Source organism: Taurulus bubalis (genome assembly GCF_910589615.1).
Source record: "Taurulus bubalis genome assembly, chromosome: 11".
Lineage (NCBI taxonomy): Eukaryota > Metazoa > Chordata > Actinopteri > Perciformes > Cottidae > Taurulus > Taurulus bubalis.
This window is the reverse complement of record NC_136599.1, coordinates 13,769,881-13,893,426: the sequence shown is the minus strand read 5'-3', so window position 1 is coordinate 13,893,426 and position 123,546 is coordinate 13,769,881. Positions and strand designations below refer to the sequence as shown.

Genomic DNA, 123,546 nt, shown 5'->3' with positions numbered 1-123,546 from the left:
AATTTATCGGCTACTTTCTGTACTTGTTATGCTGCCAGTTGGTGTTTTGCTCATGAATATCTTTGTAAAACATTTCAAACAACTGCCTACCCAAGGTGCAGAGAGTTAAGTGCTTGCACAATGTATGACGGTAGCACGGGTACCAATTTTTCTTTCCGTGACATCTTTTTGCTGTATTTGAGAAACTGCATGTTTTTTCAGGGTTATGTTGTGTGCCGGAATTTGTCACAAGTAAAAAACAAAACCAATACTAACGTGGTGGCTGTCACGGCTCTGCCGCTTCCCTGTGTCTCTTGTGTCCCCTGTCCGTTCTGTGTGTGTGTGTGTGTGTGTGTGTGTGTGTGTGTGTGTCGTGGGTGCGGCTTCCATCACCCGGCACCTAGTCGCATTTTCACACCTGTCTGCAATCCTGGTCATCAATCCAACCTGTCAAATACCACGGCTTCCCTCTCACCTGTGCCAGATTATTTATTATTTCGCCATCTCAGTGGGGTGTGACTCTTGGCCACTCTGTGTCCTGTTCTTGACAAGGAGCACTTTTTGTGATTCCTAATGTCTTGAGTTAGTTACTAACCTCTTCTCCTTGTGCCCAGGAAACCCGTACATGCGTCGCCGTCGCCGCTGCAGCTGCCACCTACGCCACCTCAACTCCCTATACTAGTGGCGGGCCGTGGATTTTCTACCTGCGTCAGCTGTTCACTAATCCAGGATAATATGATGTTTTATGTCTAAAATCATGCTGGTAATTCTCATCTAGCTAATTTGATTCTGTCTGTCTGTTCTTTCAATTCCATTTAAATTCAAAAAGGCTTAATTTGCATGACATTTGACATGTGTTTCAAAAGCGTAATTACAATTATGAAATACAATGAATAAAATCAGTTTAAAACAGAAAACAATACAGTGAATAGCACTACAATAAAATACACTATTGTCTTTCTATTCGGTTGCTTGTGAGTTCCTCTCAGTATTCAGCTGTGCTAGTATGAACTAATTGAAGGAAAAGGTCAATTGCTGTTGTCAGGTAAACCCTTATCTGGATGTATGACAATTGTCTAGCAGAGAGGCGACATGCGAAGACGAGAGGGCCTCATTCTGCCCTCTGCATACATGCTTCCTTGTCCAATTAACTACACACTTTAGCGTGCACATACACTTGCACACATATCCACACATGCAGTAACACACATTGACTTTCTCTGCCTCTCTTTAGGCTCTTTTGTATCTCTCACATACACAACCCTGTCTAATTAATGCAGGGAGCTGCTGGCAAGCGACAGCTGAACTGAAAGGAACTTTCCTCTTTCCACTTGTCGCCTCTTTTCCCTCTCTGTCTGCTCTTTCCCTTATCAAACTTTTTACCATTTTTTTTGTTTTATATGGGTTGACAGAAAGTGCAGCTACCTGTAACCTTAGCCATCAAATCTATATATTGCATAGCTACTGTGAGCCAGATATTAGCGGTCTCTTTCTTTTTTTTTTCTTCTGCTGCTGTTCATCAAACAGGAGGATTGCCCATTAATGCTCGTTTACGTGTGTGTGTGTGTGTGTGTGTGTGTGTGTGTGTGTGTGTGTGTGTGTGTGTGTGCGTGTGTGTGTGCATGTGTTTTTTTCTGCGTGTGTGTCTTTGAGTAAGTGTGTATTTCTGCTCCTGTAATGCCAAGCTTCCCTCTGCTAGCCCCAGCAGTCTCCATTCTGCAGAATACATTATTGAGCTCGACATTTTTGGACTTATATGGGCAGATATTCCACCTTCATCTTGCTCTATTCGTTTATCACATTTCCCTGTCTGGATTTGTGAGTGTGTGTGTGTGTGTGTGTGTGTGTGTGTGTGTGTCTATTCATGCATGTGCAGCAGTGACGGGCCGTCAGGGCCTGCTAGGCCTTCTCTGCTGGCCTAAATATAATCACAAAGTTATAGCTATTTTATAATGTAATTTTTTTTCACAAATACACTACATGTATTATAATTATTTTTCCCTATTAGCTTATTGGGACAAGTCAAGTAAAGTACAAGTATCTTTTGGTACAGTACTTACAGTTAACCACTGATTTGAAAAAGTTTTATGACGTGCATGTGTCCTTGACTATGCATGTTTCAGTGTTTGTGTGTGTCTGTCAGTAGGGTGATTTTTAAATCGTATTCTCCTGCCATCATCTATCCAATTATGTGATCCAAAGGGCAAAAGTTATCGCTCACCTCCAGTTTTCACAGTAATGAAAAAAGCTCAGATTATGAAAATACCCTTCCCCCTGCTTCCACCGACACATATTGAAGCGAATGGGAGGGCCTTGATTTCTCTGTTCCCTGCTCAGTTTCCTGTGCAGACTGCGGGAGTGGCCTGGAGGTCTGGTTAAAGATAGAGATGGCAAACACATCAAAATTAGATCAGGATGATTAGATAGTGCACTTCGACTTCCACAACGTTATTGAAGAACTCCTCTGACTGACACTTTCACTCACTTCAGTTTGGCGAGATGAAGATGGAAGTAAATGATTTCTGAGCTAGAGTTCTCAGAAATAAAAATGGAAGAACAGAGAACTTAGGAGGCACACTCATTGCTGTCAGTACTAAGTGAGGGATAAAAATTTGAAATGCCTTTCCCATGAAGCCATCCTTAAAGTTTAAAACAGTTTTATTTTGTCCTGCAACTGAGATTGCTTTTGACTTGCTGTAGCAGACTCATTCTACTGCACTGCACATACTACTATATAGTAGGTTCTGTTCAGATTGTATAGTTACATACAGTGTTGGGGTAGTTACTCAGAAAAAGTAACTAGTTACACGTTACTAGTTACTTCTGAAAATTCTGAAAACTAGATTACTTTACTCGTTACTGCATTTGAAAAGTAACTTCACTACTGGTTACTTTACTTTCCATTTTTTTCTGAAAATTGTAACTAGATTACTTTACTAGTTACTGCATTTGAAAAGTAACTTCACTACTGGTTACTTTACTTTCCATTTTTTTAAGCAAATGTCCAAATTAACTGCAAAGATACATTTTCAATAATAATTTATTATTATTAATTAATATAATTTCCAATAATAATAATTGCGCGAGTCACACGACACTTCCTGCATGAACAATCTACCGTAAACGTCGGGTTACGAGCCGCTACTACCTTTGGTCAGAGTCCCCGTTAGCTCCCCGCTGTAGCCAGCTGGGGCTCCTGCTAGCGCTCCGTCACTTCCCCGCTAACTTCCCTGCTAACTTCCCCGCTAACTTCCGCTAGCTCTACGTTAACTTCCGCTAGCTCCCCGAAAACCACCGAAGATAGCGGGACCAGGCTCGACACCCGACTTGGGCGGAGGGGACGCGGGCAGTAACAGCAGCAGCGGGAAGTAACAGCAGCAGCGCTAGCTAGCAGCTTGTTGCTACTGTTCATGCAGGAAGTGTCGTGTGACTCGCGCGCCACGAAAAGAGAACTTTTCAGACTGGTAAAAATGGCTTGGGAAACGCAGGAAAGCGCGTTACTGAGATCTAGTAAAGTAGTGTAGTTACCAATATTTTGAGTGTAATGCGTTACTTTACTTAGTTACCTATAATAGTAATATTGTTGCTGTAATCCGTTACTTTGTAACTCGTGACCCCCAACACTGGTTACATACCAACATATGGTAGCTACTTTACATTGTCTATAGTGTTGTGTTAATTCATTGTTACATCCCTTCCAACTTTCCCAACCCCATCGGCCTATTATTCATTCTGTATATTAGTTCAACTTGATATGTCGCTATGTAAACATTTGTATCTGTTTGCGCCGGTTTGCTATTGTATTTTGTTGTAATGGTACTGACTGGTTACAATGCCCAAAGAGTTGAATCTAATCTATTGTAAATGATCATACATGGAGCATGGGCAAATACAGGCTGCTAGGTAATGCAGGTTGGGTAAAAAGAATACCAGTGGCATGCAATTAACTGTAGACTACTACAGTGATTGACAAGGTCCATTCACCACAATGTAATGTACATGTCATGCACTAATTCCATCAGAATCAGGCCACACAATACTTTTAACATGTAAAATCTGCTAAAAGTGTATTCATGGTATCCTAATATCGGTAAAAAATAAAACGATAGGTGAAATGACTGAAAGCAACATTGACACATGAATGATGTAGAAGTAATGGAATTAGTGCTGTAAAAAATGTAATGTACATAATACTGAATTTGTCATGTCAATACATTACATTACATTTCATTTAGCTGACGCTTTTATCCAAAGCGACTTACATGTTTTGCTCTATACACCGTAACGGGGAGGAATTAGGGGTTAAGTGTCTTGCTCAAGGACACAACGACAAGGACTAGCAGAGCCGGGGCTAGGGCGCGAACCACCAACCCTCTGATTGAAAGACATATCCTAAATAGATATACGGTGTTATATTTGATTTATTTAATTCCTTAGTTTATTTTAATGTAATGATTGGTTTTATCGTTTAATCTATTGTATTGTTTTTATCAGGGTTCAACTCTTACCTTTGTCTTGCTTTTGTTGCTTTGTCTGTCAACACACTTTGGAAACTCTGTTTTTAAGAATCCTATTTAAATAAAGTTTAAATGACAGTTGACTGTCAGTGACTACAGACGCTCTGTACATCTGGTTAACTGTTTTCACACAAGCCCTGTCAGACGACCCACACACACATACACTGCCTTATATACAACTGAAGGCTGGTATTAGCGTTGTAACCACTTATAATATGTACCTCAGAGCCATACACATGTCACTGGCTGTCACACTAATGGACTGCGAGCTGCTGGACGTTAACGTCCTACTGACTGGCGACCAATGAGGTAACTGGCTAATGGTGGAGAGAGCATTGCTTAATTAGTACTTTCATTTCATGGCATTAGAAGCAGTACGAGGCGACATTTAGCGACATCCTGTCCATCCGCTTAGTCAATTAGCCAACAAAGTGAAATGGGATGGATGAGAATATAGGGGATGCATGTCTGTAGAGCCATGGAAAATACATTTTACTCGAACATTGGTTCTGCATATTTGAATGCATGAAACATGTTCTCTTAAACTTTCTAACTCGCTTTTTGTACTTGAAGGTTTCCACTCATACTGTACATACACTCTGTAATTTATGTAATCATCATGGCCTTTCTTTTCAACAAACATTAGATAAGCTCGGCAGCCTCCTGCGGCGAGAGTAGAGATGGGACGCACTCAGTCAGTGAGAACTTGCCTTCGTTATTTTTATGGATTCGTCTGGATAAGTGAGAGCATATACAGAAAGTGAGCTGTACATTTTTCAGCTAGTTACACACAGACACACGCTCACACATGCACAAACATATTTTCTTGCTTACAAAAACAAAACAAATACACTGACACACACAGTAGCACACACATAATGTAATGGCCTCTGGTTATATATCTCTCTTTGATGTGGGCCCAAGGGATGTAGATTTATGACTCTTGTCTCCACAATCACTTTTGGTATCAAAACGCTGTTGAGCGCCACACAAAAAAGACGGCACGTGTGGAAGAGCTCATGTCATCAGAATGATACATGCACATAACATATTGAGCTGTGCATAATGCAGCCAAATTGAGATAGCTTCAGGAAATGAACTGTATGAATACTAAGTAATGGATATACGAGCGACTACCTCGATACATTTGATTGCTTTCCACTGTGTAGTCTTTGCAATATTACTGTGAGTGCCTGAACATAACAATAAAAAGTAAGATAATGCAGTAGTGCATATTTTGGTGGATTTTAAATTTAAGACATTGTCATTAAACATTTTACTGATAGGTTCAGTTTCAGTGTTTTTGTAACATGCCATGTATGTTTAATATACTGTATAATAATATAATGTCCTCATTTTGTATAAACACATTCTGGATGGTATCAAGTTTTCTTCAAAACGTATCTGCTGTTGCTAATTATTTGTATATAAACCTTTACCATGTCATCAACTTCAAAAAATGAGCTGCCTTCCCTTTGTTAATCACAGACACTGATTATGGCCTGTATGCAGAGTCTCATAATACTATTGTAAACAGAGCATCATAAGGAGTTATCCTCAAGAACCCCAGACTCCACCATCCTCACTCAAAGGGCTTAGCAAGAGGATCCCCTGGGACAAATCATGCACACGCTAGTCTCAATCACATTCATATGCAGAAGGATTTATTTTTTCATTTAAGATTATGAAAGGTTGTCTGAGCGTCTCAATAACAGGGTCTCAACATAAGTAATCTCCTTTGAGGAGGGATAAAAAGAGGAGGTGACTGCTTGTACTTCTGGCCAGTAGTTTACAGTAAAGCTTGGCATCATAGATTAGATGAGTATGTATACACTATCCGATCTTTGTGAATGAGTTTATAAAACACAAACCGTGCATTTCAAGTGGCTGCACAGCCAAGGCGTGTAGCTCGTTTAATGTCACTAGGGCTGCCAACCATAAATTAATGAATCAAGTTGAAAATGTCAAAGCAGGTCCCAGATCGCTCTGCTGTGGCTCAGCTGTAAAGCACTGTCAGCACCAGGCGGCTAACTGATGGTAAGAGGCCACATGCACATAACAAACACAGTCACACACACACATACACAAACACACACACACACACACACACACACACACACACACACACACACACACACACACACACACACACACACACACACACACACACACTGTCTGCCAAGTCTTCCATTTCTCTTGTTATAAGAAAGGTCATTCTTGTCTCTTCTCCCCTCTCTCGCTTCAGTGGGTGGTCAAATCTCGGCACCCTAGCCCCAAGTATGTATTCAAGAGTGATTACTGCATGTGTTGGTCGTGGTACATCATTATCATGTACAATATGTCTTGCTGGCACATTTTTTTCTACTTGTATATGAAAATGTTTGCGTCCTCCTGCAACCAGATTTACTTTCTAATTTCATATCCATCAGTGCTTATGTTCCACTCAGATCCATCATACCCCACAACACTTCCTTTGTCCAGAGAGTCATTAGTAGACAGCACATATTTGAATTTATGTATGTGTATCCTTGGGTAAAAAGAAGAAGAGAAAAAGTCATCACACAGCTATGTGAAGGGCAGGAGGGGGATAATTCTTCTCCTCTTCACATTCTTCTTTTCATCACCACCTCGTCTTTATTTGCCTTTCATCGCCCTCTTCTCCTCTGTGGGTGCCCGCAGCAACATGTGATTGATAAAAAGAGTGCAAACAGCATGACACAGAGAGTAGCTGAGTTCATAAAGAACACCGTGTTCTGAAATCAATTGGAGGCACATGATGAAACCTCCACAAAACAATAACACTGTAATTATAAGGATGTTTAATAGCATAATATAGATTCATGCTTCCCACTTGTTTGCATTTTATCATTTTCTTATAATGCGTGTGGTACGAAGTGATTCATTATAATTGTCAAGATCTTACACGACCACGCAATCCTAAGCCAATGGTTGACCATTCTTATTTTCATTTAGCATTAACTCAAGGAAAGCATAGGAAAGAACAGTTTTCCACCTCCATGCACACACATTTCATAAGTTACTAAAGCACTAAAGCACAAGTCAATTATTTTCTAGCTGCCTATAAAGTACCCTCTTAAATGCTCTCACATACGTATTGTATGTGGTTGAATTGTCACTTAGATGTACAGACTCGTGCACATCTGTCAGTGGTGATGTGGCTAATGAAGCTTGCTGCAGTTAGTCATTCAGACAGACAAGCAGCACTCAACTATCTCCAAGATATAGAACTGCAGCACAGCTCTCTTTTTCCCATTTCTACCTCTCTCCCTATGTTTGTTTCTTCCGTTTAACCCTTCATAAAGTATATTGATGGTACACGAAGGGTCACAAGAAGATATTATTTTGTATTAAGTGTCAAAATCCAAGGGCTTGAATCAAAAGGCTGCATTATGATATCTGTATGTTCCTAGATAGTTCTCCTAGATAGTTATGCAGTAACATGGACATATTTATATCTGAATGCAGTGCTTATGCAATTTGTTCTTTCATCTCACTTAATAACTGACACAAACTGCTGCAATCTCAGTCCTGGAAATATATCAGATTTTATACAGATATTGCAAAATCCGTTGTGTCTTTGGTGTGTCTGCAGTTGCAGGGGACTGTACAGTATATGCAGCCTTTGTCTCAAAATGAACTGATGGAAGAAATTGGCAAAATAGTTACAGTGCAGTTTGTTCACATTGCTTTGCTCCCAGCCTCAGGGCCAGAAGCTGTTCACATACTTCCTGTCGAATGTGGTCTGTCTGCCACAGACGATGCACATACTGTACATATTTTACCCTCTGCTTTCCTTAATATGTGTCCCGGAGCTGTGAGCGAGTTGAGTATGACTGTACACAGCGCCAGAGGCCTGGTCATTTACCTCAGCTAGACCCTATGGAATCCACATCAAGCCCGAATAGATGTTGACAAGATTGAAACAAATATAAACATCTTGAAATACTACACTACAATTTGTGGAGTTGATGTACCATCGTTGAGGCTTTGGTTACGGTTCAGGATCTGCTCTGACTCTTCAAGTGAAATCAAGCATGTATCAAGATAGATCAAATAAAGAAAAATAAAGCAACGATTTTGCATGCTCTTCCATCGCAACTACAGATAATTTGCAGTCCTCACTCCTGCACTGTCTGAGCCAAAGGACTACATGCTGTTTAGCTATGTTTTGATCAGTGCTTGCAGTGGAAAAATACAAGTACCAGTACTCCCACACTTCACATGTTGCCGTTTGTATCGGCCGGTATCGGCAATCTCTTGCTAATTCTTTCTATTTATTTATTGTTTTTAAGCCTATTATACCGTCAGTTGTGATTATATTATTGTATTATTTACTTGGACTTTGCATATTCTATAGTAGCCTATAATGCTTCAATATTTAAACTGCAACATTATAGGGTTACCGTGTTAAAACTTAAAGTGCTTGCATGTGTTATTTGTGGCCTGCAATGCCGTTTTATATTATGTTATATGTCTACAGCCTGAAATCAACAGCAAGATAGACAGGTTGTGAGCTATTCAGTCTGGTTTTAGTACTGAGTCATGATCCTTGTACATATTATGCAGCAGAAAAAAGAGACACCTTCTGAATTTCTACTGTTAATACAATATACAGGAGATATTGGGTTTGGAAAAAACAAGAAAATGTAAAGGTTTTGCTTACTTAAAAATATGCAATTTTACATTATTTTGGATCGGTATTATTCCAATCGATAAAGCCCAAAAAGCTTTTAGACAAAACTTGCTTAGTTGAATCATTGTTTCATTATTTATAGAGCCTTAGACAGAACATCGCATTTTTCAGCAAATGTTTGCTGAAAATCTTTTTCTGTAAAGAGCAGATTCCGAAAACTTTGAAATAACTGACTCTACCATCACAGGACTATTCTCGGACCATTCTTTCGGACCATTTATTTTTATGTTTATTCCTTTCTCTCCTCTTACCGGTCACTCCACTGCACAATTCATATTTAAACACTCATGCCACATAACTTAACTTTAACTTTAACTTAAACACACACGTCACTTTAACATACACTTATATTAATGTTATCTGTTGTCTGAGCACTTTTATCCTTATCTGATTTAGACATCATTGCACTGTTGCTGTCGTTGATTGTTGTTTGTCTCGCCTAATGTATAATGTCTAATGTGTGCACCTTCCGCCTAACTAAATTCCTCGTTTGTGCAACATTCCTGGCAATAAACGGTTTCTGATTCTGATTCTGATTCTGATTATTGATTATATTTGTTTCCAAATAAATGACAGCACTTATCTTGATGCGTTGGCTGGTCCAGAATCTCCACATTTTGTAAAATGTTCATACGGCTTGAGAGGTGCGGTGCAGAAATACTGGAAAGGCGTCTTTATGAATTGCCCTGAGAATCTGATATAGCCAGAACACAGTATAGCAGCTTGTAAGAAGTGCAGAAGTGGTGGCACATTTCTTTTATAATTTAGTTCACTTTAAACCCTAAGTTTGCACTCAGCTTACATGTCGGCTCACATTTTCAAAGTACTTTTCCCCATTTGTTATCTTACAAGCTATCTAACTCTCCACGTGGGACCTTTCACATTGTACGTATTAGACAAAATAATGGATGTATTTGGCAAATTTCCATTGAAGCTTAAAGTTTACCCGTTTAAATTACATACGATAACTGCAGAGGTGACCAGGATTAAATTCCTGTCATTTTAAGATGTTTTCCAGTTGTTACCTCTGGTGAAAGGAAGCCTGACGCATTTGTTTGAATAAATCTTTGTAATGGCCAAAGAGACCTTTTTAAAATCCTCCCAGAATAGTGGCTGATAACAGGGTGCTAAAATGCTGACCCAATAAAGCATTGGTTATCTCAGGCCAACAGATGACTTGCAGAAACAATGCAGATGGCAGAAATGCACACGCTCACTCGCACACAGCTGGCTCGAAGTTCTGTGGTTGCACACTTGGGGAAAAAAAGTTCTCAAAATACATTAACATTTTACATTTTGCACATTTAACCAGGGATGCTACTAACATGACTCACTTGAGAGAAACATAGAGACTGCACTTGGGTAATGCAGCTTCATTTAGCACCAGTATGCTGAACCAAAATTGTAATGATCTCATAAGTCTTGCAAAACATATACTGTGGTATCTCTGAGATTGTTTACATGTGTGTGTGTATGTGTGTGTGTGTGTGTGTGTGTGTGTGTGTGTGTGTGTGTGTGTGTGTGTGTGCGTGTGTGTGCGTGTGTGTGTGTGTGTGTGTGTGTGTGTCGGTTTGTCCACCACCATGCTGATGTTTACTGCTTCCATGAGGCTTTTGAGTTACAGCTTTTAATAAGAAGGCGTTGTGGGAATTTTGGTTGTCTTGTCTATTTTCTAGAATTATAAGCCCATCCTCAGAGGTCATGCGATAAAGTTGTCAGCTGAATATTACCCACCCAGAGAGAATTTACTCCTTTTTTTAGAAGTGTGTATGTGCGTGTGTGTGTGTGTGTGTGTGTGTGTGTGTGTGTGTGTGTGTGTGTGTGTGTGTGTGTGTGTGTGTGTTTGTTTGTTCAGCCTTGTAGCTTCATGACATTTACTTTGTGTATTATTGCCACATGAAGGCCTGTTGACTAACATATGTGCTCTAACATTACTTATTGCTGGTTTACAACATTTGAGATATGTATGTGCTTTGCTAATAATCAGGAGTTTTCCTCCCCACACAATTGAGAAGGAACAGATACACTAATGCACACTTCATGACCCACATATTTGCCCCACATTTCCACCCTTCTGCCCCAGACACTTGCTCTCTCAATCGGGAAAGTTCCAGGTTCAACCATCTTCCCCTCCATGGATGTCTGACTGCTCAGTAGTGGTAAAACTGCCAGTGATGGATGTTCACCGCATAAAAGCGCTGTGTGTGTGTGTGTGTGTGTGTGTGTGTGTGTGTGTGTGTGTGTGTGTGTGTGTGTGTGTGTGTGGTCCCACAAATTAAGTCTTTTATGGGGAGTGTAGTAATGTGGAATATCGAGTTTGTTAACCACAAGCTGAGGAGTCTCTCCACTGCATGTGGATCAGAGTTATGAGGATTATAATAATGCAACAGTTACAGTAATAGCATGTGGTAGATTGATATGCAATAAACAGCCTGAATAAGGCTGGATACATTTCAAGCTATCGTTTATTCATTTGGTAATTATTCCACCAGTTTGTAAGAGCAACTTGGGTGCGTAGTTTCTCTTCTCTCCTGCTGCATACTGTAAACCCAGGTGAGGACACAATTGTATTATTATTAGCAGCCACAGCACTCTGACTTACACTGTACCAGACAAAAGAAAATAATAGGAATAATCATGCCACTGCAATTTAACATAGCCATGTGTTGCCTGGGATATATTTGACTGCCAGTCCAGAGCTGTCTGGAGTCTGGTTTGCTCTGTATGACCCTCCTCTGAATGCAGATTCATAATGGGAGTGAATGAGACAGACAGAAAGAAAATAAATGAGAGAGGTCTTCTTCATCTTCCAGAAAGAAACTGTGCTCACACTATTTTCCTTTGAGTGCCTCAGGGATGCTGGGAGTCTGAGGAACTCTGCTTGACTGTAGTTCTTTAGCTAAATTGTGCTCCAGCTGAATTCCCCGTGGATTAGCCCAACACAGCAGCTGGCCTGACGAGCAGCTCACAATCATCACCCGCTGTCACTTCAATGCCCACATTATAATTCAGCAAAGTCCACCATAGCTTTCAGTGCAGTGGTGAGACATTATTAATGGCTCATCAGCCATCTAACACCTAATAGTGTTGACGTGAAGATGGAGTTTGACTTAAATTTTCTCTGATAGCGTGTCTAAATAGAGAGAGAGAGCGAGGGAGGGAGAACTGTAGGAGGGGAGGGGGGATGCTATTAAACTGGACCTTTTTACTGAGAGAAAAGGTGAAAGATCAGGCACATTTTTAGAGTGAGCTCAGGAGGTTCTGCTTATTGCAAGGGGTTTAACATTTATAAATGTATGAGTTTATTACCAACTTTACTTTTGAAACACACAAATACCCATGCATACACCCTTAATTCAACATATTCTATCATTTCTAAGACCCACTCATTAAAGAGTTGTTGTAGGGCAGAAACTGGTGATTATTTCAAAAACTAAAACGTTTGATCTACATCTAATTTTAACTACGTACTAAGTTTACTCTGAAGTGGATGAAGTATAGCACATGGAAATCCAACGTTAAACAACAACACTTGAACACGGCGACAGCTGGGAGACAACAGTGAAATCTGATTAATATGAGAGTACAAAAGATGTTGTCATAATTTAGTAGACGACTGAAGCAAAAATAAACAATTATTCATTGTCACAACAGCAGCTTTGAAGGATATCTTGACATCAGACAAATACTAGACTTACCTGCCTATTTCAAATCAATTATAATCACATTTAGTCGGCTTATTGTTTTAAATATCCCTCTGGACTCCCGACGTCAGAGACAACAACAGCAGTGTAGAAATACTGTTAGTGTATATCACCTGTCTTACCAAGTTGGATCCTTCTCTGCACACTCCAAGTCTTCACATATTCCTGGTCAAATACCTAACTGGATGCTAATATATGCTAAATCACTTTGAATTTACACGCCACTTTTAGCCAATGAGCTCAGCTTGAACAAAAGGCTGGAGGTAACCTTTCTCTCATCACTCAGCTACCGCAGCTCAGGAAAAAAATGTTTTCAGAGAAGAAGAAATGCACAGAGACACATTCAGCCTACAAAACAGCTCCTGCTGTGCACACTTGATTGTTCCACCACAATTTCGAAATGTTTAAGTGAGACTATCCTCAGTGAGATTTCCGAGCAGGTGAAGAGTGAGTCGCATATTCGGTATTATATTTGTGTGCATTTTAATGGCACTTCAGCTAACGAGACAATCCTCTGGAAATCTCCTACGTACCTTTCCTCCACCCACATTGAATTTGGTCAAAGCATGTGTTCCTGCATCACAAGATTTTTCTTTGACCCTTTTCTGTGAGTGGAAGGCTGAGTGTGAAAAGCCTGGTGAACCTCAGTCAGGCCCTTGGGGGGGATACTCGTGCTGTATGCTACATGTCAGAGGCTTAATGATGGCTCACAGTCAACTCCAGCTCAACTCAGCCACCACAGTGGGAATGTGCACGTGGGCTCACATGTGTGTGGGGATGTGCGTGAGTATACATCAAAATGTGCCCCTGTGTGTGTGTTTCTGAGATCAAGGGTTAACTACATAGGGCACGATGTCAAAGGCAGGTCTTTGGTCAGTGAAATCACTGCTGGCTCCACTCAGCAGTTACCATGGAGACAGCACTGCTAATTCTTGACAGCTTCGCCACTGCTATCAATGTTATCATTGATTTGGTCCCTTTGTAAATTCCTGTTCAAGTGAAAGATTTTTAGAATTTAAAGGCACATATTTCAGTTTCAGTTGTATCATCGTTTAGCCCCGCAGACTTTTTTCTCAAAAATTCAGAATGGTTTGCATACCCATACTAAATACAGAATATCTCCTCAACCACAAGGGCTATTTGAATAATTTCAAAAGGTATAATATACACAAAACACGTGTGAGACCATTTAAGAGGATAGCAGTATATGTGTTACTGGTTTATTGGTTGATGATAGAACACAGGAAAGAAAAGAAGAAAAAAAACTTCCGAAAAAAAAGTAGTTCCCCTTTTTAATTGTGCATATCATCGCTTTTTTTTCTACTATAAAATAGCAATATGTGTTTAGAGTATCTCTGCAAAGTTTGACTTTGATTAAGTGAAGTTAAATATTTGTAGTTATTAATTTAGTGCAGATTTCGTGAACCGTAGGTTTCGGTCTGCTGAAAGCAAATATGCCCTAACTTTGGCCTCTGGTTCCACAACAGATGCACCAAGACATACCAAGCAAGTATCGTTTCATCCATACGATTTTTCACGTTTGGTGTGAACACCCTCTTTTCACTCGCGCGAGTAAACTGAAGCGGTCTTAAAGTTCCAAATATTTTCAAACATATAATTAAAACACTGGTTGCAGAACATGAGCGGAACAGTGGTCTGGATCCCTGCTCTCCACCGATAGGAGATACAGCCGGGAGGAGAGCATAAAGGCCGCCCCAGAGACTACAAAACAGCTCCTGGATTTGAAGCCATTTATGGCAACATTTTTAGTTGCTACAGTCACAACGGTCACCCCCCAAAGCTGCCGTCCTCTCTGCAAAGTAGTCTCCCAGCGGATGGGAGTGAGGCTGAGGGACTGCAGTGTGTAATTCTCGTCTCATTTGATAACTAGAAAAATCCACCCAATTCCGTGCCGCATGCCAGTATCACAGAGTTTTTTCACAAGCTACTGTAGCTTTCATATTTGACAATGCTGCATTAAGGCTTTTGTTCTAGGAAGTGGGTGTGGTTTAGTCTCTAAGCCCTTTTTCTAAATGATGCAGTAGGTGAACTCAGGCTCAGAGGGGTTAATTAAAGACAATGGCCTTCTACACTGCATTAATTATCTAGAGGCAACTTTCCCTTTCCTACAGCTCTACTCTTACTTAATTTAAGTCATTACATCTCCTTATGTTGACACATGGCAGCTAATACTGGTGGCGATGGCAACAAGTTAGCGGACTGTCGATTGTTTGAATATATTCTCTCTGCTCCAAGAGCACCATGCTTTGAAGCCATGTTGACCCAGTGGCCAAACCAGGAAATTACAACTTCTGAGCAACTTTCATAGTGATGATCAGGGAGCCGCCTCCAACGCTGTATTCACTTCTCTTTATCCATCCATGCTCTGCTCTCTCTCACACACACACACTTTCTGATATGTAATCATTTATTTGAAGTGTTTAGCTTGTATAGCTGTGCAACTACACATACTGAGTGCAAAAGATATGATCTGAACTGTGTACAAGTATGGAAGTTCATGTTCAAACACACGGACATCCTTTGGGAAAGTTACAAAGATAATCTTTTCATGAAAATTGAGCAGTTTAAATCAAAAAGAAAGTAAGCTCACATTTTAGATAATTTTTGTCTGCTACCAAGAGTACTGAGAGTCTTACAATTACTAGACAAGAATCTCATTAAAAATGGACATTGGAAGTAGCAATCTTTTAAAATGAGTGGACTGGAAAAGCTATCAAAACCACCAAAATATTTTCTTATCTAAATTGAAGCACTCAAAGCTCAGCAAGACATGCTTTTAGATATTAGGGCTGTGCAATGACAAACTCAGAACCTTTTATCTGATTTTATATGATTTGTAAGCTGTTTTCTGGCTCGGGTCTTTAATTTCTATCAAAGGACAAGAACTGAATACGAGTGATAGTTCTGATGCTCCGAGGACACATGAGATCTTCTCTGTGGAGAAAATAGGATTTCTGGATGGTTCTGCATGCTTTGTGCTGTGATGTACAATTGCCTTGGCAGATCATATTTAATTTCTAATCCTACAGTAGCAAGATATTTGTTAAGATGTTAAGACATTTATTTGAATGGCTGATTCAAATACAGTATGGGTCATTATTGACATCATGGGCTCATTCATGTATTGTAACTGCTTTGACTGTTTATCAGACAGTATGATCAGGACATGTTTCTTGGACAACAACAACTACAAGACCAAACAACCGACAGTACTTCTTTTACTTCTACTACTTCTCTCAATACTCTTAGCCATACATCTTCACGTAATAATAACACTTACATATACCACACTTAACAGTTTCACGTCTATCTGGTTTGTGTTCATCTATTGTTCATAAATGAAGGATTACGGATGGTTATGGCTGTTGCTATGCTAAGATAAAAACAGATAACCCAAGGTATCTTTGTAAAAACCTTTGAACACAATATGTCAACAAAAGGAAACAAGAATTGGGAACCTGGCTTTATCCAATTTTCTGATTTGTGTGATGAGGGTAGCTGATCCTGGAGAGTCCTTAGTCCTCCCTTGGGTGGTGTGAGGTGGCAGAGTGTACCAGCAAAACCAGCGTGAGAAAACAAGCAATTAGTTTAACCAACAGAATTTAACATGAGATTACATTTCAGATGCCACCCAATTCTCGAAAAATAGGGAAAACTTAAAAATGTAAGTGGTGTTGAGGGACCTATTATTTCAGATACACTCAAATCAAATGATCACATTTTTTATGAATGAAATATGTATTGGACTAACTACATAACTACATTAGTAAACAGAAAATAAATGAAGAAGCAATACAATTATCTAAATGTATTTGGCCTATAAATATCAAACTCATTTACATCTGGAAATTGTATTGTGTTCACCTGATGCTCTGATGGACAGAAGGAAGGTTAAGCTGCATGCAGTGGCAGCTGTTCCTCTGTGGACATCTCTGCATCTTGTTGGATGTTATAGGTTGTTGAATCAAATTATTCCATGTCTCACTCTGTGGCAGGCGGTTCGGCTGTCTCTGATATCTTCGGTAGCTGGCCGTCTTCTTCGTTGAGGATCGGCTTCAACCGTTCTTCCTTGTCTCCATCTCTCTCAGCAGGATACTGAGTCATCTTATCTACCCCTTTTGTATAGCAGCAGGGGTCGTTATGGCACATTTCCTAGTTTTAAGGTAAGGTGGGGGGTTGTTCAGAGATAACATATTTGACCCCTGGGTTATCTCAGCTGCAAAACGTTCCCAAACTGTTTAATATCAATCACCGAATAAAATAATAAAAAATGACACATACATACCGATGTAGATATGCATGTGTACCTATATATACATACTAATTGAATGGATAGGATTAAACTCCACATTTCAGCACAAATCAGTGTCCTGGGTGAGAGGTAAGAAAGGGAGGGGGAGCACATTCCTCCCCTCTGTGGTGGCCTGTGCTTTGGGGGAGATAAAAGTTGCAGGCATAACAATCAACATCCAGTTTATATGGCAGAAAACAAAAAATAATTATGAACAGAACAGATCATAAACATAACTATACATCTCTTTCATAAATGTAGATGTTTCCACAGTTTGAGATTTGGTCAACTTCAAGCTTGCACAATGCATGTATAGCGACACACTACAGTGAGTCAGTAATGTATGAGAACAAAAAAAGATCAGAACAAATGCGAACAAAACCATTTGTGAATGGTTTACCAATACAGCGAGTGTGTTACTCTGAGGTGGATAAAACATAATAATACAAGGATTACTAAAACTAGGACTGGCATATCAAGTAAAAGTTTAGTGTCCCTCAGGAATGAAACACAAGTGTTCAAGTGTGCAGTGGTGTGTTTAAGTAGATGTGTACATCAGACTCACAGTGCTTTTCTACTGTGAGAATCTCCAGGGCCAAATATCTGTTTAACTCTCTGGGGACCCACCATTGCATCCACAAACACGCACGGAACACAACAGCCAACAAACAATTATATTTTCTTTGCCCCAGACACAGCTTTTTTCGTTGCAGCATTAAAGGAGATGAGATCATTTCCAGGGAAATGGATTTTATATCAGTTGTGTGTTTGTAAATCAGACCCATTTCCAATAAAGCAGGGGGTATTACTCTTATCTCCTTGACTGTATTTGTAAAAGCTAAAAGATATAGGTTACAACTTCTCAGATTTCCCACCTGCCGACCTTGGGAACATGATTTTCCTGTTACAGCTGGTATATCTGCAATGGAATAAATCAATTGAAGTGTAACAAAGAAAGAAAAGAGAATCATGAACATGTTTCCTGTCACTTTTGAACATAGATTTATTTTTAACCTTGTTCCCAGATCTTTCATGATTCGTTATCACTCTCTTTGAACCCAATCTCCCAACACAAAGTTAAGAAATACAGTATATAATTTGCATTTAGACTGATACATTACTGGTGGGAAGTCAGATCATCCTATGCTGACTGAATTATGTAGAATGTTGCATGCCTTCACTTGTTGCAGACAGTTTGTAAATGCTAATCCTGGTTTGCTGATGAAATGGAAGCTGTGGGATAAAAGATCCTGGAATCCTTAAATGTTGCTTATCCCAATTCCTGCCCTCGCACACCAACTGGTGCCCAGTAAAGATAGTTCCAGCAACCATCAATATTCTTTTTGGTCCATCATAGATTTGTAAGATATCATACCGACAAGTGGGGAGAGGAAAATGCATTGAGCATAAGCAATCGCAGATGGAAATCGATGAAGATGACAAAGATTTACGTAGTCTGATTGAAATCTGCAGGGCTTAAGTCATTTATGAGATCTGCAAAGCCAAATGTGATTATCCATACCTCCCTGGACCTCCCTCCACATCCCCCCTACTCCTTCTCTCTTTTCATTCTTCACTGGATCCGTCACTCAGCCCTGAAATATTCATGCCTGGCTCTGAAAAATGAATGCATCTGCTGAAAGAAGCAGAAATTGAAGAGAGAGAAGTTAGTCATTTCGATAGATAGTCTCTCATGATGAAAGTGACAGAGGGCTTTGAGTCAAGCAGGTGCTTCAGGAAATATGGATGACGTGACGGCTGGCTGTGGCAGCAGCGTGTCATTATTTGTTTATGTTTGCTTGTGTTAGTGTACATTCAATGTGTGTATGGACGTGAGAAAATCAAGGAGAAGGCCATTTTAAGCTAAAATTAAATTAAAGTTGATTGTGAAAGTCGCTGTGTCCTTCTCAGAGAGTGAATGAACACATTAAAGGGTTGTCGGTTAACCACCAGGTTGGTAGTTTGATCCCCTGCTCCTCTTGTATATAGGGAAATTAATGGACCTTCATCAGAGGGTGTCTCTACCACTACTACTAATACCTCTCTCTCTCTCTTTCTCCCCCCCCCCCTCCCTCCCCCTGTGATCGTTCTATTTAATTGGCTGCAGAGTTTCTTGGCTCTCAGTCTCCACAAAGTACATTTCTTATTGATCCTCTTTCCTTGGCTTCACAGTCTCTGCTTCCCATAGTTATCCCATCTACTGCTAGTGTCTCTATCAGTTGTCCCCTCACACACACACACACACACACACACACACACACACACACACACACACACACACACACACACACACACACACGCACACACACACACACACTCTTAAATAGTGCCTCTTTATGAAGTCTTATGTGAAGCCTTTGGAAATTAAATTGGGCTGATTTCGTCACAAACAATCCTGTAGGTCTTTTCTTTTGGACTTTGATTTTTCCTAATTACTCCACTTTGCCATTAGCTCTGGTGAATTATCATTGTAAAGTCAAATGGTGAAACAAGCACAGATGTATGTATGTATGTATGTATCTTGTGTAATTTCACAAAGCCAGTATAGGTGTATAACTAGTGTCACCTTTTGCAGTTTAGTGGGCAGATTAGTTGACTGGCTGATTAGTCGATTGTAACTACTGTATGCATGTGCAATGTTATGAATGTGCTTGAGGCCAATGCCTTGGTTTGAGATGTGAGAGCCTGCTTGAGCCAGAGGTCTTGTCAGGAGGGGCTTGCCAGAGTGCCACTTCAATCCAAACCTCGAGAGAGATTTATTTATTTATTTTGTATGACACAACTGTCATTGCATCTTGTCACTGGTTCCCAGAATACATTAAACCGAGCGACACCATTTATACATGTGCTTCAGTTACCATCAACCTTTGATGACGCTAATATTCTACTACATACACTGCTATTATTATTATTAGTCGTACCTTTTTCATCACATTTTTCATCATTATTCTGCCTACATCTCATTATATGAATAATTTCTGTCATGTGCATTGAAGGTGTTGTAACTCTGTTATTGTTGTTCACTCTGTACACATGACATCTACTGCACTTCTGTTCATCTTGGGGGAGGGATCCTCCTCTGTTGCTCTCCCGAAGGTTTCTTCGAATTGAATAGTTTTACTGTAACTGCGTGTGGCTGTTCGCACTGATCGTCATGAATTAGACTTTTTTTTTTACAATGAGGCTCCAAAGGTTCCAAAAGCTGTACAGTCCTTTTGAGAATTTGCCCTTCAGTGTCATATTTCATATTGGCATAGGCACATCTATATTTTATATTATATAGTGCCTTGCACAAGCATTCATTGCCCTTCTTGGAGTTGCATTACACTATTCTTTTTATCATTTGGAATTTATGGAATGGACCTTCACAAAATAGTCAAAAAAGTAAAATGAAAAGACAAACATGTTTTCAATATGTGTTAGAATAAACAAATGTAAAAGGGATGCTTGTTTATGTATTTACCCTCTTTGCTGTGAAGTCCTTAAATACAATTTGTTGCTTCCAAAATCATATAATTAGTTAAATAAAGTCCACTTATGTGCAATCTAAGTGTCACATGATCTAACTGTGCACCATTAAATGCATTGCTACAAAATGGAAAGAATATGGCACAACAGCAGGAGAGGCCCAATACTTAGGCCCAGCAGGTAGGACATTAATCAGAGAGGCAACACAGACCGATGATAACCCTGAAGGAGCTGGAAAGCTTCACATTGGAAGTTAGAGTATCTTTCCATCGGACCACTTTAAGCTGTTTATTCATCTCACTTCACCCGTTTTGACTATTTTGTGTATTGTAGGTCCATTACAGAACAACTTAATAAAAATCTATTTTAATTCTAGGTTGTAATTCTAGGTTCTAATCTAGGTAGGACAAATTAAATGTGGGTACTTTTGCATGGTGATTGTAGTGCAGAAAATGGTAATCTACTGAACTGAGCAGGAAACAAATCAGATCACTATTCACTGAAAGGTGATAAGAACACATGCAAAGCTTTAATTGTCAGAGTCACATAACTGGATGGGTGTACTGAATAATACACACCACCAAGGCTGCACACACAGACGAATCGTGTCCCAACATACCTACAACATTAATGTGTTTGGAACAAGATGTCTGGATTGATATTCATGCTGTTTCACACTCATACACCGAAACACACATGAAGTTGTATGGGGCATCCCACAGGTAGCTAATACAGAATAACATTGTTTCCAGCACGTTGGGCTATTAATCATGGATGAACTCCTGCATCACTGACAAATCAGCCTAATCTCACAAGGGATGGTGTGAGTGTGTATACACAGGCGCGCACACACACACACACACACACACACACACACACACACACACACACACACACACACACACACACACACACACACACACATGCATGCACAGAGGAGTGTGTGTGGACACACATGCATTTTATCCATCTAATCTCATAGGAAAGAGCATGCTCTGACTGGCAAACAGAGAATTAATGCAGAGCAGGGGGTTCTCTTCCCCTCTCCCTCCTCCTGTCTCAATCTTTACTGATCTGTCTCTCTCATGTCCTTCTCCTCCCCTCACGTCTTTTCTTTCTCCTTTTCCCTCGTTTGTTTCTCTGTGGAAAACAACAAAACAACATCTGCACACAGTCTGCAGACAGGCTGGTGAAACACAGCAAGCAGACTGATGGTCTCAGCGACAATCCTGGGATGTTTCCAGAATTTTTATCAAATAGAAAATATCTCACGTCTAGTGTAATAACTGTAAGGGGAAAACAAACCGGTGCTTCAGACACATGAATACACACATGCACACACATTTAATGACTAAGCAGACTAATGGCTGGAGGAACACACTGGAAGAGAGAGTACAACAGAGCAGTCGAATATCCACTATACATGAGGCGTGTGTGTGTGTATGATAGTGTGCGTGGTCAAGGGAAAGAGAACAAATGAAAGTGAGGTGTGAAGAGAGAGCACATGTTTGGTTAAATAAATAAAATGGTGCAGGCTGAGCAAATCTGTTCAGAATAAAAGGGGAGTGAGTGGCAAAGGGTGCAGCAGAAGGGGTCAATGCAAAGGGCTGAAGGGTAAACTTATTTACATTCATGTTGGCATGCGTGTGCTGCGCGAACATATTGTACGTTGGTGATGATGGGAACATGTATGCCTGCTTATGTGCATCACAAACAGCTCTTTGACTTCTAAAGCCTCCTTCAGCCATAGTTCACACACTTGCATATCTCACGGCCCTGTTGAAACACACAATGACATCCTGTCCCCTTAACGCCCACCTCTGTTCCATTCCCTTTTCCCATGGCCCTCTGACTGGCTGCTTTGTACCCTGACAGATACACAGCTCCTGGCTGCCCTATGGGACTCTGGGGAAATGAGATACAAATGCCACAGTATCTGCGGTATCACTGCCCAAAACCAATGCTGTAGCCCGTGGCAATAAAACAGCAGCTAGGACACCAACACCACAATGGTTGGGATAAAACAACACAATACACCATAAACCAGGAGGATTCTGGACACATAGCTGAACTGGATGTCGTACAGGCCCGCCTTGATTCTAACTCTCTCATTTAGCCTGGTGCAATGCATTTAACTTTCCCTGGCCCCGAGGCTAATCTGTAAATCTATGTCTTTGGTGCAATTAAGGGGTTAAGCTTCAAAGCATTGTATAAGTCATTACAAATGCAGGGCATGTCTTCTTTTTATTGCTCGTTGTGTAGAGTTAATACAAGAAGACTTTTAATCTCTGATCCAAACATGGAAGATACACAAATGTTCTTACATTCCTGTATATCTAACACAGTGTATCTATGTGTCCTTTAATTTGCCCGGCTAATGCCGCACTCTAGCATAGTGATAAGAGAGTGTAATCTTCTTAGGTGTGGCGAAAGCTTAATCAATATTAACATATTCCTCAGCTCCCTCTCCATTGAATAATTGATATCCCCACACAGTCTTGCTGAGAATGAAATAAGATGTAGGAGTATTAAAATAACTTCCCCGAGATAAAAGAAAATTGATTAAAAAAAGATGGCTGAAAATTAAAGAGAAGGAAATGGAGCCTAAGGGATTGGACTTTGCATACAAATGAAGAAAAGGGGTTAGGAAGGTTGGAGAAAAAAGGAAGTAACTTTAGGGAAGTTATGAGCCCATTTATCTAACGCCAGTCATTGCACACTCGGTCGGCTGGGTTTTTACTGAACCAATCAAAGCAGTTAATCTGAGGGATCCACTGTAGCCTCACCAATCTCTGACCTCCTTGTAAAACATGTAGTTATTAATCAGTGATTACTCATCTGTAATTTCCGCATGATTACCTCTTCATTAAAACTTACAGCGGCAACATCTCAGAGTTCACCTGACAGGCTACCTCTCTGTTCCCAACTGTAACATCCTTTTCAAGCCTAACAGACCGTGCCTGCAGCTCCAGCCAAACCCGGCCAATAATGTCCCAGCAAGAATGATAATTAGAAATAATTGAAGTTTTTAAAACTTATTTCCAGAAGGTCCTCCAGTTCAACTGCTGTATTTAAAGTTTAAAGGTATGCCATCTAGCCACAAATTGCTAAATTACTCAAAAGTTAAAAAAATATATATATATATATATATATATATATATATATATATATAAGGCATTTAAGTCCCTGGCCTGGAGACTAAATGCTCATCCTCCACAGATGGAAGGACAACACAGAGAAGGATTTTCAAGTTGGATGCAGTGAGAGGATCAGGCTTAAGAGAGGAATCATTCATTTGGACCACCTCAGCACTATCAGATCACTGCTGACACCTCACCACCCACCCTCCAGGGTTTTAGCACAGATCACAAGTTGAGAGAGAGAAGGCAGACAAAAGCTCATGGGTTTGTGTTGTGAATATGTTTGTGGACACAAGAGTGTCTGTGCAGTTTTTGTGCATAATTGTCTGAGAAGGAGAAAGAAGGACAGAAAGTTCTTCAGCTGTCAGTGGACGGGTGCATATTCATCCCATCTCAAGGTTGCTGCACTCACATAGGCGACACATGAAGGACAATTGTTTGTGTGAAGTGTTGAGTGGCACGTCTGACAGCTGTGTTCAATCAGCGAGAGGAAAACTGATGGGGGAAAATGAGATGTCAACAAGATGAGGATGAGGCCAATATGGAACAAAGATAAAGGCAGCAGCTATACACAGTATCGTGTTATGTGATATAAATACACTAGATGTGATCAGCAGTGTTTTATGTGTCTTTAGAATATAATTGCATGTGAGAAATTACTTGAGAGTGAAATGATAGAAATAGGTGCAAGAGATGCGCACAACGTCCTTCTGTCTTATGAGCATGTAAGCTTGTGTGTGTCTATGTGCGTTAAACTGGTCTCTCATTCATTCAGCACGAGATACCCTCCATCTCCATTTGACAGGCAGCTGACGTGCAGCGAGGTGAGATAGCTGCTGCGATCAATGTCTTCGATCTACACACACTGACAGATACAAACACACTCGCAAACCTATCCTTCATGATTAACTGCATTTTTTACACACAAAACAACAAACAATTAAGCTCATACTGTCTCTCCTCCTCCCTTTCCTAAACAGACTCAACCATCCGTCACAATTAACGGTTGGAAGATTCACTCTACACACAACCAGTCATTCTTGAAAAGCTATGGTAGGTAGTCATAATGATAATTTATGACAATGCAATTAAAATATTTTTCATAGCTCATTTTAGTGTTATTCTTTTAATAGCAGGCATTAAGATGTTGAATTCGGAAGGGAGAAAGTGGGAACTTGCAGCCGTTTATAGCTCCATCTCACTCATGCTTCTGACTAATCAAACTCTAGCCCCTTCACTGTCTGTTCTAATTACGTTGCATCAATACACAAACTGACTTTAATATCTGCCTGTCGGAGGGTCTGCTGTTGCTCTATTAAAAAGAAAGAACTACGACAGGGAGTGAAATTAACAGTGCACTATTGCTCCACACATTTCTAGCATGGCTGACACAATTTTCTTTCAAATCTTGCACACATAATGGGTAAATGTGTACATTTTGTGTCTGGTGTGGGTGAAATCCACCTGTCCTTTCCTCACTTCCGCTCTGTCCTCTGTCTTTTCAGTTTCTGTTCTTTTTCCTTTCTCCCTGTTTCACTTTGATACCCTTGGCTCCTGTCAGCTGAAACAAATAGCCGTGTCTCAAACAGCCAGAGTACTGGGCAGGTGTCAGTCAGGTTTCAGAGCTCAGATATTGATCATGGTTGGGTGGTGCAAAGTCAATAAGAACTAAAATTACTTATTTGTTGTTTTACCTGCAATATACATGCCTATAATGATCATGCAGTACATTGGTTGTACACATTTCTATCCAGTAATTTATATGTCTAGTACCACATTTACTTTGTGTTCTGCAATGACATCTTGCAGTAATTTTGAGTGGAGATATTCACTCTATGCTCTGTCTTACATCCTCATTCCAATTCAGCAGTCTTTGAATTTAATGTTGGCACTAAAATCTTTTTTAGATTTAAAAAAGCATAGTGTTCCCAACACTGATTCTACCAAGTTTGGTCTGATCAAACACAAGTGTTACCTGCATTTTAAATGGATTCATGAAAAAAGGCAGATTCATGGTTGATGCAAGTGGTTAACAGGAGTCCCACCTTATATACCCGTAGAGCAGTGGCGGGCCATGCATTTCCTACCTGGGCCTTCTGATATTGTATACATAAATATGCGCATGACGGGATGCTGCATCATTAACGAACAATGCATGTAGTCCACATCAACAACCAGTCACATTCTGTTATAACAAAACAAGACAAAATAATCCAACAAAACTGCACTCAAGAGCACGAGCCACGATCAGAAGGAACACTATCAACTACCGTAAAATTCACCACCACGCTTACCCAAGGAGGCGCAATGGAAAACAGGCTGAAGGCGAGGGAACCCCTGCCTCTCCCACCAACTCCATAGCGCTAGCCTCTCCGGCAGAGAACCAAGCAGGGTGGCGCCGCCCTGCGATGAGTAGCAGCTGGTGCTGCCCTGCACTATTTGAGCTCAAGTAAACAACACTGAAAATTCAGCACAAAAATAAAAAGTGTTGTCAGCGTTAGCTGCAGCAGCTAGGTAGCGGGACCAGCCCCGGCCGACGCCTGACGCGAGCAGCAGCAACAGCGCCGTGGCTTGTTTAGGATTAAATATGACTGCAGATGTAAAAACAGTAACACAAACAGCAGTTCATTCACCAGGGCCCCATTCCTCATACCTGGTTCAACAAAGTTGATCAAATGTCCTATTATCCATCTTAAATTACTGAGATGATTGACGTCAAGGTATGTCGGTTTCTCAAAGGCTGATCCGCCCTCAAACAGTCTCGTTAATTAGAACAAGACATCAGTCACCTGGATAATTGCGAGTGCACGCTCCTCTTCAAAAGGGAGCATAGTTGAGCACAGATTCCAGGATCTTCAAATGCTACAATGGCAACTAGACTCAGAGAAAGAGCCTCTTTTTTCTCCGCTGAGGAGCAGGAGATGATCATGAACGCATATGAGAAAGTCAAGTCCATAATCATGGCAAAGTCTAATGCAGCATAACACCGGCCCCCGTGAGACATAAGCATAGCACAATATCAGACAAGTTAAATACGTAAGTGTTGGGAAAATGTATCGGCTAATTTGAAATGCCTCATCAACCCAATCAATCAGATTATATTTATTTGAATGTGCCTGCTGGCAGTAGTATACAAACTAGGCAGCGACATCTACAGGAGCGGAAAAGGGACATTTTAAGTTTTTTTATCCGTTTAAATTAGGTATATACAGTATATATATATATATATATATATATATATATATATATATATATATATATATATATATATATATATATATATATATATTATGTTCATGTATCAATAAGCGAAGGAATACATATTTCTTTAAATTCAGCTATGCTGTGGTGTCGGTGCGGATAACCATCTAGTTGCCAAACATATTATGTGTTTCTTTGCCAACTTCAGAACACTTCCCCTTGTGAGGTTCCTAAAGCTATAGCCGACAAGAATGGTGTTGGCTAATTGTGTTCCTGTCAACGCATGAGTCAGACCCCGTTTACAGCCAAACCCCGTTCTGGCTCACTTTGCCTTCTGGCCTCAGAAATAAAGCATTTTCTCCCAGTTTCAGTTTCTCACCATCTCATAGTCCTCTGTGTTTTGTGCTGCTTGACTCAAGAATATATTCAATGTACAGTAATGGAAGCTGGAACTGAATGTTTAGTGCCTTTGCTTGATAAATCCAGCAATTAAATTGTTGTGTATTAATATCATATTAATCATATTAATCCATCAATAATTTCACACACATTTCATCAAATGACAATCATAACACACTATAAACCAATTTATAATTACTTAAAAGGTAAAGAATCATAACATTTACAATACATGTTTTCTTTTATTAAAGGGAAAAAATATAATGAAATCCATGTAAGAACGACACACAAAATGTTGCTCAATTATTTTTTCATATATTTGAAGCAAGCTATGGCCACTGAGAGTAACTTACAATCATATTATAATGCATTATAACAGTGATTATAATTCATTAAAAAAATATTATAATGTAATTATAATACACTATGATCCTTGCAATTGAGAAGTACTGTGATACATGACTTCATAAGTCATTACATGCTTTGTAATGTGATAAAAATAAAGCTTTGTGAATATTTGACAATACAGAGTGGTTATATAATTATATAATGCAATAACATTATAATGCAATATTTGTATGTTTTTAATGCATTATAGACATGGAATTCATAAAAAGTGTTACTCCCTTTTTCTTTAAATATGTTAAGAGATAGCCCTACAAAATGAAATGCATTAAAGCCACCACATCAAACACATTCTGGAGATAACACATTTCAAATGATGACATTCTTGTTAAATACAATCAGAACCGAACAATTTATGATGTCAAATGGGTTCTCAACAATCTGTATATAATGTACATACCTTACTACATGTACCCTGCCTTCAAGATCCATTTTACATTAGTTATGATCAATAATGCAATAGAAAGCAAAGGAAAGAGAAAATCTGGACCTGCACGATTAAGACAACTAGATGGAACTGAACAGAATACAATTTTGAGACTTGTTGCATTAAAATAAGTTACAAAAAACAGGACATTTTGGTTGCAGTGGCTATTCCTCTTCCTTCCTCTTATGTGAAGCTTCCTAACACCCAACTCAAAGTCCAGGAGTTTTTTTTTATCAAGGAGTCCACGTAGGGATTCACAACAGCTGCCTTTCTCTGGAGCAGCTCCCCTGTCTTCTTGGACACCACCATCACTTGGCTGACCTTTGTCCCCCTCTCAGAGTTGAGACCAATGATGCACCTAAACAATGTAATACCAGATAAAACGTATAAGATATTATGTGTGGTAGATTATATGCACTTAATACAGAATCCTATTGGATTCAACAAAAAGTTGTTTTCCTCATGATATTGACCTCTTTTCTACTTATTATGAGAGAATAATCTTACTGTGAGAAACAATTTTATCCTTTTGAGAAAGGAAACAGACAGAATGAATACTGCTCTATATTCCATGCATTGTTTATTTGACACTTACCCAGCAGTATCAGCCATGGACTGTCTGGGAGGGTCACTGTGCGCTCAACGTCGACTGCAGTGCCAGACATCTGTAGAACATGGGCAGTGGTATCAAATTAAAAGATGAAATTGTGTTATGATTGTAGACATACAAAACAAAAAACAACCTTACATCAGCAATGAGTATTAGTGCCTCAGTTCTCCCATCGAAGTGGGCCATCATCAGCTCTTATTTTCATCAGCTTGCATAATAAGTGAGTTTCCCCTCCCAAGGGCAGGAAAGCAAAATGACACGTCCTACAAACCATTTTACTTGAAATAGCATTAGCCCCACTATAAATGTTAAAGTAGAGCATAGACCCTTACATTTTACAACACATCAATATGGGATCACATTGTACCTCAGACCTTTGATTTAACAGGAATTAAATCTAAATTAACCTTCCTCTTGTGTTAGCTTTCTGTTATCATCTCTTGTGTTAACGGGACGGTTTTGACCCATGTCTTAAATCAGCTGTAAAATACACAAAAAGCAGTTATCTATCATCCAATTTGTTTCTCATCTCTTGGTTACATTGTTAGGCTTCCTTATCCATGAACACCTTGTTGTATGTTTTAATATTTTTGGTGTGGGTCTCTGTGCCTTTTCTTTGTCAGTATACCCCTCAATTTCAATAAAAAAACGATGGTAAAATGAACCTCAAGAGAATCATATAAATAAATAAAAGGTTGTTGTGTTACCTGACTATTACTGAGGGGTATTAGAACACATCTCTTAAATACATTTTTTTTTTTTTTTTTGCATTTTAATATTATTAACTATAGTAACACCTATGGTGTTACGGGTCAATTTCGACCCATGTATATTTACTTCAAGAAAAAGGCTAAAAGGTATTTTTTTTCAGCAATAGAACTTGAATAGAAGTTCTAACAAAGTCATAACACAAAATATAGGTTTGCAAGTTAAAAAAACAACAACCAATCAAGTAAATCATATTTTTATAACTGGGTCGAAACCGACCCTAACAACACAAAGGTCATTATTTCCATCAGAGCATTTTATAATTTAGTGAGAAATTTAGTTTTTGTTTTATTTTGTTGAAATAGAGGTTCCTGACAAAGTCAAAAAGCCTTGATGCAATAAACGCATTTGATGTCGTTCTTTTATGCATTTAAAACCTAAAACGGATCGGTGCAGACCCTAACGCAAGAGGAAGGTCAAATAAACATAGCAAATGATATAGCCTTTATGCAAATGACCAAAGCTAACGTCAGCTAACGTTAGTTGATTTGATTGCGGGGAAAATCAATCCTGTGATTATGAAGATCAAATAACTCAACACGTTGGTAGCACGGTTCAACAGAAAAATAACAATATCCTCTCACCAGCTAAAGGTTTGTACGGTAAGACCGAGTTGAAGATTTTTTTTTACTATGTAATTTGTAGCTGTATAATTTATTCATCCTTCCTTTTTTCCATTCATAGCTCTTTTTTCAGGTTACAAGTTTCTAACTGGGAACTAATACACTTCAGATTATCTTAAACTATACAGAGAGAGGTAGCTCATATTATGATATACAGTGTATTGATATTGATTGATCTGTATAACAATACATATTCCCTGCTTCACATAATTATGTTGTTGAACAGCAAGTCATAAAATAAGTCAGAGTTGGATCTCACCAACAGCTATGTACACACACACACACACACACACACACACACACACACACACACACACACACACACACACACACACGCACACACACACACACACACACACACACACACACACACACACACACACACACACACACACACAAACACACGTAACAAATATGCTTCTGACATAAGGGGTGAGACAATTCAAAGACAAGAGTGCAGGAGTGTCTTGCAGGTCCATTCTTGTCTTACAGATGTCTCACCCACAGTATTGCTACTTTCAACCTCCTGTTTTCAACTCTTTTCAGTTGACATGCATTGGTGCTGACTTCTTCCATTTACATTGAGGAAAACATGGAAAAAGAGCCTCATCCACCTCATCTAGTCCATCAGAGGGAGAGACGGGACGACAGACCTAGCAGGAAATGTTTAAAAGCACAGGAAACACATCTAAAAACTATTTCCATCGTTAGACTCCACACCATCATCTCCAACGTCACTCACTGCCCTCCCCACGCACACACTAAAACATTTATACTGCCATGCCTGTCTGCTGATGGTTCTGCCTGTGAATTATTTACCAGTGGAAATGCAGGAACAATCTAATTGAAGAGAAGGGAACTGCATTGATGAAACTCATTTATCTTTCCTATAAGATAAATGCTTTGATGCGGTCAGATTCTGTTGCTGTTGTCTGTGTCGTTTTGTATTTTCAAAGCTCGCTGTCTGCAGCTGTCCGCAATTACCACAACGCTAATGACTTCCCCTCTGTGTGTAACATATCGGAATCGTACCCTTAAATGTGTACAGTGGTTTCAGTCTGCTTCATGGGCTCTTTGCATCACTAATGCAGTCTGAAGGGGTGCGAGGCAAATGTTGTCGAACTTACAATTAACCTCTGGCCAATTAACACTGGTGCGTACGGGTAAAGTAAATGTATTGATTTAAAACGTCACAAAGTTTTGTTATTTGAAGTTGGAGAGAGACAGCAAGCGAGTAGAACCTGCATGGAAATGATAGAAATGTGACTAAAAACATGACCTTTATATCACGGTGGAGTTGTTTAGCATTAAATATAAGATGCAGAAAAGGCCAATCCAAACAGTGTTTGAATGAACAATGACAAAGGAGGAACCTGGTTCTTTCTATTTTATTCTGGCACGGATGCTACTTCACCACGCCAGATCCCATTTCTCCTTCATGTGAGAGCTCAAAAATTAACAAGCTCAAAAACATCGAGCACATAGAGGAAAAACACAACATAAACAAGAATGCTCAGGTGGGATGCAGGAGAGGTACAGGCAAATGATTACTTTTGATGAGTTGATTGGTAATTTACAAAAAAAATTGCATTTGGTCAAACGTCATTGCAGGACATCACACTTTTGAGCAAAACCCAAGATGCTTACAGGACATTCCAGACTAAGAAAAAAAGGAAAAAACAGTTTGCACACACTGCAGGATAAATATTGGCAGGGGACATAACTGTTGTGTGCCTGATGATGAGATTCCCTGCACAAAGCAAGAAAAAGGTCTCACTTACACTGTATTGCACGTGCACACACTCTCACAGTTGCACACACAAGCAGCCCCCCGCCCCTTTTGAAGTGCTGCATCACTAGACTGTAATGGAATTCTATAGCTGACTGCTGACTGGAGGTTTTGGAGGGGGATGGATGCAGAAATGGATGGATGTAGAGGTAGGTGGAAAGGTGGGAAAAATTGATTGAGGGAAAAATGGCGGACTGTTTTTGTGTTAATGCAATTGAAGAATTGCGCCCCCCTGCTTCCACAGAGTTTTGCACGTGTGTGTGTGTGTGTGTGTGTGTGTGTGTGTGTGTGTGTGTGTGTGTGTGTGTGTGTGTGTGTGTGTGTGTATACATGTGAATACTCTTTGGGTGATTCAGATTCAGATTCAACTGTATTGTCATTGCACAGAGTAGAAGTACTGGGAGAACTACATGTAGTTTAGCATCTGATCAGAGTGCAAAAGAGAAGCAGTAAAAGTGCAGTGCAATGTGGTGGATAAATACAATCTAGGACAGTATAAACAGTGGATTTGAATGCAGATATATACAGTCTATATGTACAAATATAAACAGCAAAGTGTGCAAGTGTGTATAGACATCGAAGGAAGGTGTCTGGTGTATGTGTAGGAGGGGAGGGGTTGGTGGTGGTGATGTGGGGATGGGGGCTAGTTAAGGATATTAACAGCTGAGTATAAGAAACTGCTGATCCTGGAACGGAGGTTTCTATAGCGCCTCCCAGAGGGGAGGAGGGCAAACAGTCTATGGTTGGGGTGTGTGGTGTCCCTGACGAGGGTGATGCCATCGATATTAAGTGTGACACACAAAGGTACAACGGTTAATTTTCTTCTAATGCCTGTTTTAAAAAACCCACCTTGCTCACAACTTCAAAAAGGCTCCCCAGGGCGAGGACGTAAGTGTATGCAACACCTCCCCCTCTCTTTCCCTTCCTCCTCTTCAGCCTACATTTTAGCAGGGGACAAGAGGGTACTATAAATTACCTTTTGATTCATCCCCTTTAATTATGCAAATAGACTTCATTATCTGCAGTGAGTCTAAAGTGTTGTAGAATGTATTCATTAGTCGGCGTGTCGAGCTGGAAGAGTGTTCATTGAGGGTTAGTCAAGTGTGTACAATTTTGCATGCTCCCTTTTTTAGAGGTGCAAGTGTACATTACAATCAACTGAGTGTGCGTTTGTGTGTGTGACTGTGTTTGTGTAAACCTGTCGATGTACAATGTCTGTTTTCTTGTTCTCTTTAAAGTTTCAGTGAAACAAAGGTTAATGTTTTTAGGTTTCCTAAGCCATAAATTAATTATGTGGTTCGGGTATGATCAAAAAGAGGAATGAAATCAGATTTTTTTTGGAAGTGATTGGATCGTTCAAAAGTGGAGATGATTTGCGGTCCAATAGCTATAGAGAGAATTTGAGCTTTAGAGGACTGGCCGCCCACCTACACTTCCCTCAACTGAGTCGTTGAATGACGAGTTGGAATTTAAATAACTCAATCTCAACCACATTCTTTGGAAATGTAAACAACGTTTTAAGTTATATCCAAACCATTTTTGAGGAGGTGCATGTTAGCTTTGGTTAATCCTGCGCTGCAATGCTGTAACCTCCCAACGCGTACGAATTCAGCTGTGCAAAGCTGTCCTTACCTATTTCCCACCATTAAACGTCTCTCGATGAAACACACAGACACGTTATTATATCGAGCCGTCAAAGAGCAGAAACTTTCCTGAGTTTTGGATTCACCACAAAGGGTATGTGAGTCTAATTATGCAAAAGCGGTCATTACCTTAATAAACAGTGTCTGTAAACAACAGCACAAAGACAGTTCCATGGCAAACCTCTTTTTTTCTTTTCTCCCTTTCTCTCCCACTCAATTCACAGTCTCTGTTTCCCTATCTATTACCTCTCTCCCTTCATCCCATCCAAATTTAACACAGGGGTTTTTCAGTCTTGGTGATGAGCGTCTGACTTTGAGAGAAGCGTCTGAAGTCGACAGAAGAAAGCTTTCGCACTATCTCAATAGCTGAATAAACAGCTGATGGTGCAGCATGGGAGATGAATGGGCTTAATGAGTAGACAATGAAAGTGTGACCCAGATCTAGTTTGGAGACTGTCACTAAGCTGCCTGAAAATATCCAAACTGACAATAATAGTCATCAACAACAATTCTCATTATTACAGTTGCGACACTCATGGTCTCCATTCTCAAAATCGACCAAACGAACTCCCTGTGTCAGCTGCGTGGGTCTGTGTGAGTGTGTGTGTGTGTGTGTGTGTGTGTGCGCGTGTGTTTGTGTGTGTGTGTGTGTGAGTGTGAGTGTGCGTGATATCTCTCATTGTTGTTCCTGTCTCCCCCCTATCTCTTCCATGTTCTGTAATGCTCTTATTTAACTTGGCATCATCCCACCCTCACATCCTCAGTGCTCCACGCTAAATGTCAACAACTGAATATTCATCACAACGGTGACACCCCTCCCCTCTGTCTCTCTAAATCTCATCCCGACATGGAATTCTCTCTCTCTCTCTCTCTCTCTCTCTCTCTCTCTCTCTCTCTCTCTCTCTCCACAGACTGATTAGCAACGGATTTGAATATTACCAATTACCAATATTAGAATAGTAATTTCCTGCAATATTCTGCTTCTCCACCCTCATTATTCAAAGAGCTCAGAGCTTTTTCTCCGTGTTTACCTAATTCCAGGGAGTAAAGCATATTTTCTGTACTATAATTCCTTGGTCTCAATTCTTTGAGTTACGAAGTATAAAACCTGGGGTTCTACATTGTTACTGTACATTTAAACACAGAATACATGCATGTGCAGAACTATGAATTGCAAATTTGCAGAAGGGATAAGAGAAACGGAGTGGTAGGAAAATGATGAGATAAGAGAATAATGGGACCAATATTGCATATATTTAAACGAAAAGAAAAAAAAGATAGCAATTTTTTCCACCCATGACTCACAGCAATGCCCAGCAGGGAATGAATTCAGTGGTCTACTGTCGAGCTCGCCTAAGGCATACAGCACAAAGTTGTTTTGGAAGTATACTATTTCAATCCTATGTTTTCCTGTTAAACGGCTTAATAAATGTAGTTACACATTTTAATGGTGGGTCTCACTATCCTCAAATAATTCCTCTTTTTCTGGTTGCCAAAGATGCTTTGTAATTTCCAATTAAAAGAGATGGCAGCAGCACAATTTATTTAATCTATTTCTTTTTATTGAAGTGATGAAAAAAAATTGTCCAGCAGCCAATCACTGTGCATTATGAATATAATGTCAGAGGACATTTGAAAACAAAACAATCATGTTTGATTGGACTGCTAAATAGTGGGTGTGCTGCTCCAAACCCCTCCTATGTCATTTTCCGATTGATTGATGGACAGATGTCTTAATATTATTGGTTGAAATTGTTTGGTAATAGTTTAAGAAAGCACACTTCATATTTGGGAATTTTTTTATTTTGATAAAATAAATACATCAAAAAATATATGCAATGCTTTGCATGCATTTTTTAAAATTTGCACAATGTGACCGGGGATGTGAGGCACTTTTAATGTAATCTTGATTTAAAGAAGTACACAGGACTATTTCATGTCTGGTTCTCAAGTGTGAACAAATGATTATTTATAGAGCTGCTGGGAGATGATGGATGCAGGCTGCATTATGTTTTGATGCTTTTAATGGTTTTATGTGAAGCACTTTGAATCGCCTTGTTGTTGAAATGTGCGATACAAATAAACTTGCCTTGCCTTGCCTAATAAAAGAATGATTAGTTCACTGTATTCGGTACAATATCTAGAATGTGTTCACAGAGAATAACTTCAACCTCGGAGCATTGCATCACGTTGAAGAATTGCAACAAGTGTGTTTTAACTGGACGAGCAGCTGATTCACCAGCTGCATTGTTCCTTTACATTATTAAAAAAAAATTTGCTGGATAATTTGGGAGAAATTACAAAACATGTTTACTAATCCCATCCCAGTTAGAGGTGCCTTGCAGCTGTAGGGTTCATGTCTCAGTGAAAGAGAGCGCTTGCCAGTCATCTATTGTAGTCTGTGACAGCAATAGATGACAGTAGGTGACAGTTGCCTGTCTCTCGGAAAGGCCTCTCGAGCTTTGCCTGACCACAACAAACAAGATGTGGGGGTTGGCTATGTTTGTCTCTGTTGACAAAATGTGTCAACAGCTGGCTAGTGAGTTTAGATGTCACGGAAATGAATACTACAAGACCACACACATACACATTATGCAGCAAGATGAGGGGTCATCTTATCTGTGTGAGTCATCAGTACATCCTTAATCACTGTGACTCATATGTTAACGCTCATTCAGGAGCGACTCATAGGGAATAAAAGGGAAGCATCCACCTCCTTTCATGCTTCCCTTGACATGAATGACACAGTCAGGGTTGGGGTTATCTGTCTTTGTGTGTGTGGATATCAGGAAGTGTGTTTGAGGAAAGTGACAGTTTGAGACCGCCATGTAAAGAACCCTTTGGGCCTGTGCTGCTTATCAGTCCCACACACATTCTTTCTTTTTACTTCTCGCATGCTATCCACCTTGCGCACACACACACACACACACACACACACACACACACACACACACACACACACACACACTCTCTCTCTCTCTCTCAGCTGAATTATATGTCACGTTGATCTGTTGAGTTAATTTGTAACCTGCTCAGATCTGCTCTGCTCTCCCGAGTCTCACGACAGAAGCCTTATTATTTTTAGGCCGTCACTTCGCACTAACATCGCACCACTCCCCCACCATTACTTGTCTTTCCACTTCCACTTTCCACTTCCTTTGCCATCCTCTCATGTCTTTATCTATGTGTCAGTATCAGACGAGAGAAGGCTTATAGCTGTGTGTGCCTGCATACCGTACAAGCTGGATTGTGCCTTGAACTGTAGTGAATATAGAAAACATTTCAAAAATGATATATTTGTTTTTAGGATACAAGACATATAGGCTTGTGGGACACCTTCACTGGCTGGTTATGTTTACTGGTGTAATGTGACTGACATGGGGCCTTAATAGCTCAAAGTTGTGTACATGACTAAATTAGTTAAAATTGCTGTTGAAAAAATACAACAACCCTCTTGGCTCACCTCCGACCGCAGGTGAAATCGTCGCTGGACCCTTTACAATTTGCTTACCAACCTCATGTGGGTGTGGACGACGCCATCATCTACCTGCAGCAACGAGCTCAGTCGCAGCTGGATGGTACCGGTGTCTCTGTGAGAGTCACTTTCTTTGACTTCTCCAGTACATTTAACATCATCCAACCACTGCTACTGGGTGAGAAGCTGCGGGTGGTGGGGGTAGACTCGTCCACCATCTCCTGGATCACTGACTACCTCACAGGCAGACCACAGTTTGTCAGAATGGGCCGTGTGCTGTCTGGGACGGTGGTCAGTGATGTTGGAGCCCCACAGGGAACTGTTCTGTCTCCCTTCCTGTTCACCCTGTACACCACTGACTTCCAGTACAACACGGAGTCATGCCATCTGCAGAAGTTCTCTGATGACTCTGCAGTGGTCGGGTGTATTAGAGATGGACAGGAGGAGGAGTACAGGGCAGTGGTGAGTGACTTTGTGAAGTGGGCCGGCGAGAATCACCTGCTTCTGAACGTGGCCAAGACCAGAGAGATGGTGGTCGACTTCAGGAGGAAGACAACAGCTCCTAGTCCTCTGAGTGTTCTGGGGGAGGACGTGGACATAGTGGAGGAGTACAGGTACCTGGGTGTTGCCATCGACAGCCGACTGAACTGGAAGGCCAACGTCAACGCTGTGTACAAGAAGGGGATGAGTCGACTCTTTTTCCTGAGGAAGCTTCGATCCTTCAATGTGTGCAGCAAGATGCTGGAGATGTTCTACCAGTCGGTTGTGGCCAGCGCCCTGTACTTCGCTATTGTCTGCTGGGGGAGCAGCATTGGAGCCGGTGACACCAACAGACTTTACAAGCTAGTTAAGAAGGCCGGCTCCATCATCGGCTGCGAGCAGGAGTTTCTGGAGCAGGTGGTGGAGAGGAGGACGTTGAAGAAACTTTTGTCCATATTGGACAACCTGGACCACCCTCTCTACCACCTGCTGCAGGGCCAGAGGAGCACTTTCTCTAACAAGATTCCTCACGCTCCGCTGCAATAAGGACCGTTACAGGAGAACATTCCTGCCGACAGCTATACGGCTTTACAACAAGTCACCGCTTGCTAGTTCCTCCGTGGATTAGTTCATCACTGTACCATACATACTTTGCATTTTGCACTTTGCACTATCTGTTTATCTAATTTACTTATTTACTTAATTAATGAATACACTCTTCAGCTGTAAATATACATATATTTTATTCCAGTTAGTTGTATTCTATTATATTTTATTGTGTATATTTAAATATATATATATATATATATATATATATATATATATATATATATATATATATATACGTATATATATACGTATATATATATATATATATATATATATATTACTTTATTTTAATTTGTATATATCTCTCATCCCTGTTGCTTCTTTATATATTTGATCTTTTATCTTGTGTGTTTGTATTTCAAGTGGTAAGGCACTACTGATGACGACCTTGGGGATTAATAAAGTATATATTCATTCATTCATTCATTCCTTGGTGTGTGATTTGGACAATAGCAACATAAATATGCAGTGACATTTGCATTGAGGTACATATTGACCAAACTAATACAGTACTAACCAATTCTGGTATCAGCCTCTATACATTAATCACAACTATTTAATATATTATGGGACAACATTGCTTTGCAAAGTGTTCACGAACCGGGCCGCACGGCATTGACAAAAGAAGGGGACACGGACACAATGAGCGGTTTAACAGAAGAAAAGGATTTATTAACTTGCCAAACTTAGAAAGAACTGAGTTCCCGACACCAGCCCACTGGTGCCTCGTGGCGGAGCGGGTGAGAACACTCAACCCGAGGGCCTTTTAGCTCATTGCCCCAAACAACCCCCCTGCACCCATGCAGGCCAGTAGCAGATAGGGTCGTAGCCATGCTTTTCTCAGTAACCATGACATTTTAATTAAAATTTGAAATAGATTTTTATAGGCGGAAGTTTTCACAATTTTTTATTGGAAATGAACTAAGTTAACCAGCCTTGTCGACTGAACGCTGTCTTACTTAAAAATAACATCACATGCACTGGCCAATTAAGGCAGGAGTGATTCTGTCCCAATTTTGTTGTTTGTCTGAAAATTGTTGATGTTGTCTTGAATCAGAGTATGTTGTATGTCCTTGGCCATACAATGTATGATTCTGATTCTAGAGATAATGAAAGAGCAGCATGGGGCGTCATTACAGTTAGGGAAAGACAGCTTCATTCATTTTGGAAAAGTGAATAATTACAGCAGTTAATTGTCTCATCTGCGTAAACTGGCACTGTGCTGTATATTGTGAACGACAACACGGTTGGCACATGATGCATCCCACTTGAAATAAATCATTGGGCCTAATATTCATGCGTGTCAAACACACCAAGTTATCAAGATATTTGTATTTACTAAATTACATGCCATTCCTTTTATATTGTTAACAAATTATGCAGATTTGAGTGATTATAATTAGTATGATCATAATTACATATTACCTAACAACATTCTTAATGACATAATTTGCCAAATTAAGTTTGATTAGCTTCAGAGGCACAACTAACTGAAATGGAGTCACCGTTATTGAATCAGTTCCGTCATACCTGTGATTGACAAGTCAAAATGTCCTCAGTGGGGAAGATCTATGAATAGATATTCAAGTTCTACAAAAGGATTATAGGATTAAGTTTAGTTTGGGTTTAGTGAGTCCAGTATAATGAAGTACATACAGTAAGATAAGTCCACTGAAGTCAGAGAAAGAAAGAAGTAAAAAAAAAGAAGTTCTTATTGTCATGAGAAGCCAGGAGCCAGCACCAAGAGGAGCATGTTTTGATGGGCCTGGAGTGTGTGAGAGTGGTTGGATGAGGCAGCATAGGCGATGCAGGAGGCCTAGTTCCTCCGAATGACCCAGAGGAGGAGAGCGACATAAATATTTGAAAGCACAGAGAACCCAACACAATTATATAAATATGTGGGTGGGGGAAAGCCCACTTTCCCTCGGGACTAAGGGTTACAAGATCCTGAAAGCTGGATGTTTTGCCCACTAACTAAATTAGTTGTTTAATTTAATTAGTTAACTACCAACAAGCCTTGTAACATTATAAATGACTACTTTTAGTTGAAAACACATTTGTTGTTCAGTCTTTTGGTGCTTAAACTTGTTAATGCTGGCAGGTGAGCTCATGCAGCAGCTACGAGAAAGAAATCGCTCTTGTGTTCTGTAAATGTAAGGTCTGCTCTTTGAAATGCATGTCATTCTCACCAGGTTTTAACTGAATGTATTATTATGTGGAGTAAAAATTCCACCTCACTTGGGGCGGCTGTAGCTCATGAGGAGAGTGGTCGTCCTGAAACCACAAGGTAGCCGGTTTGGTCCCTGGTCTCCCCGTAGTTTGTATGTTGAAGTGTCCTTGAGCAAGACACTGAAGCCCCAGTTGCTCCCCGGGCGCCTCAACACTGCCCACTGCTCTTTAATTACTAAGGCTGGGTTAAAATGCAGAGAACAAATGTCCCCTTGCGGAACTAATAAGGGATGAAAAAAGAAAAAACACCACCTCTCAAAGGGAGGCCACACTTACCTCTGTTAACCAACTGCCTCGTAAAAAACCCTAGTTATTCTTTGTCCAACATATCAGCGTTTAGTTTTTGCCCTGGCTCATTTATAGTTGTTAGTGCTATTTACCCTGTGGTGTGTCACCTTCCTTCAAACATCATCCTCATAGTGACGTGTCAGCATCTATGATAGCCTATCTCATCTTGTGGCCGGATCAAGCATCTGCTGTGGCATCTGTTGTTAACACCGTTAACCAGAGAGCATACTGACTAATCTCAGCATCATCTGGATGCTCAGAGTAAAGCCACAAATAACTTGATTGGTGCTTAGCAACAGTGTTACGACCCTCTCTGCCCTGTCTGCCTGTTACTCTGTTTGTGTGGCTGCTGTCCTTGCAGGGAGTGGAGGTGGGCGTGGCAGAGGGTCATCAGTCAAGTGGAAACACCTGAGCTCATCAGCAACACTGGCAGCACCTGTGTGCCAATGCACTCTTTAAAAACAACAACTTTGAGCTCTGAGGCATCCATTTGTTTTTTAGGTTGACATTATGATTTGTTTCTACCATATGACATTGCATACATAATTCCCACTTATTCACTCACTTACACTGCTGAACTTACTTACTCCACAAGCCAGTGTTCATGTAATATTTCATTTGTATGTTGTATTTAAGTTAATTAATAATTTGTAAGTTTTCTTGATTGTGTGCATCTCCCTCTTTTGTTGTGGCTATGTGGCCTGGTTTGTGACAAGCGTTGATGCTCAGAACTGCCAGACAGATAAGAGACTGTTAGAGCTTTACCTGATACCTCGTTTCAGCACCAGTGTTAGATATTTTCTGTTGAAGTGGGTTGGTATTACAATTCAAAGAGCCTCATATGGTTGACTCATGATTGGATTCACGCACAACTTGAAAAACACCTTGCGATAAGTTAACAAGAATAAAAGAAAATTGAGGCTGTCATATTCTAATGTCAAAACCGTTTTATACATTTTTCTCTCTGTAATTATAGCAGTCTGTTGCATGCTCAGTTTCTGTTTCTCTCCTCTTGTGCGTGTATATGTGAGAATCAGTATGAGGGTTTATTCTGTGTAATCTTTTAATGACATGCACTAACGACGCGTTGAGTCTCAGAAAGAGCCCAGGCCATGAAACACGCACAGACTGAGGCTCAGTGGAAGGATCCACTGGGAGATTAGCCAAATCAGAAAAGCGTTTTAGAGAAAGGCAACTTCAATGCAACGCAACACAGATAGTGTATGTGTGTCATGGAGAAGAGAGATAGATGCCCACCACTTGAAACCCAACATTATGTTTGCAACTGTCTTAGCCTGAGCCCTCTTTTTTCATCTCCTTCATTAACTTTACAACCGTGGCATCCTGCCACTCAGCAGCAGCATCTATCACTGGCAGTTGTGTGTTTATAGTACAATTCATCCTGCTGTTATAATTACATGTTTACATACTTTACTGTTTCTGAATGGTTCTATATTCAAACCAACATCAACCTCATATCATCTGCAACACTTAATGACAGTGCTTGTCTCTGGGTTGACTTGACAATGACTTCCAGAGATAGTAGTAGTGGGAAATGGAAACATAACCTGAATGGAAGTACAGTGCATAGTGTATTTGACTAGTAGGCACAAGTGACTTCAACCTGGTCCAGTTGAAATTGATGTGAGGAAATGTGTTCTGACAAGGAACCATATATATTTGATGTAATTTGACAAAGTTTAAGAACTCATGAGGTTGTCTCTCTCCTCCTCCCTCCCACCCCTCTCTTTTTTTACACATGGTATTTTTCTCTCTCAATCTATTAGAAACCCATCAATGCTGGATTGTAAAGTGTAAAAAATGTTAAATAAATTGAGGTACTATACTTTTTCCCTAACACATAAACAACCAACACCTTTTGAAAAGGATCCCTAAAATGTGGTTATTAAAGGATTATGACAGAGATTGGCACTAAAACAGTGGAATTACCCTGCTCTGCCTGAAATAAGAGTGTAATCAGTGTTGTGAGGGAAACTGATATGTGACACCAACACAATGAATTAACTTTCAGTACATTATCTGCCTGATGTAGATGTTTTACCTATTGATTGTTTTAAGAATGTATTTAGACTTTTCTGGAGGAAATAAAACAAACACCGTCACCTGCTGCATGCCATCTGACAAAGTACACGTCATAACAAGATCTTGATCTTCAAAATCAAAAGCAGGTTACGCAATATCTTTTGGTGTGTGTCTGAAAAAAACAAACTTCAAAGGTAACACAGTGTAGCTTACCAGTAGCCTGCTGCAGCACTTCACGAGACAACATGGCTGCTGACGGAGTTGGAGATGATGTAAAAACAACAAAACTGGAAAATCCTCCTGCTTTCCTGAAATCACCGGTGTGTTAACATATTGCCTTCCCGTGTAATATGTAAACAACAAACGTGTCGTTAACAGAACAACTTCAGGTTGTTGTAAAGTACTCGTTTGTCATCTCGTGGCTCTTTTTTATTTTTTGCGTTTAAGTTTAGTTTTCAATTCAGAGGTCAAATAAGTTATTAATATTAAATACATTGCCTAAAGTGGATCATATGGCCTTAGTGTTACACATTTTACCCAAAAAGTTGCAATTTTGTCATGCTTGACCATGTTGCCGATATTTTGAAAGAACAATACAAAACAGGTAAATGACTGATGTCTGTCGGCGCACAAAAGCAATGATATGTTGATCTTTATGAATCACGGCTCAATAGTCTAACAAAGACACAGCCATCTGGAAAAAAATATGTTTATATTGAGAATCGAATGGTGGATTTGGAGAATCGTGACACCACTAGTTGTTAATAGTATCATTGCCAATACACAGCCAATGTTTAACAAAACTCACCTGTTAATCAAGCTTCATAAAATGACAAAATCCTGCACTAAATCTTATTTTCCAGTTGTTTTTTTGAGGACTGCCTGAAATGTGCAGCGTACCGTTTTCCTTTTCCTTATTCACCAGCATGAAATTGTGTGATGAAAACTTCAGCCAAATGAACAGGTTTTTATGTCGACCACATAGAGGTCAGCAAATGGCCAAGGAAGAACAGCAATCAATATGTACAGCTTGTTCCGTCTGATACAGAACAGTTGAAAATGTTCAGATCTGTTTGTTTGAAGCAGGAACTAAAGATGACACAATTTAATAAAAAAATAATAACAGGAAAGCAATTACCAGTTATTGATGGCATTTCTTGTAGCCAACACAATAACACAGTCGTTATTCATGATTTTGAGTTCCCTGGTGCCTCAAGTTTTCTTGGAAATCAACTCACACTGACGTCATCAAGAATGCTTATAGCTCCAAGCATCCAAGGTTAAATCTTCATTAAATGCAGATATTTATATTTTCTTTTGAAAGGTTTTATTAATTTCATATAATACTGACACATGTACTCAATAGCGGTTAACAGGCGTTTAAAAACACAGATATTAAAACCATTAGAGCGTCACTTTATTTTCAGCCCCGTTGATTCAATGGACCATTTTTTACACGTTTACATTTTCAATATTTCATAACATCTACTTGGTATTAGTCTAACCTCACCCTGAAAGGATTTTTTCCTTTGTCAAAAAGAAAAAGAAAAAAGAAGACTGACAAACTGTCTCCCCATTTTAAAAAATGGCATGTGGTAAGCCACAAACTATTCAAGGTAAAATATTCTGATGGAGGTGAGATCTGAAAAAAAGAAAAGGTTTAGTTTCAGATCTGAGAAACATTTTGACAGTATCAGGTGTGTCAAATGTGGCACAGTTAAATTTAAACGTGTCATCCCGAATACATGAGACAGCCTTTCTGGAATCCATCCCCCATTTTTTGTAGTCAACATTTATAATGCAGGATAGCTGTCTAAAGTCCAGATCCCCTGTATTCCCAGTATGCGTATGGAACACAAAGAAGCCATAGAAGAGAGATGAAGAATACAGATTGTTGTAGAGACATTTTTTTCGTCATTTAATCAAGTGCTGTTTAAGTCATAGTTCACTTGGTTGAAGTTGTTGTTTGTAGAAGCAGTAAAGGATTGTGGGTGATGCGGTCCTGTGCGGTAAAGGACCGAGGACACTCAGTTGTGTTTAAGTTGATGGAAGACGTCCTGTTAGAGTCCTGTCTCTTCAGTCTCCACATCTTGGATGTCCTCAGAAAAATTAAACAATTACTGGTTCGTCATAGAAGTCTCTTCCTCATCACTGATAGGTCCATTGTGCTATTTAAGGATCTCCAACGACATTTCTGCTCTCCTTGCGATGTGCAGGACTATCGGGTCACCTGAAACAGGGAGAAAAGAAAGTGGGTCACTCAAAAATAGTCAGAAAAAAGAAGTTAGGATCAAGTCTGAAACAGAAAGCCAATTTTGGTAGAACATATGAAATGATGCAGTGCCACGCTGCACGGTCGTCTATTTAGAAATAATGGGAAGTGATTAATGTTGGTGGAGCACCGACATCGCAGCTAGCACATTGTCTTTTCTCTTCTGGCAAGAGACTAAACTAGACACAGCTTGAATTGTGGCCCACAATGTCTCACTCTCAGCGCCTGGCACATGTGGCGCCATGTAATTGTGTCTGTCTGTTGAGACGTCTGCTCTAATCACATGGTCTCTTATCTCGTCTATCCATCTTTCCATTTTCTTTGCTCATGGACTCACTTTTGTTTTATTTCAAGCTATTAGAAGACATTTTCAATCGGCCAACGACCAACAGATACAAATTGCTGTGCAACTGCCAGTGCTCCGGCATGTAATAGACCATTCTCCCCAAGTTTATTTTTTTTCTGCATGCGTTTCTTTCTTATTGCGTTTCCCAGTGGCTTCCCCTCTTAGCTCCAACACATGCTATCCCCTCTGTATTTTCTGTTGAGGGACTCAGTCTTTTGTCCGACCCAGCTGCCAGCTGACAAAGTGTGAAGGCCAGCCATCACTGAGAGAGCTCAGAGGAGCGTTATCTCCAAGCTGGTATAGCTGAAACTGTTCTAATGTATCTGCCTCAATGGCTCCAGGCCACCTTTCCTGGGCCCAATCCCATTGCCTTCAGGAATCTACTCTCGTGCCTGATCAAAGAGGCTGCCGGCGTTTGTTGTCACGCCAGTTCACTATACACACGCACCTCTCTGTGGCTTCCACGCTTTAAGGTGTTTCAATGTCCCTTTAGGTGTTCATCCCCTTGCCTGTTTAAATATGCCTGTTGGTGGCAGTTTCTGTGCACAATTAGAAAGCTGATGTAGTTCAATCTCAACTTACAAAATACAAAAGCAGTGCTCAAGTGTCACATCTCTCGGTCTTTCCAGGCCCACGAGTGCCACGGTTTCTCTTGTTTACTTCACAAGTTTTAACTGTCTACACAAGTGGCTGCTCAGATGGTCAAAAGGCAGATGTCCCCTACAGTCCCACCGTGTTATTTCTTTGGTAATGTGTCGCTGCGTGTGCATCTGTACGTAAATGCACACACACCCACACACACACACATACACACACACACACATGCCTTGCAGTGTACGACAGCTCGGCCGTGTCTGTCTGCTCATCCATATGATATTATTTGCCATTGATCGAGTCTTCCATCCCCTCCCTCTCTCCTCCCTCTGACCTCCTCCTCTCCTCCTTTCCTCTGCTCCCAGCCAGGAATGGATGGAGGAAAGGATGGATAGTGCCAACCCCTCTTGTGTTCTTGCCTGCTCTGTGTACCCAGACACACAAGCATAAGCTCCTTGTCAGCCGACCAGTTCCAATATTCTTTTATCTTTCCTTCACTGCTGCCCTCCATGTGTTCTTTTTTCTTTCTCATCCATCTCCCCCTGCCTCTTTCTTCCTTTTTGCTGCTCTCTCTCTCTCTATCGCTCTCTTATCCTCGTTCTCTCTCACTCTATCGTCAATTTCAATTTACGAGCGGGTCTTAATGGGACTATAAGAGAGCGTTCGATGCTATTGATCTGGATCCCTGTGCATCTTGACCTCAACATAGGAGAAAAAAATCACTCTTTTCATCATCAGGCAAACACATCAGCTAAAACGCTCAGATAGTGTACGTACACACACACACACACACACACACACACACACACACACACACACACACACACACACACACACACAACACAACACTCACACACTCACACACTCACACAAATCATTGATCAAAGACCTGAATGCAAGAGACAGCAAATATTTGTGCTCTTTCAAACTACGACAGAGTCAATGATAAAGCGATGCTTGGCTGAATCTGGTTTGCTTTGATCTCGTTCCGGAAATTATGAATGCGCACTTTGGTTTTGATAAAACTAAATGCATGAGATCAGATATATGAATCAACTTCAGAACGGCACAAAAATTACATCATCTTCATATCTGATCAACCCTCGTGCGTCTCTTTCTTCAATTATGCTCGTTGCAAACTCCAAGACCTCTCTGTCATTTTCTATTTGCATCTTTTTGTCTCTTTATCTCACTGTGATGGGAGAAGTGAATGTTGAAAGTTCAGTAACACTTATGAAGAGCCTCACACAAATGTGAGCTTGGGCCAGCACAGCGGAAAAGTATTGTTGAGAGAGAAGGGGCCGTTGAGAAGGAAAGAGTGTAACTTGAGGGTGTGAGATCCACTTTGCTAGGTGAGAGGTGAGTCGATGAAAAAGTATAGGAATTCTTAATCAACCAGGTGGAGTCCGAGTGTTTTGAAGAAAGAGAGAGTGGGAAAGAGAGAGGAGCCTGTGCGTGTCTTGTGCTTTACTTATCCGTCTCTTTCTCCCAAGGAGATGCACTCTCCCTCCACTGACCACGCCTTCAATCAATTATTTAGGCAGAAAACAAAGGTCTGCACCCACCATGAATAATGGAAGATGAGAAGGCAGAGAGAAGGATGGAGGGTAGAAACAGAAGCATAGAGGGACATGAGGTGAGTTCGCACAAATTCCCTCATATGACAGGCAGCCAAGAGTCTGCTCAGGTCAAGTCATTGAACAGAAGCCAACAGGTGCCGGGGCTGAGCAGGGAGATATAGGCTATAATGTACATCTACACACAAACACACACACATGCACGCATAAAGACACAGACAAATGTCCGGTACTTGAAAATTGAGTAAATACAAGTAAGAACACACATATAAAAAACCCGCACATAATGTATTATTGGCGAACGGGAGCGTAAAAACTATCCGAGGACAATTACCACTCTAGTGTATCCGCTTGGTGAGTTGTCTTTGCATCAAGTCAGATGGCATGCCAGTCAGACGCCAGGAAGCAGGGCAAGTGGGAGTGAAGGGAATTGTGATGTTCTCTCTGCCTGCGTGTGTGTGTGTGTGTGTGTGTGTGTGTGTTTGTGTGTTCATGTGCTATTTTCCTTGTTCCTGTTGGCCTTGTTTTTCTTCAGAGACCGTGTGATGTTAGATCCAAGATGGGCAGGATGAGAAAGTAAAGAGAGATAAATTGGGTGAGAAACAGAGTGATATGGAGGGAAAAAGAGAAAAGAGTAGGGGATGGAGACAAGATTGACGACACCAGGTGGAAGTGGGTCACTTGGTGGTGGGTCTGAACTTGTATGTGCATTGCATGTATGTGGGAGAGAGATGAGAAGAGTGTTTGTGTGTCAGAGAGAGAATTGGAGAGATTACAGAGAGAGAGATTGTGTGAACACCAACCTTTGTGGTCTTGACTTTGTTGCCTGTGCTGCAGCTCCATCCTGTGAGGTCTGGGAGAGCCTTACACTCTTCACCATCCATACACGGCTGCATCTGACACCACCACTTCTGAGCTACAATGGAGGCTGGGGGGAGGAGAGAACAGGGAGGAAAATATTTAGTTTGGTAAAGACCGTAGTCGATGTTTGTGAAGCCTTTCATTCAGTGGGTTTCAAGACTTTGTATTTGGGAATTTCAACAAAATGTGAATTAATATGTTTCCATCCACTGCCACTGCATATATTAGGACTTGGGCGCATCAATATAAACAGTTGGTAGTAGAGCTGCAATCAACAAATCATTTTCATGATTGATTATAGTTTAAAATAGGGATGCATCAATCCGACTTTTTCAACCCCGGTGCTGAAAGTGATACTTTGGGTATCCGACGATTCTGAGTACGGAACCTGCTATCAGTGTTTAATTAATAAGCAACATACTCCACACTGTGAATGAGACGAGCATCATTCATGTAGATCTGTAAGGCAATATCAGGCTTGTTTTAAACATTTCTTTCCTAATTCTGTAAAACAAAAATATCAAATACATTTAAATGTACGGAATTGTAATTTATTAGAATAATGGTATCTGACACTAGATTGACAAATTGTCACTGACAATTGAATATAAAACAGTGACAAGCAGGAAATCTCCCTATTTAAGAGGATTAACAGCATTGGCAAGAAAAATACTAAATAAACCATTGCAGGAGAGTAGGCTGCAACGAGAACATGTAATTCAAATAGCGTCAGTCAAAACTCAAACAAATGGAAATGATGTGGAAAACTTGAGGGAAATAAAGCATCTCTGTTTTCATCTGAAATATTTTGTCTTTTCAGTGGAGCTTCGATTTAAACCACATGCTCCATCCATGATTTATTTGCTAAGTCTGATTCCATTGCACATTGTCTCATTATGCTTTTTAATACAGTTATTACAGTATGCATGGGCACTAGATTATTGTGGGGTTAATCAGCACAGAAGGGACCATTTACATTTTCAATTCATGTTCAAAGAAAAGACAAAACTGGAGGCAAGATATGCATGAGACAGCTGGGATATTGTTGTGGCGATGTAGTTTTTTAGGGTTTAGAGTAAATTTGTTCTCAACATGTCAAATTAGATACAAAATAATTGATGAGGTTTCTTTAGGAAAGACAAAAGGGGAAAAGACTGAGACATAATAAGGTGATTAAATATCATCACAAAGAAAAAAGTAGCAAACAACACAGAGCCTCAGTAAAAACTGACGACTATTTTGCCAGTCAATTACCAGGGTAATAACACGTTTTGCATGTAAGGATTTCAGTAATTGTCACTCCAACTCAGAAACTAAATACTGAGGCAGACAACAGCCTGTACTCAGTGACATAATTCCCACAAGATTAGAGACACTTTAAAATACTTTTCTTGAAAAGTCCAACTTTGCAGTAGCTTCTGAGATATATATATATTCAGGGGACTTCTTAATAATGAGATATTGCAGATAACCGCTTTGAGCAGAGAAGTCCCAGTATACAAAGCCGACTTTCATCAAATCATCATTATGTGGTCTGTCAGAATCTGTGTCAGCTCAATATGGATGTCATATCCTTAGGCAATGTAAGAGTGTTATGGTTTGTAAACCCTTTCTAATTGGATAGAATTATAAGCGCTTACAATATATTAAAGTTTTATTTTTAGAAATGATTCCCTCATACTACTAACAGTAAGTAGTGATGGATTACAAAAGTACATGTACATTTATCTGGCAGTTTCAGTTACATTTAAGATTTTGCAAACAAAACAAGGGGTCAGTATGTAAAATATAATGCGTAATTCTGTGTAAAAAAAGCACAGATACACATCTGCAAAATCAACCTCTCATTCACTGTCAAGAAAGCAGCTCCAGAAAGATTCCAGGTTCCTGGACATTCTAATATTTTTTGCAGTATTCATGTTGGGAGTCTGGTTATGTTCACATAACATTGACTGAAGTGCTCAATCCATATAATAGCAGGAACACCTGAATTCCTCATGGAGCATTTTCCCTTTTCTGCCTCTCAGTTAAGAAGTCATTCTGTTATATTAGAATGTGTTGTAGTAAATTGGTATGTCATTGATGTTATTTGCTTGGTTGAGAAGCACAGATTACTTTTACTGTTCAGAATAGTTCCAATTTCTGTTTGTTTTATCATTACTGTGTATCAGGGTAATAGTTGGAGCAAGCATTACATTATTTTTGAATTGTTTGCGTGTGCAATGTAACTGTCTGTTATATTCCTCAACAACAACATTGGACAGGAAAGCGGGACTGAGGTTGTGATTTGTCTGCTTCTGTTCCAAAGACCATTTTGTATACCATCTTGTTTTTTGCAACCAGAAGTGACACAAGAGGGTGGAGCGAAGCACAACTGTACGATGAATAATAAGACATTAGGTTAACTTGAAATGAGCCAGTTCTGCGCAGAATCGATCATCGGCGTTCGGCACGCAATACATGCCGGTTAGATTTGTGTCTGTTTTGATCCCGACTTGCTCTGACGTCATGCACACGTGGTCAACGATACTCTCACGAGAGCAAGGCAGCCGTCGATTTTAGAGCCAGGCGCCACTGTAGCTCTCCACCGACTCCGTGGCCAAGTGCATGATGGGAAACGCCTGGCTGTCACCACGATAGAGAGCTGATTGGCTCTTAGATCTGCCCGCAAACATCACGTGTTGTAGAAAATCCTTATTTTATGTGTAGTTGTAATACTTAATGCTTGATTGTTGACTATTAGTCTCATGTTTAACCTAAAAACATATCTTGTGTGGTTGTTAATACAAAATCATATTTATACAAAATGATCGGAACTAACAGGAGGTAATTTTTCCTGTGACGTTTTAAGACGAAAACAGGGCCAACTCCCAGCCCGTGATAGCAGTCTGTCAATCCCACGGTAGCTACGCCCTAAAGCATACCCTGCTTAGTTTAATAAATGAACATCATGCTGTATTGAAGAGTACTTGAAACTAGCGATTGAGACCATAAACAATGTTTAGTGAGATAATAAATCAATTGAGAAGTACGGTCATTTCCTCATTGATTTTATACAATGAAACTTGTTTTTGCAACAAGAGGAGTCGCTCCCTGATGGACATTTGAAATAATGCAAGTTTGAGGACGTCCACATTGGTTTCACTTTTCAGATGCGGCAGCTGCCATCTGGCTCCATGCAGTTCTGTTCAGTGGCTACAAGGGCGCAGCCAACCAACATTTTTTCTACCAGTACACAGAAATACTGCCAAGAGAGTATTGACATCCGTCTATTGACTGTCAAATCAAAGTTTATGCCAGTCATTTATCAATTTTCATATCAAGTTTCAGAGGGGAGTAGCACACACCAGAACAAATGTTTAAAATGGACAAATGTATGCAGTATGACGTAATGACATATTAAATACTGAAACTCTGGGTCAAATAACACTTAGCTATGTTTTTGAGTGCCACATTTGTGAGAATTATTGCGTCAGAACTGGCCAGACAGTATGAATGATATTCCAGTCAGAGACACTGACCATTTATATCAAATGGTTGTAATCTTTGATTTGGCAGAAAAAGCTCTGCTCTTTGAGGGAGCTTTTAAAGAATGCAGGCAGCAACAAGACTGGGAAAGCTAATGCGGTTGGGATTGGGAGCATATCAGCAGAGTAATGGTGAAACAAATGGTCATAATAACTGTGCTATGTACCTGCATGAATGAGATTTGCCGATTGTTCCTCTAAAATGCTGCTAACTTGTTCACCTGGTTCAAGGTTATTCTCCTGAATTTGGTATTAACACAACCTGTCCCTGCAAAACAGCCTGTCATGCCTTTAGTAACCAGGAGGAGTTAAAGGGCCAGTTTACTTCATCAGAACTACTCAGAGCGTGTTAATCTTAACACCCCAAGTCCAAGTGACAAAATTACAAACCAAGTGACAACATCAGTGTTCTGCCTGAATTGTCACAATACGCCACCATCATACACTGAGAAAGTATTAATCAACATGAAAACATTTTTGAAGGCCTTTGATCACACCACTGAAACCAGGTGTTCTGATGTGGGGGCATGCAAATACATACACACAACAAGTATTACATACCATCAACACAGGAGGGCATGGCCCGGGTGGTGCCAGCGACCTGTCCAGGGAAACAGGAACATTTGACAGTCTGAGATCTCTCCTCGATCTTGTTTTTGTTGCAGCAGCGATGGGCAGCGATCACCTCACACGTCCCTGCCTTCACATGCACTGGAATTCAGAAAGAAAGAGAGACTGTGTTCAATACACTAGGCTCATTTAGTGTATAATCCAACAAGTGATCGTGTCTCAAACATTAACATTAAGTGTGCAGACAGAGAGAGAAGAACAGACATTTTGTTATCAGATTAGCATGGCTCCAGACCAATAAATCCCTACCCAAGTCTCCATTTTGTCAGTGTTTCAAATAGTTGTGGCAACACGTGTAGATCAATGCAGCTAGACAAGGTTGTAATAATTAAACCTCCAGAAATAATAACATTTAAATGTGCTTTGACAGGACATATGTATAAGTCATGGCCAAAGGACTCAGACAAAACAACCATCCCTTTGCCAAACAAAAAATGGCAACATGAACATGATGTCAGACTGAATTATAAAACAGTTTATAATCAGGACTATCGAATTAGGATTCTTTATTTTACGCATTGATATAAATATAACAATGCACCCATGTAAAAATACATATTTGGCTTACAAACACTTGCACATCGCCACACACAAATATAGCAAATCTGGAAGCTCCAGTTTCCTACTGTGTGGCTGCTGAGCCACAGCTGCTCCTTTACCAAGAGGAACTGTATAGAACATGCATGTTAAGTCTCTTTAATACACAGGGAATAAAATGGTTACTCGCTAATTAAATGAGAGAAAAACAACCAATGTTTGTATCGAAAACAGTGATTTGATTGTACGGTATAGCAATTCCAAGAGAGAATTAGCTATAATGCTAATGAAGCGTAGATGTAGGAAGCCCCTTCACTTCTCCTATAGCTACCTCTTTGTGTGCACTTTTATATACACTAACTTCAATCACACAGCTGTGTGGCTAATTAACAACAAGTCCACCCGAGCACAGAAGTCCCTTGAGTCAACTGAGAGAATTATTTTTGAAGATTTGTCAACACATGGCCCTTTCATACTCGCCTTTCATCAAATACATTCAAATGTCAAGGACAAACAATACGCCTTGTCAAGAGCACTGTGTGTAAAAATACTGTGTGTGCAGAAAATAATGACTCTGCTCTGTCCAAAGAGTATTTAAAAGTGAGGCAAGCCAAACTGAAAGACAGAGTATGAATATGTGTAACAGGCTAACAGAGATTTAAAAAAAGTTCTTAATTTGCTCCGTTAATGAGAAAAAGACAAAGAAGCAATCCTGCAAAGCCCAGTCTAATTAACATCTCAGTGAAACGCACAGTCTAGTATCTCACCCACTGTGTGTCTGCCTCTCATTGTTCTTTCATGTCCTCTTATTTCTCTTTTTGATCTGCTAGCAGTGGATTGGGATGATGGCCATCTGTCTCTATCAGTCCAATACTTTGATCCACAGAAAGATATCTCATCACACAGATTGCAACCAAATTTGGTGTCAATATTAATGGGCCCCAGAGAATGAATTCTACAGTAAGATGATCGCCTCACCTTTGCTTTTATCATCAGGTAGAGTTTAATTTGTATCCAAGAAATATCCACGTGTGACTGCAGCTTTCCTCTGACACGCGCCTCAGAACTCTATTTCCTCAGTGTAGTGGCCCTTTTTTCTATTCACACGCATCAGATTACACTTGTATGATCCCCACAATATTTTGGTTTTACATGACTTTTAATGAAACACATAATTCAGGCCAAATTGTCAAGTTTGTACTCTTAACAAATGAATGGCCAGTTTGCCATGAAATTAAAATTTGATTCTCTCCCCCACAGAATGAATTGTATTTATTTTGATGATACTCTGGCTTCCTTTGTGCCACTATTTAACCAAAATGTCTACTTTCAGTGAGAGTAATTGAGCATTAATAAGAGCAGCAGTGCACTAAACTGAGCATCGAGGAATACTGAGGAGGTGTGAGGCCTTTGCTGGAGGGATGTAAAAGGTGATTGACGCTTGATTAAGCAAATTAATGTTAATAGATGGCAATACATTTCTTTAATATGGGCCATATGATGAACTAAATCTGAGCTGGATCCATATGAGAGAATAGTTGAGTGATTATGTTGGCACTTCTTGATATGTAAATGTCCACAACAAACTATATTTAATGCATACGCCTGTCAGCGTATTGTCAGCTGAATCGTTGCCTGTTCAATGTATTACTCTAAAGTTAATTTGACAAGTTTTAAACCAGGCTTAAACTATTCATGTTTTGTAAAAAAATGCACAGTGGTACTGTAATCATCCTGTTTAAGGTCTGATTAGGGTTTTAATCACATATATATATATATATATATATATATATATATATATATATATATATATATATATATATATATATATATATAGTGCAGAGAGTGGCTGCTGGTGTTTGTAGTGTTGTAGTAAACACCCAAACTACACATGTTACTGCTGCTTTTGTTGGTTATTTAGCTTGGTGGCCCTGAAGGATTTATATTATAGCTTTATTTTGGTTGTATTTGTGACAGGGAAACGGATGACTACTCACGGGAAAACCGTGCATATGTGTCTTTATATATGTTTATTGTGCTCTCTAAATACTCTCTGTAATACAGAAAGTATGAGGCTGTGTTGTGCTAAGATGTTAATAATGACCAATCTGCCAAATAGTGAGTTAGGCAGGGGGTCACAGACTCCAATAAACTCTGATAAATACTCAGCTAAATTAGGCATTACTCACCACATGACATTTACACACACAATATACAGAATACACACTCAAAAACATACTTTTATCCCTCTATTTGTGAATTTGTTTATGCTCTGCTAAAATGCAAAGTTGTAAACACTCAGAGGTGTTTCTCTCTCTCTCTCTGGAGAGAGAGAGAGAGAGAGAGAGAGAGAGAGAGAGAGAGAGAGAGAGAGAGAGAGAGACTCTAATGATGCCAGACTACACTTAAAAAACATTCAGTTCATTTTTAATTGGTGCGACTGCAACCCTCTTTCTATTTCATAAATGGCGCACATCTTACTTTGCAACATCTCTTCCACTACATTTAACCATTTCTGCTCTCCTCTATTCTCCTCCTCCTCATCTTCTCCTACTGCGATTTCATAAATGACCCCTCCTTTCACAATCTCTCTTAGCCACTCCAGCACCTCATTTTTTCCTACGCTCTCTCTTGCTCTTAGCTCTCTTGCACGGCAAACTCAGCAGGGTAGGAAACCATTATCCTCAATCACAAGCCCTAAATCAGGGAATTGTAACACTTTCTATGCGTTTGCCCTCTCTTGCAGTGTCTCTTTTTCACTCTGTCGATGTCTCTCCCCCTCTCTAAGCTCCCTCCCATCTCTCTCCATGGCACGGGGCCTTGTTATCCCTGCCTCTCTTAACACAGCAGTGGCTGTTAACCCCATTTGCTAAAGATGACGCGCTACTGTCAGACTAACAGATGGACAGATTGCCCAGTGTGTGTGTGTGTGTGTGTGTGTGTGTGTGTGTGTGTGTGTGTGTGTGTGTGTGTGTGTTTGCGCTGACACACACAAAGCTCCGAGATAGCTCTCCTGGTCCCAGCGGGGCACTTCTTTTAAATGTCATTCCCACCACTTGGGGGCTCTCTCTCTCCCAGGGACACACACACACACACACACACACACACACACACACACACACACACACACACACACATACACACACACACACACACACACACACATACACACAATGTTGCGCCATCCACGTATACAACCCTCCTGTGCCAAATGAGCCTCACCTACTTATCCATAAGTAGCCATAACCATTGGTAGAGATGGACAGTATGCAAGTAGCCACTATGTCACGAGTCGACAGTTCCACATATTTGGTGAAAATGTGCCGATGGATTTTGCTGTACTACTTTCTGGTCTGACCGGGTACTTAGACTATGTCTCATAGCTCTGCCAGCAGACGGCTCCTCTCCTTGGTGTGTTTTCTCCCGCCAGTTGGGTCGGGCAATAAGGGAGAAAATCCCAAATATATTCTGTATGTCAAGCCTCCTAGTGTTCACACTCTGTCGGCTAATGTGACACCATGGTACAGAAAGAGTTTTTGCCACACATCCATAACAGAAGAAACAGCTGTAAAACTAAGAAGGACATCTCCTGAGCATCACAAACATCGACAAATTACTCTATGAATGAGAACAATCCAGTGATCTATTTCATCCAGAATACGTTTAAAAGCCATAAAGAGTCAGATTAAAATAATGCTATCTTTATTATTTTGTGTGGTTCGTGTCTATTGGCAGTTAGGCAGGTGGAGCCTGAGACTGATGTGAATGTGTAAGTGTTATGGGCACTCTCTGTAGGAATGTGTGGAGAAATGTGTTGGTCATGTGTTCTGTGGGAGCAGCTTTTCTGAGAATGAATGAAAGCGCTGTCATGTCATGTTTGGATTCCTCATCATTTAATACATTGCTTTATTACGAGCGTTCAAAGCATCCAGTACCTAAAATAACTGCTATGGAAACAAAAGCAGCTATTGGAGGTGACAGTGTCATGGGATTGTAGACAACGAATGCATTGTAGAAATAAACACATATCTGTCGATGCACACTTAACACCAAGAGAGTGTGTTTTGGCGAAGCAGCTTCAGGCGCTGATAATCCTCCATTGGGTCTGATTAAAGTATTGTCACTTTGTTTATTTTTTGTAGGTGCTGGTTGATCTGATAACAAGAGAAGGGAGTCATACTTTTGAAGATGATAGCTGAATATGTTTCAACTTAATTAACTAAATCAAGCATTGAAGTTATTATTTGTTTGATTATGTATTTCAAAAAACGCTTGCCTGTTGGGCGAGTGAAAATATACAATATGTCAAAAAGAATTACCTGAACTTGTGGCCCAGCCTTAAATAAGTGACACAGTGAAAATTATGCTTCAAATGACACAATGTATCCATGGTGCATAAAGATGAACTATATTAATCACATATTTAGTATGTATAAATATTTAAGTATGTCCTCAAGGCCCATCGTGTTCTTTTCACAAAGAGCATATTTTGAAATAGAAATTCACTTCAGAATGCCAAATTAATTAGATTACAATGTACAATTTTCAGTGCATGTGTGTGTGTGTGTGTGTGTGTGTGTGTGTGTGTGTGTGTGTGTGTGTGTGTGTGTGTGTGCGTGCGCTTATCAGTGCATGTTAGCCCATGCATTTGTGTTAATAATTAGATTACATTGGCCTCTGAGATGGCACCATTCGTTATGAATCGTAAACACAGAGCAAATTAAAATTCTGTTTAAGAGCCTGCCAAGAAAATTAGCATTGAGAGAAAGGGACGCACACACACTCAACCACTATTTTTTCCCTCAACCCTGTTTTCTAGTCTCCCTGAAAGCTTTCTGCATTTCAACAACTCCATCCCACCTCTCTTCTCATCTACTTCCACATCATCTCTCTATGTTATAATTCTTTAAAGGTTAAAAATATATAACAAGTACAGGAGGCAAATATTTCTCTCTTCTTTTAAAAAAAAATATAAGTAAAGGTATTCAAGGTGGAATTTTTTTTCACAATTCATTATTTTTGGATATGAACTAATATTTGCATTGTACATCCTATATGCTGTGTCTTTCATATTGTGTGTGTGTGTTGTTTGGACGATGAGGCTGATCAGTGACAACCCCAAGAGAAGCTTGACTCCTCACACACTAATGCCCCTCTCTGTTATGATAACCCTTGAGACCAGCAGGGCAACAACACAAGAAGGAGGAGGAAGAGCAAGCATGGCACTCATTCAGAGCCATGACACACTTATATTTAATGGTTTATTCCAAGCTCAGTACAGCTACGTATGTACTGCAATATGCCTTCACCATTTGAAGCTTTTTTTTCTTGGGTTTACAATCAAGTTTTGTAATTGGAAATTGTTTTGAACCAACCAGAATTTATATTATTTCATCTTATAAATATAATTTAAAAATAAAATAAACTGCAGATTTAAAAAGGGACTAACTTGGATATATTCTCCACTTGTAGCCCTAGAGATTGCAAATGACCAACACTTGAAACCATCAAAGCAAGTTATTAGTTAAGTTTATCTTCTTTATCTCCTCAGACTTGTCATTTATACCTTGACACTTTGACAACATGTTCCTTGTGACATTCATGCCAATATAGCATATGTCATTGATTTGAGTTGTCCTTATGTTCCCTCCTTCCCAGAGCACAACACAAAGACAAAGACTACCATGGCAGACGTGTCTGACAACAGAACACTAAACTGAACACAGCTTGTCTCCTCAGTAATACAGCAATCACATATTTTCCATATTTTGTCCAATGAAATAAACATAAAGACACAACATTGTACAAGCAGAAACGTAAAAAAAAGGTGAACACAATTTACTAGGTCTTTAATTAAGCAATAAGGTACGAGAGGCAGTACTGTGTCGTGCAATAATGTACTGTTCAAGGGAGTTGTTAGCCGGCAAACCCTTGAACTGTACATTATTGTAGACACAGTACTGCCTCGAGTACCTTATTGCTTTTATAATACGGGTACCTGCGACTTTATAAATAGTAATAGTAAGCTCCCTTTCAGCACAAAATAGTTGTAGCCACCAAACGTTGTGTATCGCATTTCAGCAACAGAGAAAATAGTCCCGTACGTGTATGGCGGTTGCATAGCAACCGCCATACACGTACGGGACGCACATACGGGACTATAAAACTGACTGCCGGTCGGTTGGAAGCAGGTGGAGGATGACACGCAGCCACCGATGTAAAGAAGTGCTCTCGCTGCTTCTGTCCGTCTTTTCTCCGTCATTTTTCTAGAAATACTACTACTAGAAATTATCACGATTTTGTGGTCAAAACCTTTTCATTCCTCATCTCATTTTAGGGAGGAAGTGACGTTGTGTTGTCGTTCGTTATGCTAGTGTGGGGGATGCTACGTGAGCATCATGGTGATATGTGAATGAAAGCTGAAGTAGCTAATAATAATGTGATATCCAGCATTTGTGTACCAAAAGTGTTGAGGAAGTCAATCAAAACTAAAACAGCTACAGCACTGCCTCTGCTTGAGAAGGTGGGTGCATACAGCAAGTAGAAGCCGCTCCACACAGCGTATTCAGGCACGCTGCCTGTCATCACACACCTTCCCTCAGCGCAGCGACCCTGAAGGTGTGACTGACCACAATTGGAAACTGTTTCCTTACCGTGTGACAATGTGACATAAATAGGGAGTGAAAGGGAGAGAAAGAAACACTTGTATCTGGCTCATTGGAATTTCGGTCTGAAAAGGGAAACTAAATGCCGTGGACGTCCACACTGAGGGGATCGTCGCTGTCTGAGAATATGCCAAAAATCACCCAACCCATTTATAAACACTCGTCAGCCAGAAAACAAAAACCAGCCTCAAATACCGGTCACTGTTCCTGTCTCTTTTTCACCCTAACAAAGTGACAATTGTGTCATTAAGGATGTGACGAGCTGCCTGCTGAACCACTTCATCTGTAAAACGCTACGCCACCACCACGCACCCCTCCCTGTACTATCATCTTCACTGATTTGACACCAGCTTGTGCCAGATTGTCTCCTACCCAAAACCATGCCTCTGGTTCTCCGTCACTGATCTCCATGCAGTTTTAATATGCAGCACTATCTCTCCCACAGTCTTTCTGCTACATCATACACTATTTTAGTTCATGCAACAGGACGGGTCTGGTGACACACGGCATGTCATGACAGAGCAGCAACCCCGCCACCACCATCTCTATACCACCCCACAGCAGACGAGTTGTACTAATCTGTGCTCCCGGCGAGATATTAGGGCGGTGAATTGGGTATAAATTGTTAATATGCTCAGATGTATTAACACAGCATTACCACTCTGCCATTAACCTGTGGCGGCATGTGTGCGCATTTGTGCTTGCGCATGAGGCTTTCGTGTTCTAAGCCGTGTTAATTGTTAACTGTGGACTGGAGGTGACATTTCACAAGCTCTTGGGGGATGTCCAGGTCTCCTTCATCTGTATTGCGGTCTCCCTTTTTCCCCTCCCACGCTCTCTCCGAATTCAGAAACCTATCCAGCCACAGGAGTATTTACATCTTCTATCCCCTCCTACATGTTCTAATGTGCGTAGTTGTAGGGGAGCTCAGAGCCATGGCTCTTTGCATTTCTCCGACTGAAGCTGGTGTCTCTCTCTTTCTTTCTCTGCTTTTCAGTCTCTGTTCTCTCTTTCTCTGTGTCATTCTGGCAAACCAGTATAGACACAGAAACACAATGATTGAGTTCCGTCCAAACAACAACCCCTCCTCCGGTTTTCTCTTTGTCAGTCAGCGAACAGAGAGGAGCAGAGAGATCTATAGCACTGCAGCCATGTTGATGATGATTTCATTCTGTTGGAATTCTTTGCCTGTCAAAGGAATGAGGACGGACACTCGTAAACTTCAAGCTCTCTGTATTTCATTTTAACAGGTTGCCACGTGTTTGTGTGCTTGAGTGCATACTGTATGTGTGTGTATGTGTGTGAGTTATGGCCGTTGTTTATGTCACTCTGTTGTAGAGGCGTCCTTTCACAGATCAAGATAAATGGCTCTGCTACCACCATGTTTACTCTTTGTGAGAGACTGGACAGTCTCATATTATGTTACAGCACACAGCACCAGTTAACTGCAACACGTTCTCATTCCAACTCGTGGCATACCGACAACTCGTTACTTATGTAAAACGTAAACAATGCAACATACGTGTGGATAACAAACATCACTAACGTAACTTAGTCTCGAAGAGGCTCTCTTACACCTGTGTCCTGGATGAAAGTCCTTTGTTGATTTGGTTTACATTGTACTTGAAAGCCATTGTGCGTCTCATATGGACGATATAGGGTGCCTTGTGCGTGGGTACAGACGCCAAGGGACGTGACCTAGCGTCGGTATTTGTCGATCTTCTTATCTAATGATTTTCACAGCATCTTTGGAAACGGAGTGAAACGATCCAAAATGTGACGCAAAGACAAAGGATGATGATGATGATACACTGGTGAGGATTTGAAAAGCTTTGTATTTTGTATTTTGCCTTGACCAAGGCCCCACAAGCAGTCACCAAACCTCCAGCATCAGATGTTTAACGAGGATGCATGAAAGGCCTTCACCGTGCCACTTTCCGGTGTGACTTAGCACTGGAAAGATGAAAATATGGCAAATCACTTTCATAGGCAGCTGCTGACAACCTTCTCAAGGATGGAACTGATGTCTCAGGAACGCACAAATACGGCTGCTGCTATATTTTTTAGCTCGTGGACGATGCAGGTCATGGTCGTCGTCTTAACCCTTTATCCATGGCAGCACCCTTATGCTTCTCATTAATTGATATGCACTTGATATTTGCTCTCTTCTCATATTCATGATTGTAAACGAACTTATTCTACTGAAAATATGTGATCAAAAGATAATACAAATTAAGCTCTAGCGTAAATCCAGACAGGAAGACCATCCCCTCACGCTTGGCTCGTAGACCTCTGACTCGTACTGCTCCCTCACCAGCATCACTGTCAGAAGAGTCATAGACTCCAGTGTTTCCCCTACCGTTATAATAGGGGGGCGGGGCGGGGCGCCCCCCTGAAGAAACCCCCCGCAACCCTGTAATTTTCTCAATAGCGCCAGATCACAAGTCGTCATTTAAGGTTCTCTTTCCAATAGAACAGGTCTACACCTTGTTCTGTTATTAAACAAACTAAACAGACATATTTTATTGATCTTATCCACACGACGGCTTGTCATTTCTGTCTCTACATGGTCGCGTTAACACTTCTCCTCTGCTCTCTGTATAACGCACGGCGGAGTTCCACCCCGATGCGCAAAGACACGTGCGAGCACACACACAGGTGAGCACTGAGCACACACCAGCGGACAGGAGCATCGCAAAATATGTTGCGTGAAAAGCAGACATCTATATCTGCGTTTTAAACGCTCCCAGGGTGAAGATGCAACAGCAGCTCTCCTGTGAGGAGCACCGGAGTAGCTCCTCTGCTCCAAGTGAAAGAGACAAAGTGTTTGTGTCTTGTACCCGACAATGAATGAGCTGCTGGCTTCACATATTACAAAAGTGCAAAGTACACAGACATAAAACGAAGTCATTAATAAATACATGGAGAAATGCCTGTACTTTCGGGTAAATGGTTACGGTACGCCGTTAACAGGTTACGCTTGCGCATGCGCGACTCGCCATTTTTTGCCGTTTTGCCTTAAGTCGTCCTTTCTGCTGCTGCGTCTCTCAAAACAGAAAACAGATCTCAGCTCAACGTTGAGCATGAATTGTATCAAACCTACAACCACGTTTTAAAAAGATGTGTGGATGAAAGCAGCTCACTGCTCCGCTAATACTGATACAACCTGATGGCTCACACATCTGCACTCATTCTGTTTTGTTTGGCAAAAAAATAAATAGCTTATTGTTTTCCACAATGAGCTATTTAGTAGTAACTAAATATTAGTTATTTTTTGCACAGATAGAACTTTATTTTCATTGTTCTAAGTGATTGCAATAAAACAATTGGCTGATGGAGCAATCTGATTTACTTGAAAGTGATTGCAATTTTCTTTATTCTGTTACTTATAAAAGCACAGATGGAGTCACACAATTATGTTATTTACAGTTTGAGAACAAGTTTACAAGTTTGAGAACCACTGCTTTAAGTGTTTGTTGTCGGTGTCGCCGCCCCCCCTCGGGGAAACACTGGACTCTATCAGCTGGGCGCCCTCAGCCAACAGTGCAGAGTCACGCCCTCTTTGTTAGCCTATCAGCTTGTTGCCGTCTCCTTTAAATGTGCTGTATCCCCGCTTCTAACGTCCTGCTGCTGTCCCAGCACCATCTGCCTTCTCAGATTCAGCACCCCATCTGCATCTCCAGCAACCCCAGCAGAACCTCCAGCGCCTCGGGGGGATCTACAGATTGCTGCCGCTCAGGGCGAACACAGCGCGATCTCAAATCTCCTCGTTGAGTTCAAGCGCCAAACAAATTCTGTATAACTCATGAACGCATCATCTGGCATAATAAACGTTAACTACTAATCATTCACTATCTCTCCTGATTGAACTGCCCTTACTGGCATCTTAGAGGAGAACATTTTCCCTAAAGTTAGGAATTTTTTCTCCTGGTTAGTTAAAATTGCAGTCCTACATTAACTGTGCTGCGCATTGTCTCTACACCTTAACAATTAATTGCCAATTTCTCTCCCTAATGTTTAATCAGACCTGTAGAGATTGAGCACATTTGATGTCATTAGTAAAGCTCATGGCGTTCACTGTAGATACACATGCATCATTGTATTATCCTCTTCAAATGATAAGTTCTTAAAACGTTAATGTTTAATATCTGACATGAGCAACAAACAACTTAATGCTCATCCCTTGGATTATAATTACTCAATCAATTTATTTGATAAAGGTGCTTAGTTCATATTTCAAATGGCTTCATTGGCCATTGAACACTGACAGGTGATCTGATGAGCTCTGTGATTGGTGCATTAAGCCCATCTTGTCTAAAGGGCTCTCTTCCATTGCGTCAGCACTTTCTCTCCAACTGCATTCATCAGGACAGATCATTACATCCTTCCACTCCTCTCCTCTCTTGCCTCGCTCTCTCATCCCATCCCTCACTAGCAAATGAAAGGAACACCCTGGTGTGTCTGAGGCTGGCTGGCAGCGGAGCCAGAGGTGGAAAGATGTAAAGAGAGAAGGAGCAAGATGAAGGCAAAGAGATGGAATGAGAAAAAGAGAGAGAGAGAGGGAGAGGGGAAAAAGCATAACCTGCTCTGACTGTAAATGGTGTGAAAAAAGAGGAGAGTTTGTGTTGGAGGGGTGGTTAGTCCCTGTTAGGGCTCTGTGGGAAGGAAACTGAATAACCACCATCGTAGGGCTATTAGCACGCAGCAGGATAAAACTTAAGCCATAAGTGTGTATGCTGCAACATTCAAAATTACCCCGAAAACTTAGTCTAGAGAAGCACCTACTGTGCATCGGTGCCATTTCGTCAAATTAATTTGGACCTCTGTGTTCTGCATATTGCATATTCATCTTTTGATTGAAAAATCTGTCCCTGAAACTTATTGTTTTGACATTCCACAAAACTACTACAACACAAGACGAGATGCTTTATTCATTATTTAAGCAGATCATTGTTAATTACAGAAATCTACATTTTATTTTCCACAAATTTTCTCCACATTCACAGGCTTTGAATGTTTACATTGACATCGGTAGATATATTGTAATTACTGTAACCTTTGCGATGCACACACACATTTTTTCCACATTCATTTCGATAGCACTGTTTTGCTTCCACTCACAAATGTACCCACATCATTCACTTTGAATTCAATCTAAATTGAACTTGTACAAACAAAATCGCTAGGCTTTCCACTGTCCAACCAGTTTGAGATACTGGGCACCTGTTTTGAATGTTATCAGGGGCAAAATGGGCACCTAGCTACACATCCCAGTTTGAACAAAGTTTTAAATTGAAACAAAAGTACAGAAAAGATCATGATTTGGGTTAAACTGTAACTTTGCTTTCCAATGCTTTTTGCAACAACGCAAGTAGATTTTGTAAAGCAAATCTGGTATGACATCACCATAATTATGTTTTTTTTCATCTGTGGTTATATTGTAAATACTTTCAGTGATTGGCTTCGTTCATCAAGCAGCACCATTTACCATCGTCTTTCCATTGGCTGTAAACCTCACACCTACACACAGTTTTCACGTATGTTCCTTGATTAAACCTCTTCTTGGGAATGTGCAGGCATTTACAAATTGCTCTTGATTGAGAACTCCTTCATTCTCCAGTTGTTTTTTGTTGCACCCATAGACCATTTTGACATGTCATAGCTAAAAAAGCACAGGTGATGAAATTGAAACGGCCACATTCCATTTAGGTGAGCCAAGGGTCCTGGTCTTGTATGTGTGTTAGCTCAGAGGTTTTCAAAGCGTGGTCTGTGGACCTGCAGCAGTCTTTAAGGGCGCTCCAGATGGTTCCCAGCAAAAAAGGAAATAATTTGATTTCTCTATTGCATCCAAAAGCAAAAATGTATGACTATTTTGGTCTTGGGTTTCATATACTTTAATCAAAATACAACAAAATTCCTGGAGGTCTAATTAGTGTCAATTTTAATGACATACAAAAGGTTGAGGAACCACTGTGCTAGCTCACTGGTATGGCGTACTTGAAGATTTAATGAAACAGAGCCAACATAAACAAAATCAGTCTTACCTGCTTTTCCTGCTATGACAAGTCAATATGTCTGCCTTCGAAAAGGTATATTTTGGAAGGACAACTTATTATTCTTTTCAGTATGTGGACATCACATCATTTCTAAACCTCTAATTAGAGGTATAATTAGCCAGGATGATTGAAAACACCTGTGTAAATGTGCAGAGGCGTTAAAGCCCCCCTGTGGTTATCACAGGGTGACAACATCGGAGGATGGAAACATTTAGTTTTCGTTTTAAGAAATCACACCAAAGCTGTAGCAGTACAGCACATATTCTGTATTTGCTTCAGGCAGCTTGTATTCACTGTCGAGCCAAAAGGGGAGATATTAAAGAACTCAGTGGCAGACCAAATAAATACCAAAGCACTTATTTATTTGATACACATTTCACAGTCCCTTCTGTTGTCTAAATAACAATATTTGTATTATTTTTCTGGAAGGTACAATCTGCAAACTTTGCTTCAGGAGATCCAATGATTTTGATTGTTTCCTAATTTAGTTAGTTATTAAAACTTTGAAGATTAGTCTTTTCCTTATTTATAAAGAATGCATTCCCTGATTAATTAGGTTACCTTGCATTTCACATGTCTTTGTAGTTACATGTTTGGCAGGCAACCCAACTTGAGCCAAAGACCACAAGGTAGTTTTTCAGAACATATTTGTTTGTCTAGTAGAATAACGACAAAGCACATTTGTTGGCAGAGAGCAAGGCCACTGTACAACATGCAGAATAATTAGTTAATTAAGGTTAATTACAGTGAAACATGAAACAAATCACAAATTGAGCTAAATAAAATGTGTGAATGGTGGGTATTGGTCAAAGTGAGGATCTGAAGAGCAGAGCTGATCTTCCTATTTGAAAGGAGTGCGAACGTAAATCATGATCAACCTCCTTTATGATACATTGCACAGTTTAAAGCAGCCCACACAATCCTCAAAGGAATGGCTTCTACAGAACTGTGATGTTTGTGTAAAGAGGTGACTATACAGTCCATGTCAAATTAATTTCCACGACCTTCTTTCACACAGTCTTCTTGTATTCTTTGTCCCAGTGAGTACTATATGTGCTGGCTAAAGCACACTTTAGTACAATAATACACACACAAGACACATAGAAAATGTCAAACATCCAAGAGGAATCCCAGTTATTTCCGGAACATCTCTTAGATGAAAAATAGAAGAATTTCTATTAATCTGAACGAAAATAGGCATAAAACGCTCAGTGAGGGATTGAGTGATTTGTACCTTAATGCAGCCCACAGAGTATTTACAGTGGTGTTCTGCAAGGATTAGTTGTGTGAGAGGATTAGTGAAGCTGCATTACTGCTGTTTTATTTAACTCACAACAGCAAGAGACGAAAAAGAAAAGCCTCTTAACAACATTTAGGCAACATGAGAGGCCAGGCGGGACATTTAGACAAACATGTTTGTGTCCTTTTAAAAGACCTGTGCTGGAAACGGATGTGCAAAAACACACACTTACTCACACACTAAACTTCCTGTGCTTAATCTTTAATCTAGTAATCTGCTGAAAGTTGCCCTGTGCAGCATATGCTATGCAAGGAAACACTGTGTCATATCAGTTAAAGCGATGATGCTGGTGAGAATGCAGCATATGCAGATGGCAGGATCAACAGAGTGGGAAACTTACCGAGAGAGGAGAGGATTAATGCAAAAAGACTGGCAGAGAGGGAGATGGTGAAAGAGAGAGATTTGCAGAGGCAGCACATTCTCTCTCTCTCTCTCTCTCTCTCTCTCTCTCTCTCTCTCTCTCTCTCTCTCTCTCTCTCTTTCTCTCTCTCTCTCTCGCATCAGCATTGATCACAGTACATCAGTAAAGTAAAGAGCACCCCATCCATCAGTGCATTGCTCTGGAGCTGCTGTAAAGAATACTAAAGCTGCTCTCCACAGTGCATGCACACAGAAGCACAATCATATGCATACTGTGTGCTATATCAACATAAGCAGTAAACCCACCACGATAGAGGGACTGCTAATCCACTAAATACTACATTAAAGACCATACTCTGGGATGATTAACAATGCCTAACCAAATAGCAAAATTTCCCCCAATCATATTTGTATTGAGGCAATCACGACTGGTGCCAATTTGACATCTTTTGGCTCAGATTTGGTATTTATTGTATTTTCTAGCATTTCCATTTTACACATTTTTGTAAAATTTAGAAAGTGACGGTCCATTATTTCTGCTTGAACCTAATGGAAACTCTACTCAAGGTCTGCTTATAATGGATTGTTTTGGAAAATAAAGGTATGAACATATATGGCTACATTTTTCCAACATTGTGTATATATGAAGTTCCTGTATAGGATAATATGTTCCATGCATTATTCACATAGTGCCAAGTGTGCCAGCTCTACTGGGAAAACCCAGAAATCAGGCTGTTCTGTTTTAGATTCAGCCAACAGAAGACAGGCAACACTTGAGATCCCTAAAGAAAGAATGTTGCTGGGTCATGATACACAATGTAGTGGCACTAATCCATCCAAAATATTCTTGTGTACAAATATACACAAAACAAAAGCTTTTAATGGATGCCTGCCTCTCCTCAAAGCCTGTCTGAAATATCCTAAATGGTTCAAAAGGTAACATCCAGCCATTTGTTTCCTTGCCAAACATCTGGTCATTTGCAGAATCTCCTGAGAATGGGAATCAGAAACTGTGTATATTGGGAATGAAATAGGAGGGAAACGGGGTCAATTGGCCCCCAAGGAGGCAGAGCAAAAAGGCTTTGATGTGCTTAGAACTTGACTGTTCACAAATTATAGAACAATATTTTTACATTACAAATAATAAACAATAACTGAATTAATAGAATATACACCTCTACATTTTTGTTTTACTCTTTTTACTACTTTTTGCAATGCTTATTGGTTTTAATATAGCATTGCATGTGAGCAGAATTGGGCGCTGTGTTAGCTCTATAATGCAATGTACTCCCTCTTATCCTGTACATATTGTAAAGCCTATTGAGCAAGCCTATAAGCCTATATGATGCAGTAAATTTGCAACCAAGCAGTGGCTGTTTTTTTTTTTTTTTGGTAGGGCCATCAAATCAATTTCAGCAAACTTCCCAGTATGATTCAATGCAAAAAAAGTATCAAACACACATTACTACTTTGCAGTTAAATATTTAACATTTATTCCAACACTAAGGCATACTAAGGACATCTTATTAATCCAATTCAGTATATTAATGAGTCTAATAATAAAGCATGATATATCCTTGTGTGTAGTATATTAGTACGTGAACAATCTAAATGCGGCCGTACTGTTCTTTTTCTACTTCCTTCGACATTTTCGATTCCGAGGTCGTGGGAGGTTTCTTAGAACGCGTCACACGTCTTAAGCGGAAAATTATGCAAAGAATAATACCCAGCATGCCCCAATCCGAGCATGTTTAGGCATAAAGGTTACAACCGTTACATTTTCGAACCGAACGACACAGTTTCTTGACTAAAACTTCTTCGTCACACCCCAAGGCTTTGTTTTATTGTGATTTCTTGCAGATTCCGATTCTTTAGGCCATTCTCTTTACAAATAGGGGTCTTACAACTCTGTAGGTTGTTGTTTAGGCCTTAAAGCATGCATCTGGAAAAAATTGGGGGCGGCTCGAGAAGGCCTTTTTGGGAAATCTTGCTCATATCATGCTGGATGTTCATAGTTATGATCAAGATATGTTATAAAAGTGTTTTGTTTTTTTAAATATACGTTTTTTTCACAAAATAAATTCTGAAATTATCTAAAATAACACAAGTATTATAACTCATTTGGGGTTCTTACGACTACTTGAACAGACCTCACTAAGGCCTCTAGAAGGGCTCCCCCCCCCCCCACCCCCCCCTAGGGGGGGACTCTGGGCTCAAAAGGTTAAACTTGGCGAGCCGCCTTCAATATAAAAGGATGCTGATTGGCAAAATTGTATGTCACTCATTAATATCTTTAATCAGTGATTGGCTAAACTGCTTATTAGACCCGTCTTTCTTGGGCCAAATCGATTCGGCCCCAGCAAGTGCACGGTGCAGCAAAGAGGTGCACGGGCGGAGAGGACAAGCAGGAAAAGCATACATTTTGCGCAGATATCCTATTTTACAAATATTACTGGGTATATTCCATACCTCAAAAACACAAATATTGACAATTTGTATAATGTATTAATATTATTATAATTTTTATAATTAACAATATTAATAAATCATAGTGTTAAGTAAATAGTTAGGATAGCTTGATAGATAGCTTACAGTTTTGGTGAAACATGAAATTAACTAAATTAACAAGCCTTTTTCTTAAAGTTCTATTTAGTTTGATTTGTATTTTCTTCTCTGGGAGTTTAAACCCAGTGCAATTTAAACCCTGCAGCAAGGAACTTTCTTTGGTAGTTTGAGCTCAACACTGTTGTTTTCTGTCTGTGGGGTGCGATGAACAACCTTCAAGTCCCAAAATAAGGTTCGCTGGTCATCCTTGACTCTAATAAAGGGAAATGGTATGTATTGGTTATACATATTTCAGAGCATCTCCCCTTTCTTGCCAAGAGCTTACTTGAAAGAGCGATTCCCATCTCAATGTGACTTTCATGTAAAATAAAAGCCTAAAGAATTGCAGACACAGAATTGAATATTCAAATGCATGTATCCGTAAGACTGTTACTATGAATACCAAAGGCGAGTATTGTACAAACACTTGAGAACAAAACTGCTACGCCACCCACTAGGCAAATTCCTCTGGAGGACAAATTGGAAATTGAATCATAAACTATAAAGAGGCAAGGTTGAGTTCAGCTGCGGAAGAAAAGAGAGTCGAGATGGAGGTGGAGAGGAGAAAAGAAAGAAAGGCTGCATTAAATAAAAGTTCACTCTTTCTCTCCTGTCCTTGCAGAAATGCACGCTGTGCTACCTGATTGAAATTTCCTGGTTTAATAGCTGTGAAATAAAGTAAAAGTTGGGAAGAGGAGGAAAGAGGGAATATGAAACAGAGGGCAAAAGAGAGGAATGGGGCGGTACTGGAATGAGGACGGATAGAGAGACTCAAAGACTTAAATACATATGGATTCAATGGAAAGTAAATTACTTTATGACTTATAAAAACTGCAATCAAGGCTAATTAGTCATTACTTTCTTAAATGTGTCTCCCAAAGTTCCTCAGCTGAAATGTGAATCTACACTACTGTTGTAACCATTCTAGTTCCATGTAGACACTTAGCCAAAGGCATAGAGTCAATAAAGGCTTAAGTTTTACTTAGACAAACATCCAGATGTACCAGGCGGGTCTATGCGGGGTTGGCTGGTGAGCTAGCAGGTAACGATTAGCCCTAATGAATGCAATGAGAGGGCCCCAATGAGGTAATCTCACTGTGCAGCCAGAGGAAGCTCTCCATTTACTAAAATCACTGCAAACACATAAGACAGTGACCATAGCACCCAGACACATACTGTAAATGTTGTATTGTTAACCCTTGAGGGTTTTCAACGTTTTTTGATGGGTATATAGTGCAAATCCCTTCCTCTGACATCTTTCTCAGATTGTCAGTTGTCGGGTTTGTCATTACGATGTTATAATAATGGGCTTCTGCCTGTATCCTTTCTTTACTGTTTGCAGTAATTACAGCTTTACCAAAATACCTGTTCCTTAGGGACTTTCATACAACAGTTCAAAAGGACATGTGTGGAACGTAGATCAATAGATTATCGTGAAGTTTGGTACATACTGTCACATGTAGGTTCAAAGAGAGGGACCCAAACGCCAGAGCAACAGTTCAAAAATGATATTTATTTACAAAAACTAAGGAAAAGCCTCCAACAGGCCGAGGGGAAAAGGTCCAAGGAATCAAACAGGATCAAAACAGGAATAAATAAAAAAACGGACGGGAACAAGGAGCACAAAAAAAAGCTCTGACAGGACAAACACAGTCTACTCACAGTAGTACGTAGTAGGGTTGGGTAGGGTTTAAATGCAAGAGGAAGGTAACGAGGCACAGGTGGAAAACAATGAGGGCAGCACAGGTGAAGGGAATACACAATCAGGGAACAGGGCAGACAGACAATCACGGACAATCACAGGGGCAGGAAGTGCAGGAACACAGAGGACACACAAGACAAGGACTTCACAATAAAACAGGAACCCAGAAAAACCCAAACCGTGACACATGCATTAATATACCTCGCAGGAACTGTTCTAACTTTATTCCTTGACTTTTCATTTTCACTTTTCGCTTTTCATGCGTGAAATATCTCAACATCTATGATATGGATTGCCATGTAATTACATTTATGGGAATCATGAATGAATCCTACAAACTTTGGTGCTCCCCTGACTTCTCCTCTAACTATAACCTTGACGTTTGTGGTTTTGAGTGAAATATCTCGACAACTTTTGAATGGATGTCCATTGTGCAATTTAGCTCACACATTAATTTCCCTCTGAGGATGAACTGGATTGTAACTGTGGAGATCACCTGACTTGTCTTCATGCCATCATCAGCTCAAAATTAAAATTTGTTCATGTTTAAATATCTCCAGAAATGACATCAGGCTCAACTGTTTACTTTGTGGTTTGTGCTAACTATCAAATATGAGCATAGTAAGATGACGATGAAATAAGATGGGGAATATAATTAACATTATTCCAGCGAAACTTCTAATGTGGCATATCATTATCTTTTATGGAATCAATGGAAAGATTTGTTCTGTGATCATGGATTTCTAAACATTAAGAAATGTCACATTTCCATTTCTCCGTTTTTATTCTTAGATTCTCTGTCTTTGATGTACAGGAGATCAATGATACAATCACACCCTTGCAGTGCGCTTTTATTTATCTTTCAACATGTTTCTTTGGGCATACACCATGAATCCGACTGACTCCTATCTGAGTGCATCTCGCTGTCTTGCATCACCTTTCTATTTTTATAGATATTCATTTTCTGCAATTGGTGGAAAATAGCGTTTATACACACCCTCCCCTCTGATAGAGAAGCCATTTTGGCTGCTTTGTGATCCTCTTGTTCAATATTCTAGCAAACAGGCAGTCATTAGAATATATTTCTCACCTCCTCATCCCTTGAATATGAGATGGAAACATGTCTGACTAGGAATAAACACAGAGGATTATCTTGTGATAGACTACTAAAGGCCAAAGTGCTAGTAGCCAGTTATCAAATACACTCCTGGCACCTTAATACCTGAATACATCATGGTTAAAACCGTTATCAAGGACACACTGATTGGAGAAGGTGAGTTTATGCAAATGTAGTTCCTTGGAATTTGTCAACACCAATTGAAGTGGAGCGAAGGAGAAAGGAAGAGGGAGGGAGAGAGCCGGGGGCTGTATATCACCCATAATGATGAACAAATGGGCAGATCATAATTAACAGGTACCTTGGCTGCTGTGAAGCAATGGGACAAAGAGCACGACTCTTGAGTGGAAACCAGTGTGATCAAATATAATGTAATGTAATTGCATTTCCTGCATTCATAAGTACAATATACAGCAAAAGTAAATGTTCTTTGTGACTGATATACAGTATTTTATACATTTTATCTTTTTAAATTGTTAATACCACTTCCAGTACAATACAAGTACCTCAAAATTTAACTTAAGTACTACACTTGAGTAAATGCACTGCATCACAGAAGGAGTACCGTGTTTTGTATATTTTACTGGGGTTTTAAAATGGCATTTTGGCAAATGTAACATCACATTTAGTTAATGTTGCCTGTGTTTTTTTTTTTTATATGGTGAAACGCTTTAAAAAATGCACAGTACATTATTAATGAAATGAACAAATCTTGTCCTGGGGTGTTTTGTGTAGGGCGCCTCAGCTGCACTTTGGTAAAAGTAATACATTTTAAATACACAGTGAAATCTAAACATCGATCCCTGTGTTATTTTTGCTATCTCTTGGTATGTCAAATATATGTTAACCAAATATATTTTGCAATGCCATAAACTCTATCAAAAATCTCTTCAGTTCAAACATTGCTAAGATTTACGAGAGTATGTATTTTTTCCTCGGCCTCCGTCACTTGATCTAGAAACGCAGGTGAGGGAGGTGTTGAGTGAGGTGAATGGTCCTCTACAGGGGTAAAGCAGTACAGTGATTCTAACTTTTGAGTAAATCAAACCCCTCTCCACATTTGACTCCACTCACAAATCTAATTGCCATTTTAGTGGGACTTTAACACCCTAGCTGCTCTTCGTATTGAGGTTGATAACATTCAATTAAGGCAGTTACTGTTCTATTTGTCTTCATGAACTGCTTTATTGTCTGAATAGTAATAGCTTATCTTCATATTGTGACTCTGCAACAAATACTACATTTTAGTAAAACTAATGTTCAGTGTTTTTTAAAACGCAGAAATATGACATACCTTTCATATTAAATCTCTTATGAAGAGCTTCACAGAGTGTATTATACACATTTGAGTTCAGTACCAATGTGCACAGGGTCTGAGCACTTTTCAATCACATTTTCAGCTTTAATTTTTCACAAGCACATATGAAGCTGTGTTGTAGACAGAGCATGGAGTGCAGCTTTGCTATGCAGCATCCTTTAAGGAGGGCAGACAGCCTGTCGCCACTCATCACATTAGAGAACCTCTTAGAGTGTGCCTACATGTAAGTGTGTTTTCATGTGTCCGTGTGTGTCTTTTCCATGTGCATTTACTGCAGGCCTGTGCGCATGCCTGACTGAATGCACATGTCCATCTGAGCTTGTGTGAGAGTGAATTACCACATGCATCCTATGCACTTTTGTCCTTACATCTCTATTTCCCCTTCTTGGCAGTGAGAATGTCTTTCAGGGTAAGTTAAATTCACAGCCGCCTCTAATCAATGGCGATGTATGGAGATTGCAGCCTATAGAGTGAGAATCAATGACTTGACAGCGTGTGGTGAAGTAATCAGCATAATCGTGTTTCTGCTTTACTTCAAAATCCAAGCCAAGCTGTTTCTCCAAGACTATTGCCAAAGCCACTGAGACGTTTAACCAAGGCCTATCTACAAATGAGATATCTTCATTGCTGGGGCTCTGTGGGCAGGGTACAAAGCATGTAATTTCCACACAGTTCTGTAGTGATGTGTATAATAAAGCTTGTGAATAAAAGAAAAAGTCAACAGGATGGATGGATTAACAGATGGAGAGGCACGGATGGCAAAAGAGAGGCATCTTATTCTGCTCTGACCTGAGAGATAAAAATCTGGAGAATAAAAGGTGAGCAGAAGTTAGGCAAGCGCACGCACGCACGCACGCACACGCACACACACACACACGCACACACACACACACACACACACACACACACACACACACACACACACACACACACACACACATGCATACACACACAGAGACTTCTTTTGCCACTTCTCAGCCTGCTCAACTTTCCTCCCGAGGTTGCCACAGCTGTCTTGTCAGCACATGCCTCTTAAGATGGTGGGAAGAACACAATTCTTCCCGACTTAGGGCAGGGAAAGAAAAAAAAAAAATGAACATTATATTTTTTAGGACCTCATATGAAAGACAGTAGAGCAAGAAGAAAGACTTGAACCACCTTCAAGACTGGTTTCAGCACAGACAGAGACTGAAAGTCCACACCCTAATTAATTTGCCCTTTCTGCTTGTGTTTCTTGACAAGACATTAGGCGGATATCTGACAGCTGTTTGGCTGATGTTTGAAGAAGCCGACATTTGATCATGGCTTCACCCTTTGGTACCAAGAAGAGATAACACCTGGTCAACAAACACAAACCGAGCTCAGATCTCTGTCTTTTTTTTCAGTGTGTTTCTTACACTGTATTTCTTCAGTGACACCTTGAGTCACTACCATCTTGTAATCTGCGGCAGGTGCACAACTAGTTTAACGATTTATGTCACAGTTTAAGGGACTGACTCAGAACAGTTAATGTTGCAAGTCATGTTTTGTGCACGTTGTAATAATTTGATTTGTAACATATAGACAGTTTACACATTGCAAAAACACATAGTGTTTTTGGTGTAACCTGGGCAACATAATAGAGTTAAGTTGTGTAAGAGAAATGAGGAGAGGGGGATGTCATTGCAGCAAATAGTCCCTCCCTTAGCTTTTTGCTTTACATGTCTGCATATACAGTTTATATATGTGTGTGTGTGTTCGTGTTAGTGTGTAGGAGAAAGAGACAATGTATGTTTGCACCGTATGTGTGAGAGTGTCACCCTTGGAGTGACCTAAGGGATTGTATTTAGTAATTATCTGATTACTCGTCTGTTTTTCCGCACTCAGACAACTTGCAACTGGATAACGCTGTAACTCCCTGATTACAACTTACTCTACAATCAATCACCCATTAACGGGAGCACACAGGCGGTACACAAGCCCAATCACACACACACACACACACACACACACACACACACACACACACACACACACACACACACACATATCCAGCCGTGTCAGACTAAAATATCGACACTACCATTACTGCCGCTATATCAGAGGATACTATGATACAATACCTTTGATAGAATCTTCAACGACACGAAGACAAAACTGCTAAACCTTTTCTTATCTTGTGACTTTGCCATTCATGTCTCTCATTGTGGATTCAGTGTTTTTGTTGCTTTGTGCATATCTCAGCACTTCACTGAAAGTCTGGTGATGCACCACAACAAGAGAGCATCTCCGTCCTCCCTCTGTCTTTTCACCATCCTTTCATCTATGAACATGTTTGCCCTTGACTTGTCAAAAGATAATGAGATTTGAGAAGATAATGCCCAGCAGGGTCAATCTTACACACAAACAGAAACAACACACAACACCGTGGTTATAGGTACTATAGCATTACAGCAAGGCCATACACATACTGCATACACACAAATTCAAGTTATAACATTATGAGCAAATTCCACACAGAAGGCCAAAGGACTTTGTCAGATCTTGCATTGTTTTTTAAAGAATTGAAGAAGAGACTCAGACTCATACTTAATTGTTCCTTTAATTGATCTGCTAATGAAACATCCGTACAAGCCAGATGTTGAAAAGCTGACTGCAATATAAATATCTTTAGCATCAGTAACGTGAGACAACAATGACAAAGATGAAGGGCATCTGGTGCACGCAACTTAATCATGACAGAAAAGCCAAAGGCAGAGCAGAGCGTAACATTTTCAAACCATCACTGCCTTCCATATGAAGTCAAACCAAAGACAATATGTACTATCATCATGTCTTGGTGGTATCCTTAGGTTATTTTGTCATTGTATATGTGTTTTTTAGCATGTTTGTCACATCCCTGGTTCTGTCTTCTTTTTGCTCCACGTCTGGAGGAGTAGTGTTGAATTATCTAACTTATCGAGCATGTCTCTAACACAGACATTAACCTCTAAAACCCCTGGTGCACCAAATATCTGCATCTTTGTTGACATCACCAAAATGCAGACTTGGAGGTTGTCCTCCCTATTATATACATGTTTGGAGGGGCGGGCAGAAAATCATGTCAAAAAACATTATAAGCATCAATAAAGTAGACTTTATTGCACAGCAGTCTTCGTGGATTGCATTAGACTCTAAACATGTGTATGTAAGTGTCAGTATTTTGTTGCTGGATAGCATTGAATGTTGGTGAACCATTTTACTGTATATATTTATGTCCATATACAGTGACAAAATGATCACATTGTAATGAAACTCATTATAAAGAGCCACCAAAATCACAAAGGAGTTCCTATTTATATGTTCACCCAACAATTGTATGTAGCAGCACAACATCAGGTACATACAAAGCTCATATATTAGCTTTCATATACAGGTAGCAGGTATGTCGTGCTCTCTATTGAACAGTGGCGGCCGGCCAATAGAGTAACCCAAGTTGTGTTCTGGCTTTAGAAACTGTTTGTCAATCAATGCTCTTGTTTTTGGTTGCATGATATGTTTTACCTGCGTTAAGATGAGATGCTTTTATTTTGAAGGTGGCTCGCAACGATAAAAAGGAAGTCTCATTGTATGTCAAAAGCTATGGGAAATATGGTCTTTTTTTCCAAATATGGCCATTTTTTCATGGAGCCTTTTTTTTCCAGAGGAAGGTAATTTCCGTTGTACACACAGGTTATGATTGTGAAGCAGACAGGCTTAGATACCCAACCTTCACATGAGAAATGAACTGGAAAGTAGTAAGAGGCCTCTGGGCTCAATCATGCCAGTGACTCAGCCACTTGGATCACATGGGAGGGGAATCACGCAGCCAGGGATTTCTAACCCATAAGGCTCATTGCTCACCATGTGTGCTGTAACCTACAGGCATTTCGGAAAAACGCCCCTCTCTGATGGAGATGGCGAAGACTTGAAAGCCCCTGAACTGAGAAGACATTTCATGTTCGATAACTCGTGTTCCCCTTTCCTTTTATTAAGAAAGTTTCTTTTTTTGTTCTTCCTGGCAAACAGCCTCTGTGGCTTTGTTTTTCATTGTGAATCCAACCTCTGCATTCCCTCGGGTGGCACACGGCCTATTCACTTCAACTTTACACGTGAAAATAAATTGGCTGCAGAGGCTGCCTGCGATGGCAAACCACGATAGATCCAATACTGTGAGTGCTGTTGCGCACAAAGACACACACACACACACACACACACACACACACACACACACACACACACACACACACACACACACACACACACACACACACACACACAATTGGGCATACATCTACCTACCCGTGTGACTCCTGTGTGCCTGTGTGAGGGTGGCCAGACAGAGGGACAGCAGTAGGCTCCACACACCTACTCCGCAAATGCAAGGACCTCGTTCCCACATTCTGCCAGAGAGAAACAAAAACACACATACACCATGAGAAAACACATAAACAAAACAAAATACTGTGCATTACTACTTTGATTTTATGTAGTGCTTTTTCTGAATACTCAAAGACGCTTTACATAGGAATCATTCACCCACTGATGAGAGGAGCTAAGAGAGGGCAAGCTCAAATTGCGGCACCAGCATCTTGTACAGGCACTTCCTGTGGCACTGCTCAGTTGCCACAGTGCTGGAGGCACATTCCTCGGTGCTGGAGGGAGGTGCCGCGGTGCCAGAGGGAGATGCCGCTGTTCCGGAAGCTGCCACTACTTTAGAGGCAGCATTTCCGGTGGCACGTCTCATGTGCCGCGAGCTGCCACTACTTTAGAGGCTAGTTTTTGAGGCATGTGCCTGAGAGAGAGCGGTGCCGCAACTTGCTTAAGGTCCTGGAAGGTATATATTATCAGAGCTACCAACGCTCACGGTTTCGCCGTGTGACACATGCTTTTGCATGTTTTCACACGCACTCACGCCACACAACCAATTTCTCACGGCAAAAAAAAATTCTGATTTTGGACCGAGGCGCGTTCCTTCCAGCGCTCGTTCCTTCCAGCGCAAGTTCGTTCCAGACGCGTGTTCGTTCCAGACGCGTGTTCGTTCCAGGCGCGTGTTCGTTCCAGACGCGTGTTCGTTCCAGACGCGTTCCAGGCGCGCATTCGTTCCAGGTGCGGGTTCGTTCTAGTCGCGTTCTTTCCAGACGCGCTTTCCAGGCACGCGTTCTACCCAGCTTTTGATTTTGAATACCATTGTAATCAAAATGTCAATCAATCTACCTTGGTCAAATCTTAAACACAGGTCTATTAATTAGGCTATATTGTGGTACATAGACAGTCATTGAGGCACAACAATAGTGTTCTGGTTGAATGTTTAGCTCAAGTCTAGAAGGCCGCTGTGGCAGGTATTTGTGGCCACAGCTGTCATCGCTGCAGGATAGATTCAGAAGATGTTTTGGCAACTGCCTGCCACTATTTGTGGCTTCTGGTGAGATGCACAGATGCACAGTTTAAGGATGTCAGTCCTTTTGCATTCATTTGCAAGGTTCTTTATCATTATTTTTAACAAGGCATCCAATACACGTACATTGTACATTGTCCCTTTTGAACAAATAAAAAGAAAATAAATACAGTTTGTAACAGAAAGGGAAAATGAAGAGCACAGAACAGCCCTTTCTCTTTCACCAGGGCAACTCAAGGTTGTGATTCCATCCACACCTACTGTCCGCTGTACTGTTGAGAGTGTTGGAGGGAGACACTGAGCCCCATTAGAAGCCCATTGGAAGTAATGCTTAAGAAGATTAAAAAGCAAGGCCAATTAAAAAAATAACTTAATAATATCAGAGAAATATTTACTGTTGTTACAGTAAATATATAAAACAAAAGTTGTTGTAAACAAATGTCATTATCTCTACATACAGTCATAAAAGACAATGTCAAATAAGCATATTCAAATGTGGAACATAAACTAATAATGTTTGATTTCATATAATTTACAGGGTGGCAGTGCACATATCATTAATATTACTACTACTAATTATTATTAGTTCTGTTACAGTAGGATATTATGGATTGTATTCATTATAATAATAAAAACAAGCTTGAAAGTCTTTGTCTGTTGAGTTTAAACCAATGAATAAAAACCTACCTAAAACGTTTATTTCTTCTGATCCAGAGAGATTAAATTAAAAAGAGAGATTAAATTAATAAATGCATTATTTAAAGACCGATAAATACTTTGTACATAACTTGTATATGCATACTTGGCTTATTTCTCAATTACAGCACAGTCAATTAATTTTTTTGGTCTGATTTAGTAAGGAGTTAAAAAAATTAATGGCTTGATTAAAATTGACAAAAGATTATCAATTATTATGAAGGCTGTATGACATTATTCACATTACAATACTTAAGTCTAACCAAAAAATGAATAGTCCTACATAATAAATATTAGATTTGGTTGGAGAAATATGAATGATGAGTTAAATTAGACAAAGAGGCAGATATTTGATTCAATAGATATTCAATAGCCAGAATACCAATCTTTAATTTATTTAACCAATATCAAAACAGAAAATGAATGAACGGCTATGCTAACGAATTACATTGCACAGTGGATTTATAAATTCAGAAAAAAAAACATTTTAAAAGAGAAACATACCTGCATGTGTTTACTCCTGACAAAAGCGCTCACACAAAGGTAAACTCCCTCTTGTGGCCAAATGGGTCAATAACACTCATCTTCAATATGTGCAGAAATACTGGGTTCAGAAGGAAACCTTGCAAATGAATGCAAAAACCACATGATGGAAATGCTACTTCTAGGGAGTACAACATTGACTACTGACATCCTTAAACTATGCATCTGGGCATCTCACTAGATGCCCAGTGTTTTTCTTTGTATTTGATTATTGTTTATTCAAGTGTAAAAATATTGTACATGGTTGTGGCAAGCTGCCACAACAACTAGTGGCACCTCTAGTTGCCACTAGTTGTTGTGGCAGCTTGCCACAACAACTAGTGGCAACTAGAGGTGCCACAGGAAGTGCCTATACGAGGTGCCGGTGCCACAATTTGAGCTTGCTCCTACTGGAGGAGCTACCATGCAAGGTGCCACATTAGGACTATCTAACATTCATACACCGTAGGCGCAGCTACGGGAGCATTGCATGACTTTGTTCAACGGTTGGTGGTATGCAAATGACGATATATTTCACATTACTGCCTTTTTAGCCATGCTAGCAGTAGAAATTATAATGTCTTCTGTGATCTGTTGACTATTCTAGCACTATACCAGCAGGTTAAAGTTTTCAATTAGCTATAGACATATCTCAACATCTACTTCATGGATTGGGACATTTCAACATTTTGAACAAACCTTCATGGTTTCCAAACGATGAATTCTAATAGTTTAGGCCTTCCCTGACTTTCTTTCAGCTTGACACTTGTCAATTTTGGTGATCCCCTGACTTCTCATATAGGTCAACATTTAAATGATACCATATCTTTCATGTATGACCAAAATACTTGCAAAACTATTAACATTCCCATCAGCCTTTGGCTGACCTGTTTAATGCTAAATAGTAACATTTTAGCATGGTAGTACATTGAACTAAGATGATTAACATGTAAACATTATGTGAGCAACATTGTAATGGCTGGCATCTTGACATTTAGGTAATACAGCTTTGTTAAATTACAAATGCTGGAAAAAAACTTGGACAACTTTCTAAGATAACTGTAAAACATACAGACACAACCAACATTCACAAACAGCCTTCAGTATAGGAAAAAATATTTACACGTTGAAACTGAATGTTTACTGCAAATACATTCAAACAGAAGGGGAGTGACTCAGAGAGAGGGGAGACGAGTAGACAGAAACAAAGGGATAAAGGACAGAAGTTAGGAGATTAGGTTTGAAAATGGGAGAACAACGTCAATGACCGAGATGGGCCAAGTTCTGTTGATGCAGTCTACATTGTTGCTGTCCAGTGATGAACTCATTTGTATGTTTTTGTTTCTCTAAATGGCTGCAAATAGATGGCATATGTTTTGCTAAAAGTATTCCACACCAACACAGTGGAAAGCTTTTACAGCCTCATCGGGTCTGACAAATCTCTGTCTGATGCACACAAAAACTCACAAACCTTAAAATAATCAACGTTTTCTATTACAAAAGCAAATCCAACCATTACGTATGTTTTATTAGCAATATGTTGCAAAATGAAAGAGCTTGTAGACTTGATGTGATAACTAGTAGAACAAAACAACCTGAACTTGCATGTTTACATTTTCAGCTTTATGCAGTATTCACACACGTGAGCTGAATATGAAGTCACAGAAAAAGAAGAAGAACAAAAATCATAGAAATGCAAACTTGTATGATAAACATTTTTGCAAATAAGAAATATTAATACATGCATGTTCGGACAGTGCATGTTTTGACAGTGAAGATTTTTTTACAATATGTAGATTGATATTTACATTAATGCAATGACAGCTGCATACTTGTAATCCAACATTTACTTATTCATTTTTTTTAACATGAGTCCATGTTCCAGTACAACCACAACACGAGTTGCTCTCTCGCATCACAAAGTGAAGAATCTCCACACCTTCACTTTTACAACACTTCTTTTGAGCTAAAGCCAGACTTAAAATATCATAAAATAATCTTCTTGGACCCGTCATAAAAACCTTTATTGGTTGGCTGAAATGATTCCTGTTCTCAAGATGACCCTGGCTTTGACCAAACAAAGGTTCATGAAGAATGTGTAGTTTTGGCAGCATGTTTAGCGTTTATTTACTCCTTAATCACATAACTAATCTACCAAAACAATGCTTTTGGAAGAAACCTTCCCTGGCTGTGTGCCACAGCAAATCTAACATCGCAGACAGAGGATAGCACATAATGCACAGCAGAGCAAAGGAGATCTTTGTCTCTGATTTTCTAAATGTTCTCTTCTCTGACAGTGACAGTTCACAGAGAAAGGGAAAAGGGAACAATTTAAAACATATCAACTCAAATTATTGTTCTACAAGTACCCACATTGTATTCTACAACTTATCATGTCAAGTCTACAAGCTCTTGCATTTTGCAACATATTTACCTTCATGCTTGCGAAACAAAAGCAAACGGTAGATGAAGATACAACAATAAGAGAAACTTAAAAACCCATTGTAGCTTCCAAACAGGAAGTGGGTGTATTTTAGTGGTCGCGAGGACCCAGACTAGTTCTACTACAACTCCCATTTGCACACACTTTATATCTTTGCACCTCTAAGAGTGGATTTTTGTCTTTATATTTATTTAGTGAATGCCTTGTTCTTTTTTTTTATAAAAGGAAAATTACAATGCACACTTTGGACTAGGACTGTATTCTGATAGTATATTGAATAACTTAAAAGTGTATCTAGTGTTAAAATGATCTTCTATAAAAACATTGTTCTTATATTAAATGAAAGTCTCTTTATATCTCGACAGCATTCAATAAATCAAATGCTCTGACCCAGAACTGTAACAAACCCATCAATCAATTTCATTTCTCCCAAATTAAAAGATTGGACGGCCTACCTGTGAGTACTAACAATATCCATGTTTGTTGTTTTCGTTCATTGTGATAATTTTGGGGGAGTGACTTTGGATGGAGGACTAAAGAGACGGGATGATTTTTGAAAATCTTGCACTTTTGCTCATTTCTCAAGATGTTCAACCCTAGCTTCAAGTAACTCTCTAAATTCTTCATTGTGGTTGATTTACTTTTCTAGACAGAACAAGCATGTGAAATACTTTTGAGCAAATATGTGATGATGTGAATAAAAACAAACCAAACTTTCCAGGTTTGTGTGAGAGTCTGTGCAGAATACCTCAGTGAAGATGAGATTATACATATGCCTGCTTGTGTCTCAGTATCAAAATATCACATGTATTTGGGTATATATCTGCGTGCATGTGGGTGCGAGCGCTTTTGCCGCGAGGAAGTGAGTGTGTTTGTGTGTGTTAAGCCGTGGCTTGTGTTCTGAGCTGGGTGTGTGAGTCATCTGACTATGCAGCCAAGCATTTCTAGAGCGGGGAGAAGCTGCAAAGCCAGACAGGCTGAGCCAAGGCTTTCTCTGGTTAGAGGGCACACACACAGAGATAATCATACATATATTCACTTTATTGTCCCTTTTTGTCTTTTCTTCCATTTACCTTCATTCCTATATCCTCTCCTGTCTCCTCCTCCTCCTCCTCCTCCTCCTCCCCCCTTCCTCTTGTACACACCTCTGTTCTGCTAGTAGTAAATAATTTGGAAGCAAAACAGCGACCCGGTATGCTTCCTCTTCAGATTATTTAGACACACAGCAGTGTTTGTGATGATGCATTGCCACTTCATTTTGGCTGGTTGTTTGTTCTGTCTGGGTGGGTGTTGGATATAGAAATTGATTCAGAAAGTAGCAGGAAAAGAGACACGAGAGAGAGTTGGAGGAGAATGTGAGGACAAAAATTATGGTTGACCTTAACTTGACTGAGTAACGACTCACGTGAGTAACAAGTGACTAACGTCTCATTGGACTGAAGATAATATCAAATCACGTGACTAATTAGTCAACTTTGACTTTTAGGTTCTAACAGGAAACGAACAGTCTGGGTGAAAGTTGTGTTTGTCTGTTTTGGTTTTTGGAAAACTGATTATATGCTAACTGCTTGTTTTCACTTGTTCCAATCTGTTTGCATGTTGGTGCCACATAAATGTCTCCAGCAGCCCCTTCAGGTCCTGTAGAAGTCAGGCAGAAATACATAGTGGCCAGAAACCTCGGCCATTGGATCATATAACCTTGCATTAATGTCACTTTCGGTGACGGAATACAGAAGAGACAGAGAGAAAGGAAGAGCGAGGGGAGGAAGAGATAGAGTTGGAGAAAGAGTGGTGGTCCCCGATGAGTTCTGCGGTCTGTTCCATCCCTTTAATTAGTCCCAGTGGAATGCCCTCCCAGCTTCATGTGGCTGATCAGCTTCCCCTCTATGTCTCCAGTTTGTATTTGTGTGTGTGTGTGTGTGTGTGTGTGTGTGTGTGTGTGTGTGTGTGTGTGTGTGTGTGTGTGTGTGTGTGTGTGTGTGTGTTTGTATGCATCTTAGCTAAAGCTTGTGAGCTCTGGTTGATCTCCCAATGGTCAATGAGAAAAATGTAATGGAAATACATTAATATTCAAGGGGTTTCCATTCCCCGTGATATGCGCCATTTATAAAATGGGATGCCCGTCCACTCTACATCAGTTACTGTGGCAATTAACATGAAGTGGTTTTGCTGTCAGAAGACATACAGTGTCACCACATTATTTATTGTCCATAAAACCTCAAGCTGTGGTTAGTAAGATTGAAAGATTAAGATAGAAATACGTGCAAATAAATAATTAACCACTTGTAGGGTGCTTACAAACCAGCTGGTTGGTTTGGTTAAAGCAAACCAGTAAATACCAGTCTTACGCAGACGGCATTACTCAAAACTAAAAATGGTAAGATTTGTTTAATCACTTTCTCCCATGTGTGATAGATGTGGTACTGCCGAATGATCACTATCACTCTTCTTATGGCTCTGTCCAGAGTCAATTCATATTTATTTAGTTGGTTTTCCAAACAGTATGGAATCAAATTGAAAAAGGTTGCTCTGACAGGACAAGCACAATTTCCTCCCATCAAAATGTGGTGTGTTTTAGGAAGTGGCTCAATAAAATGCTTTCTGTTGCTAAAATGGAATAGATTCATTTTAACAAGGGAAATTCATAAAACCTGTATGTTAAAAGTTGCCTCTGACGTTTCTTGATGAGACCTTACTGTATAACACACAAGCTTTGCTGTTACTGTATGTTGTATCTTTATTCTGTTCAAATATCCTGCATGCTGACTGATTTTCTCGCAATCCTCCTCCCATGTGTGTTCTCAATTTCTTTTCTGTTCCCCCCTAGACCCTCTTGGCAGAAGGTACAGTCACTTGTGTTGCCAATATTGCTGTCGACTGGCAGATTTGGACTGTTCTTTGGAGTTGTAGATATGAATCCCCTGTCTTTCTGTCCGTTATGTTGTGAAATGGTGCAGGGTGCTTTGTGTATTTTGTGTGTTTGTTTAAAACAAAAATTAAGTCGGAAAAGTACAATATAATAATAAATAAATAAAAACTCTCTTTGCATATTGAGTGCGGTTAATTTGGGCTGCATAAAAACTGCCTGATCCGGACCAAACAATCAGACCCAGACCACTTGAGAAGCGGAAAGCTCTGCGTTTGATAGGGAACGGACCAACCGCAGTGTTTTAAAAAAAGATGTGTGATTTTAGTCTTACTTTAAAAGCTAAAAACTACAGTTAAATACATCTTCCGATAAATACATCCGCTGATTGCAATCTGCACAAGCAATATACTGTATATATATATATATATATATATATATATATATATATATATATATATATATATATATATATATGTATGTGTGGTTGTTAATCATGGTAACACATGGCAATACGTACCTGCAGGGATTTTCCCTAATCAGTCAAAGCAGCCTTGTGTTGAGCTCGTATTTCCCGCTCCATCTTCTTTGAAGCTTAGAAAGGGTGTGACAGTGATCTCATAGTAATATCCCTCTGTTTCAGTTAATTTAATTAATTAGTTTTGTTTATTATACTTTAATTTAGTGTCCGTGGCAATTTTTAAAACAATATAACAACTAAAGATATTACAGTTAAAGATCTCTTCCGGTGAGTCATTATTCACAACATGCAGTCGATTTGCAGTATCATACTCGTAACTCATAATCAAATTATATTTGCCCACGGGGGTCGTGATGATGCAGGGTAACGATCACCACAGCTGTCCAGTCACCTGTCGGTTTGTATTACTTCATGTTTACTCATGTTGTTTTGTTTGTTTTAAGTCAGTGTGAACATGAACCAGACCAGAACTAAAAGACATATGTGTAATTGTATTTGCTTTAGTTTAAACCAAAATGTGCCAAACAAAATCTTTTATTAAATGTAAGAAAAGACCAAGTAGTGGTGAACTTTGTGATCCCTATCAGCTGTTAACATGTTTGGAAATGTGTCTCTGTCTTTGTTCATGAGATGGACATTGCTGCTACAACACATTACTGCAGTTTGTATTTCCACAGTGATAGTTCTCTGGCTTTCAACTGGGCTGATACAGCCTATACTGTTTGTTTGATTACAGTGCCGATTGTTGGTTTGAACCTATTTCATATTTAATTTCATGATGTAGATGTAGATATTTCTTTATGGCCCCTGTTCTTGCACTTTTATTTCAAACATTAATTTTTGAAATCCTTATGAAGGAGTTGTCAATATGCTGTCAATAGGCGGGGGTTGGGCTCAGCTGCAGAGGGGACAGGGAAGAGGCTTAATTGGCCTCAGCTGAAATCAATCTTTGATTGTGTCTCTCTGCTGTATAAACTTCAGTAGTGATGGAGGGAGAAGGAGACCAGAGAGCGCAGTTTGGCGCTGTGAGCACCACAAACAGGCAGGCATAAACGGCGGTTCGACAGTGGTGATAATAAAATGTTGATAAGTGCTATTTTGAGTGTGCTGCCATCATTGTTCTGAGGGAAACCCACCGGGGTAACAACAGATGGTTACAATGCCATTTTTGAAATGATGTAATTACGTATTACTATTAATTTAGGCCTGACTTACTAACTGAACAGTCCCGTGCACTTAATTTGTTCAAGTTGCCATCGAAATTTGCACTCCTACACCTGCTTGTATGTGAGGAATACTTAAATTGCTTTCTAATACATTTTTAATTTAATAGAAGATGTCAATGCCATGCACATGTCATGTCCAAAGTCTCTTCCTTTTCAATATTATATTATGAGAATGTACTTAAGCAGGTGAAAACCCAACCCACTGGTAATTTGAACCAAGGGAAAATACTAGCATGATTGTCGACAAATAGATGTATTTCTAAGCTTGTAAATGTTTTTAATTAAAGTAAAATTTGCCCATCCCTACCAGCTAAGACTGGGCAAGGCAAACACACGCACATAAATTACATAACTAGCTGTGCCAAATAGAAAGGTTTTTCAGGTCTAAACATTGTTGCGAAGTGAAGAAAAAAAGCCGCGGTCCAAACAGCTGATTCACTGCAGGCCCAGTTAGAAAATCCACGGCCCGCCACTGGTATATATTAGGGCAGGGCACGTTAATGCATTATAAATGCGTTAACTCAGCAATCCGTTAACGCCGACAATTATTTTATCATGCGTTAACTGCATGTTGTTGTTTTTTTGCATTGGGAGGGGCTTAACGTTGATGCAGCCACCAGCGTCCTTAGAATCGCAACGAATGACGGCGTGTATGAGCCTCCAGACGCACCGTCGTCAGGAGAATACACAAGTTGTATGAAACGGAGCGTACTACACAAGTAATGGCGTTACAACGTGCACCAACTGTTGCGCTCACTGAGACTACTGGACATCGCTGTGACCACAGTTATCTCTGAGTTACAGTTTGTAGCGTACCCCTCCGTCAGATGGTCTTTAAAGACCGTAGCTTTAGCCGTTAAACGGCGCACTATGCAATTTCCGTCCGTTTTCAACTTGTCAGCAGCTTATCCAAAAACAGGAAATCAGATACATTTTGCTTACGGCAGGCAAAAAACAGGAAACAAAAACAACAAAATTGATTGACAAACCGTTTCTAACTATAGAACACATATCGAGTTACTTACACAGTTCATTCTATTGATGAACTGTGGGTGCTGCTTCACATGCTTTGACTGACCCTTACTACTGAACAGACTGTTTATGCTGTTCCCTGATTAAATAAAATGTTTTTTCTGGTACCTGTTCAGAAGAAAAAAAGAATACCGGTTTATACACTGTTGTTAACTTGCTGTTGCTCCGAGAGTGCCTGTTATATTGTTCTGATAACATTACTTTAAAATAAAAGTGTGCAATACACTAGTTTTTTATTCATTATTGAATTTGGCGCATAATGCGATTAATTGCAGTTAATCACAGAAAAGTCATGCGATTAATCAGTTAAATTTTTTCAACTTTGCCCAGCCCTAATATATATATATCATGTCGCATACCCCTCCGCATGATAGTCCTGAACTTGACTGATGATTTAAAATGTATATTCCCAAAACCAACGTAAGAGCTGTGTGCAAAGGCACAAAACCGATAAGTATGTTTGCTTACTCCTCGTTTGCATTAATAGCACACACGCACACACACACACACACACACACACACACACACACACACACACACACACACAGAGAGCCAACACTCACGCCAATTTCCTTAAAACATACACAGTTATTCCAACTTTAACTAACCTTGTGCCTCTTCCATGGAGCGTTAATACCGTTACTATTTCTAATTTGTATACAAAACTGACCATTTTTTCAGTAGCTTTTTTTACATTCACTCCGCGCACATTGCAACTTCCTTTTTAACTTTGCGAGTTGCCTTCAAAATAAAAGCATCTCATTTTACAGGAAACCAGATAAATATAGCTTAACGCAGGCAACAAAAACCACAACATTGATTGACAAATGATAATTTTTCCGACAAACGCTTTGTGTCCCTTACTCCCGTAACTGTCCATGCTGGATCGGTCCACGTTGTTTTAAAAAGCAAGCATGGAAATACGGCGTTAATATGACTGCATCCAGCAGCTAGTTTAGCCAAACCGTCCTCGTGTAGCTTAGCTGTCTGCACAGAAGCTGCTTATCTTTCACGCCAGTCTGTTGTCTTATGGTGAGGTCCGGTTGATCTGGGACCAGGTGTTTTACCTGTAGTTTCTCCGCCAAAGTTCTTCTCTCAAACGGGTGTTAAAGGAGAGATTATACCGAGTTAGCATTTGGTCTCCTTTGAAGAGCAGTGCTCATGCTTGCACTCGCCGCTGTCATGTTGTTGTTTTTTGCGCAGATATCCTATTTTACAAATATCACTGGGTATATTCCATATCTCAAAAACACTATTGACAATTTGTACAATTTATTAATATTATTATATGTTTTATAATTAATAATATTATAAATATTATAATTTTTTAATGTATTTTTTGGGTGGCTGAAGGTGGGGCCAGGCCCCTCTATCGGCCGGCCGCCCCTCATAGTGATACTTTACGATACATATAAAGTGGCTAAGTTAGCACAAAGCAGTGGATGAATGAGAATGGCTGGACCACATTGGTTTGCTGATTTGTCAGAGGAAATCTGTGTATTCTTGTGACTTAACGGTTAACGGAAGGGTTTGTTTTGTAGCCATGGCCAGGACTGTGGCTCTCCAATCCTAATTGCAACCTCGGGAGGTTTAGGCTTGATTAGGCCTCCTTGATCCTGCCAGGAGCGTGTGTGTGTGTGTGTGTGTGTGTGTGTGTGTGTGTGTGTGTGTGTGTGTGTGTGTGTGTGTGTGTGTGTGTGTGTGTGTGAGTGTACATTAGTGTGTGTTTTATTAATGAAATCCACAGTTTGGCCTTTGTGGATAAATTCACTCCATGTGACCTGTGGAGAAAACCAGAGGCTCCAAATTAAGCCTCCAATTTAACAAGCAGTCTGGAAACGCAATACTGTGTAGGAGTCTGTGTGTGTGTGTGTGTGTGTGTGTGTGTGTGTGTGTGTGTGTGTGCATGTGCATGTGCATGTGCAATGTGTGTTTGTGCGTGTGTCAGCGGGGGGGAGAGAGGAAATGAGGAGTGGGAAGCTTTTGGCTTTGTCCTCATCCAATCCTCTGCCTCATAGCACTCTATCACTAGCTAACTGTATTCTATGAATTCAGAGTGCATATCACAGACTTGACATTCACATCTCTGAAATTAAGCTTTCCCCTCTTACTACATGTGTGTCCCCAACACCCATTCCTAAAGCTTGATTCAACCCAAGGGTGTCACGCTCTATCTATCCCCCAGTCTCTTTTTGCTCTTCCTGCATGTGTCTGCTGCTCTCTGTGCTAACCCGGAGAACTCGCTGCACCGCTAGGTAAAAATCCTGATGTCACTACAAATCCATCATCCACACACGACACAGCCACCCCTAAAACATCCTCAGGTCAAACACGCACACACGCACACACATACAGAAACTACACACAGCTGCAGAGTGTATCTGCTGACAATGCAGATCCAGGTGGTAAACACAGTTATGTTGTCTGAGCCTTTCTATCACCCACAAGTCCAACAGTATCAGACAATAAAAGAAAAAGGGAATTGCCAGCCCTCACCTACAGGCGCAAGCTACACCATAAACTGGCTTAACGCTGCAAAAACAACATCAAAGTCTCTCTCTTCATAGAATACACAGTGAACCACTTTCATATTTATCTATCACATTTTGACTACACTTCAATTTTCTGCAAGGTTCTTGGGCAATAACAGAAAGAAACACTTTGAACTAAATAAACAAATGCAAAGTAGGGATCTCTTGAAGCTTTGGAATTTAGGAAATATATTAAAGCAAAATGCAAATGGCCTCCACTGTGTGGTCCCTGACGTGGGGCGAGAGGGTACCGTCAGGCATGGGAGAAAAAAATAATCCAGGGGAGAAGAAATAGTTTCTTCAATTCAATTTCAATCCAAGTTTTTTGACTTTTGTAGCCTCTTGGCTGGGATTATATAACTGCTGGCCAAGTGGAAATCCATCCAAAGATATAAGCCTTTGTTGACGAATGTAACAGTTTTAAAACACTTGTTTTTTTTGCTGAACAAGCAACAGTGGGACTTGAGGCAGTTCAGCAAGAGTCTCATTAAAGAATACAAAGCAAATAAGGAACTACTGAGCCTCAGATGCTTTAGGATAAACTACCTGGACTGGGAGGGGAAAAGGCTGCAGCTATTCCCTTGTTACTGAACTCACTAACAGATGAAGAATGTAGCTTCTACTTTCCAGCCCTCTTTAATAAGAGTCTGATTTTATCCGTCCATCTCCTAGACAGACAGGTGAAAGTGACCGTCAGTAAAAGCATTTCCTCTCTCTCCCTTCCACTCCTCTCTCTCTCTCTGTGTGTGTGTGTGTGTGTGTGTGTGTGTCTCTCTCTCTCTCTCTCTCTCTCTCTCTCTCTCTCTCTCTCTCTCTCTCTCTCTCTTTCTGCTCTCCTCTCTCCTGCACCTCCCAACAACTTCATTTTTCATCACACTGGTTTTCAGAGGGCCGTGGCTTTTTCTCCTCTCCACCGCCCTCAGCTGGTATATTTAAATTGTGTCTAACCTCCTCTTCCATTTCTGTCTGATTGTCTTCATTAATTGCTTCTTCCTTGACATTAATGCTTTGTGGTTCACTTTCCCACCATGTGTGTTCATATTAGTGTTATGTTTAGTTGATGAATTAATATCATTAAAACAACTGTAAACAGCAACTATTTTTATAATTCACTTTTCAAGCAAAAACACCAAAACGTTATCTGGTTCCAGCTTCTCAAGTGTGGGAATTTGCTGTTTTTCCTTGTTTTATGTTTTTTATTTGATATCCTTCAATTGTGTTAATTCATGGTTGGCTTATTATACCTTGGGCTAGAAAATTGTGATTTAAATCTTTAGAGTGAACTGACGATAGTGAATCATCATCGTCACGGAACAAATGAGTAGCTTTCATCAGTGGAGCTCGTCACTGTTGGTTGAGAGTGCCTTTGTTAGCTCAACTGTGAAATATTAAACAGAATGTTACCTTCTTGTTAAATGCTAATTAAAAGACTGCGAAAGCCACGGAAAACACCATAATGGGATAATAGACTGCTGAACTATTGATCAAAAGTTCAGAGTTTGTGCAGGCTACCTTTGTGCTGAACTAAGTGTGACAGCTTGGACTGAATGTTCTACTGAACTGAACACTGGATTTCACGGTGCTATGAGCCAATCTTTGAGCTGAACTGAACAACATTATTTAATCCTGTAACCTGTTTTTGCTTAGTTCACTGAGTTATAATTCCCTTATTGTGACATCTAGCTAGGCATGCAATGTGATATGTTGTTATTTTAAGTTCAAATATAAATCTAGAAATTTCTGAAATTCCATTTGGCATGTGAGCAGTGCTTTGCATGTTCTGGGACATTTTTTATGGGAAAAAAAAAAGTTTATTTGGTTATGTGCCTTTTTGTTTTTATCTGTTTCCTAATTCCATTTTATCTTTTTATCATTTTTGTCGAATGATGTACACATGAAGTATAATGTATGGTGTATGATGTCAGCAAGTTGTTCCTATTTGCACTTCAATTTCACAGAGTCATGACTCTGTCAAGAAGCAAAGTCATTCTTGATGAAAATGCTTCAATTGGGTGTCAAACACACGCACACAAAAACATGGCCTGCTTAGAGGAAACCTATCATGTTACCCACTGGAGATTACGAATTGAAGTGCCCTATGAGAACCACACACACACACACACACACACACACACACACACACACACACACACACACACACACACACACACACACACACACACACACTTAAAAGCACATAGTGAGCACTCAGTGTGGCAAACTCGCAGGCAATATTGTGTTTAAAATCAGTCATGTCAGGTTATAAGAGGAGCTGCTGCTGGGAACCTCAAAAATATTCAATCTGAGCGTGAAAAGCTCCATCCAGAACTATATTCATCCATGTGTGTCAGTGGAGGACTGCCAACGCTGCTGGTTATAGTTTATGTAGAAAAAAAAGTGGTTGAGAGGGAGAAAGCGATGGAGCGGGGTAAAAGTATATTAGGGGAGTCAACAATCCACTGTCCCTGTTGTTGTGTTTTTTCCTTTTTAGAGAGAAAGAGATGCTGATCAGTGATGTGAGTAGATGATAGCAGGAGGTAATGGTCAGTGTCCAAGCTGCCCTCAGAAACTCATGTCTTAATGAATACTTAAAGAGGGGCAGAGAACTTGGGAGATGGTGAAATGGCTTTGGTGCATCTTCTCTCCCTTCCTTTCCCTCCTTTCTTTGTCCCTCCTTCTCTGACAGATGAACATGCGGGGCAGGAGTTTATAAAGAACAATGTGGAGATCACAACGGGGCATCTCACTGATAGCTTCAGTCCTCTGGTCTCATTTTGTAACTCTCCTAAACTCCCTGGGTTCAGACCTATTTCTCTGCCCTAAATGCATAATTTTGTAAATGAAGCATCTGCTTGTGTGGTCCCAGTAGGCCCATGTGTATCAGGCTGAGGCTGACACACGTCATCACTCAAAAATAGTGTTGCTAACAGTCCTCAGAAATATGTAGCATCTAGGAAGTGTTTTTGGAATGAAAGCTATGTCTTCATACCTTAGAGTTTCAGTTTGTTAAATGTTACTGAAGCAATACCAAGAAGCAGTGTAGGGTTGTGCAAAAAATATTACAACATAAAATATGAGCGCAGATGCTGATTACTGCAGAGGCGATGAATCATGACACTAAAAAGGTGGATTGCTCTGTCAACTGAAACAAAGTCTCGATTTAGGTTTTCCTAAATTAGGACAGGCCTTTTATCAAGAGCACATTTGTTCTGTGTCTGGCACTGAAGCCGCACAGATAAAGCAATACACTGGAAGTTTTCAGACAAATAATGCACTGGAAAAACTGCAGAGAAAAGCCAAGAAGGAGCTGTCAATATGAATCTGTGCAAAATCCCTGTTAACATGATGTCAGTGTTTTGACAGTAACATAACTCTTGGTGTATTGGCGTGACAACATAATTACAGTGAAAACATGTCAATACATAACTGGCTCTGCGGAAGTCAAAAACTGATTAGGCCCTGTTGCGATAGAGTGTGTTTTAGCAACATATGCTTTTTGTAGTTGTTTTCAATGAGGGCGAAATATTTTGCATGCCTCACGTTTTTCCACTCTCTGCGCCTCGCATTTTTTCATGAGTTCTCTCAATGCCTCAAGTTGAAAAAATATAAACTCTGAGAGAAAAGCTTCCTGCATCATTAATGCTTTTTTTGCTCATTGTTGTGACTTTTGCTGTATACAGCAAAAGGAAAAAGCCGGCCTGGAGGAAAATATGTGCTGTACTGATTTTCGGGTACATTGTTTTCATCCATTTAAACTGTGGTAATAACTATGAGGTGGCGAGCAGTTCATGGTTTGTGTTAAGCTAAGATTAGCACTCATTCGGTGTAGCAACAAAAACTCTGAAAAAATCAGGCAGCAAATGGCAGTTCGGTGGGGTGTGCATAACACAAACTTCACCCTTTTCTTTTTGTTTGTCTCTCCTGCCCAGATCACTCCTCATTGCCTTCCTATTTCACCTTGCAGCATGGTGCACATAACTTATGCATGCTGTTTCATACAGGTTGCCATGATTTGGTGTCTGCCTGTGAGTATTTTCGTGTGTGTGTGTGTGTGTGTGTGTGTGTGTGTGTGTGTGTGTGTGTGTGTGTGTGTGTGTGTGTGTGTGTGTGCGTGAATGTGTGAATGTGTGTGTGTGTGTGTGTGTGTATGTGTGTGTGTGTGTGTGTGTTTAACCAGCAGCCATAGATAGCAGCAGAGCAATAATGCTGTATAACTCATCCTAATGATCCACAGTGAAGCAGCAGGTAAGGTCAACACAAGAGACTGTGGTGGAAGGTGAACTGCCTGGACACACACACATGGACAGACTTATGAATGAATCAATCCCCAATAAACACATCTCCAGGTCATATATACCCTGCCAATCTCTATATCACTTTCTCCCATATTTGCCTGCAACCCATTTATTTTTTAGCCTGGCCTTTTTCTTCTCTCCATTTCTCCATCTCTATACCTCTCCTCCCTCAGCCCTTCATCCCTCGTCTTCCACTCCCTCCCTCCATCCCTCTGTCTCATGATGATATTGTTGGAGGTCAGTTGACGCCCTGAGGAAGAGGGTTGATGAATAGACCATGATCACTGGCTGTAATTACAGTGTCAAATGAACTGTTAGCTGTCCAGTATGTGCAGGTTTAGTGTGTGTGTGTGTGTGTGTGTGTGTGTGTGTGTGTGTGTGTGTGTGTGTGTGTGTGTGTGTGTGTGTTCTCTTCTAATGTGCTAGTCAGCTCCCCACAGATGCAGCTGCTATATCAGCATACACAACAACAGATGGGCTCCAGTTACACACCCGCACACACACACACACACACACACACACACACACACACACACACACACACACACACACACACACACATACACACACATGTAAAACCATTTTTCTCACGTATCATTTTTCAAAGTCTGAAGTTATAAAAAAGACAAGTAGCATCTTCAATTAGAATATTTAGAACTGGATGTGTGTTTGTGTGTTTTGTGGAGCATGATGCTTTTGTCTTCATCCTTCATCTCATACAGGAGCAGACAGGTTTGTATCTAAACCCTTAACCACAATACATCCTGTCCTTGCAGATTAAACTCAGCAGGACCCTTTAACAGTCTGGCAGATATAGAGTTTTGGCACACACACACACACACACACACACACACACACACACACACACACACACACACACACACACACACACACACACACACACACACACACACACACACTTCAACATTATTACCAACAGACCAGGGTGAGCTATTGACTTCTACGAACATCTCTCCAGCACACATGATAATGGCGAGCTGAAGCCACTGGGGCAGCAGATCAGGAGCTGAGCTGGCAAGATTCTGAGGCAGACAGACGGACAAACAGAGAGTTCAGTTTTTCTGATGGGTGAAATTGTGTCTCTTTTTTGTTTCTGTCTTACTCATAGAGAGGAAAGAGAGAGACGTTCTTGAAGCTGGTCCAATCTACTCCTGAGTATTTTCAAATTCAAATTGTTCTCTCCAAAACTGTAAGTTTATTTTTTTGGAAACACGTTTTGGAAACACGTTGTGAACACAGCATCGACACATCACCGCTACTTTTCATCTTTTAAATTGATTTGCAAATGTATTAGCATACCGTTGCCTATTTCCACATCCAGCCGGTAGCAGCATTATCATTCATTTGGAGCCATGTTTCTCTCCGCTTGAGTTCAGACTCTTGAGTCCAATGTTGACTCTCTTTTGACTGTTTTCGCTGTTTTTAGTCTCTACCAACTCCTTCGGAAAATATCTGGCTCTTTAGCTGCTAAACACTCCACTTTGTTCACCACCAGTTGCTAACTGCGTCTGTCTGTTGTTTGGTGCTGAGCAGGTAGGGAACAGTGGGTTTTTATTTTTGATTTGAAAAAAAATTGAGGCTAAAAATGATGTAATGCAGCAGTGAGGGTGAACCAAACATTAAACAGCTGAACAGTGAGCTGAAACTCCATATAAACCTCAGCTCCATTACAAGGAGCAAGCTCTATCATATTGTTAAAATATGTTCACATATTGATACAATTTTCTATTATAAAGTATAGTGATTATATTCACATTAAACTCTGCTCTCTGCCAATGAGAGTCAGAAACAAGCCGGCATAGAAAGAGTGTGATTGTTTCTGCATCTGAGTTTTAGAGTTATGTGGTTTTCTACATTCTGTTAATCTGGGCGGACATTTTCCTGTGTTGCACTGTAAATTGAGTAAATAATTTATACTGATGTGTCCATGTTCCTGCAAAACATACATACACACACACACACACACACACACACACACACACACACACACACACACACACAGAGAGACACACACACACACACACACACACACACACACACACACATTCACATACCTTTGTTTCCATGGATGCGTTATGTGCACGAGAAAATAGTCACCTAATCAAAGTCAAGAGCTGCATCTGAAGGAAGAGGAAACATGGATACACGTTCACTGTCATGTGTGTGCCTTTGAGTGTGTGTCTGAGTGTGTACGCTTGTGGATGCCATGAAGAAAGACAGAGAGAGAGCCTGTGTGTGTCTAGTTGGTATTCCAGGGTGGCTTGTTGTGAGTGTGGTTTCCTACAATTCTTATCAGAATTGTGATCACAGAAAACTGGTCTCCTCAAATGGAACACATCCCTCCCTCGCACTATCAGGGATGCACACACACGCACGGTCGCACACACACACAGACAGACAGACAGTCATCCCTATGTTTCTCTGTTCCTGATTCCATCCCTCGAGTCTAATTCAATCTTCAATTTATAATCTGTCACAGAAACACGCGTAGCCAAGAACATGAATGCAATTTGGAACAATCTGAGGTTAGTATGTCTGTCTTATGAATACATAAGAGTTTTTTGTTTCTCTTTTAGAAGTCCTGCTCAGAACCCGCAGACAGCTAAAACAATTGCTGGCTTTAAAAATGTAAAAAAAAGAACAAAATGCCTCACCAAATACAACGTAACAGGGAGGAGAAACCATGTAATATTCAATGGGAAAAGTAAAGAGTTTGACATTTTGAGGACTGGTGGGAGCAAAAGGGGGTGGAAAAAAAGAAAATGGCTGCCAGGTTGTACTTGAATTAGTCTCTTTCACCCTGCACTTTATTTTCTAAGATTGAAACACTCACTTTTTTGTATGAAGAAATGGATTAATTGGCAACCCAGTAATATAGTCAAGTAACTCAAACTGCATAACCTATGTACTCACTTTAAAGCAACTCAGCGCTTCAGTAGTGTGGTAGATATGCTCGCTATTATGCTGAGGAATGCATCACACAGCAGTTCATGCAGAGGTAAAAAAAAATTCACAAAAAATATTGAGATCTTGTTCAAAATCTGGCTTTGCTTCATTCTGAAAAATGTGTCCTAGTTAGCATCCTGCTGCTCAGTGTACACACTCACATGCACACACACTAACACGTTCCTATGCTGCTAATGAACTGGCTGCTTCCTCACTTGGGATTTATCTCCTTAGATGTTTCTCTCTCTCTACCTTCACTACATCTCTCCTCCCCTCCCTTCTGCATTCCCATGTCAGCTTCTACTCAGGATTTAGACACTTGACGTGTGTAACTCATAGACTCAGACTGGCAAGTTTTATGAACCCAAACACACACTAATAATATGCAAAATGACAGCATTTTTCCCCAAAACAATTCAAAGTTAATGAGATACATGTTGTGCTTTATCCCAAATAAGCCCCCCCCCCCCCCACACACACACACACACACACACACACACACACACACACACACACACACACACACACACACACACACACAGCAGTATGCGGTAATCTTCAGTCACTGAATATATTAACACATGTCAGTAGGACACCTCTTGTAAGTGGCTGAGCTGTCACCTCAGCATCTGCAAATTGGATGAACAAATACATCTATAATTCTCAAACATCACAGGCTATTTGAAACGCACTAATCCCCACATCCATAATGTATTCATGTTATCCGTCTTCACGCTTGATATACACAACCCCTCTTATTCAAATATTTGTTTTCACATCCTTTTAATAAAATGTGCATGGATTGATTTGCAGAATGTTTAAAGCATTGAGTCTCTCGCCTATAGATAGTTCAGAAATCCGTTTGAAGACCAAAAGATAGACGTGCATCTTAGTTTAACATTGTATTGTTGTGATATGTGTGGTAATTCAAGCAGCTAGTTATTTATGCAGGTCACAGTTATGTTTCATCAAAGACTTGTAGTGTCAAACAGCTCTACATTTAAAACCCTACATTTAAAGCCCTACATTTTTAAGCAGACTTCAAACATGATTTTTTTTAAGTCAATCATATAAGCTGTTTTACTCGGAGGCTGAAGCGTATGAATTGTTCAAGCCAGGTTAAACAACCTTTGAAAATCATCTGGTGCCTGTGTGTTACAGAATTAGAGAATAGGGAGAGAGGGAAAAAGAGAAGATGGATTATCATCACTAATGTCAGCTAACACAAAACACAAAGTAAAAACTGCTGCTAACATGGCTGTTTGAAACCTCATCTTCAGTTCAGTGAACGCCTTACATGGGAATCCTGGGATCTATAAAATAGATATGAATTTAACCTTTAACCACCCACTGTTTGGCCTGCAGGACGCTAGCACCATTCAGACTACCAACCAGCACAAATACAAATTACAGAAATGTATTCAGCTGAACTGGAACAAAAACTTTGATGACGTCTCCAAACATTTAAAGCAGTCTGAAAACTTTGTATCCAATATCATGCAAAGTATTGTCAACACGTTCATTGTGATCATTGTGTTTTAAATCAATACGTCTAAATTTAACGCTATGTATACTTCATTTTCTTTCCAAGTTGTAGGTTACAATTTATCATATTATGGATTGTTTTACTTTACTTAGTTTGACAGTTGTCTGGATTGTACTTTTTTAGAAGAAAGAAGAAGGTGAGAGCTTTTGTCAATGTTGATGAGAGGCTCCTAAAGAAGTCCTAAAATGTTGCTTGATTACACAACACATTGAAAATAGTCAATTTATTTTAAATTCAGAAAACCCTTACTTAAAAGTGAGGTGGCTGTTAATGGGTTAGAGAGAGAAATATTTGTGTTTTCCCCCACAACACCATGTATTGTGTTTGTGCCTAAGGACCCAAGTTAGACACCAGACACCAACATGAATTCCCTGTGGTGCCAATAAATGATAGTGTTGCATTTGCCCCCTCACTGGTTTTACTAGCAGCTGTAGCTAGCTGTAGGGCGCTATCTCACAGACACAGGCTACATCAAAAACAACGGTGGATAAACAATTAAGTGGTCACAGAGGTGTACGAATTACAAGAGCAGTTTGTTAAAAAGTTTGGATGCAATTTTTTACACAGCTTAAGAGTGTGTGTGTGTGTGTGTGTGTGTGTGTGTGTGTGTGTGTGTGTGTGTGTGTGTGTGTGTGTGTGTATGTGTGTGTGATTGAGTGAGTGAGTGAGTTGGTGGGTCCATAATTAAACCTGAGCTTCTCCAGAATAACACACATTTACACATATGCATGCACGCATGCCCATGCACACCACCTGATTATGCCTGATTACAGAGCGCGGCCTCTGGGTGTGACAGCAATTCAGATGTACGGCTCGGCACACACATAACACACACACACACACACACACACACACACCTACAAAAATATAAATCTGTGCACACACATACACTCAATAAACACATCTGGCAATCAGCGATATGCAGAAACACACAGCAGGGAGAAGAGGATCAGTGGGATATTGATATTACAAACACACATTCATACACCTGCTCTCTCTCTCTCTATCTCTATCTCTATCTCTATCTCTCTCTCTCTCTCTCTCTCTCTCTCTCTCCAACACACACACACTCCACCCCTGACAGAGATACAGACTGTTACTGACAGGCTGGAGGACAAATGACTTCCTGGCAGCCATCATCTTCTCGCCTCTTAATCCAGGCTGTGGGAGGCAGGCTGTGTTGACATCTGAGACCAGTGTGTGGAATCCTTTCATATCTGACCTTTAACACAGCCAGACCAGAGCAGGTAAAGGTCTACAACCCCCCAGTGACTGAGAGAGAGAGAGAGAGAGAGAGAGAGAGAGAGAGAGAGAGAGAGAGAGAGAGAGAGAGAGAGAACACTGGGACAAATTGATAGACCTTGAATAAAAACCTATTAGCTACAAAGACTTTCTTTTCAAGATCACTCATTTAGATTCCCTTTTTTCTCAATAGAATGTTGTGCTCATGACACAATATTAGCAAAAGCTTGAAATGGTGTGATCGAGCATAACTATATTCATGTATTCTGTGTACTTGTGGATTACATTTATATTCATAAACATAGAATACGTTCCTCAGGGCCTTGAATAGGTGGCCTTACTTTAGGCCCTGTTTGAACCACATTCTCACCACATCATGTGATTGCATCATTAATACAGCATCACAGTGAAAATATGTTTTATTAAATGTCAAAAGTAAAACGTCTCAATTTAATACTGATGCCTCTATATTAACTATAAGTGGTGCCACCGGTTTGGATCCCGCACAAAATCAGATGAAATCATGCGGGTTCCCCATAAACTCCTTTAGCTCAGACTCAAGCGGGGCCTATAGCAGCAAACAGCCAACCCAGATCCGGCTTCCCCGCCGCCTCCGACCTGCAGTTGGAAGCTGCAGCAGGAGGAAGAGAGCTTATTGTGAGGCAGAAGCGTTTTTTTCCAGTCCCCGCTGGGAGTAGTAATAATAATGTAAGTAATATCCAGCAATGAACAAATTCGCTCAATATTTTGCTGTCAATACATCCAATGCCAGTGTTAAAAATAATTGTTCAACATATTTGGGCATGTACTTATTTGCTTTCTTTCCGAGAGTTAGATGTGATTTGATACCAGAAGAAGAAGCTCTCTCATATCCGTCCTTTAAATGTGAAGCTTAAGCTGATTGTAATTACTGTGAGGTAGCAGCAGAGTCCACAAAGTTACTGGATCCAGCCAAGAAATAGTTGGGCAAACAACCCCCCTCATATACTACAACATGCCATTGTTACACTTATGAATTAGAGACCTTTAGAGGGGCTGCATGCTAATTTTGTTATCCTTGTGCTAGCTTTCCTGTTTTATAATCTTTGTGCTAAACTAAGCTGATTTCCTGCTTGCTGTAGCTTCATATTTACTGGATAGACATGATAATAGCACCAAACTCCTCATCTAACCAAATTGTCCAATATCCTCAAGTCTTTCAATAGGATTGCAATAAAACTTCTAGACTAGTAAGGTTGCTTTAATGTGACATGATGGCAAGTGTTAATCATGATTATCACCAAACGACCGCCCACATTCACAGCTCTCCCCAGCTGGGAAAAGGGAGATAAGGGCAGGCTTTGACCTGCCACCCGTACCCACGACACCTGCCACATGGGTCAATCAGCCAGAGGTGCCACGTCTGTTAGGGCCAGGGTGAGCCGGGTAGCTGGTCACCAAGCAGTTTAATCTCCAACAGATTCCCACCACCTGGCTTTACTGGCATCGCACCAAGGCCTGCAGCCCTCCAATCTGGCAACTCCTACTGTCATATTGCACAGGGTTCAACGGAAAGTGAACTGGAAATGGACGGATGGATGGATAGATGGACAAAGCGCATAAGCGCAGGCAGGGCATGCAGCCTATTTGAACCTCCATCTCTTAAAGAAACGGTTTGAACACATCATCTTCTGTAGTGCCCTCATCAGTCCTGCTGTGTGTTGGGCACAGTTAGAGCCATGGGTGGCCCGCAGGCTATACTGCTGCATAAGTGTATGTGAATACATGAATGTTTGCCTCGGGGGAGGCTTTGCTCTTTGGTCTTTGATTACCAGTTTGCAGTCAGGCTTTTCAAAATGACACAATTCTTAGATTCCCCTTCAGCAATATAGCGTGTGGCTTGTACTTAAATCTCTCATCTGTTGGATGAGGATTTAGCTTTTCGGGTTGGCTGTCCACGTCTTTGTTGTAAATGTGTGCTGCAGAATTGTTTTATTCCTCTGAATGCAGTGAGAGGTGTCTTAGCTCCAAAATGAGGCTGAAGAAAATCAAACAAATGCTTGTTTTAGTTTTACAGCGTAATCAAGAGGGTTATACAGTATTTTGCATCAAAGGTATAACTGGCTGCACTAGATTGCATAACCAACAAGAATTTGTGACACATTTTGGACCCAGCAGATTAATTTCCCTATCCTCCAAATCCGCCGCTCAGCACATTATCAGCCTTTCAACACAAAAAAATAAAACATGCACACAGACCCACACTATGCCCCCATTCAACCAACATCCGCACACACCCACACGCACACACACACACACACACACACACACACACACACACACACACACACACACACACACACATACACACACACACATATACACACACACACACACACACACACACACACACACACACACATAGTCTCACTTTCAAGCCAGACTCTTTGGCCAGACTCTCACTTTGTAAAAGGTTTAACTAAATGATGCATTTGTGTTCTATATTAATTTTTTAGTTCTTTGTATCTATCTGAATCTAAATGCTTTACATTACATGTGTTGGGTTGTTGTCGGAACAAAACAAATCTTTAAATTTAGATAACGCTGTTATCACACACAAAAAGACAAATGTATTGCAAGTGTCTAGAGCTGAAACAGATATCTTATATATTCGTTCTGATCAAAAATCAATACCCCAAAGGTATTCAATTGACAATGATATGAAGCAGAGAGGAGCCATGAACTGCAAATATGTCGTATTTTTCACTTGACTGACTCAAAAGAATAACAGATGGCTAGATTAGGAAAATTGCTATGGTTCATTGCGATCTCATTTTGAATCTTGGAAACACTCTGCATTAACATTCATGTGAGTAAATCAATTTTTACTGAATTAAAGTAAATTGAGTTGATTTAAATGAAGACATGTGCAGTGCAGGAAACAAGAGACAGGCACGTCTTTCAACACCCTGACCCATTTGAGTGTTTAATAATAGTCCACAAAGTTCCATGAATCATGGTTATTAAGCACAGTAAGAGAAAATATTTTCATTTAAGTCCTCTGGCTGCTTATTTTTCACGATCGCATTGAGCAGAGAAGTTTCAGAGATACAGACACCGAGCCCTCACTCACGATACCAACAAACAGCATCACCATGACTCAACATAATAATGTAGTTAAGCAAATGAAGAGCTTATATTTGTGCTGCTCTCCGCTGCCACTTGAAAACACAGAGGCCGAGTCTGAGAAAGGGAGCACCCAGATTGAAATAGATGAGTGTAAGGCAAGAAAAGAAGCTGAAAGGCAGACAGAGAAAGCGAGAGGAATGGTTCGTAGGTGGGAACCTTGAAAAGCTTTTGTTCTCTGAACACAGAAGGTTAGTGAGGCATCACTTGGCAGGTGGTTCAAAGCAACAAACTCTAAATCAATCGTTTACAGCATGTCCAAACAGACTCACACAGACATGCACACACTGACACACAAAAGGACATACACATAGTAGCAACCACAAACAAGAAGACACTTTGTAGTAGACCTGTGTTGAGGGAGAAAAAAAGTTTTCACTTTTTCACTTCCTTTATATGCTTGAAATAGGAGAGTCTGGCTTGACACTGAGACTGTGTGTGTGTGTGTGTGTGTGTGTGTGTGTGTGTGTGTGTGTGTGTGTGTGTGTGTGTGTGTGTGTGTGTGTGTGTGTGTGTGTGTGCGTGAGTGTGTGTGTGTGTTGATGTAAAGTGTGTGTGGCCATGCTGTGTTTCTTTAATGAGCTCGGTTTACACACTTCGTTAATTGGCTGGCACAGTAAAGGACCATCCAAGATCTACAGGCCAGTCTGCACACACACACACACACACACACACACACACACACACACACACACACACACACACACACACACACACACACACACACACACACACACACATATACAGATACACATCTCCATTTCACTGTGCTTATTTATTCATGTATTAGTTAGTTTGTTCCACTAGGTTCACTTTCAGGCTGCTGTAGTAATTGCCACTATATTCCCTGCATTGATTTCCACTCCAACGGCAACGCTCTGTGCCATGCACATGAGCACACACACATACACACATGCACACATAGTCGCTGACTCCCTGTGCAAATCTGCCTTTGCAAGAAACAAAGCAACTGCAAATTGTATTCTCACTCAATTTATCCATCCATTTATCCATTTATGTGTATCTCCCTAACATGCATTAATTTTGTGGTAACAAAGAGACAGGTGAGACAGCAAGAACTGCAGCCATTCTAATTAAAGTTTCTGGGAAGGGAAGAGAGCAGAGCTTTCTTTCAGCACATCCCTCATCCCACTGGCTGTAAAAATAGCATCAACCCCACAATCCCGGGCAATGTTCTCTCTGCTTCAAGCTCAGGGCAGGTTTCTGGTGAGCAATAGGAGGTACAGTGGAGATATTTCACTGTTTCTGTACAAAAAATACAGAGCGGCCAGACCCCGTCCACATCGGCGTTCTGTTCGAGCTGTTTGTGATAGTGCATTCGGACTGGACTGTGTATGTGTGTGAGAGAGCCATGCAAAACATGATTACAGATGGGAGTGGTGGATGTGTGTGTGTGTGTGTTTGTGGGTATGTGGGCAGGCAGGACAGGAGGCCTGCTGGGAGAGATAACTGCTCAAATCTGTCCTCTCCTTCTCACTCACACCCTTCTGCTCAGACCTCTAAAAGCTTACCCCTTAGGCTTACCCTGCACACACACACATACACACACACACACACACACACACACACACAAGCACAGACCCACACACGTACGCACACACAGGATCCTCATATCAACCCTTTCCCCAACTCCCATTTCAGCCGTCACAGTTTTCTGAAGTCCATTGGAGCTGTGGTTGATTTGGGTAAAATGGACATGGAGAGACAAGAAAAAGAGAGATGGACAACAAGTGCATTAGCACAGGTCTGTCCCGCTGGGGGTTATTATCTATTAATGAGGTGCAAGTTCACACATGCATGCGTATAGATGCACATACACACTCACGTACACTAGCAAACGCACATTCACGCAGTGAAAGTTGGAGAGGGGTCGTTTAATATTAAAACAGGAGGCTTTAAAGTCTGAATTGAATTAGGGTGACACAAGGAGACACTGTGTTCCCCCAAAAACTATTAAAATCTCATGCATTCTACAAATAACATACTGCATGAAACTTAAAACGAAGGCAAACAAAGCTCATTTCACGAATCTCCATCTTTTGTGAATCCTCCATGTGCTCACTTTTTACAATGACTTTTTTTTTTTTTTTTTGGTAGCAGTTCCTTTGCAGCGACCCATTGCCCTCCCATCTCTTCTTTGTCCCTATAGACAAACAACTACATGTCAGATATATTTTCTCTGCACCATGCTTCACTGCAGTGACAACATTAGTAAGAAATTATTGTGATCTGAAGAATGTATGTCAAGCACACCAAGTGGGCTACACCTACCACTGCTAACATGTTTGGATCCTGGTGTTTGTTCCTGCAGCACCACGGACAGCTCCCTCATTGACTCCCTCTGCTCTGGTCGGCACCACCGACAGCTCCCTACTGCACAAGGTACAGTCTGGATGACACACGACAGCAATACTCAGAAAGGGGGTTTAGGATGTCCTTTTAGAACCTCATCAGTATAGTCAGGAGTATGCAGATTGTGTAGAATATTCCTACCTCTAAACAAACAATATCAAAAAGACTCACAGCTCAGTCTGTCACTAATTCCTACGGTGCACAAATACAGATGGTTAAATTATAATATTACCTGATGTCTCATTGATCACGCTGCATGTTCGTGATGACATGTAACACTCCATTCTCATAATTTCAACTAGTTCCTGAGTTTTATGTACAGTAAACTCAGGAAACACAGTATTTTGTGTTGCTCAGTAAAAAAAAAAACATCAACTTGCAGAGTCATAATTAAATCAGGAATCTTTAAACAAGACTAAGACTATAAAGTATATATATAATGTACTTTAGAGTCATCTATTATAAAGTACAAAAGTAGCTAAATCCTAATGCCACCATAGTAACAACAACAATGCTTACATGCTGATGTTTAGCAGGCATAATGTTTTCCATGTTCACCAACTTAGTGTTGCATCGTGTCATGTTTTGTCTGTGTTGGACCAACAGACCAACATTGCTATCTACAGATGCATCACTATCATGGCTATACTTTGAACCTGCTGCTGTCTAATTTTCACATAATAGTGCAGGCATTCTTCATACGTTAAAGCCAAATCATTTCTTTTCTAGATAAGAGCAGAAAACATATTGACTGAAAATAATTGACAATGTAATTCCTTGTGACCAAAAGCCCTAAAGCCATCAGCATCACAAATAAAGCTCCTATTTGTGCCCTTTTCTGCCACAGCTGCAGTCCGGGGGAGGACACAAGGCCGGCTTAGCCTCATCACATAAAGGCAGGCGGAATGCTAATAAAGTTGGATTCAATCAAATTGAAAGCAGTCTTTTGGCAATTCATGGCTTTAAAATTTGAATTTTTGTTCTGTATTCAGAGCCTCTCTCTGCCGCTCCCACAGAGCCTGAGTCTTATCCTGACGCAAACTGAGAGAATGGTGTGTTATCTACTGACTTTGTCACTTTAATTGTACACAAAAAATTGTATGATTATAAATTATCTTCAAGTGGTATGAGTCAAATTCTCTTTTTATTGCAAGATGATATTTGGTGCTCAACAGAAACTGCTTATGTTCCTTTCCTCAAAGTATATCATCTTTTTGTAGTCACTTTTGCTTTTTCCTCACGTCATTTGTTCATTAAGTCCTGTTTTCTGGCGGCACTGACACATATCTTTGTCTTTTCAGCCTTGGGGGTTATCACTAAATCCAGCTAAGCAACACATCTCTGTAATGAACAACTGTGGCTGCTGGCAAAAAAATATTGTGCATCATTATCTGTCCACCAAATGTTTTTCTCCTGAAAAGACCAAACCAGCACTGAATATTTAAAATAACTATACGATACTAATTAACTAATAGCAAATGTAAAATCCACATACATGTTGTGTTCAGTTATAAACAGCATTCAAACAATATTTATTTGTATTAAACGTTGCATATTAAAACCGACCCAAACACCAGGTCTGTGTTCATGCACATCTGCATGGCTGTAGTTTTCACCCTGTGTGAGTCTTTAGAGTGCTCTAGCTAATGGCAGTGTCATAATATTAGTCATATTAGGAGGGGATTAGTAAGAGAACCCTTCTTAAGGATGTGATCCCTGGGAGGGGGTGCCAGATACTGCTTGTATTACTGTCAGCCCAGTCTCGCACACACACTGGGAGCTGAGCAAGTCTCGCCTGCTCTCCTCAATAGGATCTGTAGAGAAACATGTCCCACCAAAACGCACCAACTGTAGCTCATTCCCCTCTTCCACTGTTTTTTTTTTTATATCTCATCTATTGGAGTGCTGGTGTGAAACATGTCTTGTAGGAAAACAGAAATGCTCTGGCTGTGTTGGAAGGTTGAAGTGTACAGATTAGGAGAACAGGACCTATGCTCTTGAGCTTCTTAACAAGGTGTTCGCTGTTACTGGGCAGACTGTGTCATTTACGGTTGAAGCGACTTGAAGGGACTAAAGTGCATGATGTTGTGCATGATGTTGTGCATGATGTTGTGTTGATACCAGTGACGGCTGGCTGGTGGAGGGCGCACATGCAGCGGCACACCAGCCACTAAGCTTATTCAGTGTCAACAGCTTCCATAGGATCCAATGGGAAGATCAGCGGTTCAATCCTCAGCCTCTACAGTCTGTCTGTAGAAATTGCTCCCAAGGGCTGTGCCATCACTGTGTGTCAATATCCAAGAGTTTAGCTCATTGGGTGACATCTTGCATCACAGCTTCCGCCATCGGTGTAGGAATGTGTGTGTGAATGGGTGAATGTTGACATGTAGTGTACAGTGTTTCGAGTGGTCGGAAGACTAGAAAGGAGCAGCATTTACCAATGTGTAGCTATTAATACGATATCATCCATTTCCAGCTCCACTGGTCCAGCCATCTGTCAATGGCAAGATAGCATGGTAGGCTAAACTGTAGGCTGTTGCAATTGTTTCAATGCTACTGCACATTGAAATTGCAATAACAGAAGCAGTAGGACTTTAAGCATCAAGCACAATATATGTTTATGAAGACTTATAAAAATGAAAGTTTAATTTGTATGTAAGATAAGCTGTTGCATGTAATGTGGTTTGTTTTTTTGAGTAAATGTAGTCTTCTGCAGTTGTCTCTCTGCCCCAAGCTAAACCACAACATTGCTTGTGTGTCGTAGCCCCATCCAGGTAAATAATCATCACCAGTCACTGGTTGATACATGGACAAAAAAGGATTGAAATGTATATTTATTCATTTCTCCATCCACTTCTTCAGCTCTGCCATTAGTGGGATTCAAGCAAGAGACCAGCTAAACCACACCAACACACAACCAGCCCCCAAAACTGAAGTTATAACGTCTGTGTTTGTGCTCCAGCATGAACATACCAATCTACAGCATATAAAGCTTCATACTGAATTCATAATTGCATAATTTGATATAATTGCATGTGCTGTGGGCTTGCCTAACAACCTAATGAGGCCGTCATAAAGCTAGTGGTTCCACTTATAAGAGCATAATGAAAGACTACAAGATAAAAGGGCATACACAGACAAACACAGACAGCCAGTAGGATAGGCCCTGAGCTGAAAACAGGCAAAAAAAGAGGAGAAATTATTAAAATGACTGAGTGAGTTTAAGACTCTTATTATACTCTGTCAACAGCAGCTCAGTTCATCACTGACTGTGAGTGTCTCTGTGGTGTCCATGTCACAACCTTTTGGGACGTCATTTGTTCCCAATCTTTCTTTCACCTTCGCCGAAGGATTGACCAAGACTATACTCACACAAACACTCCTCAGGAGAGCAGAGATCTCTCACACACACAAAGCCGGGACTAACTATTCTGTCCTAATGACCACAGTGATTGTTGTGTAGTGTTGTTGTTAATGAAGAAAGCTGCCAAAGCCAGAGGGTTGTATGTGTGGCGTAGCTCTGACTTCTGGTTAATGGCTCCTCATTGCCATCAGCCATAATGAGTCAGTCGTGACGCTACAAAGCTACAGTGTCTGTGCTGGTCGGTTTATTACCGCTGCTGAAAGTGATACCACATCTGCAGCCCACACACTGGTGGAGACTCCTGTCACTGCGGTAATTAGCAGAAGCTACAGCTGCACCAAAATCAGAAAATCACATAGCTTTCTTAATAAGTTGCAACGTGTCACCGTCCAGTTTGCTGCTACAAAAGCAACTGTAGTTGTTCACCTGCTCACCAATAATTTAGTCACCATGGTACCACAACATCCACTGCAATCTAATGTTTCTGAACTATTGTCACATATGCCTCAATGACGCTGCAGGTTTTACAGTTCTGCAACATTGAAATGTGTGAAAAGTGCTTTCAAGGCAATCACCATTACATTATTATAAAACTTTATACTCACTTTTTTGCTTTTAATAATCCGCTTATTTGAGACTTGTATGAGAAAATATATAAAATAAGGCACAAAAATATGACAACAGTATTTCACAGTCATATAAGCTGCTTTAGCAGAAATGCACTTTTTGATAATAGCCAAGCCTATAAATCAAAATTGACAACAGAGGTCTTCACTACATCACTGACTGAATCAGTAGCGTTAGCAGTGGAGCTCCCCTCGCTGGTGAGCGAGAGAACCCAGATGCAGTACCTTAGTTCCTGGTGAAAATCTGATTGAAAGAAAATAAGTAATGCCTTCACTTACTGATGTACACACTTAGCTTCGGAGAAAAGTCAACAAATGTTATAGTTAGTAACAAATGCATTTTTTTACCTGAACTGAACGAATCAATCAAAATGTCGAACTCTATTTTTGGACGTGAGAGACTGGCAGTGAGACAGCACAGAGAGTTTGGTCAAGAGAGATGGCCATTAGCAGTGCAAATGAAGGGAAACATGTAATGACAGGACCCCAGAGTCACTGATGAGGATGATGGATGGCTTTCAACTCAAATATATGGCAGATCATCACTCACCGCAGACTTAAGCACACGCATACGATGCATTTTCGCACACTCACTATAATGCTCTCTCTCATTCTCTCCCTTATTAACCTTCTGCTCATCCACTTACACTGCCTCACACATTATATTCAGCATTGTATTGTTAGTCGTGCAATCACATCAATAGCTTTGGAAAACACTCATGTATACACGAAACAGACACACACACACACACACACACACACACACACACACACACACACACACACACAGAGAGAGAGAGAGAGAGAGAGAGAGAGAGAGAGAGCGTTGGTCACCGTTGTCCTATTACATACCATCATTAGTCAAAGAAGGAAAGCACTGCCACAGTATTCTTCTGTCTACTGTCTTTTTCTTTGCAGCAAATTATTACTATTATCGTAAACCAATTTCTTATTATTTTGTGTTGATTATTATATTTTTGCCTACAAAATGTATAAAATAATGACAAATAGTAATTAAAGAATAAGAGTTCAACATGATATTTTAAAAGTGTTTTCTAGTAAAATAGTTAGATATCCCAAACAAATTAATACAATATTTCTGTAACTGGAAAACATGTGTTATTTAAACATGTGTTATTTAATACAATACTCAATGAAATAAAGCAAATCCTCATATTTAAGACTATGTAACCAGATTAGTTTTGCCATCTTTGCTTGTAAACGACCCAACCGATTACTCAGTTATCAAAAGTGTTGGACGAGTTCTACAAGTTGACACACTTTTTTTTCCAACCGTCAAATAAAAAAACAAACAAGGTCAAGTGAATATGCAGTATATGCCAAATATATATATATATATATATATATATATATATATATATATATATATATATATATATATATATGTATGTATATATGTATATGTATATATATACATATATATACATATACATATATACATACATATATATATGTATGTATATATATATATATATATATATATATGCATATATATATGCATATATATATATATATTTTGATTTGAAGAATAACATAAATAATTTATCTAGGGCTGCAACTATGATTTATTTTTATTCTGGATTAATAATTTAGTCAACAAATGTCGATGTACAACAAATTGTCCAAAACACAACAATATTAAATTAGTGGAAAACAGCAGCTCCTCATATTTGAGAAGCAAGAACCGTAATTAAAGAACCGTAAAGAGTTTTTTTAATTATCAATGACCTATACTGTACATTTTAAACACTGACTCTTAACACAGCATTCATCCTTGTTCGGTCTTAGTGTCTTATTGTGTCCTTTTGCCTCTTATGTTGACTGCCTTGTTTGCACTGCTTAAAGCTTAAATGTTTAATGTGGCAGCGTTGGTTCATTCGGTTAGCAAAAGTACTATCATTCATTTTCTGATAATCAACTAATCGATTAATTCATTTCCTCTCATTTGACCACTGAATTAAACAACAAAACTGTTTCAGCTCTGCACACTGCCCTGGCTGTGACCAAGACTGAAAGAAAGGCTTGATGTTTTCCCCCAATGCAACTTCTCTCTTCTCTCCTTCTGGTCTCCACTTTTGTTTTGCTCTGTAGTCAAGGGAATCAGAGTGTGGGGTACAGAGGTGCTGGGTAAACAGTGGTTCTGCAAAGTGCTTTTTCCCGGGCTCTGTATACCAGAGTAATAGAGGCAGTAATGGAGTTTGTTCAGGCTAAGGTAATCCTGGAGCTGTGAGCGCAGCATCTGCTGCCGTTTCTCTCTGACGCTGTTCTGTTCCACAGCAGGTACTGATGCTGTTGTAGCTGTCACCGCTACTGTCCCACACACGGCGTTTGGGAGAAAAGCCGTTTGGGAGAAAAGCAATGTGTTTGTGTGAATGTGTATTTTCTGCAACAGAAAAAGTATGTCAAAAATACATATGTTTGTGTATATGTCTGTGTGCATCCTGAGCATAAATTGCATGCAGATAAAGGGAGGGTTTGCTCAAAGATGTGTGTCTGTGGGAGAGAGGGAAGGTGTCTGGATGTGTGTGTGTGTGTGTGTGTGTGTGTGTGTGTGTGTGTGTGTGTGTGTGTGTGTGTGTGTGTGTGTGTGTGTGTGTGTGTGTGGAGGGAAAGAATCTAAAAAATATATGTTTGGATGTGATAGCTCACCTTTGGGAGGTGGGATAAGAACAGGGCTGGCGGCTAGGAATGAATTTACGAGGCCCGATCTCCCAGAAACAATTTCTTTATGTGGGTTACACACATTTAGAGTGGCTACTCGTCCCCCCTGGGCCTCGGCAACACCACACACAGCTACTGAAGATGACCAATGAAACACAGAACACCTTTTGTAGGACACATGCTTTTTATTTATTTTTATTTATCCCCTGTAGCTTTCTTTCATTTCCCCTCCCCTCTCTCTCTCTCTCTCTCTCTCTCTCTCTCTCTCTCTCTCTCTCTCTCTCTCTCTCTCTCTCTCTCTCTCTCTCTGTTTAGGTCTCTGTCTTGCTTACTCCTGCTTTTCATTCTTGTTCTTTCTTTTTTGAATCATCTCCTATTATTTTCTTATGATGCACAGCTACAGGGGGTGGCAAATAAAAACATTTTACACATATACTTTTGTATTTCTTCCTGGTTGCTTTCCTTGTCTGTGTCTGTCTCTCTTTCTCTCTGTCTCTCTGGACAGCAGCTTTGTATTCCCATGACCCAGAGGGTGTCTTGGTAGAAGAGAAGGATAAAGGAAGTGAGAGAGGCATGTAGGCATTTAAAGTGCACATGCGACATAAGGAAATTGTGGATTATGGAAACATTAAAGCTTGCTTGCTGTATTTTGACGATAATTGTGTGTGCTGTTGGTCATGTTGCCATAAGGAGGCAGGGTAAAATTGTCCAATTTACACAAGTCCTGTGGACTCTGCATTGCTCTTCACATACAGCCATTAGTTTTCCCAAAACTAGGGCCTCCCTGTGGCACAGGGTTTAAGACGCCCACTATTACCTTTGTTGCATCTCTCGCCCTTATTTTTGTCAAATTTTCAGTAATCACTAAAGGCATAAAACAGCAAAAAATGAATATAAAAAGCAAAGATTCACCCAAAACCAAATCTTGACCGAGGTAGTTCTTCTTTACCACGTAATCATCTCCATCGCTCATGTTATTTTAGTTAAAAAAAGAAGATATAAATGCATGTAAAAATGTTAACCTTTATTCCAAAATAAAAGTCTAAATACGGTTATCTCCTGATCAGTAATTTCCAGTCGTCCTTCCCTCTATCCTTGTTTTTCTATATTTCCTTTCATTCTCTCCATAACTTTCCATGTATTCTCTCATTGTCACAGCCTATACCTGTGATTAGTAATGTGAGTAGGAAAAAACAAGCGTTTATTGAATAAACTGGTGATGTTTTAACATTTCATGATGATATTCAACAGCCTGTGGCCATATTAAAAATACATTTGAGAACCATGACGCAAGTTACCGCACATGCATTTGTTTCTTTTAATGCATTCCTCTATTTTCCACATAAACCTCAGCACCTTATCTTGGTCCCCCCTCTACCTGCTATCTCCCTGCATCTCTACTCTCCTGTCAATCATGTCTCACTGTCAGTTCTCTTCCTCCCCATTTTGTAACTCGCTCCCTCACTCCACTTCTCAACCTCGTCTCTTGTATGTTCTTTGCCGAGGCTCATGAAAAGAGGGGGAGAGTAAGAGACAGAGACAGATGGAGCTGGAGCATGTCAAAAAGATGTGCACAGTTGGGATGGCCATCTTTGTTTAAACCAAATCACCTTGTCAACAAGTCAATGTCATTAAAAGGCCAGAAATAGTCAGATAATAACATGATCAGGATACACTAATGTTGCCATGCAGGCTGTTCATATACACTGTTCTTCGCTATACCCACAACAAGTAATGCACTATAATTCATATACATATGTTCATATATAGTAGTAGTTGTGTTGTGTTGCTATAAACTCCGGGGCTTGGGAAAGTGCACTGACTGCTCGTGTTGCTTGACATTCGTTGGAAAACTTACAAAAAATAATCGGATAAGATATCATACACACCATCATAAGAGTATATGTTGCACCATGTTACATCTAACAGTATATTTGAACATATCTAGAGTAACTCACCACCTCGACCCTGCAACCAAAAGGATGCACTATGTGTGCACTGTCGCCAATAAAGGTCATCTTATGAATCACCATCTACAGTACATCAGGTGATCCATGGTGCTGCTGCAGAAGACGCCCACCACTGCTCTCAGGGTGATGAGTTTCTGCTCCACACACACTTCACAATTGTAATGTTTACATGCAGTATGTTCCTGTCATGTAAAGACTATACAAACCACTGTTGAGTGTAACAACAAGTTAGGAAACGTTACGGTTCCTTATATGTTCTTTTAACGTGAAATATGGCAACGTCATACTTATCCTTTAGTACATGTGGACACAGCACAGCTCATAGAATTATAGTCAAAATGAGGCAAGCAGCTGTTTGCCCCTGCTGAAGCTCTGCAAACAGCTCACTGCACCCGGTACCATATGCCCGGATACGCACAGCTAAGACCTACGTGCTCCCTTTTTGCGCGCGAGAGAGAGAGAGAGAGAGAAGAGAGAGAGAGAGAGAGAGAGAGAGAGAGAGAGAGAGAGAGAGAGAGAGAGAGAGAGAGAGCAACACCTGAAACAACCGCAATCATTTGTCTTTGCCATAAAATCACCACCGCCATAATAAAACTCAAACCATGCAAGAGTAGGCTGATGGGATATTACCACGAGGCAATCTTTTTGCATAACTCTCATGCCTTCATAAAAACAATTCCTTGTATATTCCAGAAAATGGAGCGGATGAAGTGTAATCCATTCTGTGCGTAACTGGTTTTCAAAGACGAGATATTGAGTAGACTGCTGTAAAGCATATTAATCATGCGTGGCAGGTGTGCCACTAATTTACTTTGTCTCACGCGAACAGTTTACAGAAAGCGCATTAAACCCGCGGGCTACACCAGGCTGTTGTGTGCAGGTGTCGAGGCACTGATCAATACCTGTTGGTGTGGTGGGGTCTTGTTCTGTTAGCTCAGCAGGTGATCCTCTCTCCTCATAGCCGCTCCGCTATCCGAGACTGAGGAGAGGCTCGCATCCCCTCTCCGGCACCATGAAACGGCTCCTCTCTCACACCGGCCGCTTAGGTTCGACTGGAGCGGAAAAGTTACACCATGCTCTCCACTTCCGCAGCCGGGACAGAGAGCAACGAAGCCGATGGCAGATAACACCTCCTGGGCTAAAAGCAGCGGTTACTCCGGCGCAAGAAAAGGTCCCCTGAAAGTTCCGCTGCCCTGCTCCGCTTTTGCACCACGGGTGAGACTATAAACTTAGTTATTAGGACATACCAAGATGGAGGAAACATCCAACTTAAAACCTCCCCAATCAGGCTTTTGTTTTGCTCCGAGAATCCCCCGTTTATCCTCTTTAGGGGGAAGCAGAGAGAAAGTAGCCGAGTGTGACGGGACAGAGGTGCGATGCGGTCGGGGAGTCAGGCAGACTGTTGGTGCGCTCCCGCATGTCCGCCTGGAAGATAGAGAGCGCTGCTTCACTGTCAGCTGGGAAGCGGAGCAGCGCTCCCTAGCGGTCGGAATAAGGAACAGCTACCTAGAGAGGCGCATGCAATAAATGTAAAAGATACTGTACAGTAATGTGAAGACGACTGTATGAGCTGCGCCAAGACCCTTTGGACATATGATATTTGTCCTCTCTTGTCAACCTAACTGGCAGTCAAACATAAAGAGGCATGAGCTTATGTAGGCCCTGTTAGGCACCACACAAACACAGACATAAATACACACACGCACACACACACACACATACACACACACACACACACACACACACACACACACACACACACACACACACACACACACACACACACACACACACACACACACACACATTCCAAATGCGTCAGCAATGGCTCTCTGGGGGATAGATGCTGGACATGAGGATAGTCTGAAATGTTTGTGTCACTTCAAGAAGGACAAAACCATATTGGATCTCCCTCCCCCTCGTCTCTCTCCCTCTCTCAGCCGTGTGAAGTTCAAATTAAATTGAACTCACTTTAGCTGAGCTATGGGCATTTCCCGGTAGACTAGACCAACAGGAGCAGAGGGGTGATCGACACCATGCCCAACCAAATTGACCTGCGTGTGAGTGTTTGTGTTTGTGTGTATGTGCGTGTATGTGTGTGTGGTCTCAGTCCTCCACTGCCTGGAATGACCTGAGCTGCCCAAAGAAGTTTACTCACAACAAATGACTTTGTCCAGACTCTGTGACTCTGCAGTTCATTTGAGGAAGCAGCCCCATGGCTCTGGGGTGTAACTGTGCATGTGAGTGTGTGTGTGTGTGTGTGTGTGTGTGTGTGTGTGTGTGTGTGTGTGTGTGTGTGTGTGTCTGCAAGAGAAACCGGTAATGGTAATACGTATCAAGGCAACAGAAGTCAGACAGTTGAGACACTTGGTCATAAAACACTAAACACACAAACACAGCCAATGACACTACAGTTGAAGGGGTGTGTGTATAGTAATATAGCCTATATAGGAGTTATAGGAGGTTTGTATGCAACTGTGTGTGTCTGTGTGGTGTAATCGAGGTGATGATGTATGGTTGCACACATGGATGGCAGGTTAATTGATCCATAGTGGAGGCGTGATTGTGCGCGTGTGCATGTGAAGAGGCCCAGTCATATATCATTTCACCCAGTGAGCTAATCTGTTACTCTGACAAAGAGTTCAGATTACTGAACTCTCCTCTCCTTTCCGTCCCCCTTCTTGAGCCTTCAACACTCTCCTCTTGCACTTGTCCTCTCTTTCTTTCACATTATGTTTTATTTCTCATTCTTTGATTCCTCCATATTATCTTCTTAATATACCAAAGCCTATCCTTCTCTCTCTGTCTGTCTCTCCATTGCTTTCTCTCTCTCTTCCAGTAACGCGGGTGAATCATAGATCACCAAGCCATTGGATTTGTCTTCTACACCGTTCTCTGGCAGCACAGTTAAACTCAGCATGTGGATTGTAAGATAACAAATAGAGACACACATGCATGCAGGATCCCTGGGCTGCTTGTAAGACCTAAAAATCAACCTAATTCCTTTGGGGTCTATGGCATTTGCACACATACATCCTCACCCACACACATGTATAGGCTCACAAGCACACACTCCAATTGGTGGCCTCCCAATCACACAGGGAGGGATTTAACATGTGCCAATCAGAGTGCTGGGTGCATTTCTGTCACAGAACAGATAGTCAATTCCCACAGAGAGAAGCTTTACAGACCACATGACAGCCCAGGAGAGTCATGTTTTGTGTACATGGAGAGCCAGAGTAAACACAGCCAAGTGGACATATTAATAGAGCAGCTCAAAATAATCTAATCACGTTTGCTTGTCACACATTTCCTTTAATCACTGAAGTGAAATCAGCTCAACAAAACAACTGAAATGGAGAAAAACGCTGCCAGACCATGAGATAATCTTACAGGCATGAGGAGTTTGCCACATGGCCTTTCATATCATAATCACAGCTGTTAATGAGTACAGATAATGTACTCTGGAGCAGCGGTCACATGTAAAACCGTATAGGGAAAATGTAAAAAATAATATTTCATAATTTTAACGGTTTCTTACACCTGTCTGTTCCTCTCAAACCTTAGCCCATCTGTTCCTGAAGAAGGAACCGATGGGTTCCTCTTTAAAGCCGCTATGTCAATATTTCTTTCAATCGAGTATTTACAGCCGCAGGATTAACTCAAAATAAACAACAGGGTCCATATTACATTGTAAATGAACATGTGACCCAATGCAACATTGTGGTTCATTTAAAAGTATAAATTACAAAGGAATACACTACAGTATAATAGGCATTTTTCTCCACAGGCAATGCTCGACAGTACCATCAGTTCATTGTTGGTTTTGTGTCTTTTTATGGGATTTGTAGCCATACGAAAAATATGGAATAACATCAGACCTATACCGTTTAAGAAAAAAGCCATTTCCCATGGCTGCCATCTGTTACATTCTATTTTAACTGACATCCTAAAACGTAGCAAGCACAATACTGCGTACCATTTGATTGTCACGTAAAAACATCGAAGTAAAGATGAAAGCCTTTCACACAGCATTATGTGTACAAATGGGCCTGTGTTTAAAGGCCTTGCCAGATGACTCTTATTAGCAAAACCACGTGGCACCGAATGCTGCGTACGTCGCTTCATTGGGAATGAACACACAGAGACACACACTTTGTGTTCTGTGTTGCATTGGCAGGCAGTAATACCAGCATTAGCATATGAAAGACGGCAGCTGGAAGGTGTAGCTGTCACTGTTGTTGTTTCTTGTTGCTTGTTGTGTTATCCATTTGGATGGCAGCTCCTCTGTTCTTGCTAACCCATCGCCGCTGTTGCACTCCCTCCCGTCTTTCTGTGTGTCTCCTTCTGTCTGTCAGTCATGTTCCTTTTTTCTCCCCTATGTATCACATCCCTCAGGGAATGCAGTGGATATACAGTACATACATTATTATTATTACAGACAGCACAGGGGGAAAATGGGGAAGACATGCATTGTTCGTCATATTTGTTGTCATTTTTTTTGGTCAAAATTCAACAATATGCTGACTGGAAATTCTAAAACATATTTTCTAAAGGTTTCCACTAATCTAGAAATCTCTGCATTCATTTGTAAACTTAAAAGAGCTGAATGAGCTTCTTTTTTTTTTTTACTTGAGCAGTGCTTCGTAGAAGAATGTGATTTGCAGCGTTAAAGAAAGTTACAGTAGATCACTTATCACAGGCCGTTAGTGGAGTTGAAAGACAGAGCTGCCCTCGTCAAAGAACACTTTTTCTCAAATAGCAGCAGGGTGCAACCTACTAACTGAACGCCCTCTCCTCTTGTCTGATTCTCTCTTTCTCTCACTCAAAGATGTAAATGTTCAAACAGACTAATTCCTTCAAAGCTCCGATGAGCATGAAAGATCCGTCTCAGCCCTCATTGCTAATTGATGGCCTTGCATCGCAGCATGAAAGCTCAATGAGCCTTGCTTGAGACTCTCATTAGCGTTAACTACACTAAAGTTAGCCACATTAAAAATACATGACAGACATCCTAGACACACCTTTTACTGATCTGCTTTCTGCCACGTTAAATATAATTTACAGAACATGGAAATGAGCTGAATGATCCCCATTGCCAAAAAAAAGAGACAGGAAAGCCCCACTGTTATTTAGATGGCCAGACTAATGTTGCGCTCTTCCTCGCCTTTCATTGTGACTGGTCAAACCACAGGTACATGCTTCTTTTTCAGCTCAAGCTTTTCCCCTGGGAAAGCCAGTGTGGCATGTGGTCGTAGGCAGTTGTTGAGCCTCAGACACAAGAGCAACATGACAGATTGACTGACAACATTTCCCAGCTGGCATGGCAGCACCTGGGGATCCTCCAGGGAGAGCTAGGAGGTTGCTGCATGCTTTTAGAAAAGATCATCTAGGATGCTCTGCTTGCCCTGTTGCTATGGCACCCTTAACACGGAAGAGCGAACAAATGAATGAATGAAGGTGAAGATGCATTTAGTCGTTTTTGTAAACTAACTCTCACCTCTTTTAAAGCGGCCTTCATTCATTCTAGCTGTAAACTCAACATTGCCACATGTTGACGATAGATTGTTATGACCAACATGTTCACAGAAACGTGTGTTTACACATCGAGCAGACACTTATTATAATATTCACTCTAATTTAGCTCTGTTTTCTGTCTTCAGCTGCTAAAGTCTCCACTATGTACACCTGCTAGTCACTAACTGTGTTGGATATTTGGTGCTGGGCAGGTCGTGTTTTTAGAGCTTTCTTACTGGAAACAGCTGCATGACATGGTTGGGAACCAGGTTAATGACAGCAATGTGAATGCGAGTGCAGGCTATCAAAAAATATGGCAAAATAAAAAGCTGAAAGACACAAAACTGAGCGGGAACTGTAAATGTGGGTTATAATGGGTGGGGTATACACATTTTGATAGGTGCAGCTTTAAAGGAACAGTGTGTAACATTTAGTTGGATTAATTGGAAGAAATGTAATGTAATGTTCATAACTATGTTTAAATCAGTGTATAATCACCGGTAACTGTGTTTTCGTTAGCTTTGAAAAAGGCATTTCTCTCTTCTTAGGTTATCTGAGGGTGGGTGCTAAATTATTACAAATCCGGGTATTGATACGCCCGACGTTACTGCTGTTTTTTTATTATTACTTTTCAACGTTTTGTTGTCATTTATTATTAAGCTGCAGCGCACATCCCTGATCTCTCTGCCATGGCTGAGCACCTTTAACTACACACACACACACACACACACACACACACACATGTTTTTAAAAGCAATTATTTAGTCATGAAGAAGAGCATAGTATTGATAAAAGTATCTCCTAGTAGTAATAACATCCTAAATATACCTATCCATACCTGACATGCTTGGAAAGGGAGGGCTGAGTGGAGGGGTATTTAGTCGGTTGCAATTCTGCCAGTACATCTTACAGACAGGAGGAAATGAAAAGCATCGTGTCAGTACTTGATGTTCTGTTCTGCTGCATTCTCAAAATGTTGCTCTTTTACACAAACGTAGACACAACAGGACCAAAGACTTCTCTATAGGAATAGATTTCCCTCAACAGATATACCAAAATGGTTTCTTAGATCCTTATACAGTTGGCTATTTGACCAGTGTTTGCATTCAGCGTACTGGATGATTTCAACGAATGTATGCATGTATTAAGAAGTAAGTAGATTAGAAAACACTCATACGTGTTGATTATAGGAATGCAGTCACAGCGGTTTTGTCAAATGTCTAACCCATACATGGAGGATGTTATGTACACCAGCTGGAGAACTCTCTCAGTGCAACAAGAGACTTGTTTCCATGGCTTTTTAAAATATTCAGTGGTGAAGATGATGGCACAGCTTCACGAGGCAGTGCGAATAAAAGATACTGGGGAAAAATAGAGAATAACAGAGACAATGTCTTGGTACCTAAGAGAATAATAGAGATAGGAAAACTCAATGGCTTAGTTTGTGTCTTGACCTCCCAGCGCCACTCATCTGAGCAGCAGGTTTGTGAGATCCCGTTAAATAATCTCCTGAACACAATCTGATACAGGCGTTATAATGCAACAGCCACTCATAATCCAGAAATCTTTTCAAGAAAAACTACAGCCATAAAAATCTGGGATTATGTGGTTCCACGCTACCGGTTTAGGGACAGGAATATATATATCGCTCCTTCTGTCTTTCTTTTTTTAATCTTCTCTCACTCAGTTTTTCTGTCTTTCTCTCCTTCAGCATTTCTTTCCTTCTCTCGATTTCATAAACAGCTTTAGTAGGGAGGAATCAGACAGATAAATTGTACTGTCAACTCCATTTGTCAGGTTTATACTGTATAGTTAAGAGAGAGGCAGAGAGCATATAGGTTTTTAGGGTTTAGAGATTGCATTGGAAAGTATTAGATATTGGGTCTTTAACTCATCCCTCTATCCTCCACCCTGCTCTGGCTCAATGTACATAAACCGGAATAGAAGGTCTGACACAAACACAAGTACTGATGCACGCCTTTAGCTTTTCATATTAGAACAGCACAGATGGGTATTTGACCACAGTGAAACGAGATAAAACTTTTACTGTCTCCTCAATTCCTGGTTTTTATGTTTGCACGGCTTGCTCACCCCAGTCAAGCCTTACACGGAGGAGCCAATTGTTTTTAAACTCCTTGTGAACTTGGTCTGCTGAACAAAAGTCTGTGCAGCCTGGATTCACATTCATACAGGTTTAAATTGCCTGATATTCACACAACATCCCATCCATACAGATGTGGGTCTATAACCCCATAGAGGCATCCCTGTGCAAAGCACAGCCATTGAAAACAATTCAGTCTGTGTGTATATGCTGCCAG

At 40.4% G+C, this 123,546-nt stretch overlaps 1 protein-coding gene across 1 annotated transcript; it reads right to left on the bottom strand.

Annotated features, from left to right (window-relative positions):
- Positions 1–47,718: 47,718 nt before the first annotated feature.
- On the bottom strand, positions 47,719–116,665 carry LOC306743301 (chemokine-like protein TAFA-2; the record flags this gene model as incomplete). The annotated part of the gene is made up of 5 exons (XM_079225805.1): positions 116,614–116,665; positions 78,589–78,689; positions 52,562–52,711; positions 48,416–48,540; positions 47,719–47,790 (listed from the first exon to the last, which is right to left on the bottom strand). The coding sequence occupies exons 2-5, from the start codon at positions 78,686–78,688 to the stop codon at positions 47,719–47,721; spliced, it is 447 nt and encodes a 148-aa protein (XP_079081931.1). The 5' UTR covers position 78,689; positions 116,614–116,665.
- Positions 116,666–123,546: the final 6,881 nt, after the last annotated feature.